The sequence below is a fragment of the Garra rufa genome, chromosome 12 (genome assembly GCF_049309525.1).
Source record: "Garra rufa chromosome 12, GarRuf1.0, whole genome shotgun sequence".
NCBI lineage: Eukaryota > Metazoa > Chordata > Actinopteri > Cypriniformes > Cyprinidae > Garra > Garra rufa.
Window position 1 is genome coordinate 3,246,827 of NC_133372.1, and position 142,503 is coordinate 3,389,329.

General features: G+C 34.6%; 6 protein-coding genes across 7 annotated transcripts; 2 read left to right on the plus strand and 4 right to left on the minus strand.

Moving 5' to 3' along the window:
- The first annotated feature begins 3,240 nt into the window (after positions 1-3,240).
- quob (quattro b) lies at positions 3,241-27,544 on the plus strand. Its single transcript, XM_073852430.1, has 15 exons — positions 3,241-3,361; positions 4,550-4,698; positions 5,066-5,204; positions 7,862-7,984; positions 8,263-8,457; positions 9,704-10,791; positions 12,256-12,505; positions 13,746-13,835; positions 15,435-15,665; positions 20,823-20,993; positions 21,077-21,254; positions 24,756-24,872; positions 24,950-25,168; positions 26,866-27,071; positions 27,209-27,544. Exons 2-15 carry the CDS (start codon positions 4,586-4,588, stop codon positions 27,248-27,250), a joined length of 3,162 nt encoding a protein of 1,053 aa, XP_073708531.1. The 5' UTR covers positions 3,241-3,361; positions 4,550-4,585; the 3' UTR covers positions 27,251-27,544.
- Positions 27,545-28,467: 923 nt separating this feature from the next.
- Positions 28,468-48,751, plus strand: tgm2b (transglutaminase 2b). The gene is made up of 13 exons (XM_073851554.1): positions 28,468-28,541; positions 31,792-31,971; positions 38,021-38,239; positions 38,385-38,503; positions 40,028-40,156; positions 40,467-40,647; positions 42,162-42,297; positions 42,437-42,540; positions 44,250-44,489; positions 44,572-44,847; positions 46,047-46,207; positions 46,289-46,425; positions 48,138-48,751. Exons 1-13 carry the CDS (start codon positions 28,538-28,540, stop codon positions 48,286-48,288), a joined length of 2,037 nt encoding a protein of 678 aa, XP_073707655.1. The 5' UTR covers positions 28,468-28,537; the 3' UTR covers positions 48,289-48,751.
- Positions 48,752-50,961: 2,210 nt separating this feature from the next.
- vstm2lb (V-set and transmembrane domain containing 2 like b) lies at positions 50,962-74,448 on the minus strand. Its single transcript, XM_073852315.1, has 4 exons — positions 74,283-74,448; positions 53,902-54,089; positions 52,833-52,877; positions 50,962-52,293 (listed from the first exon to the last, which is right to left on the minus strand). Exons 1-4 carry the CDS (start codon positions 74,380-74,382, stop codon positions 51,937-51,939), a joined length of 690 nt encoding a protein of 229 aa, XP_073708416.1. The 5' UTR covers positions 74,383-74,448; the 3' UTR covers positions 50,962-51,936.
- A 16,269-nt stretch (positions 74,449-90,717) lies between these two features.
- tgm5l (transglutaminase 5, like) lies at positions 90,718-101,547 on the minus strand. Of its 2 annotated transcripts, none has more exons than XM_073852361.1 (15): positions 101,532-101,547; positions 100,195-100,374; positions 99,719-99,961; positions 98,913-99,031; positions 98,689-98,817; positions 98,431-98,608; positions 98,182-98,317; positions 96,817-96,920; positions 96,361-96,600; positions 96,242-96,274; positions 95,342-95,374; positions 95,033-95,239; positions 94,314-94,477; positions 92,583-92,713; positions 90,718-91,379 (listed from the first exon to the last, which is right to left on the minus strand). In XM_073852361.1, exons 1-15 carry the CDS (start codon positions 101,536-101,538, stop codon positions 91,229-91,231), a joined length of 2,055 nt encoding a protein of 684 aa, XP_073708462.1. In that variant the 5' UTR covers positions 101,539-101,547; the 3' UTR covers positions 90,718-91,228. The 2 variants fall into 2 exon arrangements, with proteins under 2 accessions (XP_073708462.1, XP_073708461.1); XM_073852360.1 differs by having other exon boundaries at positions 95,342-95,389.
- Positions 101,548-108,785: 7,238 nt separating this feature from the next.
- On the minus strand, positions 108,786-123,651 carry LOC141346803 (protein-glutamine gamma-glutamyltransferase 5-like; the record flags this gene model as incomplete). The annotated part of the gene is made up of 22 exons (XM_073851762.1): positions 108,786-109,212; positions 110,387-110,523; positions 110,999-111,162; positions 111,827-112,033; positions 112,127-112,177; positions 112,900-113,042; positions 113,701-113,837; positions 114,315-114,478; positions 114,893-115,099; positions 115,195-115,248; positions 115,581-115,613; positions 115,741-115,782; positions 115,909-115,941; positions 116,024-116,263; positions 116,480-116,583; positions 117,977-118,112; positions 118,239-118,416; positions 118,490-118,618; positions 118,703-118,821; positions 119,391-119,633; positions 123,352-123,531; positions 123,621-123,651. Coding segments are annotated over 22 exons (2,916 nt in total), but the record flags the coding sequence as incomplete, so codon positions are not given.
- A 6,219-nt stretch (positions 123,652-129,870) lies between these two features.
- On the minus strand, positions 129,871-140,697 carry LOC141346804 (protein-glutamine gamma-glutamyltransferase 5-like). The gene is made up of 14 exons (XM_073851763.1): positions 140,691-140,697; positions 140,190-140,369; positions 136,884-137,126; positions 136,547-136,665; positions 136,338-136,466; positions 136,083-136,260; positions 135,814-135,949; positions 134,281-134,384; positions 133,808-134,059; positions 133,183-133,206; positions 132,416-132,622; positions 131,722-131,885; positions 131,218-131,354; positions 129,871-130,054 (listed from the first exon to the last, which is right to left on the minus strand). Exons 1-14 carry the CDS (start codon positions 140,695-140,697, stop codon positions 129,871-129,873), a joined length of 2,064 nt encoding a protein of 687 aa, XP_073707864.1.
- Positions 140,698-142,503: the final 1,806 nt, after the last annotated feature.

Below are 142,503 nucleotides of genomic sequence, written 5' to 3' on the forward strand. Positions count from 1 at the left end.
TGGGCCTCTGAGCATGATAACATTTTGAAACTACACATATTTCCTAAGAATTTCTTGTTCTTTATATGTAAAAAGTTTTGATGAGTTAGAATAATGCAATTTAAAGATATATGGAAATAACTCTCCATCTTTTTTACTGTTACTTTCATAAATCACCACATCAACACCGTTCAAGATATCACAAAGCCGTTCACATTTTAACATCTTCAGTATCTTGGCACCATGTTGACAAAGTTTGGTGTCTGATTCTGCTATGAGTGATATGAATTTATTCAGCTATATTTTTCCAACAATCCACATTCAAATCAAAATAGCTGACTTCCTGTTGGTCGTAGCTAATGGGTGTAAATTTTTTGCAAAAAAAATCTGGTGACCAAAAATTATTAGGCTGTAGTTGAGAACTGTTAGTTTTATGGACAGTTAGAATGTTTTGTATATGCAGACAAGGGCTTTATGATGGGCCTGATTTGAATTTAGAAAAAAAAAAAATTTCTTAAACATGTTTGAAGTTCTTAATAGATTTCACTGTTGCACATTTAGTCTTTTTATTTTTTTACAGTAATGTGCATTTTGCAGTTTGTTTACATGGTGTACATTGGATGCACATATTTATGACTTCTTGTTACAGTATTTATTTAAAATAAAAGTTGTTTAAAATAAACAACTGTGTGCACCCTATTATTAATGTAGATGTGTATTTCAGTAATAAACTTAAGTAGGGGAGTTTTAAGTTACCAGCATTTATATCAAAATAGTGATCCCATGTCTGCAAAACTAACATTTTAAATGAAATATTGATAGCTAATCGATATCGAATCGAATTGAATCGAATCGAAACCATAAAAATAACAATTGAATCGAATTGCCAAATTGGTCACAATACCCAGCCCTAATTCAAATCCTAATGAATAAACAACCAAGAGTTTAAATATTCCCTTCTATCTCCTCCTCTCTGACTCTCTCTTTCCACCCATCCCCCCTCCCCACTCTCACCCTAACACTCAAAAAACACACACCCACTTACCACGCACACACATAAGTGCAGAGCAGAGAGGGATGTTTTTTAATTTTCATTAATTCATAGATCTTTGTATAATTATGAAATGAACGTTGTCTGAACAGAATGACTAGTAGTCTGTATGAAAAAAGTTTCAAAGACTTTGGATGCTGCACTTTAAAGATATAATAAAATTACGGCTATCTTTTTTTACTCCGATTTCAATCAATCACCACATCAACACCGTTCAAGATATCCTAAATCTGCTCGCAATTTAGAATCTTCAGAATGTTGGCATCATGTCAAAAAAGTTTGGTGTGAATTGGTTGGTTTTCCCGAGAGAAGTATATAAAATTCCACAGCCTGATTTTTCCAAATATCCACATTCAAATCAAAATAGCCGACTTCCTGTCGATCGTAGCTAATGGGTGTAAATTAGAAATGTTTCTGGCTTGATGAGATCAATATATGTATCGAGTTTGGTGACTGTAGGACAAACTAAACCCCCAACTTTTGTCAAAAGGTGGCGCTATGGAGCGCCTGCTCCACGCCCATTTATGGGCTTTTATCAGTGTCTAAAAATCATTAATACAGATGTGTGTGTGAAGTTTCATGAAATTTTTATTATTTCAAGTGGCTCCAAAACACAAAAAGCTAAAGTTAAAGTTTGACACGTTGCCATGGCAACATGATAAAAGTTATCGATAATGCAATTCACAGATTCTCATTGGCCGTGTTTCAACATTATTGAGAAGAAGTTTGAAGCAAATTGAGTAAAATTAAAAGGTTGATTTAAAAACATTTAGAAAACGTTGCGCTTTGTGCTGCCAGTTGGTGGCGCTATAACTTTGACTCCTAATAGTCACATCTCTGTGATCGGCATCATAAGATGAACAAACTGCTGAAGTTTGGTCAAAATCAGACAAAGTGTGTTAAAGTTATTAGACACTTCCTGTTTCTCATTTCTCGCCATAACTTTGTCGCCCCGCCACGGCCAAACCGTTCGAGATATCAAAAATCCCCTGGCAATTTTGCGTCCCCAATGTCTTGAGATCATGCTGACCGAGTTTGGTGGCCATCGGTGGAAAGGTCTAGGAGGAGTATTTCAAATTCCATTGCATGCGCTTTTTAGACATCCCTGAATAGCTGACTTCCTGTTTGGTGAAGCACGGACTGTGAGCACGGAAGTTGTTCGGCCCGATGAGGTCTATATGTGTATGAATTTTGGTGACTGTAGATCAATTGGTGTGCGCTCCAGAGTCCCTCAAAAGTTGCAATTTTTAACGCTGTGCCACGCCCCCCCCAGGTGACCCCCCCATGTCAAAGTCTGTCCGGCCCTGATGGCCGCAGGTTCCAATGTGTGTGCAAATTTTCAAGAGTTTTCGTGTATGTTAAGGGCCCCAAAATCCCCCAAAACATTGAAAAAAAAATAATAATAATAATAATAATCCTTAGAAAAACAATAGGGCCTTCGCCCTTTTGGGCTCGGGCCCTAATAAGAATCCTTAGAAGAACAATAGGGCCTTCGCCCTTTTGGGCTCGGGCCCTAATAATAATAATCCTTAGAAAAACAATAGGGCCTTCGCCCTTTTGGGCTCGGGCCCTAATAATAAACGGAGCAATTCCAATAGGGTCCTCACACCATCGGTGCTCGGGCCCTAATAATAAACGAAGCAGATCCAATAGGGTCCTCACACCATCGGTGCTCGGGCCCTAATAATAATAATAATAAACGGAGCAGATTCAATAGGGTCCTCACACCATCGGTGCTCGGGCCCTAATGATGCAACAAATAACAGCACATTTGGAGACAGTGATGTTGTCATACCACTTACTCACTAAATATCTTTGATTTGTTTCTGTTGTAAGAACATGTCATTATGCAGTCAGTTCTTTCAAACCATCAGTCATCAGCTGTTAAGTTAAAACACTTTCAAACAGACACAAGTCAACTTGCACAATCAGCTCTAGTGAAGTGGATCACAACATTTCTGACAACAGCAAATACTCTTCATATTCTATTTGTTCTGTGTTTGGTTTGTTTGTGGTCTGATTTTTTCTAATCTTATGTGAACTGATTATAAACAAATATAAACAAAATTTCATCTTGATTACTAGCAGCTACCTTCAGCTGTCTGCTGGCCAAATGCTCTTGGTTTGTTCTTGTAAATATTTTGTTCAGCAGATAGCTGAATAATCAGCAGTCAAGCCTTCTTTCACAGGATGTAGATGATTATCTAATGTGTGTTTTGCATATGTGTCTTTCAGAAACTTTCTCTCTTTCAACTCGACCTCCAAGCAGCATCTTCATTACTGCAGGCAGCCATCAGGAGACTTGATGTTAAAAAAACAAACACCGCAAAGGTAACTTTAGATTCATACATTTTCTATCAGCTAGAGATGCACTGATATTTACATTTGAATCGATATGATAAACCAGTAATTATTTTCATATTATGCTAGAAAACTAAGCAATGTCTGATATAAAAATTCAATGCAATTTTGTCTAAATAATAGGGAAAAAATGCAATCAATCATTTGAATTGCTACAAGAATCAAGTGTTACATTTTTGGAGAGTGAGATTTTTAACGTTTTTTTTTAAGAAGACTCTTCTGCTTACTAAGCCTGCATTTATTTGACCCAAAGTACAATAATAAACAATAATAAATAAAAAACTGTTTTCTATTTCAATATAAATTTTAAAATTTAATTTATTTATATGATTTCAAAGCTGAATTTTTAGCACCATTACTCCAGAAATCATTCTAATATTCTGATTTGCTGTAAAAAAAAAATAAAAAATAAAAAAAATAATATTATTATGTTAAAAACAGCTGAGTAGATTTTTTCAGGTTTCTTTCATTAATAGAAAGTTCAGAAGAACAGCATTTATCTGAAATAGACATCTTTTGTAGCATTATAAATGTCTTCATGATTACTTTTGATCAATTTAAAGCATTCTTGCTAAATAAAGGTATTAATTTCTATAATTTTCCCCCCAAATAGGTAGAGGTTTTAAAAGGTATAGTTTATAATGTTACAACAGCTTTTATTTCAGATAAATGCTGATCTTTGGGTCTTTGTATTCATCAAAGATGAATGCTGAAAAAAATTTACTCAACTGTTAAAAATAATGCATAATATTTCTTGAACAGCAAATTAGCAAATTAGAATTATTTCTGAAAGATCGTATGACAAAGACTGAAGTAATGATGCTAAAATTTAGCTTTGATCACAGGTATAAATGGCATATACAAAATATATTCGAATAGAAAGCAGTTATTTTAAATAGTAAAAATATTTCATAATATTATTGCTTTTGCTGTGTTTTGGATCAAATAAATACAGGATTGCTGAGCAGAAGAGAATTCTTAAAAAAAAAAAAAACATTAAAAATCTTACGTCCAATAACAAAAAAATTACAATATGTGTGTTATAATATTATAAATAATTAAATATTTATTTATTGACATTTTAATTGCACAAATTAATAACCTTATTTAAAATGCAGAATAAAAAAGCTAATTTAATGAATTAAACCAATTGTTCAGGATGTCCAGTCCTGCATCCAGGAGCAGAGGAGTTCCATGAAGATGGTGCTTGAAGACACACGATTGGTCGCCCTCCAAAGAGAAGGCGGGTCTGTTCTCGCCAGGATGAGGAAGGAGGAGTCTAGATTTGCTCAGTCTGAAGACTTCAGGTATTTCCCTCAGTATGTTTGAATCTCAGCAGGGCTCAAGTTAGTCACATTTGATCATGATTAGAGCTCAGCTGTGCCCATAATGTTTGGACAGCTGTTGGGTCCAACTTAATCCTATTTACCCAACAGCAAGAGCCTTTATACACACAGTGAGCTCCGTTGGAGAACCCATAAATGATATGAAACACAAACTGAAAAAGTATGACCAGTATGTAGAGAATTGGTATATTTTCACTAGGCCGTAATACTTAATATTTACCATGCATAATTAAAATCTGCAAAACATTGTCAAATTACAGTACATTAGCATATTTTGCAGGTGCTGAGAACATACAACACTTCAAAGTGTCTTTTCTGTCTCCTGCAGGGACTCTCTGGAGTCTGTGACGTGTCTGTATAACCAGGTGGAAGAGGCCGTTCACACGCTGGTGATGAAATCCAACCAGTCCCTGCAACATCTCGAACATGTTCTTCTCTTGAGAGAAACAGAAGACTCGCTCGGAACAGTATGCTTTACATCCCATCACTGAATGCGTGTTCATGACAGATAATAAGCGCAGCCCACAGAAAGCACTTCAGCGCTGAAAATAACACAAGACAAACATTGTGCTACATAGAATAATCAGCCACTGTTCAACGGGCAGACAGTCTCAACCTTCATAGAGAAACATAACATCACTGCGCTAAATACAGTGATTGTAATTTCTCAGCTGTTAGAAGTGAAATCCCTAGTGAAAAATAAATATACTAAAATGTATTTAAAATACATTTATTTAATGCAAAATTTAAAAAAACACTAAATAAATAGATTTACATATTATGTACTTAATATAAATACCCTGCAATTGTACTTTTAGCATACTAAACTGGTATATTTAAGGGGAGACACTGCAGGCAAAAATGCTGTTTCTTTTATAGCACTTTTTCTATTTTTGTCAATAGATTTCAATTACAATCCATATTTTTAAAGGCTGTTTTCTTAAAATGGGTTTTTTTCTCCCACACTGAGCCATAAATCTCCACTTCAGTAGCACTTACACACACCAAACCTTGCATTTTTATTCCAGTATATATCCTGAAGGTTTTTACAGAGAGATTTGTTCATATATAATTTGTTTGATTTTATACAACATTTTATTACTCAAAAAATTGAAACAAAAAAAAAAATGTTTTCAGTCTTTTCTGAGTTTATTTTGAATTATGGAGTGACAAAATGAGATACCCAAAATTCCCTCTGTAAAAACACTTGACTCTAATATGTCAAAAAATGTAAACAAGAACTTTGAAACTGAGTTTATCCAGTGTTTGGATTCTTGTACTATAAATGTATGCAAATTAGCACATATTTCATTAAATAATGCCTCATTTGCATATTTAGACCTAACATTTTAGAAAACTTGTAATACAAAAAATGTTTGCAATTATCAATGTAATCAATCAACTGGGTAAGTAAGGTGATAACTATTAGTTACTCTTTTTACCCTATTCACCTGCAGTGTCTAGCCTCGTCTAAATTGGAACAACTAATTTTGTACTTAATGCACGTTAAGTGTGTGGAAGTAGTGCTGAAGTCCAACTAAAGATATACTTGCATATATTTGATTGTGCTTGATTATACCTAAGGTATTCTTTTAATATTTTGCATTTAAAGAACAATATTATTTAAAGATCACACAATCCTCATCAATAGTGACATTAAAACATATTTTACTATGTTTAATATTAAGAAATGTGCATTGTGCACGAAGAGTACTCCAAATAAAGTTTAATTACAACTTTTTAAATAATTTTTAAATCAGTAAGTCTCAAGCGATATGTCAGTAAATATAATAGACTTAAATTATACTTAGTATAAAATAAATGCATTTTAAATCTATTACTTTTTTTACTAGGGATGGCTAAAAAAACGGCTTTGACCAACACAAAGTTTTATGAAATTCGGTCGGTGCGGGTCTAAATGGGAGATAGACATGCTGTTGTGAGCAAGTTATCAAGAAATGTTGTGGTGCAACAGCATTTCTGGCACAATTTACCACAGAAAATAACTTTGGACAAGGCAATAAATGTTAAAATGCACCATTGAGATGTACATCATTAAGACTTAAAGTTATGTTAAAGTTGTTTAATCTTGTCATGACCATGTAAAGCCAGGAATATGCTAACTGTGACATGATCTACACATAGAATTATATATGTAATGCTTAACTAGATAGTAGATGCATGAAAAAAATAATGAATAATTCATTACACAAAAATAACAAAAAAAGCTTCACATTTGTGCTTTTAAACTCTCAAAGTGCACAGTCCCATTTACTTCTATTTGTGAGCAACCTTTATTTTATGATTTATGGGTAACACTTTATAATAAGGTCTTATTTGTTAACATTTGATCATGCATTAAAGCAATATTTCTCCCAAAAAATAAAATTTAGGCCATCCAAGATGTAGATGAGTTTGTTTCTTCATCAGATTTGGAGAAATATAGCATTACATCATTTGTTCACTGATGGATCCTCTGCAGTGAATGGGTGCCGTCAGAATGAGAGTCCAAACAGCTGATAAAAACATATAATAATCCATTACTTCCAATCAAGTAATCACAATAATCCACAAGTAATCTGAAACCACTCGTCCATCACTTAACATCCTGTGAAGCCAAAAGCTGTGTGTTTGTACAAAAAAAAAATCAATCATTAAGATGTTTTTATCTTCAAACTGAATACAATACTTGAAAATACAAGTCATCTATCTATTTCTCCAGTGAAGAAGTCATCTGTTCTGAATCAGGAGAGAAATATGCACAGATCAAGCACCCTTTACAAGCCAGAACAGTCCAAAATAAATATGTGGGTGGATTTTGATGTGAGAGACATCAGAGGGATGGGCTTTTTCACTGAAGGAGGCATTATTGAACTGTGAACTGTTGATAATGTTAACAAATTGAACCTTTGTAAAGTGTTACCGCTTTATGTAAACTAAGAGATTAGTGAAAACATTTTTCTGTGGTGATCATTATTGTAGCACAGATGTCTTTAAGAGGTCTGGTGGAGTCAGCAGTCTGATGAAGTCCCGCAGCTGCTAAAGTGTCCTCTCTGAACATAAATACCATTAATCTAGCTCTTTTGATTCTTGTAAAATTAATTGTTGTTTATGTTGTTCACAGATCCAAAAATGGTGTGATGCAGAGGAGCAGTCATGGCAGAAAGACAAAGATGACACTGAGAAAACTCTGCTGAAAATAGACCAGAGACTGCAAGACGTTCAATCAGTTCTTATACAAGCAAAGGTAGCAAATCATTAAGACATTTACTCAAATATACAGACTAGATGAATGGTCTGTAATATGAATGCCTAAATGTTATCAGACTTAGATTGTGGATAATTGATTTATGTGAAATGGTGAGTTCAAGTGAACCGAAAAGTAATAAAAATACCAGACTTTTTCTGATAATGAAAATACTGGAATGTGCCGTTATAAATAATGATAAGAGGTGAAGGTTTATAAATTTTCAGACATCTTTGAGATGTTGCATAATGTGTGCGAGGTCTTTTTTTTTTTTCTAGGAGAAAAAAGAAAAAGGGATGTCGTTGATAAAGGAAGTGGAGAGGAAAAGCAAAGGAATGCATTATCCTGAAACTGACGCTTTTCGCTGTAACTCAACCGCTTTTAAAACCAACATGACTGGGTTTCTCTTGAAAGCTGAGGAACGCAAATCTGAGCTGGAGACGTCTGTCGATCTCTATCGTTTCTGTGAAGAGGTTCGTCAATAAACACAGACAATTAACCAGCCTCATTGTAGTCAACATGAAACTTTTGCAACCCATTTACTTCTGCAATGTGATGATTTCTGTGTGAAACAAGAGGGAATTGCAATAGTTACTAAAAGACTTTTTGATTTACAAATAAATTATTTTCAGTGATTCAGTCAAAATTACTCATAAATGATTCATTAGTAGTCTGAATCCAAATTATTTTGAGATAATATTTTGCATAAATCCCTATGCAATTATCAGAGACAACTGGAAAGCTGTTGAGAAATGTCATTACACATTTCTAAATACAAAATGTATTGGATCAATTTTAATTTAATGTTGATGTTATTGAGTTAAAGTAATAGTTTACTCAATTACAGTTAAAACAACATCATCACATTTGGTTAGACTAAAAGGAAAGCGTCTCAGGTTACGTATGTAACCCTGATTCCCTGAGAACACTGCATCCTCTAGGGGTTGCTATGGTGGATTAGAAGACGCAATGTTCCCTTGTTATGAATAATCCATTAGGTTTTAGAGAATCAGAAAATAATAAAATAAGATGAAGCACCTTTCCTTGCTTGATTTTCCAAAAATAAAAGCAAAAACAAATAAATTAATGTTCGGATAATAACAGTATGAATATTATAAAATATTGTTAACATTTAAAATAACAGTTTTCTATTAAAATACAATATTTAAATGCAATTTATTCCTGTAATGCAAAGTGGAATTGATGGCTACTGAAAATTCAGCTTTGATTACAGGATTAAATTACTTTTTAAAATGTATTAAAATAGAAATTTGTTATTCAAATATTTTAAATCTAATTTATTCCTGTGATCAAAATTTTCAGCATCATTACGCCAGTCTTTAGTGCCACATGATCCTTTAGAAAACATTCTAATATGCAGATTTTTTGGAACCTGTGATACTTTTTTCAGGATTCTTTGATGAATAGAAAGAACAGCATTTATTTAAAATATAAATATAACAATATAAACTACTATATTTTAAAGTATATTAAAATAGAAACCATTATTTTATATTTTAAAAACATTTCACAGTATTACAGTTTTTTTTTTTGTATTTTTGATCAAATAAATGCATGCTTAATAAGCATAAGACACTTCTTTAAAAAAACATTGCATGTCTTACTGATCCCAAACTTTTGAACCGCAGTGTATATATAATGTAAAAACCACCTGTTGTATTTAATAGCCTGAAATGACTTTCGTCTTCTATTTTCCAGGCCTCATCTCTTGTCAAAGAGTGTATGGAGTATTTAGAACAAATGAAGAGCACAAACGCTCCCATGTCTGCCTGCTTGAGTACACTGAAGGCTTTTGAGGAGCGTTTCAAAGACTTCTCGCCCCAGCACTTTGAAGACAAGAGCTCGGCGCTGCTGGAGAGGCACCCGGACGGGATATGGATGTGGAATGCGGTCTGGGCTCAATGCCGAGACATCAGACAGCGGCTCACTGAGATACTGCAGTCCTCTTATAGAAATCAAAAGCCTCTGGATTCGCCACAAAAGGACAGTACGGCGGTAAAGCACGAGGAGGCCCACTTGAAAGGTCCAACCCTAAGCGGAATTACAACTAGGCTTGGAGAAAATGAAGGCGACCCCCAAACAAACCCTGCTGGCGGTCATACTGAGACTCAAAATAGTCCTGCAGGACAAGGTGATAATGAGACAGTGACGCATTTTGACCTTCACTGTGAGCCTGTGAGGAAAGAAACATCAGCGTCTTCAAACTCTGATCCAATAATGACTGAAAACACAAACAAGGAACTGCATGTTCAAGGTCTTCAACAGCCATTCAAGCTTGAAGAGGAAGGAAGAAGTGAACTTTTCCACCGAAGCACAAGAAAAGTTTCCAAATCACACAATGGCCCGTTGACAAAATTAAGGAAGTGTCGTCGCATATACTCTCACAGCGATAGTGATCTCAGAAAGTCAGGCCGGGTCAATGAGGTCAAAGCCCTGGTCCGCTCCCATAGTGAAAGCTCTTGTTTACGAGCCATAAACTATCAAGTTTCTATTTGCAAAACTGCAGTCAAGCCTAAAGTCACGACGTGTGCAGCTTCCTGTCCAGAAAGTGACTCAAGCAGAGCATCATGGGATGGACAGAGCTCTAAATTGTCTCACCAAGACAGTTTCTGCTCTAGCGCTTCTGGACTGAGCCAAAGCGACGTCAATGAGAAGTTCAGCAGTGATGCCAAATCTGACGACCAGACCTTGACTTCATCAGGAACAAGCTCAGATACTCCAGTCCGAACGCAGTATGAGTCCATCTGCAGGTTTGATCGTGTGCAGGATCACAGCAGTACTATACTGTGAGTCAAATGTAATGTATATTTCATGCAACATTATTTTAATAAGAGTGATTAAGAATCGAATGTGAAGATACTGAGCAAGACAAGTTAATAATCAAGCTCCAAATAAAAAGAATATTATCAACTGAGATGAAGAACCTTTAAATTGTACCTTTAATTTTATCTGAAATAAAGTTTCCATTATAAATTCAAAATATAATAATTATAACACCGGATTAATTAATATAGTATTAATATTATTAAAATAAAGCTATTTTATTATAATATTAAATTAAAACATCATTACCATTACCATAAATCATTACCACATGATTATTTTATATAGTTTTAAATATTATTAAAAGGAAATTATTTTAATATTATGATAAAATGTTATTAGCCAAAAATATAGTTTCCATTCAAAATTAAATAATCACTACCACACGATTATTTAGAATAATTTTAATATTAATACAACATTTTTTTAAATATTGTAATAAAACAATATTTTGTTAAATAGTTATGCTAGTTATAATATGATATTATCCATAGTAAATATATGTAGATGCCAATAAAATAATTATGGCCACGGGATTATTTAATATAGTTTAATACTATAATAAAACAAAACTGCTAAATATTAATATTATATAATTTAATGTTATCCAGTAAAATATTTCATTTGCAAATTCAAAATAAAATAATCATTACCACTTATTATAGTTTTAATATCATTAAAATAAATAGCTTTAATATTATAATAAAACATTTAGTTAAAAAAATATTAATATGATATTATCCAAAAATAGTTTCCATTATTACTTTTAAAATAAAACAGTCATTACCACATGCCAATTAATTTAAATAATTGTTACATTATATATTATATTATATTATTATAATAAAAAACTACTATCATCCAAAATATAGTTTTTTATTGTGAATTTAATTTAAATATTATGATAAAACAATATTTATTTAATATATGAAACCATGATCAGCACCCACAAAAATAGTCTTCTTTTTAGCATTTTATTTGACATTAATCAACAGTATGACAAAACACCTTTTTGTTTTGTCCTATTGGTGAATAACATAAAATAAAACCCAAAATGAAGCTTATTTTTGTAAATGCGGATCATATCAAGTAATCTAATAGATTGATGCACCAAAATAAAATATTAAGTGACAAAAGAGTGCAGTGCAAACGACTTTGTCTAATAGTTTGTATTAGACATACTCTTAAATGTGATGATTCCTTCATGTTAAGTCATATTTCAGGGCATTCCTAAACATGTCTTAAACTGAATTGTACAAATGTATCCTGGCACTAAAATGTTGTGAGTTTATTGAAATATTTCGCATATATCTGTTTGTCCGCTGTGTATTTGTGATCGTAAATGATCAGTATTGTAGAATAGAACAGGGATCATGCCAGACAGCAGCAGTGAGGGATGCATTATTCTTTTTTTACTCTCCTGAAAGTAAACTCCAGCACATCATGGAGGAGCTGCTTCAGACGGAGAAAGAGTATGTAAAAGCGCTGGGCTATGTAGTGGAGAACTACGTCCCGGAGCTGGAGCGTACAGACGTGCCTCAGGACCTGCGGGGACAGAGAGGAAGCATCTTTGGGAACCTGGAGAAGCTGAGAGACTTTCACCAGCATCACTTTCTTCAGGAACTAGAGCTGTGTCTGAAGGAGCCCTTCTGCGTCGGACGCTGCTTCTTAAAACATGTGAGCGCAGTTTCCAGAGAACCTTTCAAAGCTCCACAAAGAACTTTTAATTGAATATAAACCCAATAAATGCTGCTTTAATATACCCAGAAAATAATACATGTATAATGAAAGAACCATACAACTCAAAAACAAAAGCAGGTCACATTTCACCCCAAAATTAGAAGTAAGACATACATTATATTTTGCATAAAGAAAATTAAGTCTAGGTATTTGTAATTTTTGAAAACATTTGTGCAAAATGAATGCAACAAAATCGAATTGTTATACCTGTAATGTAAACAAAGATATTTAAATATTATATATAATGTATTTAAATAGCAAGGTTCTTATACAACATTGTAGAGTTTCTTATGTTTGCATTGCTTTAAATGAAAAAACAAAACAACATCCACCATTGGGAATAATGCATTTTACAGAAAAAAAGTGAAATGCTTGAATGCATTACATAATTTGAGGGAAATGTGTTTGTTGTCAGAATCTACCCTATTTTCCTATAAATATAAAATCTTTTATATATTACTTTAATGCATTTTCATGCACATTTTCATAACTGTAATGCAAAAAAAGAACAAAAGATATCGGCACACTCGCAGTTTCCAGTTAAAATCAAAAAGAGTTTTATAGCCCGATAATAGAGAACCTTTCAAATACTAATTTCTATTGCTTTAAATAAATAAAAAAGCATGCACCATTGGGAATAATGCATTTTATAGAAAAAAAGTAAAATGCTTGGATGCATTAAAGAATTTGAGGGAAATGTGTTTGTTTGTCAGAATCTACCCCTATTTTCCTATAAATATAAAATCTTTTATATATTACTTTAATGCATTTTCATGCACATTTTCATAACTGTAATGCAAAAAAAGAGACATTATTTGAATTGCAAGGTATTAATACATAATTGTGTAATATGTTATATTTGCAATGCTTTAAATAAGAAAAAACAGCATCCAGCATTGACAATAATGAATATTACAATCAATCAATAAATTATTTAATCAATCAATCAATCAATTAATCAATCAGTCAATCAGTCGATAAAGTAAAATGCATGGATGCATTACAGAATTGTCATTTCAAGTGTCAAAATCTACCCCCATTTTCTAATAAATATTAAATATATTTTGTTTGAGAATTTTGTGACTCACTCATGTAGTAAGACTGAAAGAAACAAAAGCGCATGCTAAAAAAGACCACTTTGCAACAGTGATTCTAACATCATGTCTCTCAAATTCAGAAAGAAAACTTCAGCCTGTATGCATTATACAGCAAGAACAAGCCTCGATCTGAGAGACTGCTCATCGATCACGGCAGAGAGTTCTTTAAGGTAAGATCTCCCTCCTTAAGACATCCAAATGTGATATTTTAATGTAATTTATTTAGTATTCAGAAAAATTTTAGTATATACACTGCTTTACATTTAGACAGTCACAGAAATGTACAGCTTCAACATAAAACATAAACAGTTTTACATGGCACAACTTTAGAAATATAAAGACAATGCAACTAAAAGTAAAATAATATATTAAAAATAATATATATGGGTCAAAGATGTTAAGATATCTAAGTCAAAAGAAATGTACAAAAGTGATTTTATGTCCATAGAAAGCATGTTAAATGTAAGTAAAGTGTCTAGTTTTAAGGTTTCAAATAAGTTTTTGGAGAATCAAATGTCAATATTTGGAAATAATGGAAATTTGAAATAATGTTACATTGTAAGTCAGTGTAACACAATATTTATGTAAAAATAAAAATAAAAACATGCTTTTTCTGACTCGTACATACTAAAATATACAAAAAAAATAAATAAATAAGGGAGCGTATTAAATTTTATTGTGTTTTAAATTAGTAAAAAAAATCTTAGTTTTAACCTAGGATAGTGGCAAATTCTAAAAATGTAGAATTACAACTAATTAGTATTTGGGGTGGAAGTAATTTGTCTTTTAATATGTTATAAATAGATTTTTGTTGTAAATATTCCTGACAAAATTGTTACACTAAATTACATATTAGTGGGTATCATAGTAGTCTGTAAATTAGGGAAAAATGCAATTAAATTAAACTGAAAATTGAAAATCTTTTTGGTAAAAAACAACAACAATTTAAAGCAGTATTACACTTTTATGCTCTGGTATTTGACCTATATATAATGCATAAAAATAAATATTATAATAAAAAACAAAAATCATAAATGTTGTCTTAAAGTACTAAAATTAGTAAAACTAAAATTAATTTAGCTTCAGAAATTAAAGCTAAAAGAAATATTTTTTTTTAATTAATAAAAAGGACAAAAGCACATAAAAATGACTAAAGTTCAATTACATGATGGGATTCTCTTTTGTCAGTAAATTATGGAGAAAGGCATTTTCAATGACAAATGTATTTATGAATGAAATCTCATTCTTAACATCTCATTTATTACAAACACAATGAAATCAGTCTAATTCAATGTTCTTTGACCCTCAACAATAGCATTTGCACATCTGTCTCTAAAGTATTACGTACATAAAAGATCTCTATCCAACTCCTTTCTGTTAATACTTGCGAAAAATAAAGAAAAAAATCCCCTCGGAAAAGATCACAAAAAGAAGATTATGAAAGAGTTTATCTGGTAATGCGATATTTCACACATCTGACAAAAAAATAAAGTATTGGGCAAACACGCGCTGGAACAGGCCTCATCTCAGCCGCGTTGGGAAATGTTGAGGTCATTCTATTGAAAATCTCTGTCATAAACCGTGAGTGCATTTCCAGATGGGACACACCTAACAAATATTAAGTGTTGACTTTTATCTACCTCATGCAATTGAGAAACATCCTCATGAGGTTAATGTAGCATTTAATGAATCAGTTTAAAGTATTTTGAATGTGATGCTTCTGATGCTTTATCTGTGTATTAATTGTAGTAATATGATGTGAATTACAGAAGAAGCAGCTGCTGCTGGGTGATAAGATGGATCTGTCTTCATATCTGCTGAAGCCTGTGCAGCGCATCAGTAAATACGGCCTGCTGCTGCAGGACATGCTGCGCGAATGTGAGTCTGGAGTGCAGACGGGACATGAGCGCCTCGAGATACAGACCGCGCTGGAAATGATCCAGTTTCAGCTCCGCCACGGAAACAACCTGCTCGCCATGGACGATATTCAAGACTGTGATGTGAGTGTTTTTGTTAACAAAAGCTATTCATTTTGTTAATTAAACTAAAGCTGATAATGAAGTAAAATGTAAAAAATAAATAGAAAATAATTTTGGTAACTAATTGCAATAAAAAAGCTGAATTTTTAAATACTAAACTAATTGAAAAATAACAATATTTAACTAATTATTATTGTGTAATTAAATGTAACTCATGCAATAAGAAACAAACAATATGATAAATAAAATGTCCTCTTTAGAATATTTTTTATGAGTTAATCTTCAGTACCTGAAGAATCAGTTTTAAGTAATTATTTTCCTTGAAATGTCTTTATTATTTCTACTAATATAATTTATAAACTATACAAATTTCATTATTTAAAATAAAACTGAAATAAAGTCAAATAAAATATTAGATAAAAAAAATAACTAAACTAATTAAAAAATATAAATGTTGCCTTGAAAGCTAACTGAAATAAATAAGTTGTACTAAAATTACTCATTTTTAATTTACTAATTTTAAAGTACTAAATATTAATAAAGTAATTAATTTTAAAAATCAATTCAGCTTTATAAATTAAAGTTAAATAGAAATGTTTATAGGAAAAATAAAAATAGGAATAATGAAGATACAATACTAATAAATACTATAACATTATATAGATGACAATGGAGTGATTCAAATGAGTTTACAACATCTCAGAAAACCCCAAATACACATTTTAAATTACTTTTACTTTTATTTTTTAAATACTAAACTATTTGAAAATATAATTAATTAACTAATTATTATTGTGTAATTAAATGTAACTAAGAAACAAACAATATGCTAAATAATATTTCCTATTAGGCTATTTTTCATGAGTTAATCTTAACATTCAGTACCTGAAGAATCAGTTCATATTTTTAAGTGTAATGTTTTAGGTAATTATTTTCCTTGAAAGGTGTTTATTAATTCTTCTTAAATAATCTATATAAACTATATTTTTTTATAAATTAAAATAAAACTGAAATAAAGTAAAATATAATATTAGACAAAAAAAAATTAACTAAATTAATTTACAAAAAATGTTGCCTTGACAGCTAACTAAAATAAGTTGGACTAAAATTACTCATTTTTAATTTACTAATTTTAAAAATACTAATTGTAAAATAATTTAAATATATGAGTTAAGTTATTAATATAGAAACATAATAATTCAGCTTTATAAATTTAAAATTAAATAGAAATGTTTGTAGAAAATAATAATAATAATAATAATAATAATAATAATAATAATAATAATAATAATAATAATGATAAGATTACTAAAACTCAGACTCAAACTAAATACATATATTTAATAAATTTAATAAACAATGGAGTGATTCAACTTAGATTACAACATCTCAGAAAACCCCAAATCCATTTCAGTTGACAAAACTAGGCAGATTTTGTCTTCAACCCTGTAATTTAGAAAAGCGTGTTATGGCAAGCGTCATTATTGCAAATACTGAGGGTTAGTGATTTGAGATGAGAAGTGAAGTGTAATAAACATTTAAGGCTTGATCCTTTTGGCCAGTAAAACTAAAAAATCAAAAAACCCTAGCAACTATATAGCAATGCAAAAATTCACTAAAACACCTTAGAAAAAACATAGCATCACCCATCAACTTGCATAGGCCAACATCACTAAAAAATGTACAATAGTGTTTACCAGTGTTGGAAAAAAATTACGTAATAATATTACTTTTTCCTAGTAACTAGTAAAGGTAACGCATTACTTTTTAATTGACAAGAAAATATCTGAGTTACTTTTTTATTGATTAAAAGCTCTCCTGTCCCCATGTTGAGAGAAGTTGTTACTTTAGTTCAAGAATAAATGTGAACATGCATTCATTCATCTCACTCACTAAAAAAACAGATACAGTTATTCTTCAAAATGAATAAAAACTGTGAAGTTCAACTCAGAATATGAAGCAAACTTGCAATAGTTAAATATGTTAAATAATACAAATATCCTTTATGTATTTAATCCCATTTTATTAACTGATGTCTTTGCTGCTGACCTTCGGTGGTCCAGTTCATCCATACTAATAAGCAAAAATTACTTAAGACATTTTTTTCCTTTTTTTATTGCTGAAGAGTTGACTTTTTTTACTGCGGTCTACTGTACAGACATCAATTTACTTTTCTCTAAGCCTGAGGCTTTTGTTGTGAAAAGGATTTTACATTTGCAAAAAATAGAACTTTTTTTTTATTAAAAACAAACAAGCAAGCCCTTCCCAGATTTAAAAAGTAATATAACGTATTACCTCCATAAGAAGTAACTAATGAGTAACTCAATATTGTAATGCATTACTTTTAAAAGTAACTTTCCCCAACACTGGTGTTTACTTGCTCATAAATCTATTATATGTCTTGTTTTGCATAATACGTAAATAAATATTGTTTTGCAAACATATTTGCAAACTAAATGCTGACTGAAATAGAGATATTTTTATAGAGCATGATGGTCAGGTGTGAGATGTAGGTGAGTTTTGCCCACATCACACACTGTGTGTAATTAGAAGGACAAATACTTTCATATTTCATGTGTTTATTTTCAGACTGCATGCTTTAAAAAGAACAGTGAATTAACTACACTCCCTCCACCTGCACATCAGCTCAGTGTGTGCTCATACAGTCCAGTTACTGTGCTATTATGCAATGGCTGGGAAACTCTGAAACCTTTAGGCATGATCTTCGTCTCATCAATGACACATTCACTGTGGTTTTTCTGGATCACACTCTGTTCTGTCCGCTCCTCACGTTGAAAATGATTTGTGTCTTTGGGAACTTTTCCAAGCGGCTTCCTACACTTCTCTTCACTTCCCTCCCCATCCCACTGTCTGTCTGAACATCAGTCTCCTCCACCTAAAAACACAACATGAGAGCTGATGATAGATGTGCAAAAATGTTTTCCTTACTTAGATTTTTTTTTGCCTTGTTTTCAGCCAAAATATCTAAAAATTCTTAAATGAAATTCAACTGAAAATTATTGTCTTGTTTTCAGAAAAAAAAAAGTCAAAATTAAGTGAATTTTTGCCTGAAACAAGAAAAATAATCTGCCAATGGGGTAAGCATAAAACTAGATTATTTTTTTTTTACCCCATTGGCAGATTATTTTGCTTGTTTCAGGCAAAAATTCACTTAATTAGAACTTCTTTTTTTCTGAAAACAAGACAATAATTTTTACTTGTCTATAAAATCCTTCTTGATTTTAGATTTTTTAGATATTTTGGCTGGAAACAAGACAAAGAATCTAAGAAAGAAAAGCATTTTTGAACTACTGTACATATCAAGATAATCTTACACCAGTCAAAAGTTTGGAATAGTTAATTTTTTATGATTTTTTAAGTCTCTTCTGCTCACCACAACTGAAGTATACAGTAAAAAATACCGTAAAACAATATCTTAAAAAATATTATTACAATCTAATTTAAATGTTTTTTTAAGCGAATATATTGTAAAATGTAATTTATTTCATTGATTTCAAAGCTGGATTGCAAAAATGCTTTTCTTACTTTTTTGTCTTGTTTCCAGCCAAAATATCTACACATTCTTAAATCAAGAAGGATTTTCTAGACAAGTAAAAATTATTTTCTTGTTTTCAGAAAAAAACAAGTCAAAATTAAGTGAGTTTTTGCATAGAGCAAGTAAAATAATCTGCCAATGGGGTAAGAAAAATAATCTTATTTCAAACAGAAAACTAGATAATGTTTCTTACCCCATTGGCAGATTATTTAAATGCACTTAATTTTGAATCCGAAAAACAAGACAATTATTTATACTTGTCTAGAAAATCCTTCTTGATTTAAGAATTTTTAGATATTTTGGCTGGAAACAAGACAAAAAATCTAAGAAAAGCATTTTTTGCAGTTTGGATTTTCTTCAGCCTTCCAGTCTTTCTATCACATGATTCTTCAGAAATCATTCTAATTTGCTGATTTGCTGCTCAAGGAACATTTATGATTATTATCAATGTTGAAAACAGATACCGTGATCATTTTAATTTTTTCAGGAACCTTTGATGAATAGAAAGTTTAAAATATTTTTTGTTGTTGTAACATTATAAATGTTAAATAAAATGATTTACTGTTACTTTGAATTAATTAAATGCATCATTGATTAATAAAAGTATTTTTAAAATTCTACTTATACCTCAAACTTATGAATTGTAGTGTATCGCGGTTTCCACACAAATATTCACATTAGTTAATGCATTATATGATTTTACAGCATTGTTACAATGTTATGTGATGTTATGAGTCAAAAGTTTTTTCAGAGGAAATTATGGTTATCTCATTTTTGTCTCTCCATAATTCAGAACAGACAGAAAACAATATATTTTTAAAATTTTGGGGGGAATAAAATGTTATATAATCAAGAAAATTATATATGAACAAATCCCTCTGTAAAAACCTTCAGAATATAGACAGAAATAAAAATGTAAAGTTTTTTTTTATGTTTGGAATTGCTACTGAAGTGGAGATTTGTGGCTCAGTGTAGGAGAAAAAACTCATTTTGAGAAAATAGGATTTAAAATATTATTTGTAATTAAAATCTATTGATTCAAAATAGATAATTTGCTATACAATAAACGCTTAACAGTGTCTTTTGGATGTTTTCTTTCCACTAATCTGAAAAAAAAAGCCCAAAATCTCAAATTTGACAGATGCCTGAAAAAACTAAAATATTGTGCAGCACAACTGTTTTAAACATTTGAAGGATCATGTGACACTAAGGACTTGAGAAATGATGCTGAAATTTCAGGTTTGATCACAGGAATAAATTACATTTTAATATATATTTACATAGAAAACAGTTGTTATAAATTGCAATAATATTTCACATTTTTACAGGTTTTATTGTATTTTTGATCAAACAAATGCAGCCTTGGTGAGACTTTTTTTAAAAACAATCGTAATTATTTCAAACTTTTGACTAATAGTGTAGATATAATAGGTTTTGAAGGTGAACGCAAGTCTCTCGATACAAGCTTGATGACATTTTAATCATTATGAAGACTTTGAAAAATTTATTTGAATGCAAAAGCAGTCAATTAGTATAAAAGCGTCTGCTAAATGCATTAATGTAGGCATTGTTTTCCAGCTGTGGGAGATTGCTAATGTGTTGTTTTGCTCATATGTCTGCAGGTGAATCTGAAGGAACAGGGACAGTTGATCCGTCAGGACGAGTTCCTGTTGACCTTCAGGAAGAAGAAATGCTACCGTCACATCTTTCTCTTCCAAGATCTCATACTCTTTAGCAAGACGCGCAGAACCGACGTTGGGAATGACACATACATCTACAAACAGTCCTTCAAGGTAAACCACTGCTTGACGCACCAATGAACACGTCAAAATATAGATGACTTTCTCTTTCACATTAGCTTCCTGTACTCTCTCAGACCTCAGACATCGGTATGACCCATAATTCTGGTGACAGCGGGCTGTGTTTTGAGATCTGGTTTCGAAGAAGGAAGTCGCAGGACACGTACGTCCTTCAGGCACCGAGTCGAGAAGTTAAGGAGAACTGGACCAGAGACCTAGAGAGGATTCTGTGGGAACAAGCCGTCCATAATAGAGGTAAAATATGTAACTTTAAAATATGTTAACCTTATTTCAAAAAACGATTTCAGTAACTAATTCATTTAAGTTAAGTATAATAAGTGTGTATTCCAAATAGCTAATTTAAGTTAAAGTAACTAAGCAACTGTTTGGTTGGGAAAGTCAGGTTTGATCACAGGAATAAATTACATTTTAAAATATATTAACATAGAAAACAGTTATTTTAAATTACAATAATATTTCACATTTGTACTGTTTTTACTGTATTTCTGATCAAATAAAAGCAGCCTTGCTGAGCAGAAGAGACTTTTTTAAGTGTGTATTCAAAACAGCTAATTTAAGTTGAGCTAACTAAGCAACTGTTTCGTTTCTGACATTATGTTAAAAACATTTAAAAAAACAAAAACAAATTAGTGATTAACCTGTGATTAGATTTGATCTCTTGTTCTCTGGGAATCCATTGAAAATCCTCATGTGACACTGAAGACTGGAGTAATGATGCTGAAAATTCAGGTTTGATCAGAGGAATAAATTACATTTTAATACACATATATATATATATATATATATATATATATATATATATATATATATATATATATATATTAACATAGAAAACAGTTATTTTAAATTGCAATAATATTTCACATTTTTAAAGTTTTAACTGTATTTTTGATCAAATAAATGCAGCCTTGGTGAGCAGGAGAGACTTTTTAAAGTGTGCTTTCCAAACAGCTAATTTAAGTTGAGCTAACTAAGCAACTGTTTGTTTTCCCATATTACGTTGAAACCAACATTTTTGAAAAGAAAATAAGTGATTAACCTGTGATTAGATTTAATTTCTTATTCTCTGGGAATCGATTGAAAATCCTGATGTGACACTGAAGACTGGAGTAATGATGCTGAAAATTCAGGTTTGATCAGAGGAATAAATTACATTTTAATATATATATTAACATAGAAAACAGTTATTTTAAATTGCAATAATATTTCAAATTTTTTACAGTTTTTACTGTATATTTAAGCAAATATATGCAACCTTGGTGAGCAGGAGAGACTTTTTTAAGTGTGTATTCCAAACAGCTAATTTACTAAGCAACTGTTTAGTTGGAAAATTCAGGTTTGATCACAGGAATAAATTACATTTTAATATATATTAACATAGAAAACAGTTATTTTAAATTGCAATAATATTTCACATTTTTACAGTTTTTACTGTATTTTTGATCAAATAAATGCAGCCTTGGTGAGTAGACTTTTTAAAGTGTGTGTATTCCAAACAGCTAATTTAAGTTGAGCTAACTAAATTTCGTTTCCCATATTATGTTGAAAACATTTTTTTTTAAAAACAAATTAGTGATTAACCTGTGATAAGATTTGATTTCTTATTCTCTGGGAATCCATTGAAAGTTCAGGTTTGATCACAGAAATAAATTACATTTTAAAATATATATAAACATAGAAAACAGTTATTTTAAATCCATAGAAAAATTGGTGCCTTTTTGGAAATTCAATTGTTTGAGATTGAATCCAACTGAGATTCAAATCATAAAAAAAAAGGATTAAATTTAATCTAGGTTTACCGTAAAGCCATAATTTCATGCAATTATTGCTGCAATCCAATTTTTATCTTCAGTTCTTTTGTTTGATTATGAAATTAAAACCTTGAAACCTTAACACCACATTGAGAGCCAGAAATGTGAATGTGCTTGAGTTTATGGAGATTAAAGTACTTCTGAAATGTGATCTTGTATGTTAAGGAATGTGGTAAGGAGTGAAAGATGAACCACAGAATCTCACCTCCCATACACAGCTGCATGCATTTGCTCATCATTTTCTCCGAACACAGCCTCCGCATGCATTTCCCGATAATAGTCCTTATATTTGATTTGTCCTATAAATGATTAACAGCTGTAGTTCATATTATTAACACCGTACAAACATATAAACAATTCCACTGTATTTCAGACACATATTTTGTCACAAAACACATGCAATCATCTTTAACAGGTGATGAATAAAATAGTGCTGAGTCAGTCGTTCATTTAGAGAATAACAAAACATCACAGAATTCATCAAATTTATTGATAATACTTGATAATGTTTGTACTGTCACTTCATAAAAGGCCTTTTACATTAAAAAAAAGTCTCTTTTGCACACCAAGGCTGCATTTATTTGATAAAAAATACAGTAAAAATACAAAATTTTATGATATATTATTAAAATGTAAAACAACTGTCTTCTATGTGAACGTACTGTAAAATGTAATTTTTTTTCAGTGATCAAAGCTGAATTTTCAGCATTATTACTACTGTCCTCAGTGTCACGTGATCCTTAATATGCAGATTTGCTGCTAAACAGTTATGATTATATTAAAAGCATTTCAATATTCTTTAATGAATAGAATTTTTTAAAAAAGAGCAGCATTTATTTGAAATACAATATTACATTTATACATTTACTGTCACTTTTGATTGATTTAATGTCTTTGTTGAATAATAGTATTTATAAAAAAAAAAAAAAAAAACATTTACTGACCCCCAAAATTTTTTAATAGGTATAATTATAAATTATTAGTTTTTACCTTAAGGGGTTTGTTGCATCCAGCTGCTAGTTGTTTTATTTTTTATTACTATTAATGCTTTTTAAAGGAGACTTTTTTGCTCGTCAAGGCTGCGTTTCTTTAATTAAAAATACAAAAAAAATGTAATATTGTGAAATGTTAATGCAATTTAAAATAATGTTTTTCTACTGTAATATACTTTAAAATATAATATATTCCTGTGATGCAAAGCTGAAATTTCAGCATCTTTACTCCAATATTTAGTGTCACATGATCCTTCAGAAATCATTCTAATATTCTGATTTATTATCAGTGTTGGAAACAGTTGTGCTGCTTAATATTTTTTGGAACCTGTGAGAAGTTTTGTTTAATAAAACATTAAAAATAACAGCGTTTATTTAAAATACTTTAAAATAAAAAACTTTTGTAACAATAAACACCTTGTTCAAAGTTTGGGTTCAGTTTTTATTTCTTTCTTTTATTCAGCAAGGATGTGTCAGATTGATAAAAAGTGATAGTAAAGACGTATATTGTTAGAAAAGATTTCTATTTTGAATAAATGCTTTGCTTTTTAACTTTTTATTCATCAAAGATGAAAAAAGTATCACAGGTTGCCAAAAAATATTAAGCAGCACAACTGTTTCCAACATTGATAATAAAAGTAATTAATCAGTATATTAGAATGATTTCTAAAGGTCACAGAAATAATTTTAAACTATATTAAAAAAAAACTGTTATAACTGAATATTATTTTTTTCTGTATTTTTGATCAAATAAATAGAACCTTGATCAGCATAAGAGACTTAAAAACAAACAAACATAAAAAATGTACTGATCCCAAACTTTTGAGCAGCAGTGTATCTTTAAAAGTCTTAAGATTTTAAATTTTTAACCAGTGTATTACTATTAAGGAGCATATTATTAATAGCTTGTTTGTTTGCTGATGTTCACACAGAGATCCGTATGCAGGAAAGGGTGTTCATGGGAATCGGACATAAACCCTTCATGGATATCCAGCCCAGTGAGATGGCCATCAATGACCGAGCCGTCAACTGTGCTCCAACAGGACGAGGTGAAACACCTGTCTTGGCTATACGTTGGGTATCCTGAGAAGTTAATCTTATTTAACTCTGCTTTATGGTATTGTAGGTGGGATTCCTGTCCTCCGGTTGAATTCTGTCGGCTCGGCCAGCTGTACGTCTTCCTCTGGAAGCCATTCGTCCTTATCCTCCGGATGGGGATCCACATCTCCTGTGGGTCATCTGATCAGTCCCAGTGGAGGAGATGTTGTCCGGTATGTCCACGGGACTTCAGGGATCCTGGAGGAAGATGATTTAGACCAGGAGAGTGGAAACCAGAGTACACTAGGTATGTCCTTCACAATGACTATTTAGAATTTAGCTCAACAAGGCTGCATTTATTTGATAAAAAAAACATAATAAAAAAAAAACATATTATTACAATTTAAAACAACTGGCTTCTATGTGAATATATTATAAAATGTAATTTATTTCTGTGATCAAATCTGAATTTTCAGTATCATTACTCACGTCTTCAGTGTCACATGATCCTTATATGCGAATTTGCTGCTCAAGACACATTTATGATTATAGTGAAAGCATTTCAAGATTTTAATGAATAGAAAATTTTAAAAGAGCAACATTTATTTGAAAATGCAAGATTACATTTATACATTTACTGTCACTTTTGATCATTTTAATGTCCTTGCTGAATAAAAGTATTCATTAAAAAAAAAAACATTTACTGAGCCCCAAACTTTTGAATAGGTATAATAATAAATTATAATTTTTTTCCTTAAGTGGTTTGTTGCATCCAGATGCTAGTTTGTTATTATAAACTAACATGGCACACTCCCACTCAAAAGTTTGGGATCTGTAAGATTTTTTAATGCTTTTTAAAGGAGACTTTTCTGCCCATCAAGGCTGCCTTTATTTGATTAAAATACTATTTAGAAATGAATTCACACAAATGATCAAATGCAATGTCGGATTTGAAATTTGTGATTAATAGTGCAATTTAAACATTCTCTTTTTTTTTTTCTTAATGCATATTGCTGATTTCATTTTGAATGATTTATCAGTTCATGTTATTCCAAAAAAAGAAAGAAAGATAGAATCAAATAATTAGCTCCATAATTAATTTAAAATAACAAATAACCGAACACACTTAATATTTAACTCTCCAAAGGCACTGAAAAAAATTGCTTAGTATTTTTGTTGTTTTCCAGCAAAAATATCTAAACATTCTTAAATCGAGATTACTTTACTTGAGAAGCAAAATGGCAAAAAATAACTACTTTCTGAAAATGTATCAAAATTGTAACAAGCATTTTGAATGATTTATCAGTTCATGTTATTCCAAAATGTAAAAAACCCCATTAAAATAACAATAGATAGATAGATAGATATTTAATCAGAATCGTATAATTAGCTCTATAATTAATTTAAAATAATAAATCACCAAACAGACTTATTATTCAACTCTCCAAATGCACTGAAAAAAATGTATTAGTATTTTTGTTGTTTTCCAGTACAAATATCTAAACATTCTTATATCGAGATTAATTTACTTGAGAAGCAAAATGGCAAAATAATAATAATAATAATAATAATAATAATAATAATAATAATAATAATTACTTTCTAAATAATGTAAAAAAATTGCAACAAGAAAAATATTCCTCAAATTGATTTTACCATTTTTTTCTGAACTCATTGTTTTAAGCATGCACTCACTTCATTTTTATATATTTTTTAGAAAGCAATACTTTAATAGAAATTACAACCATGTTTTGTAATAAAGTGTAAAAGCAGTTAAAATATTTTTTTTTAGTATACATACATTTGAGTCCCGTCTGGTTCAATTGTAAATGCATCAGATTAAAATGGGCTGCAAGTGGCATTTTTTTTAGCTGACTATCATTTTTACTGCCCGCGTTTCTGGAATTATATATATATAAAAAAAACAATACTCAAAACTGCACATATTGAGGTATATATGCATTATGTATTGTTAATGGCCTGTTTTAATGTGTTGTGTTTCAGTTGAGAGTTCGGTTTCCTCAGGAGAAAGTGTTAGTTGCTTCAGCAGTTCTGGTCAAAGCTGCTCGTCTGTGATTGGTGGAGACTGTGACCACGCCCCGTCTGAGGTGCCCATCACTGGCCTGAAAAAGCTGTGTGCCCACAAACACGAATGCAAAGTTAAACCCACTAACCTACCGAGCCAAACTAGGGACCATTCATGCACTACAGTACGTCATATAAATGCATCTATTTTATTATTATTTGTGAAAACATTGTGCATTACAATTTTTTACACATTCAAACAATTAGATATTTTTTCTGGAACATTCTGCTTATTTTAATTTACTCTTTTTGTTCTTTACAGGTTCAAGGGACAAGCATCATAGGAAAGTCAACTGAAGTTTAACTCATCATGTATGTTTATACTGTAATAGCCTCATGCTTTTATGTTATCATGCTTTTTTTTTTACCTATGGAACACTATCAATCCTGTGAAACTCCTGTAAAATAAAGTTTATTTTATTTATTTATTTCAGTTTGAATGTGTAACATCAGTTCATGGAACTAACTTTTAAATGTTAAACCTGCAAAATCTTTTGTTTGCTTGTTTTTTACTTGTTTTTCAGTTTCTAACTAGCCTTATTGCACAGGTGAAAATACACACAGATGTGTAAACGTTTAATACAATTGCTTTGATAAAATAAACAACTGAAGAATTGTCATAAAGTCTCTGGTGTATATGAAATAATTTGATTTTCAGTGGAATGATTCTAAATGAATTGCTTTATATATCAAAGAATCATATCATTCTGTAAACTTTGAATGGAAGTGAAGATTATTTATATTTAAATAAAAATCAGATTTGGAGAAGGGATGTAAAGGGATGTAAAGGCTTGACGTATACATTGCAAAACAGAAAAACTCCATTGCAAAACATCCTGTAAAAACCACAACAGAAATACTAGGACTGACCTGTGTTGTAGTTTCCTGTCTTTCTGTCTAGCTGTTAAATTTATCTCAATATTTCACACTTTTTAATATTTACTAATGTTTGTGTTGTTGTTTGATTCACCAAAATTAGGTCACTTCTTGCAGGACGATGTCATGGATTGGCTTTTGTTAGTTAAATGGGAAAAAAAAAATAACAACAAAATTAACAAAAAATACATTTAAAAAGTAACAGAATGAAAAGTAAGTAAAAAGGCCTATAAAATAATTACCAGGTTAATGTTTTAAGCAAACGTTCCAATTACAAACAAGAAAACACCCGAAATGTAAAATTTTTCTTTGCATACGTTTATTATTATTATTATTATTATTATTATTATAGCAGCTCCCAGGGAAATGACAAAACACACCCACTCAAAGAAGAACTTATATTTAAAGTTTACTTCACTGTCATTTTCTGATTAAAGATAAATAATATTATTTAATAACGATAAAATTGTGAGAAAAAATATTATATTCAGTATAATAAGACTGTATTATACTGTCAAGCAAGTGCAACGTTGCAAAGCAAGGGAATGAGTGAGTAAAGTGCAGTATGTCACTGTCCGCGAGGTGTTTACGCGCGCGTGGGCGTGACGCTTGGACAATAAAGACGCGCGCGAGTGTGAGAGCGCGCGCACATTGTGACTGTCACTGACTGAACACACACCGCTGGATCACCGCAGCATTACAGGACAGCATTAACATGGGTAAGAGCATTCCAAAATGTTTTTAATTAGTGTTTATATGCTATAAACGATGTGTTTTAATATTTATCCAAATACATCAATCGAATTGACTATTTGCATCACTCTGTAAAAAACTTAAATTGTCTAGTAGTAGCACTTAACGTTACCCTGTTGATTTATTTCTACTTGTTCTGACATTTAAACAACTTTTAAAAGTGTAACTTAACGTAATGCATATTAATTCTGCCATATTAAATAATATTTTTAGAATATAACAATTTGTTACCACATGCAGCATTTTTAAGTTACTTGATGTTTGCACTGTTTACACTTTGATTTAAATACATTTATTATGCTAAACTTTATTCATGCATTTATTTATTCCGGTGCATGACGGGATGAATTACTTATTTGCATCAGCTGCTGTATTTATTTACAGTGTTCAATGGGCATAAATGTTAAATTCATCAGTTTTATTTACTGTAGTTGCTCATCTCCACCTCTAATGGCTCTGAGACACTGTTACATTCATTTCAGCATCTCTACTCTGTGTAAATGGTACATTGTGGTCATTTATACAGTGTGGTGTTATTATATGGCATGTAATGAGAGCAGAGTGTGTGTAAGGTTTACGTAGTGTGTCATAAACTTACTATGTACTATGTACTGTACTTTCCACAGCTGCTTGTGAACATTCTTTGAAGAGTCTTAGTGAAGGAGGTTTTGTATGGCATGCAAACATTATGTCTTTAGAGCTACAGACAGCTGTTTACCATGTGCTCCACTAAAAATATTTACTAAGAGTCATAATGATGAAAATAGTGTACTGAAAATAGCGACCGAACCATAAATGGAAAATTACAGCAAGGAATTTCATGAGGGAGGAGAATCAAAGACTCATTATTTATCTCACCTGCTTATAAAAGCTGTTTCACTTGTTTGTTTTATTCATGCAATTGCTTCGTTCATTAAAATGTGTGACCAGATAGTTTGTGCTGCAGAATACATGTGCTAGTTTTAGCTGGCAGACATGCACTTTAAATATCCACCTTTTCGAAGCTAAACAGCTAAAACACTCTTCTGGAGGCGGCTTCTCTGTAGACCAGGATTAAAGCTCTGGTAAAGATTACGACAGAGGGTTTACTGATAGAAAACAGTGAACACCCCACTGCGCACATACCCCGTTAAACACCGACGCACACACTTTAAAACTGGCTGGTCTGAAACTAATTTTCTGACCGCAGGGTTGTTAGTTTACAACATATGTGACCCTGGACCACAAAACCAGTCTTAAGTCGCTGGGGTATATTTGTAGCAATAGCCAAAAATACATAGTATGGGTCAAAATTATAGATTTTTCTTTTATGCCAAAAATCATTAGGAAATTAAGTAAAGATCATGTTACATTAAGATTTTTTGGAAAGTTCCTACTATAAATATATCAAAATGTAATTTTTGATTAGTAATATGCATTGTTAAGAACTTAATTTGGACAACTTTAAAGGTGATTTTCTCAGTATTTTGATTTTTTTGCACCCTTAGATTCCAGATTTTCAAATAGATGTATCTCGGCCAAATATTGTCCTATCCTAACAAACCATACATCAATAGAAGCTTATTTATTGAGCTTTCATATGTTGTATACATCTCAGTTTTGTAAAATTTTACCTTATGACTGGTTTTGTGGTCCAGGGTCACATATTAAATAGAAAAACTCTATCTGCATTCCCATGAGTCTCTAGTAATTTGAAAGTCCATCCATCTCTCTACCTTTCCGTTGTTCCACATAGACAACAACTCCCAAAACCTTTCATTAATATCACAAAACCCAAATGTTTGATAAAGACCATCACAATACTATATTATAATGATGTCATTTCATCCCAATTTTATTGTCTTACAAAATGTTTGCCCACAAAAATACTTAAGGACACAAATGAATCACTATTTAATGACAGCCTAAAACTAAAAGACCTAAAATGTGTTTGCATTTTAACAAGACACACATTTTTAAGGTTTTATCAATAGACTATTGAAATCTAGAAAAGGACAGACAATGATTGAGACGCTTGGAATTTTTTGTTAATTATATTAATTTATTATATTATTTATTTTATAAATATATTTATTTCATTAATAATAAAATTAAATACCATTTAAAATAATATTTAAAAAGCATATGGAAAGGATGACGGAAGAGAAACTCTATACGTTGACATGATTTAGAACTGAATTATTGAGTGTCAGGGGTCAATCAGCGACACACGTCTCAATAAAGTGTCCTTGAGGCCAGCATCTGTTAAACATAAACCACATGCTTCACATGTGCAATGCATTCTTTACATTGTATCTCCTTACCAGACGCTCCTATTAGAAACATTCAAGGATCTCAACAGACCTGAAAACCCCAGAACAGATTATGCATTTTATGTTGTTTTAATACAAACCTTTCTCATTGTGTGTTTTGCGCAAGAACTTCACTACACTCTTAAAAATAAAGGTCCTTCACGATGCCATAGAAGAATTTTTTTTTTTCCTAAATGGTTCCATAAAGAACCTTAAACATCTAAAGAACCTTTCTGTTTCACAAAAGGTACTTTGTGGAGAAAGAAGGTTCTTCAGATTATAAAAAGGTAAGAAAAATATGGTGCTTTAAAGAACCTTTGACTGAATGGTTCTTTGTGGAACCAAAATGTTTCTTCTATGGCATCGCTTGAAGAAGCACCTTTATTTTTAAGAGTGTAGAGAGCATCGCACAATCATATTTTTGCTTTTCTAATTGCGTAAACAAACACTTATTGTGACTTTTATACAAAACACAGCAGGTAATATAAGTTAAGTTCCTTTCTTCCAGACCAGTTTCCACTTAAACTCAGCCTTAAGGGTGAATGCAGTCAAACCTCACCTTAGGGAAATATCCTGAAAGTAAACAGAGCAAATGGGGAATTATACTCTAGTGCTATGAATGGCATGCTCATAAATGATGGTCAACAGGAGGTCACACCGTTTAGTCTAAATTTTAGAAGAACCTTGGAGTGCCATGCATAATTGTAGTGCTATACAGTGAGGTCAATAAGTATTTTGCAAGTTTTCTTGCTTAGAAATCATGGAGGAGTCTACAATTTCAGCATAAGTGCATTTCCATTGTGAGAGACAGAATCTAAAACTAAAAATCCGGAAATCACATTGTATGATTTTTTAACAATTTATTTGTGAATGTGATGTTTATGCAGACAGAACAATAAAGATAATTTATCCTGTGTTTATTCAGCTCTGGACATCAGCACCTGGGATCTGGCGTGTCAGTTCAATAACACGGATCACCACACGGAGCTGAACGGCACGGATCGGCTGATCGTACGGAGAGGACAGGCCTTCACCATCAACCTGTACCTGAACTCCGGCTCTTACCAGCCTGGATACACTCAGCTGCACATCACTGCAGAGACAGGTAATTGCACAGAGATTTAATATCCCAGCTAACAGGAAATATTCTGAAATTGGTAGATAATGTTTTGGCTAGTTTCTTTCAAAGTTATGAACAAACATTCCTCCGGTAACATCAATAGAACGTTCATTCAAAGTTATGATGGAATGTTTCCAGGAATGTTTTAGTTGGATGTTCATCTGTGTTTTTTTTTAAATGTTACTATTTGTTTTAGATTGTGCCGAGAACATTAGAATGGATGTTTGCAAATTTGTAAAATGGAATGTTGCCTTCATGTTCGCATAACCAAGGAAAAATGTTTTTAAACTGGAAGTTTTGAATGTTCATAGAACATTCAGAAATAATATGTTTAGAGCTAAATGGAAATGTTAGACATTTTGTCAGCACTCAGCCATATTTTATGGATTTTATACTCCTACTGCACTCTTAAAAATAAAGGGGCTTCACAATGCCACAGAATAACCATTTTTGTCTTTTTGACATGTTTTTGGAGGTTGGTTTTAAAAAGAAAGATTGGTTTAATTCTGTGGCTTTTGTCACTGAAAGTTAGCTAAATGCCTTTAATTCTTCCAGAAATGAACAACTTAAATTAGCTAAAGGTGGTTTTCTCATCTTAGCTGGTTTAGCTGGTCAGCAAGCATGGCCACCTGACAATTGCCTAAAAAAACATGAAAACAGACCAACCCAGCCAGACAGTGACCAACTAACCAAGTCTTTTTCTTACAAGGTATTAAGGTAAATTACATCTGTGCATTGTGATTATTTTCCTATTTTTGGATTTTTTTATACCTAATAGGAGTGTTGACGGACATGCCAGACAACTTACTAAATTAACCAAATTTATGAACTTTTTTTGAACTCTTTAAAAAATGGTTGTGACAGCAATATAAAAATACTCAGTTCTCTTTTTGAACACTCAAGCAACAGGAATTCCCCTTACAATAGTATACAAGTTATTATTATACATATTATTGCAATTTCAGAAGCTCTGACACTTGTTCCTCTTTGCCAAAAGGGGATCAAGTTCATTCTTTCTAAGTGAAGATAAATGAAACATAATACTCAACAAGTGCAGTTGAGGATGAAGGTTAACAGAGAGAATGTCAGGGCTCTTGTTGGACTTTCTATGTTAGAGATTCTGTCATTTGTTGGAGCTGGAACATGAGATAACAGAAATACATTAGTGAACACAAAGGGAGGCAGCAGCGTGTAAACGCTGGCGTTCAGACAGGAAAGGATCTGCTCAGACTCAGATAACTCTAATGTCAAGAAAACAAGACCTTCTGGCATGTTTAACGGAATCTGTGGTGAGATATTGCACATGTAAACTCTTTAGAAAGTTATCAAATAGTCAAGTACAAAACTATTGGTTTTGGTGAACATTCAGAAAACACCTCAGTCTCTCTTTGTCTTTCTTAGTGGCTTCTTCTTCAGAAGAACTTCTTTAGAAAATGTCTTTGGAAAAATAATACGTTTAATAATAAGCACCAACATGTCTTTTGCAGACAGTTTCCATCCACATTTTTATGCAAATCTTAAAGGGGTCATCGGACGCAAAACTCACTCTTACATGTTCTTTGCTAAATTAAAAATATATACTGTATATATGTTTGTTTTGGTTCCCATTGACAGCTATTGTAAAGACAATAAAAGGAAATGGAAGTCAGTGGGAACCATTGTTCTTCAGGGCCCGTATTCACAAAACATCTTAAGGCTAAAAGTAGCTTATAACTTAAAATACTGGGCGTATCAATCCTAAACGTAGGACTCCTAGATTTTTGCTCTAAGAGTATTTCAAAAAGCGTTCTAGCACTAAACCTAGCTCTTAAATCTGTGAAAAGTTTAAGGAGTAGTTAAGAGAACTCCTAACTCACTAAGACCAAACCACAAACTATCCTCCTTGCTGAAAAAACCCCCCACAAAAATAACCATCACAAAAAATACGGTATCCACTACAGAAAGTCTGTCCTCCAACAAAGCAAGATTTTTTAAATTAGGCACATTATAGTGGCTGCATTTGAGAAGATACTTATAAGATCCACCATCACAAAGAACATTTTGATGATTTTATGTTACGCGACAATGTTTTTTAATAGTAAAAAAGTAAGACTGTTAATGCATTTTTACATATCTTTTGCTTACCAAGTCTGCATTTATTTGAGCAAAAATCCATAAATATTTTTACAATTTAAAATAACTTTTCTATGTGAACTCAACGTAAAATGTAATTTATTCCTGAGATGCAAAGCTGAATTTCAGCATCATTACTCCAGTCTTCAGTATGGAAGCCTGTTTCCGCCACTGAATAAAAATAAAAAAGGTAATTGCGACTTTTTATCTCACAATTTAGACTTTTTTCTCACAATTTCGAGTTTACATCTCTATGAGTTAACTGCGAGTTATAAAGTTAGAATTGTGGGATATAAACTTACAATTGCGAGATATAAACCTGCAATTCTGACTTTTTTTTTCGCTATTCTGATTTTTTGTTTCTCGTAATTGCGAGAGAATAAAAGTCAGAATTTCAGTATAATTGCTGAAAAAAACAAAAATGACGGTTTCCACTACAAATACCATTACAAACGTTAGAAATCTCAACATTTAACCATTAAAATCATTTCAAAAAGGTTTGCAGTAGTGTGTTTTGGAACATGGTCCATTGGAATTTCCATTAAAACATTACAATTCCCACTAACCAGTAAAACCATTACAAATTCTGTCTGTTGTCGGTGGTCTGACTCGGAACGTAAATATTTTAGAAACACACTGCATTTATTTGCATGCATTTTCCCACACACCTTTTTTTGTTTGTTTTGAAGGTTATCCCAACCCATCTCAACAATTTTCCTTTGATTATACTGTATATCTAAGCTGTTCTTGCATCCAGTTTGGTTTTCTTTTACGTTTGCATTTCTTACTATCAGCCATGACTATTCTGCTCTGTTAATTAAAAGGCTGTTTATATGCATATCTTCTAATTGTTTACGAGAAGCTCGAATGTAAGAGGCTGACAATTAGCTGAACATATATTGTTTAATCAGTGACAGTCTGTGTTTTAAAATCTTTATTTGAATGTGGCAACATTTTTATTTATAAATCTTCATTTGAATATGCCAACATAATAGTTAGTAAGGTCAACTCTGCGTTTACACTTAGCTTAAGACTTCTCTCTATTCCTAACACTCTTAAAAATAAAGGTGCTTCACGATGCCATAGAAAAACCTTTTTTCTTTAAATGGTTCCATAAAGAACCTTTAATTCATCTGAAGAACCTTTCTGTTTTACAAAAGGCTTTTTGTGGCGAAAGAAGGTTCTTTAGAAGAACCTTTAACTTTGTGGAACCAAAAATGGTTCTTCTATGGCATCGCTGTGAAGAACCTTTTAAAGCACCTTTATTTTTAAGAGTGTAGTATAGGTTTATCTCAGCAGCTTTGTGAATAGGTTTTAAGAAAAAACTCATAGCTAAAAACTTCTACTGCTATTTAAGAGAACTTTTAGTGGTAAGATAAAATGTTTTGTGAATACAGGCCCAGAAGTACAGCAAAACATAGTAGAAGAAAGCGTTTTGTAATGAAATGAGGGTGAATAAACAGAATTTTCCTTTTTGTTTACAGTGGGAATTTTATAGTGGGCGGGGCTACCCTTTATGACGTGCCAGAAACCAATCGAAATGCCTTGTTGCACATCACTTCTCATGGTTAGGAAAAAATATCTCAGATTAAAGAAGGCATCAGTCAGGCACTGACTTTTTCTTAGATTTAGACAAACTAAAACTTACCAATGATTCAGAACTTCTGTTTATGTTGTAGTTCTGACGGGAAGTGTATCTCTTTAGTCACATTGAGCGCTCTGGAGCGAGTTCACAGGAGTGCATTTCTGGAAAACTTCCAAGCCTGAGTACATGGAATTGCAGTTTGTGCATTTGTCCGGCGGCCTTTAAACCAGGGGTCAGTGCGAGCTCACATTCCCAGAGATTCAGAGACTGGTGCCGCAGCTGCAGACACATTCCTGAACAGCATTTATGATTAAAAGAGAGGGGGATTTTGGTGTGCATATGCAGACACATTCTCATTTATAACTGTTGATTGTATCTGTAAACGTCTGTACGTCCAGAACAATGTTTACTTTGTGACAGCCAGAGGGGCCTAATTACATGAGTTTAGATGAAACAATGCATCCCTGTGAAACCCTTTATACTCAATGAGGAAAGTCTGTTCTGCAGCAAAGCAAGATTTTTTTTTAATCAGCAACATTATAGAGGCTGCATTTCTGAAGATACTTTTAGGATCCACCATCACAAAGATTTTGATGATATTATTCTACTGAGCTTGTTGTCAATGCATACTGAGCTAGCATTATGCATGAATATTGCATAATGTTTTTTTATTAGTAAAGTTTTTTATTAGTAAGATTGTTATTGCTTTTTTAAGTATCTTATGCTTACCAAGGCTGTATTTATTTGAGCAAAAATCCATATATGTATTAAAATTTTTAAATAACTGTTTTCTATGTGAACTTATAGTAAAATGTAATTTATTCCTGTGATGCAAAGCTGAATTTTCAGCATCATTTCTGTAGTCTTCAGTATGGAATCCACATTAAGCCACTGAATGAATTTAAAAAAGGTCATTACTTTTTATCTCACAATTTAGTTTTTTTCTCACAATTTCGAGTTTACATCTCGCAATTCTGACTTTTTTTCTCAGAACTGTAAGATAAATGCACAATTGTGAGAAATAAAATCAGAAGTTTGAAAATTAGTTTGTATCTTGCAATTTTTACTTTTTTCACAAAATTGTGAGATATAAACTCACAATTGCGAGTTATAAAGTCCAGTTCTGAGAAGGAAAAAAAAAGACAGATATGTTCACAGATTATATCTCACAATTCTGATTCTCCAAATTGTGAGAATCATGCAATTCTGACTTAATAACTGCAATTGCAACTTTATTTCTCAGATTGCGAGTTTATATCATGCAACTGACTTTCTGAGAAAAAAAGTCAGAATTGTGAGATAAGTCGCAATAACATTTTTCATTTTTTATTCAGTGGCAGAAACTGGCTTCCATACTTCAGTGTAACATGATAAGAAATCAATCTAATATGCTAATTTGCTGCTCAAGAAGTATCATATTTTTGTGGAAACCTTTATATATATATACATAAAGGTTTCCACAAAAATATGATATATTTCTGGATTCCCTGATAAACAAAAAGTCAAAAGAACATTTTTTGAAACAGAAAAAAATTGCCATTTTTGGTCAATTTAATGCATCCTTGTTGAATAAAAGTATATTCATTTCCCTTAAATTTTAATGCACAGCTTTACTCTTCTAAACATTTATTTAAAAATATGTACACTACCAGTCAAAAGTTTGGGATCAGTGAAACTTATGTTTTTTAAAGAAGTCTCTTATGCTCATCAAGATCAAAAATAGAGAAAAAAGAAGAATACTGCAAAGTGTTATTTCAATATAAAATAATGGTTTTAATTTTAATACACAGTAAAATGTTTTTTTCCTGTGATGCAAAGCTGAATTTTCATCAGCCATTACTCTTGTCTTTAGTGTCACACGATCCTTCAGAAATCATTTTAATATGCTGATTTATTATTAGAATTATGGAATGTTGTGCTAGCAAATATTTTTTGCAACCTGTGATATGTTTTTAAGATGCAATAATAAATAAAAAATATTAAGCATGCAGCACAACCGGAGTAAAGATGCTGAAAAAGTCAGCTTTGATCACAGAAACAAATTTTTATTTATATTAAAATAGAAAAATATTAGTTTGCATCATGATAATATTTCAAAATATTACATTTTTTCTGTATTTTTGATCTTGATGAGCATTAAAAACTTATTTAAAATACATTAAAAATCTTACTGATCCTAAACTTTTGAACGGTAGTGTATATCTTCCCTATCACTTTCTTTGTGACCCATACCCAACATTTTGGCTAATTTCCGTAAAATTGCAAAACACACACAAGCATTTTGGAACCATTTTGGTTTTGATTATCAGTGATGATTTTGTTCTAATGATTTAATAGGCCCTCAGCCGGTGGAGCAATATGGCACCAGAGCCGTGTTCGGCCTCAGCAGTGAGATCGACGACTCGCGTTGGAGTGCGGCGGTGAGCAGTCCTCCCGGAGACACCGTTTGTCTTTCTATCTGCGCCGCCCCTGACGCTCCCATCGGCCGGTACGTCCTGACTCTAGATGGGCGCATCCAGTTCGAGTTCATACTGCTGTTCAATCCCTGGTGCCCAAGTGAGTAAAAACAGATGCGTTTGGGTGTTCCGCACATGCACACGCCTTTAGGTTACAGACACGGATATCCTGTTCTTTATACGAACATATGACAAAGATAGATGAGTAAGATCTCTGCGTCCTCAACTCATGCTCTGATTTACAGGAGATGTGGTCTACATGGACAGCGAAGAGAAACTGGCAGAGTACGTTCTGGCCCAGGATGGGATCATCTTCAGGGGTGATGTTGAATACCCAGTCCCTTTGGCCTGGTATTTTGGACAGGTACCGATAAACAAACCCACAATTACACATGTTCTGGCTATGCTCAAAATGCTGAGCTCACCTCTTGAAAAATGCAAACAAATGAGCACAACTCAAAAGACAGTCTTAACACGTGACAGCAGAGACATGAATGAAGGTAAATAACATGAAAAAGAAGATATAGCTGGTGAGGAACATTTCATATTTGCTTGCAGAGAACATATCCATATCAGTGTTATTTTAGCATCATTACTGTACTAGCATAGTATTTATTTATTTTTTTATGTATTATTGTATTCATTTTTAATTCTGTTTTGTTTTTGTAATTTTAGTACTTGAAATTAAACCAAACAACATTTTGAAAATTAAGTTATATATGAAACATGCAATAATAATATTTACTATTTTGCATTAGTTTTTATTTTTTATTTTTTCCTGTTTCCATTTTAATTTTAGTTAAAGTTTAGTATTTTTTATGTCTGATTTTATTCATTTTTATTTCATTTTTTTTTTAATTTTAGTTCTTGAAATTAAACCAAACAACATTTTGAAAATTAAGCTATATATGAAACATGCAATAATAATATTAATATTTTGCATTAGTTTTTATTTTTTATGTCCTGTTTCCATTTTAATTTTAGTTAAAGTTTAGTATTTTTTATGTCTGAGTTTATTCATTTTTATTTCATTTTTGTAATTTTAGTACTTGAACTTAAACCAAACAAAAATTAGAGCATTTTGAAAATTAATTTTAATAAAACATACGAAACATGCAATAATAATTTTTACTATTTTGCATTAGTTTTTATTTTTATATTTCCTGTTTTCATTTGCATTTAGTTAAAGTTTTAGTTATTGGGTTTTTTAAATGTCTGATTTTATTCATTTTTGTTTCAGTTTTGTTTTTGTAATTTTAGTACTCAATCTTAAACCAAATAAAAATTAGAACTTTTTCAAAATTATTACTAAAAAATATTTACTATTTACTTGAAACTAAACCAAATAAAAATAAGAACTTTTTGAAATGTAAGTATAATAAAACATATGAAACATAAAATAATAATATTTATTATTTTTTATTAATTTAACTTTAAATAAGAAAAAAACTTAATAATAATTTTCAATATTTTATTTTATTTCTGTTAACATTTTGATGTTCTTTTTGTTTTTATAGTTTTAGTTTTAGTTAACAATAACCATCTTGATCCAAACCACCCCCAAAGAGAAAAGCATGAAGAAAATGAAGCCTGTTTTTGTATCATTAAGATTTTCTGTATTATAAATATTAGTTCATATTGCAATCTCTTGTTTATGATTGCAGATTTGTGCGCACAGTTTGAGACATTGTTGAGATCTTTTCTGAAACTTTAGTGGAGACACATGTGAGATTATTGAAGCAAAACATCTGAGATGCCAGAAGCTTCAGAAAGTTATCATCTGTTTTCCATTTAATCTAATTGCTTGCTGGATCTCAGATTTTTTGTGCCTAAAGGCATTTTGTTTAAGTAGATTATAATGTGCATTTGCATGTTTTTTGCTTTGAAGTTCGAGGAGGGCATACTGGACACTTGTTTGAGAATCCTGGACATGAACCCTAAACACAGAAGGAACCCTGGGAAGGACTGTTCTGGACGCAGAAACGTCATTTATGTCACAAGAGTACTAAGTGCTATGGTCAGTACTCTAATGCACACAGACAAACATAAAAAACAGTCTGTTTTTAATTAGAACTTAATAATTTTATTCAGGAAGTATGCATTAAGTTGATCAAAAGTGACAGTAAAGGCATAATATTACAAAAGATTTCTATTTCAAATAATGCTGTTTTTTTTTTTTTACTTTGTCTTCATCAAAGTATGTTTAAATGCAAAACGTATCACCGTTTCCACAAAAATATGAAGCAGCACAACTGTTTTCAGGATTGATATTAATGTTTCTTGTAGTTAACAAACATTAGGGTGATGTTTCCTTATTGCCTCCGTAGATCAACAGCAATGACCGGGATTCCGGCGTGCTGGAGGGCTGCTGGAAGGACACATTTGACGGCGGCGTGAGCCCCTTGTCCTGGAGAGGAAGCGTTCAGATCCTGAAGACATGGGACAGAACTTCTTGTTTGCCAGTGCGCTATGGCCAGTGCTGGGTCTTTGCAGCTGTCGCCTGTACAGGTAATGAAATAATCATATTGGATGATGTATCGCTTCTTATTCATTGGTTAAAAAAGTAGGATCCTTGAAGAAAATTCTCTTAAAAATTCTAGAAGTTTGAAACTAATTTTCATTTTGAAATTATTCCGCCAAAAATAGCAAAAAAAAGCTCTTTCGGAATAAGTGAAAAGGCCAATAAATTATACCGAACAATGATGTGACGCAATCAAATAGAGGCGCGCACTAATGCAACAAACATGGGCAGTGTGGAAGCATTAAAACTGTCAGTGAAAGATCATAGAAAAAAATCATTACAAGCACCGACAGTGAGAGGCTGTTTAGTATCACATCGCATGTCTTTCATGAGAAGAGAAAGTCCAAAGCAAAAGGAAAATCTGCATGATGAGAATCATTCATAAATCTGCTGCTGTCAGCTAAAAGTAGAACTGAGGTCTTCTTGTGGGTTTCCGCCAAAATAAAAGTCAACATTCATAAATGTTAGCATTGTAATTTTACTTTTGTTCTGTAAAATAAAATAAAAAAGTAAGACAAAAATAATGATAACAATCATTACAACAGCTGTATTAATACACTTATAACATTGTATTAGAACATTCTCCTTTGCTCAGCAAGGCTGCATTTTTTTGTACATTAAAAACACATACCTCAGTAATAGGCCTTCGGCCCAGTGTTAAATTTCGTTCGACTTCGGCCAAGAATTTTCATTTTCAGTGCATCCCCAGTTCTTAGAGGTTTTCTCACGGTTAAAAAAAATGTAGTAATAAAGCAAATAAAAAAATGCATCTATAACAGTTGTATGTGGGTAGAATCAGAACCATCATTTGAATTCACAGGACATTTTAATGGATGTGCAAATTCATCTGTTATTTGGTTGGTATTAACGCTGTTAATACTAGATTTTTTTTATGTTTTTTAAGAAGTCTCTTCTGCTCAGCAAGGCTGCATTTAATTGATAAAAAAACTGTACAAACAGTAATATTGTAAATAATACTGTGAAATATTTTTTTCAATTTAAAATAACAGTTTTCTATGTGTATATATTTTAAAATGTAATTTATACCTGTGAAAGGCTGAAATTTCATTTATTTTCATCATTACTCTTGCCTTTAGTGTCACACGATCCTTCAGAAATCATTTCGACATGCTGATTTGCTGCTCAAGATACATTTCTGTATTATCAATGTTGAAAACAGTTGTGCTGCCCATATTTTTGCTGAAACTGGTCATTTTTTTCAGGATTCTTTGAATCGAAGAAATCAAAAGAACAAAATTTATTTTAAATATATATTTTTATGACATTATGTCACTTCTGATCAATTTAATGCATCCTTGCTGAATAAATAAAAATCGTACTGAGCACCTTTGAACGGTAGTTTGTGCAGTGCATGGTCATTTTGTTTGATTCTAGGCACATTCTTGTTACTCCTGCATCACAGATTTGTTGGTGTTTAGGTCATTGTGCAATCAGTGTCTAAATGCAGACAGATAAAGCAGGTTCTTGTGTTTACCCTCAGTGTCTCGCGCTCTGGGAATCCCATGCAGAGTGGTCACAAACTACTATTCGGCCCATGATACCAACAGCAACCTTGTAATCGAGCGCTTTCTGAACGAGAAAGGTGAAATGGACCCCAGTTCCAAAGATATGATATGGTATGAAGATCCACTTCTTGTATTTATCAATCAAAAACAATAAATAAAACTACAGAAAAATCTCAAAAGCACATATTTGGACACTTACAGTATGTAAATGCCATTATATAGAACACTCAACACTCTTTATGTGTTGTAGGAACTATCACTGCTGGGTTGAGAGTTGGATGACACGACCCGATCTTCCTCCCGGTTTTGACGGCTGGCAGGCGAGTGACCCGACGCCACAGGAAAAAAGTGAAGGTGTGCAAATTACTCTTTTCTTTCTGACATACTGCAAATCAAACATCCTTAAACTTAAAGTGATAGTTCACCCGAACTGAAACTAGAAGTGTAGCTTGTTTCCCTCTGTCAAAACAACTGCATTGAATATACCATTAACTTTAAGCTCTCAGTAGTCTGTTCATAAGATTTTATATTTGAATCTGTTTTAGGGATTTTTGGAAGAACAGATTTTGTTTATTTTAACAGCTTACCAGAGTTTAAACATGCAATATCGTAACTACATTTCTGCATTGAGAACCCAATGCCTCTGGAAATCAAATTTAGACATCTTTAATACTACTTGAGTTACAGCATGCAAACTTAGGAGAAAATACATTTTTGGCACTCAGAGAAGAATGTTGTTTGCAATTGTTTTCAAGCTACATTTCTAGTTTAAACATTATTTGTTCTTCAGACCTTCCTTTTTAAAATAAAAAAGTATGAACTGAAATGCAAAGTGACCCACATTGGGTTTTTGACCACTGAAAATGTCTACAATTTAACAATACATTCTTAGGGCGTTAGAAATTAAGATACCAAAAGAAAAAAGTGTGTTAAGAAGCAAAATCTAAAAGCATTTTTTAATAGTTTTTGAGTGAGTTACTGGTATGCAAACTTCAAAACAAAAACACAAGAAGTGCTTTCCCCCCAGCTTTTGCCACTGGCAAATAATGTAACAAAGATTGCTAAATTTAAGATTTCACTAACAGATCTACCAATCTTTGTGGACAATAACAGCCGAACATTAAAGTTGATGCTATAATTTTTTATCATAATTTGAATCATTTTTTGTTTGACTTTTTTTGTTTTCATTTAATTTTTAAGGTTTTAGTATTTTTAGTTTTTAGCTTTAATTAAGTTTGATTTAATTTGAGTTATTTTTGTACATCAAAATAAAATATAATGTATAATGAAAAATATTATAAATAAAATAAAAGAAAAAGAAAAAACTAGCTGAAATAAGCTTTTTTAAAAAAAAAAAATTTTTTCAGTTCATGTTTATTTTAAGGAACAAAAGTGTTTTTAATGGTTTTTATCTTAGTTTCAGTCTTAGTATAATAACTCAGTATTTTTGTCTCAGTATTTTTGAGACAAAATATTATAAACACAACATATCCAAACGTAATTTTAAATCAAGATACATTTACTTGAGAAGCAGAATAACTTTAAGATATTACATCTCATTTTCTGGAAAAAAAAGATCAATATTAAGTGAGCTTATGCTTAAAACAAGATCAAAATCACTTAATGATCACTCAACTTTATTAAGGAAAAACAAGATTATTTTTTGATACATTTTTTTTTTCAGAAGCAAGAATGTTTAGATATTTGTACATGAAAACAGGACAAAAATATTGAGTAAAAATAATTTTTAGCAGTATGTCATCATTTAATCACCCTCATGTCATTTCAAACCCAAAAGACTTTGTTTAATTTTTTTTTTTTTTTTTACAATATGTGAGAAATTTCTGTCCTTCCATTAAAAGTCTATGTAACCAAAACTTGGAAGATCGAAAAAAATCATAAAGACACTAATGAATCAGCAAAAAAGGCAAATTAATTAAACAGTTTAATCTATTGTGAAGAGACACAATTGCTTTAAATGATAAAGAGATTTAACTTGTAACAACTACACATAAAGAAGCAACTAAAATAAAAAAGCTGAGATGTGTCTTTCTGTCTCTCAGGCACGTTCTGCTGTGGGCCGGTTTCTGTGAAGGCGATAAAAGAGGGAGAGCTCACCTTAAAATACGACGCTCCGTTTGTGTTCGCGGAGGTGAATGCAGACTTAGTGTACACCTTGAAATATAACGATGGGAGCACGAGGAAAATCGTGAATGACCAAAAAGTGGGGCAGAAGATCAGCACCAAGAGCGTGGGCCGAGATCAGAGAGAAGACATCACACACCTCTACAAATATCCTGAAGGTAGGAACATGCAAATAAGTCCACTTTCTTCCTATATCCACACACATGAAGAGAAGGTTGATTTTGTAATAACCTCTTCCAGGTTCTGTGGAGGAGAGGCAGGTTTTTGAGAAAGCAAACCACCAGAACAAGCTGCTTCAGGAGCAAGCGAAACCTGGGCTCCACATCACCATCAAGCTGTCGCCGGAGGTCAAGAAGGGCTGCGACTTTGACGTGTTTGCAATAGCGAGCAATAACACCGAAGAGGATAAGAAGTGCCGTCTGGTGTTTGCGTCACGTGCCGTGTCGTATAACGGCGTCATCGGCCGTGAGTGCGGCTTCAAAGACCTGCTGAATGTGGAACTGCCACCAGGAGGAGGTGAGCGGCCTGTGCTTTCATTGCTTCAGTTTGCCAGGGCAAGTGCATCTACTTATATATATATTTAAAATAAAATAATAATAATTAGTTGAATTTGTATTATTATTATTAGCCTTTGTTTTTTATTTTCATTTGTTTATTTTATTTTCGACAGAGCCAAAAATATATTGTTTGAATTTCCATTTAATGTTATTTATTAATAATTAGTAGTTGTAGTAGTAATTATAGCAATAATTATTGATTTAAATTTTCTAAAATATAAATGATTATATAATATAATTAAAATTAATCAAATAAATTCTTAATTAAAAATGTATTTATATTTTATATAAATAATATTTTATATAAAATTATAAATAAAATGTTTAAATCAACTAAATAAAACATTAAGCATAATTTATACTAACTTTTCATTATATGATTTATTACTGAACAAAATTACAAATAATTTATTCATTGTTAATTTCATTTTATTTAATGAATTTATTATTATAATTAGCCTACAATTATTTTTAATTATAATATTATTTTTTCATTTCAGTTTTCAGTTTAATGTATTTTTTGACATCTGTAATAATACTTATTAAATAAATATAATTCATTAATAATTAGAAGTAGTAGTAATTCTAACAAAAATATTTGTTATTATTATTATTAAATATTAAAAATACAATTCGAATTAATTAAAACATTTTAATAAAATTGTATAATTTACCATTTATATATATATATATATATATATATATATATATATATATATAATAAATAAAAAAAACTAAAATATTAAACAAAATTTAAATTTGTCATTGTTTATTTAATTTAATGAAATAATGTATTTATTATTATTAGCCTATTTTTAATTGTAGTCTTTTTTTCCATTTGCTTAATTTATTATTGACCATTTAACAGCCAAACTTTGTCTATCAATCAATCAATCTATATACATCTAAGGATGATATTTAATTTCAATTTAATATTATTAAATGATAAAATAATTAAATATCATTCAAATTAAAATAATAAAACTACAATGTATAATATATATATATATACACAATACTAAATCAATTAAATAAAATACAAAACAGAATTTATACTGACTTTCCATTTATTATTATTTATTACAAAATTGTCTAGATGCTTTGTTTTATGCATGTCCTGTAATTGTGTGTCCTCACTGTGTTGTGTGTGTGTTTCAGAGAGGAAGGTTCCTCTGAGGCTGAACTACAGTAAATACTGTAATAATCTAACAGAGGACAATCTCATTCGTCTGGGCGCTCTGCTGATCGACCACAGCACAAAGGAAGCCTCCATGGCCATGCGTGACGTCGTGCTGGACGACCCCCAGATTAAAATCAGGGTATGACCACATGATCACAAGTGGACATAGCAATCATGTTCATGCTGTCAGATTCATGCTGATTTATGCTTTTCGTTCCAGATTCTGGGAGAACCCAAAGAGAAGCGTAAGCTGGCGGCTGAGCTCACCCTGGAGAACCCGCTGCCAGAACCCTTACAAGGATGCTGCTTCACCATCGAGGGCGCAAACCTCACCGGCGGCAACAGCATCACCGAGAAGTAAGAACTCAAAAACTCTGCTGTCTTTAGTAGAATGAAAAAGCAGAATTGGAAGCACTACTACACTTCATTTGCAAAAAATTTCTACTGCGTGCGACCATGAAATGATATTTAAGGGCAGCTGTGTGACTGACCCGATCAGCATATCTGTGTTTGCTCTTAGGGGACCTTCAAATGTTTCTATGTGTTTTTGCAATGTTGAGTAATATATCACAGACATAACTGACAAATCCATTCATAAGAAGAGTGACAGCTTTAATAATTTTTTAAAGTTTGTATATGAGAAATTGATTTAATACAACAGTTGAATAAACAAGAAGTTAATATTAAGTGACTTACATTGTCTGATTATAACACTGTTGCATGATTTCTTCTCTATATCATGTCAAAAATAGTTTGAAACAAGTAACAACCGAGCCTTTGTGCATCTCATTTCAAACACAGCGGTGTTTCGTTTATGAATGAACGTGTTTTAAACAAATCTAGTGAGTCACTGATTCAATTTCCCATTCATAAAGACAGTAACTTGCTTTATTCCTGAGTGAATCGGCTGTTCATACGAATCAAATGAAATAATGATTCAGTAATTAAATCAGTGACTTGCCGCCACCTACTTTTGTTAATACTGATTTCATTTGATTGATTAACTTATCGTTCTTATTCTACTTGTTCTTATTCTGTTGTTTTAGAAATTTTAAAAAGCTTATAAAATATAATTTTTTACAAATTTGACCTAAAAGATGACATACTTTTAATAAAGTTAGAAAAATTACAAAGGTAAAAACAAAATGAAATTAACCTGTAAATCACTTTAAGGAGTCAAATATCACCTCATAATGGGAATTCAAATTTTTGATCAGATTTTTGGATTATTGATTAGAAGGTGCTCCTTAAATTTTAGACTTGTGCTCCTAAGTTAAAGAAAAAAGTAAAATTTGTGCATCAAAATAGTCTTCGCCATGACTGAATAATTCCCTATCAGACCATTATCAGGCATGCATCCAATTGTGCATATTATCAATTCTAAATTCTATGTAATATGTGACCCTGGACCACAAAACCAGTCATACGGTTAAATTTTACAAAACTGAGATGTATACAACATATGAAAGCTCAATAAATAAGCTTTCTATTGATATATGGTTTGTTAGGATAGGACAATATTTGGCCGAGATACATCTATTTGAAAGTCAGGAATCTGAGGGTGCAAAAAAATCAAAATACTGAGAAAATCACCTTTAAAGTTCTCCAAATTAAGTTCTTAACAATGCATATTACTAATCAAAAATTACATTTTGATATATTTACAGTAGGAATTTTACAAAAAATCTTCATGGAACATGATCTTTACTTAATATCCTAATGATTTTTGGCATAAAAGAAAAATCTAGAATTTTGACCCATACAATGTATTTTTGGCTATTACTACAAATATACCCCAGCGACTTAAGACTGGTTTTGTGGTCCAGGGTCACATATTAGTAATTTTTAATACTATTTAGGGCATAAAGGGTGGATAGTGTTCACATTGAGATCAGACGTTTATCAAAACTCCCCACAATCCCAGATTTTCAGTGTGGTCTCTTATACACCTCATGCTGCTCTTTCCTAGTGTCTGTTCATTTAGATTAGAATAAACACTATTCAGACAAGGAGTATGAAAAGAATTGAATCTGTGTGATTTCTAACATGTAAATATTTATTCATCTCAGACTGGAGTCACCCATCGAACCCGGGCAGGCGGCCAAAGTCAAAATCTACTTCACTCCCACTCAGTCCGGCCTGCGCAAACTCGTGGTGGATTTTGACAGCGACAAGCTGGGCCACGTTAGAGGATACAGGAACGTTATCATCGGGAAATGAGACACCTCGGTGGAGGAGATCGGAATGCAAAATCATCTATTTTTCCATGTACTTTGTCAGTATTTAGAGAGTAGTTGCGTTATCTTTTATATACTGTATTTTTGTACGAATGTGAAACGCCAAGCTGGGCTTCTGTAGCAGTACATCCTGTATAATTTTAAGCACACTATACAGTATGCAATGATAAATGTCAAGAATTAGGACACTGTAACATTCACATTCCTGGATGTGATTGGAGCCACATTGCATTGTGGGAAATATGCTGTAAAAGCAAAAGAATGAAAACGATGCATGAAAGTGTAATTTGAGAGAGTAAACATTTTATATGCAATTCTTATGTTTTTGCCTTTATATATCTTTACATTTAGCTGTGACTTCTTCATTGAAAAACAATTATGCTATGATTTTTTCATTTAAAGGGCTCAATTAATAAAGAATAAATTTGAATTATTGAAAATTTGAAGTGAGAATTGTCATTTTTAAAACAAAGCAGCACAATTGACTTCACATTCATCTAGTCGCAAAAGGATTAGTCGCAATTAATCAATTTAAAACAAGTTTATGTTTGCATACTACATGTGTAGTGTGTATATTTATGTATTTATAAATATACACACATGTACATATAAATTTAACGTAGTTTTCCTTAATATCTAAAATACTTATATCTATATATAATACAAATTATATACAAGTGTTTACATACAAATACATACAAATATCTTTTTAAATATATAAATGTGTGTATTTATATATACATAATAAATATACACATACATAATATGCAAACATAAACATTTATTTTGGACTGATTAATCATGACTAATCGTTTTGCAGCTCTGCATTAATCATTCAAATGTATAATGATGTCTATTGAGTGAGTTTCTTATGTTTTTTTTAATGTGCAAAACCCCATGAAAAACATCCATATTATTTTTATTCCATAATTTAAATTCCCAAAGGTTCTAAAATTATGATATGACCCCATTTTTTTTTTTTTTCAGTTTAATCATTGTACAAACCTGCACTTGCTTGATTTACTTCAAATGATGACCAGCATGCTGGTAGCCTATCAACATAAACACTGGCAGATTATTTAAGCACATGACAATTCATTTGCCAACGCAGGAAGTGCACAGACAGTGTTCAGGAAGCATTTGATCATAGGCTCATTTTCCAAACACTGTTGTTCGCACACATAAACATTTACATACATTACAGTCTAATCAGAGATTTGGCATTGTTTTCTGGCCACATTCACTGATGTTTCATAACGGGTAATAAATGAACTCCTACAATTACAATAGATTCTTGTGTTTCCTAATGTAAATATAGCAGACGTACTGCAGATGGATGAGAGTGAACTGTAAGTCTTGCGCACTCCAGTGTAAACCAGTCCTCAGGCGATGTGTTTCCTAACAAAGTTCCTCTTTGTCACACCCTACATATACAACACCTGTGATTGTCTTTGCAGCTGGCAGCTCTGATATCATCAATCACAGCCAGAACGACATTATTCCACTCAGAAGCTATTAGACATAGTTCACCAGACTTGTAATGTCTCTAAGCACATTACAAAGGGCCTGGATTTCAGCTCCAACTATAATTGAACACACCTGAACCAGATAATCAAGGTCTTCTGGAGCATTGGTTTTTAATGGACAAAAATCCTCTCTTTGATGTAGGTTGTGGTTTGTCTGTCTTGGCCTGAAAAGGCATGATGGTGGTGAGTAATTAATGACTGGACTTAGCTTTGTGGTCAACTATCCTTCACATGACTTTATCCGCCTGAACTTTATTTAGCATGAACAGTGAATACTGACCTCTTTTGGTCAAAGGGAGAAATGATCTTAATCCACAATTTGTCATTTTTTAGACCCCTGCTTAACTCCCCTGCTGAAAAAACATCTAAAACCAGCCTAGGCTGGTTGGCTGGTCTTAACTGGTTTAAACTGAAGGTTTTAGCTGGTCTCCCAGGCTGGTTTTAGCTGGTGGTTTCCCAGCATGACCAGAAGCCAAAACCCCTCTAAAACCAGCCTGCTGACCGGCTAAAACCAGGCTGGTTTTAGCTTTGTTTTTTTCACCAGGGTCCTGCTCCTGACCATTAATTCCCTCAAACAGAGTAGTAACATGAAATACACAACCAATTTAATTCCATAGCAATGTAATAGGGCCTATGCAACACACACAGACCGAAGCAGAAACACTGAAATAGAGCCATATCAATTTGGTCCTTACGTGGAAGTGATATTCATGGTGTTTTTGAAAAAACGCACCATTTTTGTTTTAAACTGGGACATATCCCTGCTGAAAAAACAGCTAAAACCAGCCTAGGCCGGTGGGCTGGTTTAAGCTGGTCTTTTAGTGGCAACCCCTCTAAAGCCTAGACTGGTTTTAAATGTATTTATTTATTTATTTTTTCAGAAGGGATTGCTCATTGCTTGCCTTTATATTAAATTAACAATGACTTTTTTGAAAAGGGATCATCATATTTTTAGGGATCTTTTAAATGAATCTGATTATAGGTTTATCCTGAGGATGGCAGTGTTGTATCATGCACATGTTCAGACTGAACCTAAAACAGAGATGCATGCAAAACACGCACATCACAAACAGACCTGCATCATATTTCTGAACACAATACAATCAATCAAGTTTTGAAAACCTTAATCGTTATTTTTAACAGGTTTATATGACTTAATTAATTGAAACAAGTGACAATATCTTCAGAAATTCCATAAAGTTACATAATTGAAACATCTGCTTCCATACTGAACATTAAAGTAGAACAAAGATGTACAGAAGATGCATCATTAAAATCACTTTAACAACAGTTAACTGTCTGTTTAACATTCATTGAAAAGCCCATTTACAAATGCAAATCTATTTCAAAGTCTTATAAAACACACACACACACACACACACACACACACAGTCATCTAACATCTTGTGCGCAACACATTTTTGCCATGATACAAGCAAAACAAATGAAAATCACGTACAAATAAAATGTGTAGCAGGATAGATAATTAAATGTAAACATCACTAACATAATACATTAAATTCAGTCCTTGTCTGTCCTTCCTTTCTAATGAATAAATTAACTTTCCAGTCTCTGCCCGCAGCTAATTTCACCCTCTTCATTTCTTCTCAGTCATTAATAATCACCTCTCATTTCTGCTTCTGTTTTATTCATTTTACCCTTTTCCTCTCCTTACGGTGACCAGATGACCATCAGCCTGAGTCAAACCTGAACTTTTAGATTAATGTGTTGGCATCCCACACAAAAAAAAAAGGTTTGCTGACCTCCTAGTGTTTGTAAGATGACCAGCAAACAGAATTACTTCCAAAAGTGAGTTCATTTTTTAAAAAGTTTTTTTTTCACTTTAAGTCATTAAGTCATAGAGGTCTGAAATGACATGAGAATGAGTAAATGTTAAAGAAAGCAAACTGTCCCTTTAAGTCTACACATCACTGGTTCCTCTTAACAGAAGCAGCACAAATCAGAACAATTTCAATGTGCAATAAAACTAACACTAACGCTAATTATGTGGACAAATTGTGTCAGGATATGGTTTGTAATATCTTCTAGTTTTATCGAGATGTCCCTTCACATGTGCAGTTTTCAGCATAACAGTCAATCTGTCTTTAAATCTCTGCTCTCTGATTGGTTGTCTTGTTACCCCCGTGGAGCTGATGATGATCCTCTTTATGAAACTGATGGGCCACATGCCGCATCCTCTGCTCTTCTCTCTTATTGTGGATCTTCTGATGTTCTTCCAGACCTGTGTTCTGTTCTGATGTGTTCTCCTCTTCTATCTTCTGATCTCTGTTGTGTTTCTGTTGGATGTCTGGCTGTACCTGCAGATACGCCTGAACACTGTGCCGCTGGGCTCGGCTTTCACTGAAGTCAATGACTCGACACTCGTACGTCCCCTCGTCTGATGGTCTGATGCTAGACAGACGAAGCTTATGTGAGATGTTGCTGCCGACCACTTTCACCACCTTAAAACAAACACAGAATATGATTATGGAACTAAAACATTCGGCTAAATATTGACAAAGCAGGTCTATTTAAGCTAATTTAGTTTGGGAATTAAGAAAACCGATCAATGTTTATGTGCACCGTTATGTGCGAAATCACATTTGGAACGACAGATTCTCTCACAAAAAGTAAAATGAATGAACACATTAACATACAGACAGATAAAAAAAAAAAAAACTTAATGGGCTATATTTTGTAATTGTATTCTTGTTTATTGCTGTCAAGGACATGAATAAGAATTCATGAGAATTCAATTACAGTGCAGAATTACTAAAAAGAGAATTAAAAGAATAGCCAAAAGTGACTAACTTCAACAAGAAAATAGAAGAAACAAGTATTATTTTGATCAGAATGTGCTAATGTGTTAATAAGATCCCAACAGATGTGACGCATCTCTTTCAGAATACATAAAAATATAACGCATATGTAACCCTGATCATCTAAACACTTTTTGTTGTTGTTGTCAAAATTAAAATAAATTTCTAAATCCAAAACTCACACTTATTTTAGTCGCTCCCTTTGGTGTTTTTTCCTGTGAAACCACCTGTAGACACACATCAGTATTTAAAACCAGGTACTGAATTTTCATATATTCTGAAAAATAAAAAAAATAAAATTCCTCATGTCAATAAAAATAGCCATATGTCAATTATATATATTTATATATATATATATTTATATATATATATATATATATATATATATATATATACACACATATATACACATAACTTATGGCTTCAAAACATTCCATATCTTTGTTAAAGAAATGAAGGAAAGAGATAAAAACAACAAAAAGTGCAAGACATAAAACATTAGGAGTAATGAAGAGGACTCTTAAGTCACTTAGACCAAATCCCAAACTATCCTAAAATGGCTGTTGCCAGCAGTCTGCCTTGGAATGTAAACATTTTAGAAACCCACCACATTTATTTGCACACATTTTTCCACACATCTTTTCTGGTTTTGGAGGTTATCCCAACTCTAAATTCTCCTTTTATTATATCCTTGGTTTCATTAACAAGTTGGGCAAGAAGTAACAGCTGCTCTTGTGTCCAGTTTGGTTTTCTTTTACATTTGCATGTCTTACTGTAAGCCATGATTTTTCTCTTATGTTAATTAAAAGGCTGTTTATATGCATATCCGCTAATTGTTTAGGAGAAGCACACATGTAAGAGGCTGACAATTAGCTGAACATATACTTTAATTAGTAACACTTAGCCTGCATTTTAAAATCTTTATTTGAACATGGCAACATTTTTGTTAAACCCATATTTGATTGACAACATAATATCGCACTCTACAATATTTCTATGAACAAATTTCTGACAGAGACCCTTCCCCTAGTATCAGCCAATCACTGTGTGCATAGATAGTAAGTATGCTGACATCATCCATAGCAATGAGGTCAACCCCGCTCTTACTCTTAGCTTAAGACTTCTCTCTCTTACTTAGTAAGTGTTTGTCTCAGCAGCTAAAACTAAAAAGAGAAAGCTAAAATCTTTTACTGCTATTTAGGAGAACTCTAAGTGGTAAGATAAAATGTTTTGTGAATATGGGCCCTAAACAAATAAAAACAGGCTTTCCTGATTGGTTGTCCATGCTGGTTGCTCCGCCCAGTCTCTGCTGTGTCTGGTGTACCACCACTGGATCTCCAAGGAGACGGAGGAGGAACTAGCACCTCTGAAAGAGCAGGCCATCTCCACATCATCTCCAGCCTGAGAGACCACATCATGAGGAACCTCAGTGAATAGAGCTGAAGAGAAAGAAAGAAAGAAATAAAAAGAAAGAGATTAAAAACATACACTTGATACTATACTATTTTAGTGACTAGTATTCAACTTGCTCTTATTTATCAGCTCTTGGTTCTGTGAATCTCTTCACAGAGATACTTGAGAGTGTATTTGTGTGTCTGTGTGTTTAAAGGTCTAACAGTCCAATGCTCAGGAAAACTAATTAATTGCAAAAGGACTGGAGATAATTAAGCAGACATTTGAGGACAAACAATATAATGAATTCATTGGTATAAAACACACACACACACACACACACACACACACACACACACACACACACACACACACACACACACACACACACACACACACACACACATACAGAGATAGAGTCTGTGTGTCTGCTGATTGCCTAAAGGGACTCAAATGTTCTCTTGAGAAACAGCTTCTGCAAACTAATGTTCTCCATGTCTTCATTCCCTTCTGATATTTATTTCTCTCTTTGCAAGGATTGTGCAAGGAACCACATAAAAACATCATTATAGATTGCTAATCTGCTTTTGTAATTACACTTCATGTGAAAAGGAATAAAAGTTGTTGGTGTTTTACTAGCGCAGGTGTATCTTTTCATCTGGAAACTGAAATTTTACCTTTTTGGGATTCTGCAAAAATTAAAAACTTAAAATTTTAAGACAGCTCCTGAACTTAAGTTAAATCAACTTAAAAACTACAAGTCGTTTTAACTCACGACAATAAAATTAGTTCCCTATCAGTCGGTCCGTTCGACGTCTCGTCGAGACCGACGAATTGGGATATCGCCTGGATAGACCAATCTACTTCGTGTGTATACAAACGAGCCAATGAATATTGGCATGCATGATTGCAGCCAGCTGCGGCTGATCACAGCGTGAGCATATAATACGCAGCAGGTGCATGCATCATCAAGCTTTCGCTTCGGAGCTGGACCATTATTGTGGAACGAGCCAAGAAGCAACACTCACCTTCCTTTGTCTCTTTTGTGTTGGCGGCACGGCGCTTCAGCGGCGTGGTCTTCCGTGTCGAGTGGAAGCACACAGCTGGTCTTCACCATCCACCTTCTGTGTTGCTGCGGCCATCTCCCCTGTGCGCCTCAGCATTAAAAGAGCAAATTCCTAAAAGAGCAATTTTTGAAAAGAGTGAATTTCTAAAAAAGAGCTCCACGGGTTGAGCGTCTTTTTAAAGACGAGGCGTCATGCCTTTCTCCCCGTGCGTTTCTGGGTGCGGCCGTTTCCTGGCGCCGGGTGATGGCCACGCACACTGCCTCACGTGTCTGGGCTTACAACACGCTGAGGCAGCGTTCGTGGATGAGTCATGTCCTCATTGTGGGGGGATGACCATCACGGAGCTGCGGACCAGACTCCGTTTCCTGCAAAGGGGCGGGGTTCCAGTCCCTCTGCCCAGAACGAACGTTCCTCCAGGCAAACGCCGGGGGGGCGTTGTCGCTGGAAGCAGAGGGCTGCCCGGTCTGACGGTGACGGTGAGGAACCCCCCGCCCATTCCATCGGCGGGGGCTCCTCCTTCCACCGACACTCCGTCGCCACCGGGGCTCTCAGGGGAGCGGGTTGGACCTCCCTTAGGGGTACCGCCCGTTACTTTTGGGGCCCCCCCCGACGAACAGATGTCGGTTGCAGCATCGGGGGGAGAGCCAGACCTCTCTGAGGAGGAGGAGGGCACACTGTCGTCCACTGGGCGGTCAGCGGTGCCCGATACTGACCCGGAGATGATGGCTATGCTTGCCCGGGCCGCCGAGAGGGTAGGGCTTGAATGGAACCCTCCATCACGTCCCGACCCCTCCCGGCTGGATGACTGGTATCTCGGGGTGGCCCGCGCTGGTTCTCAGCGCCCCACCCCGGTGCCATTCTTCCCGGAGGTGCATGAAGAACTCACCCGAACGTGGACGGCACCTTTCACTGCCCGAAACCGCTCGAGTGGGACTTCCTCCCTAACCACCCTTGATGGCGGACCAGCGCGGGGATACACGGCCGTCCCGCCGGTGGAGCGTGCGGTTGCGATGCAACTGTGTCCGGGCGCCGCTTCCACCTGGCGGGGCAACAATCCGTCGCTCCCGTCCCGGGCCTGTAGGCACTCGTCGGCTCTGATCGGCAGTGCCTATGCGGCCTGCGGCTCCGCTGGTTCCGCCCTTCACGCTATGGCGTTGCTACAGGTGCATCAGGCCCAGGCACTGAAAGACCTGTACGAGGGTGGTCACGACCCAGAAGTTCTCCGTGAACTTCGTATCGCCACGGACCTCGCGCTACGTGCGACGAAGGTGACCGCGCGGTCTCTGGGTCGTGCCATGTCCACCATGGTGGTCCAGGAACGCCATCTCTGGCTGTGTCTGGCTGATATGAGGGACTGCGATAAGACCAGGTTCCTCGACGCTCCGGTGTCCCAGACCGGCCTCTTCGGCGACGCTGTGGAGAACTTTGCCCAGCAGTTTTCCGCGGCCAAGAAGCAGACTGAGGCCATCAGTCACATCCTGCCCCGGCGTACAGCTGCTGCCTCCACCCGTCCGCCGGCGGCACCCCAGTCTGCTCGTCGCCGAGGGCGGCCCCCGGCTTCCGCCTCCGCTCCACAGCAGCCACCGCAGCAGCCTTCACAACGGCGCCGTGGAGCCGGTCGCCGGGCAGCCGCCCAGCCCGTCCAGGCCCCCACAAAGACCAGTGGGAAGCGTAAGAGCAAGAGACCCTGAGACGGGCGACCCAGAGATGGAGGATGCTGCTCTTCGGGAGATGGTGACCGCACCACTCCCTCCCCCGGAGGAGGGCCGGGCGGAGAATCTTTTGTTTGTTTTTTCCCCGCCACCGACCGTCAGGTCGGTGGTACCCAAATACTCGACAAAAGAGCAAATTTCTCTATCTCTGGGTCCCCATGTGGGACTACGGGGAGTGCGCAGGTCATCCCTGCGCCTCACCCGTCCTCCCCCCTCGCCAGCGAGCGACGATGGGCGGTTCGAGAGTACGGCGAGACGGACTACTCACGCACCATCGGCTCATACGCAGGTAAGCGTCTCACACACTCAACATACAGACGCTCTGACCCCGCCCCGGTCCGGCAACGAGACTGTGAGGCAGGGGCCCTGCCCCCCTCATCGCTGCTCCCCCGCGGGTACGCCGATGGTCCCCCTTGTGCCGCTTGTTCATTTTCTGGGGGCCTGGAAAGAGCTTCCCAGCCCATCTTGCTGGCTCCTTCGGACCATCACTTCCGGCTATGCGATTCAGTTCGCCCGGCGCCCTCCCAAGTTCAGAGGGATTCACTTCACCTCTGTCAGGGCCGCAGATGCTCCCATCTTGCGTGCAGAGATCGCTTCCTTGCTGGCGAAGGAAGCGATACAGCCGGTCCCTCCAGCCGATATGAGGACAGGCTTTTACAGCCCGTACTTCATAGTACCCAAGAAAAGCGGCGGGCTTCGACCGATCTTGGATCTGCGCGTCTTGAACAGGGCCCTTCACAGGCTACCGTTCAAAATGCTCACTCAGAAACACATTTTCAAATGTGTCCGTCCCCAAGATTGGTTTGCAGCGATCGACCTGAAGGACGCGTACTTTCATGTCTCAATCCTTCCGCGCCACAGACCCTTTCTGCGGTTCGCGTTCGAAGGCAGGGCATATCAGTACAAGGTCCTGCCCTTCGGGCTGTCCCTCTCCCCCCGTGTCTTCACGAAGGTCGCGGAGGCGGCCCTTGTTCCCCTCAGAGAACAGGGCATTCGCATTCTCAACTACCTCGACGACTGGCTCATCCTAGCACAGTCTCGGGCTCAGTTATGCGAACACAGGGACCTGGTGCTCGCACACCTCAGCCAGTTGGGTCTTCGGGTCAACTGGGAAAAGAGCAAACTCTCTCCAACACAGAGAATCTCTTTTCTCGGTATGGAACTGGACTCGGTCAGCCAGACAGCACGCCTCACGCAGGAACGTGCTCAGTCGGTGTTGAACTGCCTAGACACGTTCAAGAGCAGGACAGCGGTCCCACTGAAACAATTTCAGAGGCTCCTGGGGCATTTGGCAGCAGCTTCGGCGGTGACACCGCTCGGGCTGCTCCATATGAGACCGCTTCAACACTGGCTCCATGGCCGAGTCCCGAGGAGAGCGTGGCTTCGCGGCTCTCACCGGGTTCAGATAACTCCGGCTTGCCGCCAGACTTTCACCCCGTGGTCAGACCTCTCATTCCTACGGGCTGGAGTACCCATGGAACAGGTCTCCAGGCATGCTGTGGTTCACACGGATGCCTCCGCCACCGGGTGGGGAGCCACGTACGACGGACAGGCAGTTTCAGGGGTTTGGACGGGCCCCCAGCTGACTTGGCACATCAACTGCCTCGAGTTGCTTGCAGTACGTCTCGCCCTGCTCCGCCTCAAGGGGCACCTACGTGGCAAACACGTGCTGGTCCGTACAGACAATATTGCGACCGTTGCGTACATCAACCGGCAAGGCGGTCTACGCTCCCGTCGCATGTCGCAACTCGCCCGTCATCTCCTCTTGTGGAGTCAGAAGCATCTGAGGTCGCTTCGTGCCATTCACATTCCCGGGTTGCTCAACCGTGTGGCCGACGAGCTCTCACGAGCTGCGCTTCCCGGAGAGTGGAGACTCCACCCCCAGTCGGTTCAGCTGATTTGGAGACGCTTCGGCGAGGCTCAAGTAGATCTGTTCGCCTCCCCGGAGACAGCCCACTGCCAGCTCTTTTTCTCCCTGACCGAGGGCACACTCGGCACGGATGCACTGGCATGCAGCTGGCCGCGGGGCCTCCGCAAATATGCGTTTCCCCCAGTGAGCCTTCTCGCACAGACATTGTGCAAGATCAGGGAGGACGAGGAGCAGGTCCTTCTGGTAGCCCCTTATTGGCCCACTCGGACCTGGTTCCCCGAACTCATGCTCCTCGCGACAGCCCCTCCCTGGCAAATTCCTCTGAGGAAGGATCTTCTGACTCAGAGACGGGGCACCTTGTGGCACCCGCGTCCAGACCTCTGGAAATTACATGTCTGGTCCCTGGACGGGACGCGGAGGTTCTAAGTGACCTACCCCAAGGGGTAGTTGACACTATTACTTCGGCGCGAGCGCAGTCTACTAGACATGCCTACGCCCTTAAATGGAACCTGTTCGTTGATTGGTGTTCCTCCCGGGGAGAGGACCCCCGAAGATGCCCGATCAGAACCGTGCTCTCCTTTTTGCAGCAAGGGTTGGAGCGTAGGCTGTCCCCCTCAACCCTTAAAGTCTATGTGGCTGCTATAGCTGCCAACCACGACCTCATAGAAGGAAGGTCGGTAGGGAAGCACGACCTGGTCACCAGGTTTCTTAGGGGAGCCAGGAGATTGAATCCCACTAGGCCCCCTTCCGTGCCCTCTTGGGACCTGTCGCTAGTGCTCTCAGCACTGCAGCAGGCTCCCTTTGAGCCTTTGCAGTCAGTTGAGCTGAAGTTTCTCTCAATGAAAACTCTGCTCCTGCTTGCATTGGCTTCCATCAAGAGGGTAGGAGACCTGCATGCATTTTCGGTCAACGATTCGTGCCTAGAGTTTGGCCCGGCGGATTCCCAGGTAACACTGAGGCCCCGGCCAGGTTATGTGCCCAAGGTTCCCACGACTCCCTTCAGGGACCAAGTGGTGAGCCTGCAAGCGCTGCCCTCGGAGGAGGCAGACCCAGCCCTAGCTTTGCTTTGCCCCGTCCGAGCACTTAGATGCTACGTTGACCGGACACAAAGCTTCAGGACCTCAGACCAGCTCTTTGTGTGTCATGGAGGCAGGCAGAAGGGGAATGCCGTCTCCAAGCAGAGGATGGCCCACTGGATAGTGGATGCCATTACCCTGGCCTATCAGGTTCAGGGTGTGCCCTGCCCCCTCAGGCTGAGAGCGCACTCGACTAGGAGTGTCGCATCCTCCTGGGCATTGGCTCGTGGCGCCTCGCTAAATGACATTTGTAGAGCGGCGGGCTGGGCGACCCCTAACACGTTCACAAGGTTCTATAGCCTTCGTGTAGACACAGTTTCCTCCTGTGTTCTCACCTCAAACGGGTAGGCACAGAGAGGCCTTGGGTCGGCTTGCTATACTGCTCCAGAGTAACCTAAGAGTAGCTCTGTCGAGCTCCTCCGCTGAGCTTGACAGCCGACGTAGCGGAACGTCAGGCGTCAGGCCCTCACTCGATGAATCCTTCAGAACCGATAGAGGGCTAGGCTCTACGTAGAGACTCAGTTGCATCTCTTACAATTCCACATTGCGCCCTAGAGGCTGTGTGTTTCCCCGGTAGTACTTCTACCAGTATACGAGGGTTCAATCACCTCCAATCTTCCATATAAACCGGAATTGAGTTATATGTGTATTGCTCCGAACCTCCTATCGGAAGGACGTGAGCTCCGCATATTCCCAGTGCTTCAGTTTCACTGAAATAGATGGTGCTGAGTTATAAAGCAGTGACTGACTCTCCTTGATGCGAGCCCCTGGCCAAAGCCAGTAACGGGTCCCAGGGGGCCCGCTCAGGACACTGGAAGGGACAGCAGCCACGGCGCTTTGTTAGGGATCCCAATTCGTCGGTCTCGACGAGACGTCGAACGGACCGACTGATAGGGAACGTCTCGGTTACGTATTGTAACCCTCGTTCCCTGAAGGAGGGAACGGAGACGTCTCGTCCCGTCGCCGAGGCTCCTGTACCACCGCTGTACGGCCGGGCCTGTCCCAGCTCCTCAGCGAAACCTTGATGATGCATGCACCTGCTGCGTATTATATGCTCACGCTGTGATCAGCCGCAGCTGGCTGCAATCATGCATGCCAATATTCATTGGCTCGTTTGTATACACACGAAGTAGATTGGTCTATCCAGGCGATATCCCAATTCGTCGGTCTCGACGAGACGTCTCCGTTCCCTCCTTCAGGGAACGAGGGTTACAATACGTAACCGAGACGTTAAAATGACTTGTAGTTTTAAGTTGATTTAACTTATGAATTGAAATTACTTGTACTTTTAAGTTGATTTTACTTAAATTTTAAGACAGCTGTTGAACTTAAGTTTTTAAGTTGAAACTGTTGAAAACTTTTTACAGTGTAGAGACTAAAATTAAATATTATTAAAAGGAAGAATTGGTGACAGATGATTGCATTTTTTTTAAATTAGCATATACTCATAAAAATAAAGGTTTCAGGGGGGTTTCCATAGAATAACTATTTCTGGTTTCTGAAAGAACCTTTGAGACAGTGATCAGTTTTTAAAGGCACAGTGTGTAATATTGAAATGGATACTGCAGTCAACATGCAAAATATCTCCTGCCTCTTCATCCTCAAAATCTATTGATGTAACAGGAATGAGTGCAACTGATAATGGAAGACAAGCTTTCCACTGTAAGCTGATGAGCTCATTTAATATGCCTCTGGTTATAGAGCTTTTTTGATGGATGCAGAAGCTTTTTAGGTTGGCTAAAATCTGCCATCTCTGACCCAGTTCACTGGCTTCCATGGCTGAAATATGCTGTGTTTTCCTCCAACTGGCAACCTAGGGTGTTGAAATACTATTGGGCAAACTGACAGTGGGTGGAGTCACACAGACCAAAACACAAAAAGACATTCAGACGCGGAACACTCATTTTAAAGCAGAATAACTGGATGTAGCTTTACTTTTTTTTTTTTGGAGAAACAAGCATGTAACCTTAGCATGTTTAATAATAATACATGCAAAAATAGTGTGTTTATGCTTTAGTTGAGTCAAAAAATTATATACAGCACTTTTAAAAGCCACACTTTTTTCTTGTGTGTAGACCTTTTTTGGAATGGATAGGTTCTAGACGTCAAAGACCATAGATGCAAATTAAGAACAATTCAGTTCAGTTTTTTTTTTTTTTTTTCAAAATATTTTAACATAGTCAAGTCCTTTGTGTACAAACATCATGGTTTAGGCATCTTGACTGGAAATACTCTGCTATACAGTGCCTTGCAAAAGTATTCATACCCCTTCATTTTTTTCACATTTTGTTTTGTTGCAGCGTTATGTTAAACTGCTTTATTTTTCCCCCACATCAATTTACACTCCATACACCATAATAATGACAAAGCAAAAACCAGATTTGCAAATTTGACAAATTTATTAAAAATAAAACACTGAAATAAGTACATTGCATAAGTATTCATACCCTTAACTCAGTACATAGTTGAAACACCTTTACAGCCTCGTCTTTTTGGGTCTGATGTGACAAGCTTTGCATATCTGCATTTGGCAATTACATAAGGCAGCAACATAAAATGTGAAAAAAAAAGAAGGGATATGAATAATTTCGCAAGGCACTGTAAATATGAAAAAAATAACTAAGGAAAAAAAAACATTTTCATTATGTTTGCTTGGGCATCAAAGAGCTTTAAAGAGCTTTGAAGCTCTTCTGATAATTTAGCAAAGAGATATGAAACTGCACAGTGGTCAACAAACCTCAAAATACCATATTTATGATTCAAGAAGCACACTGTGGCTTCAGTATTTTGAAGCCATATAGAACTAGCACACAAACATAGGACTCTTTCAGATGAAAATCACAAGTAAACAAAAATCATGCTTAATCTGCATAAACACAACAGCTGCTCTCATCCATGTTCTCAACTTCTGTCTTTTCTGTCTCCTTCACTCCAGCATTTCTCATTTATATCCACCTGAAACATGTCATCCTGCTGTAGGGCACAGTTTATAAAACAAGACTGCCGTATTTCATGGTGTGCTGTTCTTTTGGCAGGCTCATGACGCAACTTTCCAGAATGGCCTATAAAGATTTGATGTTTAAATAACATCAGTACTGTCACAAATCAACCTTCACAAAGCTCATTTCCAAACACATATAAACTGTTTATATAGGATGCTATTAAAAGACAAAAAAAAAGAAAGAAAATTCACATTCATCTTTAACATGTAATGTGCCATGTTGTTTCAAGCTGCTATAGGATGAGAAATGAGACATACCAGAAACCAATATCTAATAATATTTCACATTTTCCTAACAGCATCTAAATGTAATTAAGAATAACAATAATGCTAATAAATTTCATTCCAAAGTATTATTTTGCTACACATTATTCACTAAAGAAAAAGGCATAATATTCAAAATATTTACTGTAGTGAAAGGTTTATTATGGTTAAATAAAACTAAAACTGAAAACCATACAAAAACACTTAGAAATAAATGTTATATTAAATAAAGACAAAACAAGCCTAAGTTGCAACATTTCCAATTCGTTTACAAAATGAAACTATGAAAAAAAACTACAAAAAAAAAAAAATAGATGACAAAACAATATTATACACTACTGTAGCATCTCAATGAAAAAATGAATGAAAAAACACACACATTGAAACAAAGAAATCAAAATGTAATCAGGATTTAGTATGTCTGTTTAAATGGTTCAGAAATTGATTGCAACATGTTCGTAGGCTGCTTGAGCCAGAATGGCCACAAAATTACAAAAATATTATTATAGAATAAAGGATATAATTTTAACATTCAATTAATTAGAGAAACAAAAGGAATGAGGCAACTGTAAAACTTCCCTCTCTCTGTCTGGGGTAAAACACATTTGATTGCACTGAAAAAATACTGTTGATGAACAGAAATTGTCAAAACTGCTTCGTACAGAAAGCTGCTTTACAGAATTCACACTTTTTCCCCAAAGCTTGTTTTCTGTGAGCAACTGCAAACAGAAGCAAAATTTACAACATGCAACTTTTGTTTCAAATTTGCTTTTTAGCACTGTCAGTACTGATAGGCCTACTTTAATCAAAGGTGGCATCATAGTCTTGATTGTTTTTAAAAATGAAGAATAAAGACCAACATAAAAAAGCAGAAAGAGTCCAGACTGCGATTTTGTGCATGTCTGTGCTGCATTAGAGTGGCTCTCCCTTTCAGGAAATAAGCGCGTAATTGTCTGAATTGCAGGCTTTAAAGAAAATAATGCAATTCAAGCAGAACGGAAGCACTAAGCAACTCAGACTTTATACACTCCCAGAGCAGATTTCTTTTAACCCCAGGGATGGACACTGTGAAACATGCCTCATCTAATCTCCTGACACACTCTACATGCCTTAGATTAGAATTAGAATTAGAATTAGTGTACTGTACTGGAAACTGGACATTGCTTTGCATTTTGTACTGCATTGTACAATATATGTGCATAGAAGTAGACAGTATTGTATATTACAAAGCTGTTTTAAACGTAAACTCTGATTGGGCAATTAAAAAAACGAACACCATTAACTCTCTATAATAGGCTAATGAACTTAATTAAGTGGTGTAATATTTTTATAAAGGTTCTGTAATATTGATATTGTCATATTTTAATCAAGCTATGAATATATAGCTGCTGAACAAAATTCGTAGAAAATCCTTGTTCAATGTATGCAGAAATGTTAATAATGTGCCATTATATTATTACAATAATACGAATTATTATTCAAACGTTTTATATTATAGTAAAATTTTAGCAGTTATTTTGACTAAATTATTGTTCATTAGTTTTGAGAACTTCACACATTGGTGGTGAATTTAGTCAATTTCACAAACATTTTAAAAGAAACAGCAGGTAGCACATTGAATTAAAGGCAAATTTTGAAGTAGAAAGACTGTAATGGTATTTCTTGCTAAATATACTCCAATAATCTTAGTTTTGAGCAACTGAGCCATTTTGGTCTGTACAGTATGTTCCATATTGAGATTTTATCCAATCAGCTCTATACACACACACACACACACACACACACACACACACACACACACACACACACACACACACACACACACACACACACACACACACACACACACACACACACACACACACACACACACACACACACACACACACACACACACACACACACACACACACACACACACACACACACCATATAAACATCTTTTCCCTTTGCGTTGTGGTAATTACTCCCTGATTTCTGCTCTTTGTTTCTGTAATGAGAATGTACACCGTGGCCATCTGTTTTCTTTGTTTGGAGAGAGAATGTCTGTGCGTCCTACAGTTCCTCTGGTCATTAATATGCACAGTCTCCATTCGGTTGGTATAAAGGTAATTATCCAGAGTCTAAAATGCAGCAGTGTTATTGTCTGAGAGCAAATCTGCCCTTCACTAACACAGACTCCATCACCATACATCAGTCTCTTTAACATACTTTGGTTGACGAAGCTGTACGTACTTCATCACATGCATGAATCACCTGTGGCAGCAGTTACAGCTCTCTCTCTTTCTTTAGAGAAACTGTTATAACCCTGGGATTTTTGATTGCTCTTTTATCACTCAAATGCCATCTAGCGTTGAAGGACATTGTGTCAATATGAACTTCCAATGCACATCTCTTCTCTGCTGTAGTTCATTTCTTAATCTGTATTTCTAATAAACCTGGCATTGTGTACTACCAATATTGTTGGCTCAGGGACAATTTTTATTTATTTTTTCCTCTATAGTAAGTTGCTTTGAATAAAAGTGTCTACTAAATGCATAAATGTAAATGCACATTTTCTGTGTGCATCAAACACAAAACGCGCAAAACACAATCAAAAAATGTAACAAATCTTAAAATGAATTTTCAACAATTTTATTTAGGACAGCTTTTGTTTGTAGTTCTTCTCTCTTGTTTTGCTAAAAATGTATGTTTAATTTTTTCATAATATTGTCTTTTTTATATTGTATATTATTTTCGTATAATATTTTGCATTCTCTTGCCTTGAGAATTTATGTAAAAAAACATCTGTAAAATTTCGTAAAAAAATACATGGCAATGTTTTAAGTTTTACAGTTATAGCTTAAATTTACATTTGAATTAATGTCATTAACTGATATAATATTAATATGCCGACCTACCAAAGTACTGAAATTGTTTAATACACTGATAACCACCAAAAGCAGGTGGTGATAAGCTTTTTAATACTAACATAAATAGAAGGTGCAGAGTGTAATGTACACAAACACTAAACACCATCATGATAACACACGTTAAACTGATATAATGCAATAAAACATTATAATTTATACAACATTAGGTGTAACATACAACCCTCATGTACAAAACTGTTCAGAAAAAAATCTAAGAAGAAACAGTTATTTCAACAAAAAAAAACAAAAAAAAACATCAAATTTAAAATGTAAAGCAGGGGAATTTTGGTAATGTCAGTTTACGGTTATTTACATTCTTTTTCACTTCCGTAAATGGTATACTACCGTAAAATAACATGCAATATAGTGTATATAGCAAGGGAACTTACCGTTAACCACTTAACACTATTTTACTGTAGCATTTTTACAGCCTTTTACCGTTAAATTCACGGTTATTTTTTACAGTGTACATCACTTGAGGCAATGTAACAAAGTAGCATATCAGTGTTTAAAATGTTACATACTGTCACACATAGGCAGTGTATACAATGCATGAATGTGAATATTGCATTAAGCCCCACCACTGTTGCTTTTGTTAGGGTTGCTATCTGTTGGCAGATGAGTTTTCTTCCAGGTTCCAGTGTCCTTGTGGGTTTCACAATGTTTTCTTTTCATTCTTTATACTTCACTTCCAGTTTTTCTATTTTTATGAGGTTTCCAGGAGAGCAGCATTACCGCAGCATGATACGGCCACAGCACGCTACAGTAGCTGTAGGTGTTGCCAATGCTTTACAAATCATCCTGTGTACTTCCCCTGACTGATTTCACAGCAACCTCGTCTTGAAATGTTCCTTGTTCTTCACGAAGACGTGTTTCCATGGAAATGCTAACTAATGTAATTTCATGTGCATAAGTGCATGCTGGTGCAATCACATCAAGTTAATTATGCATTCAATAACTATATTATTTTTGATTAATTCAAGGAAATTAATTACCTTTTAACTCTTAATTTTACAGGCTACACTGTTCTACATTAAACGCATAATTGCATTCTGTAACCCAAAGGGTGAATGCTTTTTGTATGTGAATGCTTTATTTCTTTAAATAAACAAAATTGTAAGCACAGTCATCAAAACTGTGTATATGCAACTAAAACTCAGTTCAAACTTTCATAAAAACACCTTTTACAAAACAGCTGCAATGTTTTATTGTAAGTATAAACTGTTAAATGCTACTAACAAATCATCTAATATTATTACATGTGAAGTGTCTGTATAATATGTGACCCTGGATCACAAAACCTGTCATAAGTAGCATGGGTTTATTTGTAGCAACAGCCAAAAATGCATTGTATGGGTCAAAATGATCAATTTTTCTTTTATGCCAAAAATCATTAGGATAGTAAGTAAAGATCATGTTCCATAAAGATATTTAGTAATTTTCTACCCTAAATATATCAAAACTTAATTTTTGGTTAATAATATGCATTGCTAAGAACTTAATTTGGACCATTTAAAGGCAGTTTTCTCAATATTTAATTTTTTTTTTTTGCACCCTCAGATTGCATCCTTTTCATTGCCCTATCCTAACAAACTATACATCAATGGAAAGCTTATTTATTCACCTTTTAGATTATGTATAAATCTCAATTTTGAAAAATTGACACTTATAACTGGTTTTGTGGTCCAGGCCCAGGTGAAAAAAAAATATACTTAAATGCAATTAAAATACACTTAAATACCCGCAAATACATTTTTAGTACATTGTTTTTTTTTTGTGTTAAATAAAAGTTTGATGGTTATACACTATAAATTTACTAATTAAAAGTATGTTTATACTTCAGTAGGACTTTAGTACACTTGACAAAAGTATACTAAATACCAGTAATACTTAAATATTTTTTTAGTGTACTACAATAAAGTACACTACAGAAAAAACATCCAAAAGAGTTTTATTAGTGTGTTTTTCAAAAGTGTGCTTTAAATGCTTTAAACATTAGTTGATTTTTAGTACACTGTTTACATACTAATCTTGAGTTTAAAATAAGTTAATATATAAAAAATCTATTAGTAATGTATTGTAGTAGAAGTACATTTTCCCAAAAGTTGTACTTAAGTACACTTAATGTGAATGCATTATTATCACTAACACTTAAATTGATTTTGAGTGTGGTAATTTTAAGTTTACATTAAATTGATTTTATTAAAAATCTATTAGTAATGTATTGTAGTAGAAGTACATTTTCCCAAAAGTTGTACTTAAGTACACTTAATATGAATGCATTATTAGCACTAACACTTAAACTGATTTTGAGTGTGGTAATTCTCCCAGGTTAAAAAAAAGTGCACTAAAATACACTTTATTTAAGTATACTTAGTACACTTTTCAGTAATGTACGGTGCCCGCCAGGGGACACCTTCGGTTCACTTATGTTTGTCGTGGCCACGACATAAGGATGTCGTTACCTCGACAAAATGATCTCGTGGCCATGACATAATATCACGTTCCCACGAGTTAATATGACGTTCCCACGAATTAATATCTCGTGGCCACAACATAATATCATGTTCCCACGAGTTTATATGTCGTGGCCACGACAAACATAAGTGAACCGAAGGTGTCCCCTGGCGGGCACCGTAGTAATGTACTAAAAGTGCTCTATTTTCGCACACTAATTTTGTACTTATTGTACTAAAAAATAGTATTAAGTATATGTTAAGATAAACTTAATACCATCTAAGTGTACTCAACTGTGCTATTTTGAGACACCATGAAATTGAACTAAAATGTGCTTTTAACATACTATATCTGTATTTAAAAAAATATATTTAGTTACAACTAGAAATACACTTGAACCCTACTTTTGAACATTTATAAATATATTTATGACTAATTTAAAGTATAGCAATAATATATTAAAAGAATATACAAAGTGTGAAAAAAGTGTGCTAAAATACAATTTAAGTACACTTAGTGCACTTCCCTAATGTACTTAAAGTGCTCTATTTTCGCACACTAATTTTGTACTTATTGTACTAAAAAATAGTATTAAGTATATGTTAAGATAAACTTAAGATCATCTAAGTGTACTCAACTGTGCTATTTTGAGACACCATGAAGATGAACTAAAATGTGCTTTTAACATACTATCTCAGCATTTCCAAAAAATGTATTTTGTTACCATTTCTAATAGGATTGAAACATATTTCATAAACCTTTAAATATACTAATTATACATAAAAAATAAACTTACTGATTATTTAAAATACATGAATAATATATAACAAATGTATACAAAGCGTATTTATAATGTATTGCCCAGATATTTTTATCAATAAAAAATACACTTGTTGATTATTTAAAATACATGAATAATATATGACAAATGTATACAAAGCGTATTTATAATGTATTGCCCAAATATTTTTATCAATAAAAAATACACTTGTTGATTATTTAAAATACATAAATAATATATAATAAATGTATACAAAGCATATTTATAATGTATTGCCCACATATGTTTAATAATAAAAAATACACTTCTTAATTATTTAAAATACATGAATAATATATGATAAATGTATACAAAGTGTATGTCACGCCCTTGGACTGTTTGTCTTGGTTTTTCCCAGTGTTTCCCCCATTGGACTGTCTGTTTGGTTTCTCCCATGCCCTTTTTTGGTCTTCCTGCTCATTAGTGTGATCCCCTCCACCTGTTGTTGTAATTATCTCCCCTTTATAAGTTTGTTTGATTTCCTTGTTTCTTTGTCCGGCTACAAGCGTTACACCTATGTTCCTTCGTTGTGTGCGCGTCTTCTCCCGCCATTCCTGTCTATTGTTACTCTGCCTGAGGATTTATTGAAGACTTTTTATTGAAGACGTTATTTTTTGCTTCCCTACACGTTTCGTGACAACGTATTTATAATGTATTGCCCATACATTTTTATTCATTATAATACACTTATTAATTAATTAAAATATATCAATTATATATAATAAATTTATTCAAAGCGTAATTATAATGTCTTGCCCACATATTTTTATTAATAAAAAATACATTATAAATACGCTATGTATACATTTATTATATATTATTCATGTATTTTAAATAATCATCAAGTGTATTTTTTATTAATAAAAATATTTGGGCAATACATTATAAATACGCTTTGTATACATTTGTCATATATTATTCATGTATTTTAAATAGTCAACAAATGTATTTTTTATTAATGAATATATGTGGCCAATACATTATAAATACGCTTTGTATACATTTTTTTATATATTATTCATGTATTTTAAATAATTAATAAGTGTATTTTTTATTAATAAAAAACATGTGGGCAATACATTATAAATACGCCTTGTATACATTTGTTATATATTATTATTGTATTTTAAATAATCAGTAAGTTTATTTTTTATGCATAATTAGTATATTTAAAGGTTTATGAAATATGTTTCAAATGTATTATAAGTGGTAACAAAATACATTTTTGGAAATGCTGAGATAGTATGTTAAAAGCACGTTTTAGTTCATCTTCATGGTGTCTCAAAATAGCACAGTTGAGTACACTTAGATGATCTTAAGTTTATCTTAAGGAGTACTTAAGAATAACTTTTAGTATATTAAGTACAAAATCAGTGCCCGAAAAAATAGCACTTTAAGTACATTAGGGAAGTGCACTAAGTGTACTTAAATTGTATTTTAGCACACTTTTTTCACACTTTGTATATTCTTTTAATATATTATTGTTATACTTTAAATTAGTCATAAATATATTTATAAATGTTTAAAAGTAGGGTTCAAGTGTATTTCTAGTTGTAACTAAATATATATTTTTAAATACAGATATAGTATGTTAAAAGCACATTTTAGTTCAATTTCATGGTGTCTCAAAATAGCACAGTTGAGTACACTTAGATGGTATTAAGTTTATCTTAACATATACTTAATACTATTTTTTAGTACAATAAGTACAAAATTAGTGTGCGAAAATAGAGCACTTTTAGTACATTACTGAAAAGTGTACTAAGTATACTTAAAGTGTATTTTAGCACACTTTTTTCACATTTTGAATATTCTTTTAATATATTACTATTATACTTTAAATTAGTCTTAAATATATTTATAAATGTTTAAAAATAGGGTTCAAGTGTATTTCTAGTTTTAACTAAATATATTTTTTAAAATACAGATATAGTATGTTAAAAGCACATTTTAGTTCAATTTCAGGGTGTCTCAAAATAGCACAGTTGAGTACACTTAGATGGTATTAAGTTTATCTTAACATATACTTAATACTATCTTTTAGTACATTAAGTACAAAATTAGTGTGCGAAAATAGAGCACTTTTAGTACATTACTGAAAAGTGTACTAAGTATACTTAAATAAAGTGCATTTTAGTGCACTTTTTTTTTACCTGGGGGGTCATGTGTCATTAAATACAAATGGAATTGCATGATATATACTCACAGTTCTGACTAATTTTCTCAGAATTACTGATATCAACAATTTGATACGTTTTCTTAATCACTGTTTCAAAACAAATGATTAGCAAACGTTTTGAAGTTTCACAGAAGCATCCATCACAAGCTACTAAAATGTAAGGTTCAGGCATGCCTTGTTGCATTTCCATCTCTGTACATCGACATCGTGACATTGTCAGATTTCACCTTTAAAAACCTCATTGGTGGATTTATTGCACGAGTAAATGATATGCAATGTTAGCTCAGATCTCTCTGCCTGCAGAGATGCAAGCATTGCCTACTACTACAGCGATTGTCAACGGGTTTACCCCTGAATGACGGAAGTGAATGTGTGTAGAAGAAATAATGAATGAGAAATAAGGAAGTTGTTGACATCAGCATGGTATTTGTTCTCTCTCACCTCAACAAAGGGTTGGTTGGTTTAATCTCAGCTGGAGGAAGACCTCCAATCAGACGAAGACAGACAGCAGAGGTCACACCCAGCTGGACCCTCTGTCTCAACAAAACCCCCTGTAGACATTATTAAACCAGCTCATGCTGACCGAGACACGGAGAGAAATCACAGCTGACAATGAGATGGCAAATTCTGTGCTGCAAATCTTCCCATCAGACATGTTTTAAAATACTGGATGTTTCTTCTAAATAATCCAAATAAATTCCTGCTGTTTTGTGATTTTTCTTTCTTTAATTGAACAAAACATATTTTTAAAGCTATAACTGACTTAAATTCTGACCTTTTTCTCACAATTCTGAGCTTACATCTCACAAAACTGTCAAGCACTGACCCACTAATAACGTCTTGCATTTCACAAGTCAGAATTGCAAGACATTAACTCGCAGTTGCAAGAAAAAAGTGAAAAAAGGCAGAATTGCAAGTAAAAAATTCTGAATTGTAAGATAAAACGTTGCAATTACATTTGATCTTTTTATCTTTTATCCTGTGGCAGAGATGAAAAAACAACAATAACGTTAACCTGACTTTATCCTGAGGATTTCAGTGAGGAAAATGGCAGCAGTATATATCAGTATATCATCATTTGATGGATTCTGTGATGTTTTGTCGGCTATACAGTTGCTGCACTTCCTTAAGTAGAATAAGAAACTCTTCAATCTGCATGCACTTCACAAAAACACAAGATATCAGGACTAACTTTAACTTTTAATTGACTCCCAATAGAGAGGCTAGTGGTATGTGTTTCAACGTAACCGAACAATACTCAACTCATTCACAGTGCACTCATTTGTATTGACCAAAGACAGAATAAAAAAATGAATAAATCAACAGCAATCACACAACCAGAAGAACAAAGAGGAAAAGTTCACAGTTAGACAAAAATATACAGCCAAAACCCTAAGATTGGCTGCTCTGCTCAAGAGAATGACTAGAATATGGCAGACGAAATTAGTTACTTTAAGAAAAGGATCAAGAACAATTACTGCACAAATTTCCAGTTTTTACACCAATAAAAACTAAAAACTAAATTAACGATTCTATCAAAATTCTGAGACTTTATTGTTACAATCCCTGAGGATTCCTTTAATTTAATTTTGAAGGTGATGAAATCTAATCTGTGTGTTTGAAGACTAGTTCATATCTAATATATCTACATTGGTTACCATGATTGAAGCATCAGCACAATGTCAAGACACTATATAATTGTGAGCGTGGAAAAAGAACACTGAATTTTGTCCTGCTCATGCCCATCATAACATCTTGGCATGGTGCTGAACTCACGCTGCACATCAGACTCCATCAGCATCAGAGGATTTCCAGTAAAGAGCATAAAAAATCCTGTGAATTGCCATAACCATCATAGACGACAAGGAGGACACATTCTTTCAATAAGATAAGTCATGATCTTGCACTTTATATTTGGTCCATCTAGTTAAACTGGTCAGACTTTTGTCTGGATTAAATTAGGATAAAATATTGAAGGGGTCTTGATTATGTATGTTTATGCTGCTTAAAGGAATAAATCAAAATTTTGTTCCAAAAGTTGGTTAATATTTAGGATTTCCACTGTTGGTGCATGTTGTCAATGAAACCTGCATTAATAGAGGCTTTTTAGTTAAATATACACAGAAAAACAATTTAAATGCAGCATTAAAATGCATATTCACTAGTATTAAAATTAAATATAAAACAATTAATAAAACGGCAAAAATGTATTAAGTAAACACACAAAATATTGAAGTTTTGACCACTTAATATTAAAAAAGTATCTCTTTATAAAATTAAAAACTATGACAACTAGCCCTAACCTCACATTTATGACACATACTCGTTTTCTCATCTTAATGAACGTCAGTGTTGTTTTATTTTGTTCATTCGTTGCACATATTACAAAAGTATTAATATTATGATTTTAGAGAAAGCAGAATTCACAAAAAATTATTCTATTTAAGACTGTTTTAAATAGGTGTTAACTAGGCCACTGCTAGATAAAACATGCATGTGTGGGCTAAATGGAATTTTAACTCAGTACTTGAATATATCTGTGACAACTTGCCCCGGGTCTTTCTTGTATTTACAACATTGTTTTAATACGGCTTGGGTTTAAAATGCAAGATGCACCTTTTCTCTCCAATGAGACTTAAGATTAATTTAAAAAACATTTAACTTTTCAAACTCAAATATTCACTCATGTTAAATTAAAAAACTTCATAAAATCAGCAAAAGAATATCAAAACTTACTTAGCTTCCTACACAGACAGTATTTTGGGCGTCCCAAATCAGTTCATGCATATATGATGCTCCAGAAATGCTAAGCAGGCAGCTCGTTTGAGACACATCCCATCACACTTAATGCCATTCCGTTTGTTTCCGTTCCTTACACCTACCGTTTCCAGATACCTGATTGTCCACTGCCAAATTCGCGCTGATTTGGGCATAAAGTCCCACCGAGTGTATAATCCACAGCATCTCTCCAAACGAGCCCATTTCTGCTCTATGCACTCATCAGATCCTGCCGGTAAAGCAGCACCTGAGCGCTCGTGTCTGTCGGTGTCTGTGTTCCGTCACGCTTCGGAGCGCACTAATTGCCCTCGCGGCTGTGGCGGAGGAACACACGAAGGAGGGGCGCGTGTGATGCGGTTTGCTGAGAGATCAATTAGGCGGAGCGATATAAGGTAGGCTAGTTCATGAACCATTTTTGATCAGACTATTAGAAAAAAAAATATGAAAGTAAAAATCACATTTTATGTGTGTAGGCTTAACATTTCTACAGTTATTGCTTAGAATTATGACCAATACATTTGATTTAATAATGTAGCAAGTTGCACAGATGATCAGGTGTCATTATTTGCAAACGCATAACTACAGAACAACCATATGGTGCCTTCAAGTCATGTCGGAAAGATTGTATTTAGGCTATAAGATGTCACATGAAGCCAAACGATGTTGTAACTCAACTTTCTTCAAGCACTGAGTTTTCGTTTTGAGGGTGTGTCAGTAAGAAAATACGGCGGATGTGCTATAGATGTAGCCTAGTGTCTTTATTGACTGTAAATTTAATTTACAACAAAACTAGCTAAGTTTCATGAACAAAATATCATACAGCTACAATAGAATTTGCAATGATTTAATTTACAACACCTTAATAAAACTAATAAAAACATTAAAATCAAAAGACACTAAATGTACATTCTTTATCATTTTGTAGATTACATTTTTTTGGAGAAAAGGTAAATTGCCACCTTTGCTTCAATGAAAGTGACTTTTAAATACATAGTCATAATTTCACCTTTTCAACTAAATTAGTCTTAACAGTAATCCTTAAATGCACCATTAGATCAAAGTCCGAAGTCTGAATTATTATTATTTTTACTATTATTAGTGATAAGAATGCATAAAATGTTTCTACCTGTCATACTACAGTAATTAATATGATTCCTAAAAATACTGTAATGCAAACCTCTAGTATTTGTTTGAGCAGCATTACATTGCTTTACTGGTCTTTGCTTGCATTACTTAGAGCCAGACTGCAGTATTTTACAATCTTACAGACATTTCAAGCATATCTAGCAGATTCATAAATATTAAACATAGCTGTAAGGATGAAGGAAATGAAATAACCTGTGCTAAAATAGCTCAACAGACCTCAGAAATGTTCATCTGTCCAGTTCTCAAACAGACATCAGGATCAAGTTCGAGCCTGAGGGAGTCTCAACTCTGGCTTAATGTGGGCTTTTGCTTTTCTGACATGGAGAAGATGTTTAAAGGGATAGTTCACCCAAAAATGAAAATTTGATGTTTATGTGCTTGCAGGGCATCCAAGCTGTAGGTGACTTTGTTTCTTCAGCAGAACACAAACAAAGATTTTTAACGAAAACCAGTGCAGTCTGTCAGCCAAATAATGGACATGTATGGGCACCAGACCTTTAAAAGTAAACAAAAACATGCACAGACAAAACCAAATTACACCCTGCACCCTGTGACGATACATTGATGTCTTAAGACACGAAACGACCATTTTTTGCGAGAAACTGAACAGTATTTATATCAGTTTTTACCTTTGATACACAGCCACGTCCATCTGTCATGAGCACAAGCTCATCAACCGGCTCGTTACATGTGAACGCACTCTGGCGTAGTATACGCAAACGCTGTAAGCGATCTGTCTCATGAATACAACACTCATTGTTTACATAGAGCACAGAGATTGTGGGTATAGCGGCTATTCAAAATGGTAATTAGGCTTATCCTGATTGTTCAAACCAATTTAAAGCTAAATGATTACGTTTGCTTGTGCAAACTCATCCGGGACTTTTCACCAATTTCCCCTTACGGTGTTTGTGTATACTACGCCAGAGCGCGTACATGTGTAACGATCCGGATGACAAGCTCGTGCTCATGACAGATGGACGTGGCTGTGTATCAAAAGTAAAAACTGATATAAATACTGTTTAGTTTCTTGCAAAAAACGATCGTTTCGTGTCTTAGGACATCAATGTATCGTCACGAGCCGCAGGGTGTAATTTGGATTTGTCTGTGCATGTTTTTGTTTACTTTTAAAGGTCTGGTGCCCATTCATGTCCATTATTTGGCTAGCAGACTGCACCCGTTTTCGTTAAAAATCTTTGTTTGTGTTCTTCTGAAGAAACAAAGTCACCTACATCTTGGATGCCCTGGGGGTAAGCAGATAAACATCAAATTTTCATTTTTGGGTGAACTATCCCTTTAACATGTAAACGAAGCAGGTAAGATCACTACTTGCTGGTGTATTGTAACTGCATGTCAAAAATGGTTCAAATGGTGCATTAAAAGTTGGTAGCAATCATGAATTAGTCTCTAGAAATTAAAGGAACCTCCTAAAATTAAACTATTGTGCATTCTTAATACTAATAAATAAAATAATTCACACAGTATAGTTTTCTCTGGCTAAAAGGTTTTCGCAAGTTCCTAGTTGCCCTAAAGGTCACTTGAAAATTGCATGCCATCTCTCTGAACTTTTCAATCAGTAATGTTTGCTTTTAAAACCAGTGTTTTATTGCAGATTTAGTCTGGCGGATTTTAATGTCTCTCTTGGGTGAAGGGCAAGGCCAGCACTTTAGCAGCTGCAAACCTCGAAGGTGCCATTAAATGCGGTCAAACATCTTCATACCTCCCACACAGTATAATCTGTGGAGAACATGACTCAAATAGAGAATATAGATTTTCTTAAAGCTTGTCTTTTGGCTGGATCTTGAATGGCACTGGATTTCATGCATGACCTGTGGCTGTTTTGAGATTTTATTTTGGCCTCAGCACTTAATTGATCAATAAGATAATTGATTGGCCTGCTAGACAGCCGCGCTGTGTTAATGAGTTAGTGATTAAATGGTAATGAAAAGGTCCAGGCACATGCTGCTTCTCGTGCAAATCCTCTAAGAAAACAACAACCTTGAAAAAGGAACAGGATTTTAAAAAGATGTTAAATATAATATCTACTTCTTGCAACTTTGGAGTGCATCAAGTTCAATCTTACAAGCACAAAACATTGCTTTCCACTTATTGTCTCCGAGAATGGTCTTCCTGGTGTTGTAAAGTGCACAAAGGCACACTAAATGCATGCATTATCTCTGGCTGTGTTTGAGAGCTGCAGCAGATGGGATTTCATTACACTGTTTCATGTTGAGTGATGGAAGCTAGAGCTGGTTTACTGGCACACGGTCCTCTTGTCTCTGCTCCTGAAAGCCATGTGTGTCTGTTCAAAAGTGCCAGCTGTGAGATGCCAAGACCCAGAGCACTCGCCGCTCACAAACGGGCATTAACAACAGATGCAAATATGACAGAGAGAGAGAGAGTGAGGTGAAGCCATGCTTGAAATGAACAACTCTGAAACACTCACTGCTATTCTGCAGCTCCAGCTGAACTCTTACTTTAATACAATTATGTATTAAAGTAATGCCTCTGGTGTAAGTTGAAGAAGGATGTTAAATATTTACATTTATGCATTTAGCAAACACTAAAGGTCTTTTTCTTTTTCTTTTAAAAAGCTTGCTGCGAAAATGCAGAAAATCAAACCCGATCCAATTTTTTTATGATAGACGAAAGTTTCAGATTGACATATTTGTGAGGTTGTATTTATTTTTTATTGTGCGAAAATTTCGGACTGTGGAATGTGCAGTGGCCTTTACAGTTGAAGTCAAACGTTTATATACACCTTGCAGAATCTGCAAAATGTTAATTTTACCAAATTAAGAGGGATCATACAAAATGTTATTTCTTATTTAGTACTGACCTGAATAAGACATTTCACATAAAAGAAAACAATAGTTGAATTTTTAAAAATTAAAATTAGTTGTTTTGTTTTGTTTAACGATAGTGGTTCATGAGTCCCTTGTTTGTCCTGAACAGTTAAACTGCCTGCTGTTCTTCAGAAAAATCCTTCAGCTCCCACAAATTCTTTGGTTTTTCAGCATTTTTGTGTATTTGAACCCTTTCCAGCAATGACTGTATGATTTTGAGGTCCATCTTTTCACACTGAGGACAACTGAGGGACTCATATGCAACTATTGCTGAAGGTTCAAACGCTCACTGATGCTTCAGAAGGAAAAACAATGCATCAAAGATGCATTTAAAGATCAGGGTAAATTAAACTTATTCTGTCTTCTGGGAAACATGTATCTTCTGTAGCTTCTGAAGGGCAGTACTAAATGAAAAAAAATATGATATTTAGGCAAAATAAGAAAAATGTAGGCTACACATCTCAGTTCTGTACAAAAAATTTTCACCCTCTGGCTCTTAATGCATGGTTTTTCCTTCTGGAGTCCCTCAGTTGTCCTCAGTGTGAAAAGATGGATCTCAGAATCAGTCATTGTTGGAAATAAAAAAAAATAATGTGCATTTTGTATGATCCCTCTTATTTTGGAAACAGTTTATGCAAGTTTATGCAAAATTTTGACTTCAACTCTATACGTGGCTTATGAAAGAGGAGCAAAAGCTATATTAGACTTTCAGAAATCTGCTCTGGTCAAGCTCAAATGCTTTTTTGATAATTATTATTAGGCCTATATATGTATTCATTTAAAAAGGGACAATGCACAATAATCAGCATTCAAAAAATGCAAATATACCTTTTAATTATACCTAACTTTTATATATGCAGCAAAAGGAAATGGTAATTTTAAGTTTACGAACAGTTCCTTTAACTCTAAAATGCAACACAATGCAATGCGTCATTCAAAATGTAAGTAAAAGATGTGATCAATACAGGAAAATTCCTTTAAATCAATATAACACACTTGACCTTTTTTAATGAATGAATTTACAGTTACATGACAATTATACCATAAAGTCATGGCATACCACACATTATTTATTTGCCTCATTTATATATAAGATTTGTTATAAAAATCATTAAGAGGGATCTTGTTTTGTGGCTTCAAAGTTTCCACCATTGAGAGTGAGGCAAACCGACAACAAAACATCACCTTATTCATCATCACTATTGCTTATAATGTTTGTGCCTCATCAGAATCTCATTGATGTCTAAGCAGGATTGCCTGAGATGAGACCAGATTCATGAAGTCATATAAGCACTCTGGAGTCCTGGCATGGATGTTGGGTAATATGTGTGTGTGGGAAGGTCAGTTTTCGATTGGTCTCCTAATGGTGCAGCTTTTATGTGTTCCCTGCCTTCATAACAGCAGCATGACAGCTGGTATTTCACTGGCACAGTAATTGCCCTTGAGAGGCTGAGAATGGCACATACTTTTCTATTCCTCTTTCACATATTACATAAAGGAGCATTTTAGTGCTGCTATTTGCAGCTCGAGTAAAACTAGACAAATAACTGGACAGGAAATGCAGACAAGAAGTTTTTGTTTGTCAGCTGTAATACATCAATATGACACCCAATAGCAAACAATTACAGCACAGAAATAAAATTCAACATCGGAGTGTTATGAAACCCAATCTGTTCATATGGATGCAGCATTTTTGGTTCAACGTGAGCTTTCCATACTATAACCTTTCATCTTTTATAGTCTTATAGAAATTAGATGGAGTTAATAAAAGGAAACACTCACACTCCAAACAGACGATGGCTGAAACACTCTCAAGAGAAAAGCGCAAATAGTGAGTGAAATAAGAGAAAGCCGGCACAACAGTCTGTGGCAATGAAAGCAAACCGGCTTCATTAGCCAGTGTGTTTGGCAGCACTAATGGAGACAAATGACCGCATGTAAAAACGCTGCCAGCAGAGACCATATAAACAGAGAAATGCTTCATTCTAATGCACGTGGAAACAAGTCCAGTCAGTAAACATGAGCTGCTTACAAACACTGGTAAACGCAGCATCACAGACGACTATCAGAGAATGATAATGTGTCAGACTATAGCAGCTGAGAACAGACCGTATGTCACTAAAATGAGGAAAAAGACACAATCTGTATTTGTAATGAAAAAAAAAGCATGCTTAAAAAGCAATATACTGCATACACAAAGGGATAATAAAGGGATTTCTGTAGGTTACCACAATGACTATTTCTTTTAATAATGACCAAGTAGTCATAAGGTGTTAGAAAATGAAATGAAGAGTTGAAGGAAAATTCAATTTTTTTTTGTATTGTATTTACTTACTGTGAACCGGAGTGACCGGTATGCAGGTCATAATAACTTCAGCTGTAATATTATATTGTCTTCAAATTGGGTTTCAGTCTGGCTATTCAAGGGTTGTCTCTGTAGGGAAATAAACACTGTTTTAACTGTGCACGGTGTGATGATGGAGAGCAGAACCATGGCGTATTTGACAACTGTGAGACAATATTTGGGTCAATAAAGATGAAGCAGCGAACAATGACCCAGTTCCCAGTTAAGCTGACAACAATAATGCTGCTTCCCCTCGGGAGAGAACAGAGACTGATTTGAAGAGTTTCTTATAAAAAACCTATGATGATATGAGACTTTCGATCAAAAAGGTTTCTTGAACAGACCAAACTCACATTGTGAGTGTTTGGCTGGTTGTGATGCTTGAACAATGAGAGCAATGTTTTAATTTGGACCAACGTTTCAATGTTACAGCTTAAATATCCACTTTTCTATAATAATAAGTAACAAGTGATGAAGTTTTTGAAATCAAATTTGACAAAATGTGACCCTGGACCACAAAACCAATCTTAAGCATGGGTGTATTTGTAGCAATAGCCAACAATGCATTCTATGGGTTAAAATTATCAATTTTTATTGATTTTTATTTATTAAGTAAAGTATAAATGTTCCATGAAGATATTTTTTACATTTCCTACCATAAATATATCAAAACTTATTCTTTGATTAGTAATATGCATTGCTAAGAACTTCATTTGGACAACCTTAAAGGAGATTTTCTTAATATTTAGATTTTTTTGCACTTTCAGATTCCAGATTTTCAAAGAGTTGTATCTCGGCCAAATATTGTCCTATCCATACATCAGTGGAAAGCTTATTTATTCAGCTTTCAGATGATGTATAAATCTAAATTATTATAGTTATGACTGGTTTTGTGGTCCAGGGTCACAAATGTGATCACTTTACAACACAAAGTTTGCAAATGTAAAATGAATGAATGCATAAATACATAAAGCCGATTATCCTTATAGCAAGTTTTCATTTTGTTTTCATTCCAGTTTTGTTAAACATGATACACAGATACATAACTTATTCACTGATGTGCCATTATTGTCTGATGAATTACTCCAAGCCAGCATTGAAAAAAGTGGTATTACAATGGTAATACCCTGTTACTTTTTTGTTAGTGAACTATATCTATTCTTCTACACCCCTACTAACAAAAATATGTTCTAAGAACCTAATAAATAAGCCTAATAAGAATTAAACATTCAAATTAAGCAATGAAAACATAAATTCTGAATGTTTCCTGAATGTTTTAAAAACATTTTTCCTTGGTTATCCAAATGTTAAGGGAACATTCCATTGTATCCTTTTGCAAACATTATGGAAATGTTACTGTTAAATGTTCTCTGCACTCTCAAAAATAAAGGTGCTTCACAATGCTATAGAACTTAGAACATAGACCTTTTTGACTAAATGGTTCCATAAGGAACCTTTAATATCTGAAAAATCTTTCTGTTTCACAAAAGGTTCTTTGTGGCGAAAGAAGGTTTTTCAGATTATAAAAAGGTAAGAAAGAGATGGTTCTTTAAAGAACCTTTGAGTAAATGGTTCTTCACTGTAAAAAAAACTATTTGTAGAATCAACTTAAAATAATTCATTACCTGGCTGCCTTATAATTTTAAGTTCAGTCAACTCAAAAAAGTTTAGTTAACTTAAAATGTTAAGTTGTACTAAGTGACAACTTAGGTATTTGAGTTGATTCAACTTAAAACTTTATGGCAGCCAGGTAACTTACCCAGCTTTTAAGTTTAACAAACCACATTTTTCAGTCAACTCAAATATCTAAGTTGTCTCTTAGTACAACTTAATATTTCAAGTTGACTAAACTTATTTGAGCTGACTGGACTTATTTTAAGTTTACTCAACAAATTGCATTTTTGCACAGTGTCTGTGGAACCAAAAATGGTTCTTCTATGGCATCGCTGTGAACTTTTCAAAGCACCTTTTTTTTAAGAGTGTGGACATTCTGAAACATGAAGTAACATTTTAAAATGTTAGATGAAGGTTCATTGAAAGTATTTCAGAAAAAAAGATGCATAAATGACGGTTATGTGCATTTTGAGAACATTTTAAAAGACAATATAACTTTGAATGAACGCTCTATCAACATTACTGGAAAAACGTTTGTTCATAACTTTGAGAGAACCCTCCCAGAACGTTAGCCCAGAAAGTTTTGAGATCATTCCCTGGTATTCGTGCGGTTGCTTTTTGAGTAAAATGTCAGCAACATTTTCAAAAAGACATGCTTTGTGATGTGTGCCGCTGCAAATGTCTAATTTAAATAAGATGCCGCATAATGAGACGAAGTGGGGAAGGTGATCCTTATGCCTAATCACAGAGACAAAAATGTTCATGGCAGGTTGACTCTGTGAGAGCCACTCTATAACCCTCCTGTGAATCATCCCATCCTAATGTGCATTTCAAACCCACTCAATTATTCTAATTCACCATGGCAACAGCATTAATGAATGTCCTTCAGAGAATCAAAGCGATACAAAAGATGAATCTAGCATGTAACGCTCAGGTGTCAAAGGCGCATTATGAAGGGGTCAAGCTGTGTCAAAAGCTTTCCTAAATCATATTTTAAACTGGATCTCAGCTGGTTTTGCTCAGCTAGTTTAATGCAGTTCCCCTTCCTTTTAGAAGTCAACAAGCCTGTTTATTTTTCTTCCTAACTAATATATGCTTAGCTGCATTTTTATTTGCATTTAGCATTTTTCTACACTTCCAGCTGTGAACATATCGCAAATTGACAGCTCTTTAAAGTCATACTAAAATATCAGCATATGCATAGTATGATAGTATGCATTGATGATCGAGTTCCAAATCCTGCAAATCTCCAAAAAAGAGACACTAATCAAAACAGCCACTTTCTACCCAACTGTGTTAAAGAAACTCAGAAAGTCTTTAAAACTATTTCAGTCATGAGCGCACGGATGTAACAGTGACTAAATCCGTTGAGGCAGCCGACACATCGTGGCTGTTTACCGTCACACCAGAGATGATGATGTGCAGAAATGCTAATTTTACTCAGTGTAGGCGCCAAGAGCCACTTCTTTCTGTTTCTCGTCTCTCTAACACTCGTGGAGCACTGTCATGCCTCGAATGCCTCTGAATATGGAAAGATATCAGCTTTCAAATCATCCGCAGCGAACACAATGTTCTCAGCGACCTGCCATACAAGAAAGCGTTGTATACAGCTGGGAAATAAGACACAGTGCAGTGGTGGCATTACACTTTACACAGGGAGCGAATGAGAGTTCATTATCATATGAATACACTTCAGAAAATGTCAGGTGAGCAGGATTTGTTATTACTTTCTGCAAACAGAAAGAAGTTTTTCAGTGACTCTTTCTGCGGGTTACATTGTTACACCAGTAGGTGGCGACAAGTGACTGTCTTTTTAATGAGTCATTTGAATGATTCACTGAACCAGTTGGTTCAAAAATATTGATTCATTTAGTAACAAATCAACTGTCATTATGATGTTGTAATTTAATCAATCACTCATGTGATTTGTTTAAAAATGTTGATTCTTTCAGGAATGAAACAACTGACTATATTTATGAATGAGTCATTGAATCATAAAATGCTGATTCATCTGAAGCTAAACAAGTGACTGCCTTTAAAAAGGAGTTCTTGATTCATTCACTCAACTTTGTATTCAAAAACACTGATTCTTTCAGGAACAAAAGAGTTGACAGGATTTATGAATGAGCTGTTGAATCATTCATTCAACCAATTTGTTACTTATTCCTTCAGGAACAAAAAAGCTGACAGGATTTATGAATGAGCCATTGGATAATTCTTTCATCCAATTCGTTTAAAAACACAAATTCTGAAGCTATACAAGTTAAACAAGCCACTGTCTTTATAAAGAAGTAATTGATTAATTTACTTAACTGACTGTCTTTGTAAAGGAGTCTTTGATTCATTCACTCAATCATTCATTCAAAAACACTGATTCTTTCAGGAACAAAACAGCTGATAGGATTTATGAATTAGTCATTGAATCATTCATTTAACCACTTCATTAAAAACAAATTCATTCTGAAACTAAACAAGTGACTGTATATTGGAGTAATTGATTCATTTACTCAGGTAATTGTTCAAAAACACTAATTTATTCAGGAATTCATTAAGTATTTCTGAAGGTTCAGTGAATTGTTCATTTAAAGGATTCATTCAACAAAAACACAAATTCATTCTGAAAGTATACAAGTGACTATCTTTATAAAAGAATCATTGATTTATCTACTCAACTATTTTTTTTTTAGAAAACTGATTCTTTCAGGAAAAAAAAAACAGCTGACTGGATATATGAATGAGTCATTGAATCATTCACTCAGATATTCATTCAAAAACACTGAGTCTTTCAAGAACAAAATGTCTGATAGAATTTATGAATGAGTCATTGAATCAGTAATTTAACCAATAATAATGTAATTTATATATTTATTTAATAATGTAATGTAATTTAAAAACACACATTCATTCTGAAACTAAACAAGTGACTGTATTTATTTTAGGAATAACTGATTCATTTACTCAACTGATTGCTTTAAAAACACTTTTTCATTCAGGAGTTAAACAAGCATTTCTGAATGAGTCATTAAATTGTTCTTCCAAAGGATTTGTTAAAAAAAAAAACATTCAAAAATTCATTCAGAAACTATACAAGTGACTATCAATAAAAATAAGTGATTAATTTACTCAACCTATCTTTCAAAATGTTGATTCATTCAAGAATTAAACAAGTAATTAAGAATGAGTCATTGAATCAGTCATTCAACTCCTTCAAAACACTGAATCACTGTGGAACTGAACCCTGTTGTTTGGAATTATTTGTCAGGAAAAAAAAAAAATTAGTGTCTAAAAAACTTTCAGTGTTAATGTTTATTTATTGAACTGTTTCATTAAAGAAATATCACACCTGCAATTTTCCGATTATCAGTGTGGCCTCGTGCCTATGAAGAGATCACAGCCAATCTTATTTCTTTTTAGAAATAAGAGCAACCTTTTTATGCAATATTGCTTTTATATGTAAATTGTGAGAATATGCTACAATGTTATTTTGATGCATGAATCTCAAAACAAATGCACCAGGAAAAACAGTGTGCCTTAATCCAATGTTGTTTATCTGTTCTATGCAAATTTAAATAGACAATGCTTCATTTGCATATTCAAACAACATTTCAACTTTTAATACAAAAACAATTGCCTGTGATTATTAATTAGGGATGAATGGTGAGATCTATTTTTTTTCTTTTACCCTATTCAGTGTTTTACCTTAAATAAAAAGGCAGATATTGTATAGTCTGTGCCACTTGGGCTGTAGCAGCAATGCAAAAGTAAAAGACAAAAAAAAAAAAAAAAAAGAAGAAAGTGGAATCAAATAAATTGAAGTAAATATAGAACAGAGCGAAACAAGACAGACCAAAGGAAACCAATTAGTCTGTGCAGTTCAGCCACCCCAGAACCAACTCAATTACACCGAGCTTTTTGTCCCAAGGCTGCCAGAATCTTTCATCATTTGATTCGATAGCGGTGGAAATGCCACCCCGACTCATCCATCTCTCAAATGAAATGAAAACCTTCATCTTTCTCCTTCCTCCAGACTTCTTCCAGTCTTTGTTGTTCACTCATCTTGCTGCCATCGCTGCAGACTATAAAAGGTCAGAAGATGCTCTAGAATTAAAATGAGAGAACATTATACACTAAAATTCATGTTCACGACTCGGATATTGTAGCTGAATATTTAGCAGTGTGTCGTGAGAAGCATTCTCTGCAAGACAGTTACTGTGTGAGGAAAACAAGCAGCAAAAAGCAATAAAATTGATCACAACATTGACAAACGGATTTATTACACTTACCAGACGTGAACAGATTTATAGTTTTTAAAATTCTCAAACCAAGATTTTTTTTCACATCAACTTGGATGTTTAATAAAAGGCTCATTTTAGCAAATTGGATGTTTAAGTACCAGTAAAATGTAAGCATAATTATAAATAATTCATGTGTTTTTGTGCTTTTTTTGGTCATGTGCTTGTTGTTTCTGGGGATGTGGCAAGACAACTTGTCATTTGGCCTTCACAGTTTGCTTTGATAATTGCTTTTTAATGAGCTTCTGTGAGCAAACAACACAGAGCGTAAATGTTCTACTGTATATGGCATATTTGTAGCTGATAAATAGACATGCATTTTTTCAATATTTTATCCACTGCACTCTTAAAAATAAAGGTGATTTAAAAGGTTCTTCAAGCGATGCCTTTCTTATAATCTGAAGAACCTTCTTTCACCACAAAGAACCTTTTGTGAAACAGAAAGGTTCTTCAGATGGTAAAGGTTCTTTATGGAACCATTTAGACAAAAAAGGTTTGTGAAGCAGCTTTATTTTAAAAGAGGGTATTTGCCTTTATATGATTTTTGCATTGTACATTTTTCAAAAATATTTTTTTTCCCAATTAGTCTCTTAATTAATGAGGCTTATGCTTAGAAAAATACTATTTTTACAGTTTTGTGATTGCATGGTAAAGCAGATTGTAGAGATCGTCAGTGACAATAGTTTCGGGAAGCACAGTTCTGGTCATTTTAGCAGCACTAAAACTCATTCACTCAGTGCATTTTGTCCAGCTCTCCTTCTTAACCTCCTTTCTCCCAGATGTACAGGCCTTGTATTGACACACACACACACACACACACACACACACACACACACACACACACACACACACACACACACACACACACACACACACACATACACGTCTGGCTTCATCAGTGCTGTTTGCGGAGGATTGGATCTCTCATGGGAATGACTATTACCAGGCAAAGGAGGGTTCATTCTGACCTGTGTGAAACTTTCAGAGAGAATTTCAATCAGGCAGAGGACCAACTAAAAAAAAACCTCCACGACTACAGGCTGTGATTACACACAGCCAACACCTCACATATAATGGTAATACTCTTCAATTATTAACAAGTAGACATGTTGTGGTAATGTGCTCTTCAAAAAAATAAGGTTGATTGACATCTAAACAGGAGAGTAAAAGAAAAATCTGGGTTATAAAGGTAATGTAGTGCAGTCCAGGTGCTTCTAAATGGTCGAACTGTGCTCTACTTCCCACAGCGTGAGAAATGGTGACTGGTGATTTAGTTCATGGTGTTTAAAATTAGCCATGACATCCATCACTGGAACCTAGAGAGGTGCAGGGCACCGGCTGTCCTTCAGCCCGCATTCGTCTGCATCCTCAGTGCACTACAGGAGAGCAGCCACAGGGAGGAGCCAGAGGTCTGCAACACCTGGAGAGAGACCTGCAATTCTGCTTGCATGCATCTTTGTCTCAATGGTAGTTGCTTGGCTGGTGCATGTGAGATAGATCCTGCCATCTTTACTTAACGGTCAAAGAGAAAATGTTCTATTCATATTTACATATGGTTGAGCGATCACCTTGTGCATTTGCCTGCTGTGTCCTACATTGAGCTCAAGGAGCTGTTTTAATTCGAGCCCTTAAGTATCATGAGGTATAAGAAAAAAATTATAATGCATTCTAACATGAATCCATGTGATGTTAGATACAGCAAAAGTGACAGGAGTGTGAGCGCCTGTGGTTAAATTACTGCTTGAATTAAATTACAGCTCAAGTCGTTCTCTCTTTCCTCTGGATTGAAACAATTTCAAGAGGAGACTCGCTGCCTGCTGCCTACAAAGACAGCATACTAACTAAAAACAAAACCTTGTAAGAGAACTCAATGTGCCACAGACTCTTGTAAAGTGTAATTTATGCCACATAAGAGATGATTTGTTAAATCATAATTTTGAAATGAATGTCATATTTATGAGATAAAAAGCTTAAATTATGTGATAAGTTTAAATTATGACAAAAAGTCATTACTATGATTTAAAATGGATAAAAAGTCTAAATTATGAGATATACAGTCAAGCCAAAAATTATTCAGACACCAGATATATTTTTAGATTTTTTTTTATTAGTGGGTGCAGGACACCCAACTATACCCAAAAATTCTTTACCAGTTTAAAAAAAAAGACACTTTGACCTGACCATGTTTTGCTTAAGTGTTTTTTTCCTTTAATTGCTAATGCAACTTTTTTATACCACAGACTGAACATAATTAAGCATTGCTTGGTAATTGGTTGACCTAAATTGGTATTAATTATGCACTTAAATTTAACAGCTGACAGCTATTCAACCTAATTACATTACATTACATACCTTTCTATCAAAGTTATCTGACATTATCTAGATGAATTTGTTCTGACAGTTTAACTCTGAGTTCTTTTAGTTTGACTGTAAGTAATTAGAGCAGCTGAAATAATTACAAAAAGTCATTATTATGACAAAAATCTAAATTATGAGTAAATGATGTAAAAAAATTGTTACAAATAGTTTAAATTATGACATTAAATTTGCAATTGCATTTTAAAATTCATAAATACTGTATGCCAAAAATCTACATTATGAGCTGTTAAGAAAGAGAAGTTATACTTAAAGTTTATATAAAAAGTTAAAATTATGACATAAAAGTCAAAATGACAGTTCATAATTATGACAAGTCATGATGAGATAAATGAGATAAAACAAAAGTATGACAAAGGGTTAAAACTGACATATGCCCGAATTTCAGTTATGATATTGAGCCATAAATCTAAATTATCAGAAAAAATACATAACAGTCAAAATTGTGTCTCTCCCACTGGAAAATTTAGCTAACAACACAATGGTTTAATAAACATTAAAATACATACAACTTAGACTTTTGTATTTTTCACTATTCATTAGATCTAACACACTGCAAATTCTTGATTTAAGAATTTTTAGGCATTTTGACTGGAACCCAGACAAAAATCTAAGTAAAAAGATTTTTGATAAATAAGATAAATGTTAAAATCTTGTCTGTGTAGGTATTCTAAATGTGTTGAACTGCATGCATGCACAGCATGCAAAATGCTTACTATCTGGCCACAAAATTGAATTCTCCACAATTTCTGGTTTGTAGTATTAAGTTGTTTTTTTTTTGTTGTTGTTTTTTTGGTAGACTGCAGTGTCAGTTGCAGTAAATATAATGCAGAAACATGACAGCACCACGCGAAGACAAGATATGCATTGTTTGTGCAAGTATACTCACATATAACTTTACATGAAATATCTGTCATAATGAAATCTCGCCAGCATTGGCAATGCCTCACATGCACAGCCGCATGAGTTTGGAGGGTGTGAAGATGATGATGAAATTGTCAGTGGCAAATAGTAAAGATATGCCTTGATTAGGCTGATTAAATTTAGACATGAATGGGTGACTAATACCACAGCGGTTTAACATACAACAACAACAGTTTTATTCCATCTTATTTTAGTTTGAATTGGCTCATCATTAATGACTGTCAGTTAAAACTATGTCAACTGCAACAATGTTAGTTATTCTGTTAGAGACTGATGCTTTTTAGCCAGGGTTGCAGAGACTGGAACATAATAGAGCTGCAGCACTGAACTGTTTCCAGTTACTCCTCCATTAGACAGATCAATAAATGCTGCATCTGCTGTCAGAGGAGAACAACACCAAACCCCAGAGAAACACAGAGAAGACTACAGTTGTGAAACATTTTACACTGCAAAAAATATTTTCTTACTAATGATTGTTGACTTGCTTTCCAATTCCAATATTTAAACATAAATGGATAAATTCTTAAATAAACATACCTTCACCTGAGAAGCAAAGTGACATTAGACAGTAAGTCTTTTTTTTTCTTTCTGAAAAAGGTCAATATATGGTTAAAGAAATTAAAGGGAAATAAAAAAATATATAAAAATTCTTGTTTCTTTTGGCAGACATTTGTTCTCATCTTAAACAAAAATTCACATAATTTTGATACATTTTCAAAAAAAAAAAAAAAAAAGCAATATCTTATGCAATTTTCTTCTTTAGGAAATGCACATTGATTTATTAATGTTTAGATACTTATAAAGGAAAACAAGATCATTGTTTATTTTTATGTATATTTGCCTTAATTTGTGGTATTACCATAACTGTTACTTATATAGATTAAGAACGTGAGAGTATTTATGTTTAAAATTAGATCAATGTTTTTTTTATTTATTTTATTTTTTATTTTTAGCTGTTTCATATTTGATCAAAAAGACAATGAGACACTGTAAAACGTTTTCAGGACATTTTCTATTTTAATGTCAAATGTAACTAACTAACAAACAATCTAAATAAATAGACAAATAAATACAAGTAAAAAAAGTAATCTCTGAATGCCCAAAGTTACAGAACCACTGATGTAATTTATGGTCTTTTTGTTATGAACTAGCCTCTGAAAAACACCATTAATATCACTCTATTATCACTATAAAAAATATTGACCTAATTCCCTCTAAACTGTATATACAAGATTATTAAGCATGAAAATAAAGTATTTTTTCTTCAAATGTCAATTGTAAACAATGCATATTTGTTTGCGATCTGTTCACATACAATTTCCAGCAGAGGGCAGACTTCAGCTTCAGTGAGTGCAAACTTCCCAGAGGAAAAACATTTCTAATACTGACTTATTGAAAAGTGTAGGACACATTATAGATGTTCTAGAAAAAGGATAACAATATATAAAAAGACCATTAAATAAGACTTCATATTGCGGATTCACAATCATTTCTAAAGGTGCTTCACTTTAAGCTGCTTGAACATTGATGGTCCTGAATCCATGGAGGATGATGGGTGGACTCCTTAATACTAAACTAGTGTAAATCATCTTGGCCCCTGCCATCCTGGGAGTGAAACTGACAGGTACCCTAATGGTTTCTCGAGGCTGGATTGTAAGCCTGAAATATAAGAAACGGAGCATTTAAGGAACAAAAACTGCCAAGCATCACTATTATTGCTGCTCATGTTTAGGGTTAGAGGTTTACACAGAGGTTCAATGGTATATAATAAGGTAAATTTGCAGTTTAAACACAAATGTGACCCTGGACCACAAAACCAGTCTGAGGTTTACACATCATCTAAAAGTTGAATCTGGAATCTGAGGGTGCAAATCAATCAAAATATTGAAAAAAATAGCTTTTAAAGTTGTCCAGATGAAGTTCTTAGTGCATATTACTAATTAAAAGTTACGTTTGGATATATTTACAGTAGGAGATTTACTTAATAACCTAATGATTTTTGGCCTAAAAGAAAATAATTTTTGACCCATACATGTTTTGTTTTGTTTTCGATTGCTACAGATATACCTGCGCTACTTAAGACTGGTTTTGTGGTCCAGGGTCACAAATAAACTTACACTAGATATTTTGCAATATGCATACACACATAAACTGAAATAATCTGAGATCTTGTGGTTCAGAAATGCTGACTAACAATTGCGTAACTTTTGAAAGACACACAGCTGCAGCGAAACGGATGATGTCAAATCTCAAAAACAACCCCTCCCATTGTACATATGAAACGGTACAAACAGATTGACGCCCATCAGCGACTCGTTCACACAGAGTCACTCCTCAGGTATGTCAGCTAAACTCATAACAGTAACCATAGCTTCTGCTAAAATACAGTTACTGCTGTAAAATCCAATTCAATATTAAACTGTAGGAATCTGTCTATTGTTTAATTTAATGACTTTTTAATAACAGTGATGTATAATGTGGTTTTAATTGTAGTTTATAGTTGATAAATTTGGAAAGGTGTTGGCAGATGTCAGTATGACAGTGGGAAATGGGTGTGAACAGAAATGAATGAAATGAATGTGCTATGTGTAATTTGTAATTATAATAAAATTGTCATACATGCTAATTATGCAGAGACATTCCTAGGTTGATTCTTCTGAAAATTATAACACTTTCTAAACTTTATTCTGTTTGTTTGAGCATCCCAGCCAGCCCAACCACTGTATCAACCAAAGGTGTGAGTTATGGGCGGAGCTATCTGTTTGTCTGACCAATGGGGGCGTGTTTAGATGACCAGTTTCAAAACAGTCATTTACCTGTATGATTATGTTGGGAAAAACTAAAATGAAACACTTAATATACCTTGCTTGAAACCTCTCCTGAAGTCCTGAACAGGCTAGAGTCAGTTCACCGCTCACTGGAATGCTGAACGGGTTGGTGAATGTCACTGTGGCCACTAGCTGCTTGTTGATGACCACATACTCGTTCTGAATCTGGAAGAAAATGGAAGGTTCTTATTAAATTTCTTTATTTCTTTTTCTATGTCTTAATCGAGTTACCCAAAAAAAAAAAAAAAAACACTTTTGGATTGATGCATGCCTTTTATTAAAGGAGCAGCTCACTTCCAAAACAAAAATCTACAGCTAATATTCTCACCCTGTTGTCATCCAAGGTATTCATGGCTTTCCTTCTTAAGTTGTAAAGAAATTATGTTTTTTGAGGAAAACATTTTAGGAATTGTCTCCATACAGTGGACTTCTATGGTGTCATTGAGTTTGAACTTCCAAAATGCAGTTTCAAAGGATTCTAAACAATCCCAGCCGGGGAATAAAGGCCATTGCACACTCTGAAATTGTCAAAATTGTCCGAAATTTTGGCATGTTAAATAATAAATACGACCTCACCTCATATTATACACTTTTAAAAATAAAGGTGCTTTAAAAGGTTCACAGCGATGCCATAGAAGAACCATTTTTGGTTTCACAAAGAGCCATTCAGTCAAAGGTTCTTTGAAGAACCATCTCTTTCTTACCTTTTTATAATCTGAAGAGCCTTCTTTCGCCACAAAGAAGCTTTTTTGAAACAGAAAGGTTCTTCAGATGTTAAAGGTTCTTTATGGAACCATTAAGACAAAAAGGGTTCTTCTATGGCATCGTGAAGCACATTTATTTGAAAGAGTGTACACTGCCTCTGAAACTTTTGTCCATCATTAAAAAAAATAAATAAAAATAAAAAAATCGCATCAGGTTCGATTTTCTGCATTTTCGCATCCACAACAAGCATTTTGATAGGAAAGGATGAAAAATATGAAAAAAACAACAACAGAAAAACGCATATGAAAATTTTGTGCAATGCAATGAACTTTAGGGTCTTATCTAGCAAAACGATCGGTTATTTAAAAAAAAAAAATTAATATACGTTTTAACATCAGATGCTTGTCTTGTTTAGCTCTGTGTGCACTCTATGCAGTCCTGTTCATGACAGTTAGGGTATACTCTTAAAAATAAAGGTGCTTCACGATGCCACAGAAGAACTCTTTTTGTCTAAATGGTTTCATAAAGAACCTGTAACATCTAAAGAACTTTTCTGTTTCACAAAAGGTTCTTTGTGGTGAAAGAAGGTTCTTCAGATTATAAAAAGATAAGAAAGAGATAGTTCTTTAGATAACCTCTGATTGAATGGTTCTTTGTGGAACCAAACACGTTTAAGCACCTTTATTTTTAAAAGTGTAGATTGAAAAACTCCCATCTCATTTTGTCCTCCAACTTTGAGGTCCACTATATGGGGATAATTCCTGAGATGTTTTCCTAAAAAAAAACTTAATTTCTTTACAACTGAAGAAAGAAAGACATGAACATCTTGGATGACAACAGGGTGAGAATATTATCTGTACATTTTTGCTCTGGGAGTGAACTACTCCTTTAGGTAGATCTGATCTTTAGGGCACTTATTGGCTTTTATCTTACTAACTGCATTCACAGCCGATTAAAGAACTCTATTTTGTCTTTTGAAATCCAATTGGGATGTATGAAAGGGGCTGTGGCTGACTTTTTAACAACATTAAATGGCAACATGGTTTGGTCTGCCATATACCTGTATATTGAGAGTAGGGCTGCGGACGCTGAATTCTTGTGTTGCCAGCACTCTCTCTTGAGACTTCACATCCTCAATAACCACAGCCAGGTTAACCAGATAATCCTCCTCCGTCTCCTTCAGCATGTAGTTGTTGAAGGGGATCTCATGTGTTATAGTCACAGCTGGTGAAGAAACAAGCAATTACTAAAGAATCAGTTTCACCACCTTTTAGTGGCATTCAGAATCATGTGATTCAATAATATATGGATGTTTTTACACTGTAAGGCATGGAAGTAGATTAAATCTGTTATGCATACTGGCTGTGTTTAGACGTTGAACGCAAATGAAAACTAAAAGCAAATTGTGTCAATGTACAATAGTGTGTATAAATGGATCCGTTAAAGGGATACAGTAGTTGCTCAAAAATCAAGCCCTCAAGCAATTCTAGGCGTTTCTTCTTTCAGACAAATTTAATTGGATTCATATTAAGTCATATACAGAAAGGCTTGAGGGTAAGTAAATCATGGGGTAATTTTCATTTTTGGGTGCACTATCCCTGTAAGATTTTATGGGGTATTTAAATCCACCCATTTTTTCTTTTATGTTTTGCTACCTTGCAAGGCGCTATGTTTTAAAAGGAAAATAAGCTGGGCTGTAAAAAAACTACATTTTACACTTTAGGCTCATTTTAAGTCATTTTGCTGTTCGCCATAGTTTTCAGAATCATTTTCTCTTACTTTCATTTGGGCCGATCATCACATCGTCATGAGCCTCCCAGAAGGTTCCAGTGGGGTTACGGTTGTACTTCTTGCTCTGAGCGTTGACATGTTTTTTCAGCAGTTTTGGAACAGCGTCTTTGTTAGTGATATTGACGTTGAATACAATGTTTTCCCCAACTACAGGGGCTCTTAGAAGCTGGAGATGAACTGCAATGCCCTGAGGTGCTGCATGAAAGGACATGTTAAATGAAAGGTTTGATCACTGCATTCAGTCATAGTGCTCAAACAAACAAACTAAGAAAAGGAAAAAAAAATGCTTGAACTTACTCATTCTTCCATTAGCACCTTCACTACTGCGAGCTGGAAGAAAGTATTCTTTAAAATGCAGATAAAAAAAATGCAATATTTAAATATTTATATTTAAAAAATGAATATTTGCATATGAATATTATAAACATTTTATACATATGTGCAAAGTTTTCAGAATCTGCAAAGTGTTATTTGACCAAAATAAGAGGAATCATACAAAATGAAAAAAAAATTAAAATTTCACATAAAAGATGTTTACATATAGTAAACATCTTTAAAAAAAAAAATACAGAAGAAAATAATAAATCCTTCAGGTCCCCCCCCAAAAAAAACAAAAAACATGCATTAAGAGCCGAGTGGAATATGTGTACTTTTTAAAATTTTACCTAAATATCATATTTTTTTCATTTAGTACTGCCCTTCAGATACTACAGAAGATACTTACATGATTTCCAAAAGATAAAATAAGTAAAATTTACCATGATCTTCAAATTCAAAAAGTTTTCACTCCTGGCTCTTAATGTATTGTGTTTCCTTCTGGAGCATCAGTGAGCATTTGAACCTTCTGTAATAGTTGTATATGAGTCCCTCAGTTGTCCTCAGTGTAAAAAGATGGTTCTCAACATCATACAGTCATTGCTGGAAAGGGTTCAAATACACAAAAATGCTGGAAAACCAAAGAATTTGTTGGACCTGAAGGATTTTTCTGAAGAACAGCAGGCAGTTTAACTGTTCACGACAAACAAGGGACTCAAGAACAACTATCACTACACAATACAAAACACAGCTGTGGATCATTCAGGTAACAACACACTACCCCTCTTATTTTGGTAAAATAAATAACATTTTGCAGATTCTGAAAGGGAGATGTAAACTTTCGACTTCAACCATATATGTAAAAAAGCTAGAAAGACTTACCATTAGTGTTCAGTGTACGAGGTGTGCTTTCACCTACAGTAAATGTGAAAAAATAAGATTTTTGCATGAAACTACCAGTAATTTAGCGGTAAGTATTTTTCTTTTACTCTTTCTCTTACCCATCTCATTTTTGTATTCAGATGTAATGTTCTGCATACGCATGGCTCCTGGATATTTGGTGCAGATCAGAGATCCAACTCTGTTTTTATCAACGTTGGTTGATAATATCTTCCCATCTCTGAGGATTATTGTACGCACATCCGCATTCACTTCTGCGTAAACGAATGGCACATCGTATTGCGCCTCCACTCTCTTCTGATAAACGGCTTTCACAGCAGCAGGACCACAACGGAAAAATTCTGTGACAGAATATGGATGTTTTAACATGATTATCATCATCCCTCAAAAAATAGCATGCTTTGGAGCAATTGAATGGCATGCTATGAAGGCAGCTCACTAGGTTTTGTAACTGGCCAGCATAAACCATCCTATATAAACCAATCTTTTCAGCGGGAATAAAAAAGCCATAGTTTTCCATATGCATAAGCCTTGTAAAAAACAATGTTAAGACTGACCTCCACTCATCTCTTGTGGCGTGGGGTCAAGAACCTGCCATCCGTCATAACCTTGACCCAGATCAGGCCTCTTCATCCAACTCTCCACCCACATATGGAAGTTCCTGAAAAAGGCCAAACACTTTTAGTTTTATGTTTTTATGTTCTGGCAGATTAAAATGCTAAAACAATTGGTCCTTTTTTATGCAATCAGATTATGATTATTTGTATACTGATGGTGCAAACATGTTTACAGAAGAATAAGGACAAACATTAAAGTACTAAAGATTAAAAACTTAATAAAAAACTTTTTTTAATAGTTTTATTCTGCACTAAATAAATCAAAAGTAGTGCTGAAGGCATTTATAATGTTACAAAAGATTTCTATTTTCAATAAATCCTGTTCTTTTGAATGTTCTGTTCATCAAAGAATCCTAGAAAAATAAATTATAGCACAGTTTCCACAAGTATATGAAACAGCACAGCTGTTTTCAACTTTGATAATAACCAGAAATGGATCTTGAGTAGCAAATCTCCATATTAAATGATGAATTATTTTTGAAGGATCTTGTGATATTGAAGACTGGATTACTGATGTTGAAAATTATACTTGATCACATTTTACAACATATTCACGTAGAAAACTGTTTTGAACTGTAATAATATGTGACCCTGGACCACAAAACCAGTCTTAAGCAGCACGGGTATATTTGTAGCAATAGCCAACAATATACTGTATGGGTCAAAATTATCGAGCCAAACATCATTAGGATATTAAGTAAAGATCACGTTCCATGAAGATATTTTGTGAATTTCCTACCATAAATATATCAAAACTTAATTTTTGATTAGTAATATGCATTGCTTAGAACTTTATTTGGACAACTTTACAGGCGATTTTCTCAATTTTTATTTATATTTTTTTGCACCCTCAGATTCCACAAAACCAGTCATAAGGTTAAATTTTACAAAACTGAGATGTATACATCATATGAAAGTTCAATAAATAAGCTTTCTATTGATGTATGGTTTGTTAGGATAGGACAATATTTGGTCGAGATACATCTATTTGAAAATCTGGAATCTGAGGATGCAAAAAAATCAAAATACTGAGAAAATCACCTTTAAAGTTGTCCAAGTTAAGTTCTTAACAATGCATATTACTAATCAAAATTTACATTTTGATATATTTACAGTAGGAATTTTACAAAAATTCTTCATGGAACATGATCTTTACTTAATTTCCTAATGATTTTTGGCATAAAAGAAAAATCAATAATTTTGACCCATACAAAGTATTTTTGGCTATTGCTACAAATATACCCCAGCGACTTAAGACTGGTTTTGTGGTCCAGGGTCACAAATATGGATTTTAGGGTAACTCACCAGATGCTATCTTTGCCAATCGACAGCTTTTCTCCCGTCTCACTGTAATATTCCTCAATCACCATATTTTTGTTTGTGTCGTGAGCGGAGTTGAAGTTGGTGACGACTCGAGTCGGAATGCCAAGGGCTCTCATTACTATCACACAAACAAACAATCATCAACTGCACCAGTTAAATGACCAATGATCCATTAAATGAGTATTTCACCCAAAATTAAATAATCTGTTCTTTCAACCCCACTTGTCTCACCTGTACACATGACAGCAGCAAACACCCAGCACTGTCCGTATTTCACAGGACTAAATTGTGTTTCTGCCCACTTCCTGAGAATATCTCCGCTGCCGGACCACTTTGAAGGCTGTACGCCATCGTTGTAGTCACCGTCCCATTTTCCCATTAACACCCCTTTATCATCATTAGCATTCACCTGTTTCGAAAGACACAGAGACTGTATTAATACATACAGAGAGAGAGAGCAGAGGAGAGAGAATGAAAGCAGATCCTCACCATCGCTGAAATCATACGGCCGATGTACACCGGATTGCCGCAGTTCTGCAGATTTCTTCCCATGTCCGCTTGATGTTGAGGACTCAACTGGAGCAATTTCATACAAATGTCCAGTATCCCTTTTTCATTCTGAAAACACATTTATGCATGATGGGAATTAATGTGAAGCTGCGCTATTTACAGTTTTCAGTGCTGTGCTGTCAGTCAATGGTCAAATGTCTCACCTGATCAAAAGACCAGGGTCTTGCAATGATGTTTTCGGAGCTTCCTTTAAACAGCAGGCCAAAATCATTCCTCACATATTCATTCCTGAGTTCCTCTGACGGCAGGAACACTGAATCAGCTGCAGAAAAACACAACCGTTTGGTTTGTTTACCTGTTTATCTTTGTGTAATGACAAAAAATGAGAGTAGAAAGTGTTAAGAGGCTATGCACTGCTGCAATTTTAGCAGCGTATGAAATGGCAGCAAAAGCAATGCAGTTAAAGACACCAATTTTCAATGTATAATTACACTACTGTTCAAAAGGTAGTAGCATATCAGCATATTACAATGATTTCTGAAGGAAATGTGACACTGAAGACTGGAGTGATGATGTTTCAAATTCAGCTTTGATCACAGGAATAAATTACAATTTAAAGCATTCACAAAGAAAACATTTATTTCACATCGTATTAACATTTCACAATATTACTGCTTTTACTGGATTTTTGATCAAATAAATATTTCGATTCTCAGCCTGCCAACTATAAAGTCTACACTCTTAAAAATAAAGGTGCTTCATGATGCCATAGAAGAACATTTTTTGTCTAAATGGTTCCATAAAGAACCTTTAACATCTGAACTAAAGAACATTTCTGTTTCACAAAAGGTTCTTTGTGTGAAAGAAGGTTCTTCAGATTATAAAAAGGTAAGAAAGAGGTTGACTGAATGGTATGGCATCGCGTGAAGAACCTGTTAAAGCACCTTTATTTTTTAAGAGTGTACTATCATGCCATTTAGTTTTACATAAGCACACAGACAGCACTAACCTTGGCACCAGGGGTTGCAGAGGAGTGTGAACTGGCCGAACAGATATGTTCTCACAGTCCTACGGTTCTCAACTCTTAGCTGGAGCGTGTAGACGCCAACAGAAGCAGATGCAGGACTGAACAGTGATACCGCTATCCCACGGGGGGCAGTCGGGTCTGGGACGCTCCTCTCCAGATTGGCGCTCCATTGAGTCAGAGAGGGCTGTCCGAACGTGGAGACCGGGACATCCAAAGCCAGCGGACCTGCAGTGAGGAGAGAGGAGTGGGTTTAGGAATATCTGTATTATTTCAAGACTGATCTACCATTATTTCTGAACAATGCACTTTTCCATTTTTCAGATTATTATTTTTAATATTCTTTTCCCTTGTCAGGAATGCTGGCCGGTCCACACAAGGCCAAAAATGTCAGGCCATTTGGACATTTGGTCCCCATTATACTGTATATGCAAAACCTACCCACACATAAACAAACATACCTAGAATAATTCGGAAGATCAGTTTTTCCTTCATTGGATCAAATGGCCGCCCTTCATTGCTTATTAGTATTGTAAAGGGCTGTCCTCTCCTTAGAACCATAGTGCTGGAACTGAGACCTTCGGTATTGTGTTGGATCTGGTTTTCCATCTGCTGCAGGTTAATACTTTGAAGCTTGAACTCTGTGTAAAAAATGTTGTAAAAAAAGTTATTTTTGAGGCAGCAGCAAATGTTTTTCTGTTGTAAAAATGTAACTTAACATTGCAAATCACAAAAAAAATCAGTAATAGAAATATTTAAAAAATCTTTAAATATAATTATAATATCATTTATAAAATTTTCAATCATTTTCAAATAAATAGTATTCTAAATTACCCTAAAAAGCTGTTTTAAGCAAAAATTAGAACTGAAATATTAAATATTATAAATATTAAAAATATATTTTTTCAAAGAAAACATATTTCTTTAAATACTTTTTAAATATAATTTAATTAATTTTCAATCATTTTCAAATAAACAATGTTCTAAATGATCTTAAAAAGCTGTTTTTAAGCTAAAACTAGAGCTGAAAATTTAAATATTATAAATATTAAAGAAATATTTTTAAAGAAAAAAATATTTCTTTAAATACTTTTTTAAATATAATTAAATTAATTGTCAACCAATTTCAAATAAACAGTGTTCTGAATTACCCTAAAAGCAGTTTAAGCTAAAATTAGAACTTAAATATTAAATATTATAAATATTTAAAAAAAAATTTAAAGAAAAATATTTCTTTAAATACTTTTTAAATATAATTTAATTAATTTTCAAACATTTTCAAATAAACAATGTTCTAAATGATCTTACAAAAAAGCTGTTTTGAAGCAAAAACTAGAACTGAAAAATTAAATATTATAAATATTAAAGAAATATTTTTAAAGAAAACATTTCTTTAAATACTTTTTAAGTATAATTTACTTAATTTTCAATCATTTTCAAATAAACAGTGTTCTAAATGATCTTAAAAAGCATTTTTAAGCAAAAACTAGAATTTAAATATTAAATATTATTAATATTTAAAAAAAATGTAAAGAATTTTTTTAATACTGTTTTTATATAATTAAATTTTCAATAATTTTTAAATAATCAGTGTTCTAAATGATCTTAAAACGCAGTTTTTAGTAAAAACTAGAACTATTTTTTAAATGTTAAGTTAATGGCAATAATCATTTAGAAAAGCAGAGTAAATTAAATAATCTGATTGTTTAAAAAAAGATTAAATTCAGTAAGCTAAAAAAAAACAATTTTTCTTTTCAAAAAAAATAAAAAATAAAAATGGGAAAATGTAGAAGCTCACCGTCCATGATGCTGTGTCGTGGTTTGCCGTTTGATTCAAATACTTCATTTACTGTGCTTTTTATACGGCATCCATCTGCCCCTCCCTTTCCGCAGGCTGTCAGACCGCATTCACGTGAAGTCATGAAATGAAAAGAACCAACACCTCAAATAATTACGCAATCGCACATACTGTACGTGAGCGCTATGTTTCAGCAGGTGGATACAGAATGTGCAAGCTCAGACATCTGTCTTCAGTGGAATAAAGGTGTCACGACAACATGATGCTTTCGCTTATCTGTTCCCTGTAATAGAGGAGACCATGGTTTAATAAAACCATCATTGAGCTATAACACCATCAGTTTTAATTACAAATGAGAAAATGAATCAGACTTACAAACACAAAAGTGTTAGGGTTAAAAGTAATGTATTACAATATTGAGTTACTCCCTAAAAAAGTAATTAATTACGTTACTTTTTACTTTTTAAATCTGGGCAGGGCTTGCTTGTTTGTTTTTAACATAAAAAGTTCTATTTTTGGCAAATGCAAAAGCCTTTTTAAACCAGAAGCCTCAGGCTTGGAGAAAAGTATATTTTTTAAAATTTATATAAAATAAGCCAGAAAAAAAAAAAAAAAAAATTAAACTCTTTAGCAATAAAAAAAGGAATACAAATGTTAGACTATCTTGAGTAATTTTTGCTTATTAGTATGGATGAATTGGATCATCGAAGGTCGGCAGCAAAGACATCGGTTGATAAAATGGGATTAAATACATAAAGGATATCTGTATTTTTTAACATATTTAATTATTGCAGGTTTGTGTTTAATTTTACTGTTTTTATTATTTTGAAGAATGCTATATCTGTTTTTTTTTTTAGTGAGTGAGATGAATTAATGCATGTTCACATTTATTTTAGAACTAAAGTAACATCTTACTTACAGTTTCTCTCAAATTGTGTGGTGAACTGGCATTACTTATTTAAAAAAGTAACTCCACTATAATTTAATAAATAACATAATAAAATAATATCTAATGTGTCACAAAATGTAGTTTTAACAGTTTTTTAAGGTGAGAATGTGGTGTAAACTTTATAAGTTTTTGGCTGAGGGGAAAGTTTCATAACATTATATTTTTATAAAACTTGAATGCTTAATCAGAGCATTAAATGCTAATTTAAATCAAAACACACAGACACAGGAAAATGCTATGAATTATTTATATATATATATATATATATATATATATATATATATATATATATATATATATATATATATATTGCATTACAATCATAACAATCAAAAATGTCTTGCAATGCAATCTTTCTTTTATTCACAGATTTTGTGTGATTCAGCTCTCAGAGAATACTAATAATGCGTCTTGGAGTGGCATGTATTTATTTATTGGTTGGTATTGTCATTGTTGTACAACAGCTTTTTACTTTGCATTGTATGGACTGTGAATAGTCTTCATTTATAAAGTGTGATTTTGCATATACAGTCACGGAAAGGGCCTGAGATCACTGTGATTACACGCCCTCACTCACACCAGTAACAATGAATATATATAAAAGCTTATGTCAGATACATAACGGATAAACGATGGAGGGCGTGTGGTGCTTAGTTTCATTCCCAGATCACTCATTTACTCTGCCCATTTTTTGAGGAACTCTTATCATGAAACCCTCCTTTAGTAGGAGGATTATGAAAGTATATGACATCACAATCACAACAACCTCTGTGCACATAAAAAAAAAAACATGAGTGGTATTTACATTTACAAGTCATGAAGAAACATAGACCTTAACCCTAACCTTAAAATTACAAATAGCCATTGCAAAAAACTGAAAAGAACAAGTTTTTTAAGTTCCTCTTTGAAGTTACATTTTAAATGTATTTTTTATATAATTATTGTGTAGTTAGTTTTATAATATATATATATATATATATATATATATATATATATATATATATATATAAAACTGGGTTATCACACCTGAGTTCAGTTTCTCTAGCCACAGCCAGGCCTGATTACTGCCACACCAGTTCACAATCAAGAAATCACTTAAATAGGACCTGCCTGACAAAGTGAAGTAGACCAAAAGATCCTCAAAAGCTACACATCATGTTGAGATCCAAAGAAATTCAGGAACAAATGAGAAAGAACGTAATTGAAATCTATCAGTCTGGAAAAGGCTATAAAGCCATGTCTAAAGCTTTGGGACTCCGGCGAACCACAATGAGAGCCATTATCCACAAATGGCAAAAACATACAAAAGTGGTGAACATTCCCAGGAGTGGCTGGCCAACCAAAATTACCCCGAGAGCACTGCGTCGACTCATCCAAGAAGTCACAAAAGACCCCACAACAACATCTAAAGAACTGTACTGCCCTCCAAAGGCAAAGTGCAGTAACTACGCCAACACTGAAACTGAGAAAAATGCCTTTAAAGTTTTTACACCATATATGGTATTAGTTTGGATTTTGTAGTTACTGCAATTTTGACACTCTGGTTTCTCTAAAACGGGACAAAATTGAACCAGGAGACTTTGCCACAAAACAAAACAAAGTCACAAAGCCCATTTTAAGCCTTAACTCAATTTTGACCAAATGTGTAGTTACTGCGCTTTGCCTTTGGAGGGCAGTGTAGACCTCTCTTGCCTCAGTTAAGGTCAGTGTTCATGACTCCACCATAAGAAAGAGACTGGACAAAAATGGCCTGCATGGCAGAGTTCCAAGACGAAAACTGCTGCTGAGCAAAAAGAACATAAAGGCTCGTCTCAGTTTTGCCAGAAAACATCTTGATGATCCCCAAAAATTTTGTGAAAATTCTCAGTAGACTGATGAGACAAAAGTTGAACTTTTTGGAAGGTGTGTGTCCCATTACATCTGGCGTAAAAGTAACACAGCATTTCAGAAAAAGAACATCATACCAACAGTAAAATCTGGTGGTGGTAGTGTGATGGTCTGGGGCTGTTTTGCTGCTTCTGGACCTGGAAGACTTGCTGTGATAAATGGAACCATGAATTCTGCTGTCTACCAAAAAATCCTGAAGGACAATGTCCGGCCATCTGTTCGTGACATCAAGCTGAAGTGAACTTGGGTTCTTGGTTTTCTGAAAGAAACTGCTTTTCACAACAGTGCTAATCTATTGAACAAAACACAAATGTACATAAGAGAGTGATAGACAATGTCATGAGTCAAAACCGATGGGCCAAAGGTGATTATTTCAGTTTTGTCCCTGTTTGTCATGCAGATGATCAAACAAACTGGAAACGGAACAGCTTTTATCTTTAACAGGAATATAAAACTGAGTGTCGTTGCATAGAAATGATAAAATAAGTTGTCTCTGAATAATATGTCCTAGCAGAAGTATAGATAATGCAAAAAGAAGAGGACTCAAAATAGGACCATGTGGAACACCATAAGAGATTTGGGCACAAGATGAGAAGCATTCCCCTACATTAACAGAAAAATACTCTCTTTGAGGTAAAGGGCACACCGCTCCGGCAAAGACCCCTGAAACCGAGCTACATGACTAAGTCTTTATTAAAAGGATTTCATGATGTGCTGTGTCATATGCTGCACCTAAATCAAGCAGGATTACAATACAGCAGGAACCAGAGTCAAGAGTGAGTACAAACTAACACAAGCTAGAGTAAAAAAAAAAACACTGGACAATGATCAAAGATAGCAGCATCACACACTTTGAGATTAGTTACAGAAAAAAAAAAGTGAAATCGCCAAAGTGTAACCTTTCTGGATCTTGTTTCAACAAATCTAAGTGAAATACAATATAATCTCAGAAAACCAGACACAAAAGCTGTTACTAGGGCAGTACTCTTTCAAAAGGCACTAATAAATACATTACACAGTAATATATATATATCTGAGGTATATACACCATTTAGAGGTAAAGTTGAAAGTGTGACAACTTTTGTAACTTTTAACATTTTTTTTTATTAATATTTTACATTAATATTTACATTTCTATCATTTTAATGTGTTGTTGTCATTTGTATTAATTTTAAATATTTACATTTTAAAAAATGTAATTAATTATTATTATTTTTTTAAATTCTAGCTTATATTTGTCACAGTTCTGTCTGTCTTGTCATTGGTTTTTCCCATTTGTCTTCCCCGCGTTGATCTGTCATTTGGTTTAGCCCTTCGTCTTTGTGATTCCCTGCTCCTGTCCTTGTAATTATTAGTCATCTGTGTCACCTGTGTTTGTTAATTAGTCTGTCTTTAAAAGTCTGTCTTTTATTTCAGTTCCCTGTCGGTCCTTTTGTGTATTTGATGTGTGTGAATGTTCCTGCCTTGTTCCTTTTGGAGATTTATATTAAATATATTGTATTTTGTATATATCGTCTATCGTCTCGTCTACTCCTGCACGCACCCCTGACAATATTAGATTGTTTTTTGTTTTTTTTAGGAATGAAGTTTAATTAAAAATTAAAGCGTAAATGTTTTAGTTGGTTAGCTATAAGTAGGATTAATTTCAAATGCCATTAGTAAATTAAGTGATTCAATCTTATTTAAAAACAAACAGAACAAATAAGTGTTCAGTTGTGCTAAAATACATGATGTAACAACGGTACTAGGCTTTCTAAGATTTTTACAACTTTCCAGAAGGAGCAGGCAGTTTATAGGCTCTTAGAAATAATCTAGGTTAGTAATCTAGGCACCGTTTCCCTGTAAATATACACCTTAGTGCAGGTTTCTAAAATGATTCATTCTTCATAAAGACCTTTAACAAATCCATTGATGCTCAAGAGACTGAAGCGGATTATAACGGCCTTGCTAAATACTTCCTAGTGTATAACAGCACTGTTACTCTTTTCAGAAAAGAATGTCTAATGCTATTAGAAAACAAAGAAGTCTTGACCTGATCTGACCGATACTGTTTGGTATTGAGAAAAGGAAATTATTATTTATTGAAACCATGCTTTTAGACATTACTTAAGTATTAGTTCAATTTTAAGAATGTTTATTTGACTCAATTGCTTATCCACCTTATTTTTCAACGTGGAAGTAAGACATCTTCTGTGAATGTGCGAGGCTTCCGGTTCATTAGCTGCTGTAGGAAAATAGCGAGAAGAATAACAAAGTGCAGTAAGCGGTAAAACTGTCTGCATTACAAACCACTTTGTTCATAATCAACATAATACATTAAAATAATATGGTAAGACACTCTGGTTTGCAATATCAAGGAGCAAAACAAGCTGTTTTGTAAAAGCTAGAAGTGGATGAAACCAGAAGCCAAACCCATAAAAATTGCAAATGTCCACACAGCTCCTATGAAAAAATTAAATGTTCCCTTTATAATAATAATAAATAATCTATATTTCATCAAAAATGTATATGTATATGTATATATATATATATATATATATATATATATATATATATATATATATATATATATATATATATATAAACATTTAAAATATTTTTAGTGCATAATGTAATAAAAAAAATAAGGGAGCAACTTTGTGATCACTTACAAAACATTAGCATTTTCCCACAAAGATATTTGTGTTTTTATGACTAAAACATACCTTTTATGATTAAAAGGATTACTCCACTTTCAGAATAAAAATTATTAAAAATAATTATTTACTCACCTCCATGTCATCCAAGATATTCATGTCATTCTTTCATCAGTCACAAAGAAATTAAGTATTTTAAAAGAAAACATTCAGGATTTTTCTCCATATAGTGCACTTCAATGGTGTTCAATGGATTGACGGATAAAAATGCACTTTCAATACAGCTTCAAAGGGCTCTACATGATCCAGCTGAGGAATAAGGGTCTTATCTTGCAAAATGATCAGTCTGTTTTATAAATAAATAAATATTTATACACTTTTTTTTTTTTTTACCACAAACGTTTGTCTGCTCTGTGTGAACTCAATTTACTCCGGTTCATGTCAAAAAAATCTAATCCCATTTTCTTCTCTATCTTCAAATTCATTCTACTTCACAAGTTTTTAAGGGACACAACTACTAATAATTAATAAAGTGGTGCATCAACCACGACTAGGTACATGTGACCCTCACATGGCCCATCAAAATCCACATGTATGCATTCTCATGGTTTGCTTTGCCACTTCCATGGGTGGAGTGCTTGGGATGGCATTTTCTGTATTTGTTGACATGACTGACAAATTTTCACTTGCAGATTAATGGTAGCATCAAAACCCAGCCACCACACATAAATGAAAGGAATGGCTTTCTTTCTGACAATTCCTGGGTGGCCAGTGTACTGTTCCTCCAGCACTCTTTTCTACAATTTGTGGGGAACAGCAACTCTCTTACCGTGCATTAAGCACCCATGTTGGACTGGCAATTCATTGCACTTGGAGATAAAAGATGAGAGTTCATTATTATCAGTCAGGCTGAGAAGTCCCTTTCAGAACCATTTCGACAACTGTGGCCAAGGTAGAGTCGCTCATAGTCTCACTTTGAATATCAGTGGCACTGACAGGGAGCTTCCCCACCTGTCCGAGGTAGAACAGCTCTACAGGATCCTTTTTCTCTCTGTATTCTACTTATAATGGTAAACGGGATAGAACATCAGCATTTGCGCGATGTTCAGTTCAGACCTACTCGGTCAATGTGATTTCACCGAGTACAACATGTTTCTGGACAACATCCTTGTTGATCCTGGAACAACATCTCAATCAACCAATCAGAATTGAGGGATAACTTTTTAAGAAATGTTAGTTTTAGGCTTATGATCACAATTAGATGCTTATTAGGTTCAAAGATCATGGTAGGGGCGGTGATCTGTGAAGAGAGTGAACTTCCGTCCGTAGAGATAATGGTGGAAATTCCTGACCTCATACACAATTGCCAGAGCCTTATGCTCAATCTGTGCATAATTGTGTTCTGCTTCGCTAAGTGTGCGCAATGCAAAAGCTATAGGATTTTCTTTACCAGTGGGTAACATGTGAAATTACGGCACCAATGGCATGTGTCATGCACAATTGGGTTCTTTGGGTCGTAGTGTGTCAAGATGTTTTGTGACACTAATTTACTTTTTTAAATGCAGCATCACACTCCAGTGAGTCCTTGAAGAAGTCACATTTCACTTTTTCAACACCAAACCCCAGAAGAACAACTAGACTACAGTTTTGGAACATTATTACTTAGGATTTGTTTTTATTGTTTTCCAGTGCAAATATAAAAACATCCTTAAATCAAAACACATAAGACAAAAAGAAAAAAGAAATCCAGAAAAAAATCCCTTTTCTAAAATATTTGCAACGTGTCAGTATTTGAAACGTTTGCAGTCACTCAAGCTGACAGTCTTTGCTGTGAATGACTGAACTAGACTGCCCTCTGCTGGAGAACGCATGGGAACAGATTGCAAAAAAGGTATAATGCATGGACATGTTAAGAATACTTTATTTTCAGCCTTGTCTCTAAATAATCAATTCAGAGTAAATCAAGTCAAAACTATTTTAAATAGTGACATTAAAATAATAATTGAAAAGCATTAAATTGAGGGATCACAATTTTTTCTGAAGTTGTTGGACATCCATGTTAAGATCTTGAACATTGAAGGTTGTGAATCCGTGCAGGACAGTATGAGGATTCGTCAGCACTAGACTAGCAGAAAGCATCTTGGAACCTGCCATCTTGGGAGTGAAATTGACAGGCTTCCTCATAGTTTCTTGTGGCTGGATTGTAACACTGAAATATAAAGCAAGACATTTAGAACAAAAACAGGCATGCTCATGTTTAGTGTTAGTGATTTACAAAGGAGTATGTGTGACCCTGGAGCACAAAACCATAAGGGTCATTAGGGTCAATTGAGATGTATACGTCATCTAAAAGCTGTTAGGATAGGACAATATTTGACCGAGATACAACTATTTGAGAATCAGAAATCTGAGGGTGAGAAAAAAAAAAAAAAAAAAAAAAAAAAAAGGAAAATCACCTTTAAAGTTGTCCAAATGAAGTTCTTAGCAATGCAAAATACTAATTAAAAATTAAGTTTGGATATATTTAAGGTAGAAAATTTACAAAATATCTTGACATGATCTTTACTTAATATCCTAATGATTCTTGGCATAAAAGAAAAATTGATCATTTTGACCCATACTATTTATTTTTGCTTATTTCTACAAATATAGCCGTGCAAATAATGGAACTCACTCACACAGATTTCTGTGATATGCATATGATTACAGAAGTGCATCAGAAATGCTGACTAACAAGTGTGTACTGACACTGTAGCAGTGAAACTGATGTCATAGATAATCATGTCAAAAATCTCAGTAACAACCCCTCCCATTTTATAGATTTAAAACTGTACTTGATTGTTTGACACCCAGCAGACTCACTCATCGGGTATGGGAACTAATTTTATTATGGGATCTATTTAGGATTTATTAAGTACTTCTAATGACAGTGTTGTATAATGTGGCTTAACCTGGATTCACTGTGGCATTGTCATCGCTATAGGATTAAGGTTACCATGGTAAATTCTGAAATGTTTTTGCAGAGGTCAACCTGACTTGGGAAACTTAAAATAATGTATCTTCTAATAAAGTAACATAGGAGACAGAAATGGATTAAACATAAGGGTACTTTGTATCATTTTTTGGATGTTAAAATCCTCTCTTATACAAACAAATGAAAGTTGATTAATCTGAAAATTGTAACACTGTGACACTTTCTAAACATTTCAACCAGCCTGACACATTGTATCAACCAATGGTGTGCGTTTGGGGGCGTGGCAATCTGACCAATGACAAAAGGGGGAAGTGTTTGGGCAAACCTATTTGAAAACAGTAATTTTTGAGAATTGATTTGATGATGCTCAGAAAGAGCTTTAAAAAATAAAACAGCACACTTTACTCACTTCATTTGAGCCTTCTCCTCCAAGAGTCCTGAACCGGATACAGTCAGTTCTCCACTGACTGCAGTGTTAAACGGGTTCACGAAAGACACCGTGGCAACTTGTGGTGCATTAATGATGACAGACGACTCATTCTGAATCTGGAAGACAATTTGGAACACAAATTGCTTTAGTTCATTTTACTTGTAAAATTATGTATAATAGGTATTCAAAATTTACACTGTAATGCATTATATATTTTCATAAAAAATTACAACAAGAGTTAAAATGTTTTATAGTATTTAAAGGTTCCTTCTTATATGAAATTGGTTGTTTGTCATGCATTAATATGTTATGTTTTCTCAAGGTGTAACAATGAAGAGATAAGTATTATAACTGTGGTTACAATTATTCATGAGCTCAAACAATACATTATAAGGTGCATTACAAGGCATATTTGATGTAAAAAAAAAAAAACTTTTATAATGCATTATAGATAAAGGCGTTAAGTAAATTGTCTCTATGATCTTGGTGTGATGCATGTATTTGAGTAGATAATTTAATAAAAGACATCTAAAATGGGTTTAATTCAGTCACGAAACAACACCTTGTTGTTTAGGCCACCATATACTGTACCTGTACAGTGAGAGTAGGGCTGCAGATGTTGAACTCTTCTGCTGCCAGCACTCTCTCCTGAGACTTCACATCCTCAATAACCACAGCCAGACTAATCAAAAAATCCTCCGCAGCCTCCTTCTGCATGTATTCCTCAAAGCAGATCTCATGTTTTGCAGTTACAGCTGGTGGAATACAGTAAACAGGATTCATTTACATGATCTCACAATTCCTAATTAATCATTTCGCCACATTTTTGCTGTATCACGTGGTCCAGATGGATGTTTTCACTTGCAAGTAGAAGAATTTTGTTATGCATACCGACTGTGTGCAATGTAATACTACTCTGCCTACTATAAAATAAACAGTATGCAGTATGCATTCCATCATAAATATTTGACAGTAGTATGCTACATCTTGGTCATATAACAAGGGATGTAACTATGCCTCTGTATGATTCATTTAAAGTTGTATTTATTGCTGTATCACAGCTGTTGCAAAAAGCACTACCTGTTGTCAGAAAGATGCAGATATGTTTTATGTAGTAGTTTCACAAAGCTAAAGTCAGGCCTATGTCATATCTGCTAAAAGCAACATTTATCAGTTATGGATTTAAATCCATTTATCTGAACCCAAAATCAGCAGTCTATAATTTTTTTTAGTATATTTTGTTACCTTATATGGCTTTATGTTTTAAAAAAGGAATTTTTTTTTTTTTTTTTAACATTAAAAATAAGTGTAATATTTTTCTCTCATATGGTCCACCCCTACAGAAGAATACATTGTGTAAAATGCTTGCAGGTTGTTTTAAACTCATTTTAAGGATTTTTTGCATGTTGCAGGACTTACTTTCATTCGGGCCAATCTTTATGTCGTCATGAGCCTCCCAGAAGGTTTCAGTGGGATTGCAGTTGTACACCTTGTTTTGAGCATTCACATGTTTTTTCAGCTGTTTTGGAGTGGCCTCATTGTTAATGATTATGATGTTAAAGGAAATGTTTTCTCCAAGTACAAGGGGTTTCAAAAGCTGGAGAGAAACTGCAACGCCTTTAGAAGCTACAAGAACAGACATGTTGGATTATTGCATTTAGTCATATTACTAAAACAAACAAAGAGCAGTGTAAAGGAATAACAAATGCTAGAACTTACCTTTCTTTGCCACAACAACATCTTCATCGGTAAGAGTGCTTCTTTGAGTAGCTTAGAAGAATAACAAAAAAAAGTAAAAAAAATTATTTAGCTGGCATTGAGTTCACTGAACAGTTTGTCATGTGAGTCTTTTTTATGTTAAAATGTTTCCTCTAAGTGTTAAAGAAACTAAAAAAAATGTTGTTTTTGAAGTTTCAGTATTACTACCTGTACATTTTGCCTTTAATTCAATGTGTTGGTTGTAATTATTTGAAAAATGTACTGAAGGAAAACAGTGTCAGAGTAATCCTACACTCAAAACGTTTCATTTTTTATTTTGGTGATGCAGAAACTAGTCAAATGAATTACACACTTCAGCTTTAGAAAGCTAGAATGACTTACCAGCAGCGCCCGATGCACAACATGGTGTGTGAGGTAAATGTGAAAGAAGAAGATTTTTGTATGAAACTTAAAGTATTTGAAACTAACAGTACTTTTCATTATTATTTGAAATATTTGTACTTACTGACAGTCTTTGCTGTTTTTGACTGAACTAGACTGCACTCTGCTGGAGAAAGCATGCAAACAGATTGCAAAGTTTAATGCATGAACATGTTAAGAAGAATACTTTATTTTCAGGCTTGTCCCTAAATAATAGAGAATCAACCAAAAATATTTGTATAGTGAAATTAAAATAATAATTAAAAAGCTGTCATTTCTTTCAGCAATAATGTGTTTCAACCACTAGTGTAGCACTTCTTGAGGGTTCACAATTAATTCTCAAGATGTTTGACCTTGAACATTGATGGTTGTGAATCCGTGCAGGACGGCGGGAGGATTCGTCAGCACTAGACTAGCAGAAAGCATCTTGCAACCTGCCATTTTAGGAATGAAATTAACAGGCTCCCTCATGGTTTCCTGAGGCTGGATTGTAACCCTGAAATATAAAGCATGGGACATTTAGAACAAAAACAGGCATGCATCACGTTTACTATTACAAGCATCACTATTACTGCTGCTCATGTTTAGCGTTAGTGATTTACAAAAGATTTTAAAGTGTATATGTGACCCTGGAATTTGATGGTGCAAAAAAAAAAAAAAAAAAAATCAAACATTTTAAAGCCTTTAAAGTCCAAATGAAGTTCTTAACAATGCATATTACTAATCAAAAATTAAGTTTTGATATATTTAAGGTCGAAAATTTACAAAATATCTTCATAGAACATGATCTTTACTTGATAAGCTAATGATTTTTGGAATAAAAGGAAAATCGATAATTTTGACCCATACAATGTATGTTTGCTGTACTGTACTTTTTTTTTTTTTTTGGAATGTTACAATACTTTCTCTTATACAAGCAAATGATGCAGATACATTTGAAAGTTGATTCTTCTGGAAATTTTAACACTGTGACACTTTCTAAACATTCCAACCAGCCTGACACATTGTATCAACCAATGGTGTGCATTTGGGGGCGGGGCTATCTGACCAGTGATAAAAAGGGGAATTGTTTGGGCAAACAAGTCATTTGTGTGAATTGATTTGATGATGCTCAGAAAGGAGCTTTAAAAACTAAAACAGCACACTTTACACACCTCATTTGAGCCTTCTCCTCCAAGAGTCCTGAACCGCATATGGTCAAATGTCCGCACACTGCAGTGTTGAACGGGTTCACGAAGGACACTGTTGCAGCTTGCGGTGCGTTAATGTTGACCGATGACTCATTTTGAACCTGGAAGAAAACACAGTGAATTTAATTATGTGTAAAGGTATTCATAATGTATGTTGTAGTGTATTATATATTTTCATAAATAATAACAGCTAAAATTAAATTGTTTTATAGTATTTAAAGACTCCTTCTGACATATGAAATTGTTTGTTTGTCATGCATTAATGCGTTATGTTTTCTCTAGGTGTAGCAATGAAGAGATAGGTATTATAACTGTGGTCACAATTATTTATGAGCTCATACAATGCATTATAAGGTGCATTACAAGGCATAATTTGTGTAAAAAAAAAAAACTTTTATAATGCATTATAGATAAAGGCTTTAAGTAAACTGTTACCAAAACTTCTCAAACATAATCTCTATGGTCTTGGTGTGATGCATGTCTTTAAGTAGATCATTTAATAAAAAAAAAAAAACATCTAAAATGGTTTAATTTAGTCATGAAACAACACCTTGTTGTTTTGCCACCATATACTGTACCTGTACAGTGAGAGTAGGGCTGCAGATGTTGAATTCTTCTGCTGCCAGCACTCTCTCCTGAGAATTTACATCCTCAATAACCACGGCCAGGCTAACCAGAAAATCCTCCGCAGCCTCCTTCTGCATGTATTCCTCAAAGCAGATCTCATGTTCTGCAGTTACAGCTGGTGGAATACAGAAAACAGGATTAATTTACATGACCTTGCAATTCCTACCGAATCATTTCACCACGTTTTTGTGGTATCACGTTGTCCAGATGGATGTTTTTACTGTCTTTTTTGCAAGTAGAAGAATTTTGTTATGCATACCGACTGTGTGCAATGTAATACTACTCTGCCTACTATAAATTAACAGTATGCAGTATGCATTCCATGATAAATATTTCATTAATTCATCTGATCCCACAATCAGCAGTCTATCATTTTTTCAAATGACAATTAGTTTCTTAAAAACCAACATTAAACAATATATATATATATATATATATATATATATATATATTTTTTTTTTTTTTTTTTTTTTTTTTTTTTTTGGTTATAAGTACATTTTAAGAAATGTAGGCACATCGCAGGACTTACTTTCATTCGGGCCAATCTCTACTTCATCATGAGCCTCCCAGAAGGTGTCAGTGGGATTGCGGTTGTACACCTTGTTCTGAGCGTTCACATGTTTCTTCAGCTGTTTTGGAGCGGCCTCATTGTTAACGATTGTGATGTTGAAAGAAATGTTTTCTCCAAGTACAGGGGGTTTCAGAAACTTGAAAGAAACTGCAGTGCCCTTAGAAGCTACAAGAAAAGACATGCAGGATTATTGCATTTAGTCATATATTACTCAAACAAACAAAGAGCTGTGTAAATGAAAAACAAATGCTAGAACTTACCTTCCTTTGTCACAACATCATCTTCATCAAAGTCAGAAGTGTGTCTTTTAGTAGCTTAGATGAATAACAACAACAAAAAAAACTTTAAAAAAGCTTGACTTGAAATTTTTTTTTTCACTAAACAGTTTGTCACGCAAGTCTTTTTTGTTAAAATGTTTCCTCTAAGTGTTCAAGAAACCTTTATTGTAAAAAAAAAAAAGTGTTTTACCCGTACATTTCACCTTATTCAATGTGTTGCTTGTAATTACTTGAGAAATTTACTGAAGAAAAACTGTGTCAGTGTAATCCTACACCTAAAACTTTTCATTTTTATTTTGGTGATGCAGAAACTAGTCAAATGAATTACACACATCAACTTTAAACATTAGAAAGCTAGAATGACTTACCAGCAGCGCTTGGTGCAGGAGATGGCGTGTCATCTAAATGTGAAAGAGAGAGATTTTTGTATCAAACTAACAGTATTTTAATAGTACATTTTTGTCTTTTTTGTCTCTCCCTCTTCAGTTTGTATTTAGCTTTAAACATTTAAAGGATAGAATGACTTACCAGCAGCGTCTTGTCCTGGAGATGTGCTCTCTAAATCTAAATCTGAAAGAATTAGATTTTTTTGTATGAAACTAACAGTATGTTTTTGTCTTTTTTTAATAACATTTTCTCCTACCCTCCTCAGTTTTGGATTCAGCTTTGAACATTTGAAGGCTTAGAATTACTTACCACCAGCAGCTGGTGCTCGAAATTCAAGGAAATCTAAATGTGAAAGAAAGAGATTTTTGCATGAAACATGATTTTAACAGTACGTTTTTGTATTTTTTATCACTCCTTCTCTTACCCCACTCATTTTTGTATTGAGACGTGACGTCCTGCATACGCGTGGATCCTGGACGTTTGGTGCAGATCAGGGCTCCAACTCTGCGTTTATCAACACTAGTTGATAATACCTTCCCATTTTTGACGATCTTTGTATGCACATCCGCATTCACTTCTGCATAAATGAACGGCACATCGTATTGCGCCTCCACTTTCCGCTGATAAATGGCTTTAACACTAGCAGGACCACAGCGGAAATATCCTGTGACAGAATATTGATGATTAAGCATGATTTTCATTAAAATCCCAGCTCAAAAATTGCATACTTTGGAGTAAATGAATAGCAGTAAATGTAAGCAGCTCACCACAACTAAAATGGCCCACCAGACCAGTACTAACCAGCATAAACCAGCCTATGAACCTGATCTTTTCAGTAAGATTTCTACATGCATTAGCCTTGGGACAATCAATGACTGACCTCCGCTCCTCTCTTGTGGTGTGGCATCGAGAACCTGCCATCCGTCATAACCTTGACCCAGATCAGGCCTCTTCATCCAACTCTCCACCCACACATGGAAGTTCCTGAAAAAGGCCAAACACTTTTAACTCATGTTCTGACATATAAAAAAGGCTGAAACAATGAGTTATGAAATATTGTAACCTTAAGATGGTTAAGATGCTTTTACTTAAGCATAACTAAAATATACTACTTTTTTTGAAGAAGAAATTATTACATTTATTAAGCATGGATGCATTAAATTGACCAAAAGTGACAGTCAAGGCATTATTTATCAAAGAAACCTGAAAATAATGCATCATGGTTTTTACAAGAATATTCAGAAGCACAACTGTTCAACATTAATAATCAGAAATGTTTCTTGAGCAGCAAATCAGCAAATGAGAATTTTCTGAAGGAACATGTGACACTGAAGACTGCAGTAACGATACTGAAAATTCAGCTTTGATCACAGCAATAAATTACATTTTTCAATATATTCACATAGAAAACCTCTTGTATCCTATTATTTAGTATTTCCTATTATTATTATTATTATTATTCCATTTCTTCCACTTGAGTCTGTGGAAGCCTATAGAACCGCTTGCAGGAAGTGATGAAATTTTTAGTTATGAGACATTTGTCTGATTTTCACCAAAATTGGCTCAGATCATCTTCAGACCATGCTGGCAAAAAGTTATGGAATTCAAGTTGATTAGTCAAACTCTTCTCGAATATCGTGTGAGCGAATTCTATGAAGAATGGATGGGAGACTACAGTACATCTCTGCAACAGTAAGGCATATTGAGACCAAACTTGGTGTGTGTTAAAACAAGCATGATATGCACATTTTCAGTGCTGTGCCACCTAGGGGTTAGGAGATAAAAACATTTAATCCTGTCCCCATTTTGATTTGAAGTTGATGTTGAAAACCTACTTTTTCGAACTCATCCTAGACCGTTCTTCCAATTTTCACCAATATCGAGTAAGATCATCTTCAGACTGTGCTGACAAAAAGTTATGGATTTCATGTCGATAGACAAAACCGTATTTGTATAGAGCTGCAACAAATGTGAGGAGTGATGCCAAAATGACTCTGAGGCTGTATCTCTGCAAAGGTTTGACATATTAAAACCAAACTTCATTTGTGCCATTGTTGACAGTGATAAATCTTTTAATCATATTAACAGTCACTGTATTTAATTTTTCAGCCATCTTGGTTAAAATCATGAATATGTCTTTAATTGCTCATTGATGCAGTTGGCCTGATGCTATCAGCCATGCTGGCATGACTTTTCTTGCCTATCAATTTGTATTATTTCACCTTATTACTGTTTTCATTGTGGTTTTGATCAACTAAAATGCAGCCTTGGTGAGCAGAAAATGCTTCTTACCAAAAATCTAACCAACTTTTTAACATTAATGTATGTTTTAGCAATATAACTACAGAGAATTTGTAGTTTTTTTAGAGTAACTCACCAGATGCTATCACTGCCCATTTCCAGCTTTTTCCCTTTCTCATCATAATATTCCTCAATCACCATATTTCCGTCTGTGTCGTGAGCGGAGTTGAAGTTGGTGATAATACGAGTCGGAATGCCAAGGGCTCTCATTACTTTCACACAAACAAACACATTAGATATTCATCATCAGCTGCACCAATTAAATGACAAATGACCCATTAAAGGAGTATTTCACCCAAAAATAAAATAATCTGCTTTTTCAACCCCACTTGTCTCACCTGTACACATGACAGCAGCAAACACCCAGCACTGTCCGTATTTCACACCACTAAATTGTGTTTCTGCCCACTTCTTGAGAATATCTCCGCTGCCGGTCCATGTTGAGGGGTTGACGCCATCGTTGTAGTCACCTTTCCATTTCCCCAATATCACTCCTTTATCATCGTTAGCATTCACCTATTTAGAAAGACACAGAGACTGTATTAATACACGCAGAGAGAGAGAAGAGAGAATGAGAGCAGATTCTCACCATCGCTGAAATCACACGGCCGATGTACACTGGATCGCTGCGGTTCTGCAGATCTTTTCCCATGTCCGCTTGATGTTGAGGACTCAGCTGCAGCAATTTCATACAGATGTCTAGTATCCCTTCTTCATACTGAAAACACATTTATGCATCATGGGAATTAATGTGAAGCCGTTGTTCAGTGCTGTGCTGACAGTCCATGGTCAAACATCTTACCTGATCTAATGACCAGGGTCTGGGAAAGACAGAATAGGGGCTTCCTTTATACAGCACGCCGATATCACTCCTGACATATTCCGTCCTCAGATTTTCCGACTCCAGATACACCGAATCAGCTGTGGAAAAACACAACATACTTTTTTTTATAGGTGTTTTTACTTTATTTCACATTTATTCAGCAATTTATTTTATTAGTACTTTTATTCAGGAAGGAATGCTTAAAAATGATTAAAAGTGACAGTAAAGGCATGTATGATGTCAAAAGGTCTCAAATAATTCTCTTTTGAACTTTCTTCTGAAGGGGCACTGAAGACTGGAGTAATGATGCTGAAAATTCAGATTTAATCACACCAATAAATTAAATTTCAACATATATTCACATAGAAAACAGTTATTTTAGAATAATAATTTTACAATATTTCTGTCTTTAAGCAAATAAATGAGCATAAGAGTCTTCTTTCATAAACATGAAAACGTAGTGTAGTTTACATTAGGTATTATTCTCAAAAAATGAGAGGTGCTTCTTCATTTATTTTTCTAAGCGATTATACTTGATGTAGAGTGATTTGAACTAGCAAATAACTAGCAATCACTAGCAACATATTAAAACCACTCCAATTTTCTGTCTGGCAACTAACAGCCTACTATCAAGGCATTCAATTTTGTATGGAAACACAGTTTTTACCTTGGGACCATGGGTTGCAGAGGAGTGTGATCTGGCCGACCGAGTGTGTTTTTACACCCAGAGAGGACTCGACTCTCATCTCGAGCATGTAGATGCCGATAGAAGCAGACGCAGGGCTGGACAGGGATACTGAAAGCGCTCGGGGGGCAGTCGGGCCCGTTGCACTCCTCTTGAGAACAGCGGTCCATTGAGTCAGAGAGGGCTGTCTGGACGTAGAGACCGGGACATCCACAGACAGTGGACCTGCGTTGAGTAGAGAGGAGCGCTTTAGGAAAGTATCACAAATTTGATCCTGGACTACAAAACCAAGTAGCACAGTTATATTTGTAGCAATAGCCAAAAATACTTATAGGTCATTGTTTTTCTTATTATTTAATATTATTATTATTATTTTATTATCATTTATTTTAAGGGACACAACTACTAATAATTAATAAAGTGGTGCATCAACCACGACTAGGTACATGTGACCCTCACATGGCCTATCAAAATCTACATGTATGCATTCTTATGGTTTGCTTTGCCACTTCCATGGGTGGAGTGCTTGGGATGGCATTTTCTGTATTTGTTGACATGACTGACACATTTTCACTTGCAGTTCAATGTTAGCATCAAGACCCGGCCACCACACATAACTGAAAGCAATGGCTTTCTTTCTGACAATTCCTAGGTGGCCAGTGTACTGTTCCTCCAGCACTCTTTTCCGCAGCTTGTGGGGAACAACAACTCTCATACCCTGCATTAAGCACCCATGTTGGACAGGCAGTTCATTGCACTTGGAGATAAAAGATGAGAGTTCATTATTATCAGTCAGGCTGAGAACTTGAGTCCCTTTCAGAACCATTTCGACATCTGTAGCCAAGGCAGAGTCGCTCATAGTCTCACTTTGAATATCAGTGGCACTGACAGGGAGCTTCCCCACCTGTCCGAGTTAGAACAGCTCTACAGCATCCTTTTTCTCTCTGTATTCTACTTGTAATGGTAGACGGGAAAGACCATCAGCATTTGCGTGATGTTCAGCTCTTTTGTTCTCAGTGGTGTAGTTGTGCGCAGACAAAAGTAATGCCCACCTTTGCATTCGTGCTGCCGCAATTTTGTGGTTCAAAGATCATGGTAGGGGGTTTTGATCTGTGAAGAGAGTGAACTTCTCTCACACAATTGCCAGAGCCTCATGCTCAATCTGTGCATAATTCTGTTCTGCCTTGCTAAGTGTGCGCAATGCAAAAGCTATTGGCTTTTCTTTACCGGTGGGTAACGTGTGAAATTACGGCAATTTGCTTTTTTAAATGCAGCATCACACTCCAGTGAGTCCTTGAAGAAGTCACATTTCACTTTTTCAACATGCAAGCTGAACTCCTCCAGGCATCCAAGGACTGCTTTCAGGTTTTCCAAGTGTTCAGCTACACTGTAAACAAAATCTGTAGAAATTACAGTATTACTGGCAGCTGGTTGCCAGTAACTTACTGTAGATTTAAATTTATGCTATTTACTGGCAACAGTTTGTTCAAAGTTAATTGAACATTAACATTAACAAGTCTTTATCTTTACAGAATAAAACTAAAATAACAGCCTCATGCAAAGCATTCTGGGAACCAAAATCTGAAGGAAAAAAACAGAAAAAGGTTGATGAAGGTTTCTGGTTCCCAGAATGCTTTGCAGTAGGTTGTTATTTTATAGTTTTATTCTGTAAAGACAAAGACTTGTTAATGTTTAATGTTCATTTAACTTTGAACAAACTGTTGCCAGTAAATAACATAAATTAAAAATCTACAGTAAGTTACTGGCAACCAGCTGCAGAACTACAGCAAATTTTTTACAGTGTACAGTCCGCCTGGAAACAAGAATGTCATCCAAATAGTAATGGACATTGGGAAGACCTAGTAATACTTGGTCCATAGCTCTCTGGAATATGGCTGGGGCCATAGCGATCCCGAACGGAAGGCGATTGTACTGGAATACCCCTGTATTCTGTATGAAAATTGTGAGGAACATTGTGGACTGCTCCTCCACCCACATTTGGAGGTAAGCATGTGACAAGTCCAGTTTGCTAAAACATTGTTCTCATGCTAAAGAAGTAAACAGGTTGTGTTCAGCGTGAAGGACAGGGTTTATTGTCACGTTAAAGTCACCACAGACAGATGCACACCGCTCCGTTTTTCTTTACAACAGAGACTATTGGCGTAGTCCATTCGCTGTACTGTACCAGTAACAATACTTCCATTTCAGTGAGATGGTTCAGCTCTGCTTTAATTTTTGGTTCGCCGGTGGAAATGAAAACGCTCTGCAATTATCAGGGGCTTCGGAGAAAAGTGCTGCTGGAAAAGTGTCTCTGCGATGTGCTTGAAGCTCTTCTCTTTTGGCTTGGCCGGCACAATCAGACTTTGAAGTAATCCATATGTTTTTTCTCCGATCACGGTGAGTAGCACAGGCACTTTCTTGTCAGCATCAATGCTGTTAGCTTCTACAAAGTGCTCAAATCTTTCAGTATAGGTGGTCCATGGTTTGATGCTTTCATCAAAAGCTTCCATATGGCCTATAGTAGCGGCCATTCAAGCAAACCCAGCTCACTTTTGCAACACAGAGAAAATGAAATTAAAATTCAGTTTCGCCTAACTACTCACGATTCACTGTGGTAGCTCCATGGAAAATTAATCAACCTCGTCGCCAAATATGCCATAACATGTAAAATACACTCTTGAATGTACTACGATAAATTACACAGCCACTGCGGGGGTACTTAACTTCTTTACTTAATTTATATCAAGGAACTCAACTACTAATAAATAATAAAGTGGTGATGCCACCTATGGGCAACCGCAGTATCACATACATTTGGGGTGGGGGGGGGGGCAGTGATTGTCAATTACTCATTGTCTTAATTAATTAATTAATTATCCAACTGATTCAAGTTAAATATCTGATGTCTCTGTTGTGTGCCCTGATCTCTTATAATGCTTGCTAATTATTGCTTGAAACTGTAGCACTGAAAATAGTCCAGTCGGGCCTGAAACCTTTGCTTGTTTGTTTGTGTGCACAGTTACATTTTCATTTGAGTTTTTGTTGTCACTTCTATGTAAATATTTTTTTTTTTTTTTTTGTAGTATCACATTCATAACCTTTGTAAATTTCCTACCATAAATATATCAAAACTAAATTTTTGATTACTATGCATTGCTAAGAACTTCATTTGGACAGCTGATTTTCTCCATATTTAGCTTTTTTTGCACACTCAGTTTCCAGTGTTTCAAATAGTTGTTTCTCGACTAAATATTGTCCTATCCTAACAAACAAACAAACAAACAAACAAACAAACAAAAAAAGAAAATTGACCCTTAAGAGTGATTTTGTAGTCCAGGGTCACAAATAGGTTTCTGGGTGTAAAATACTATTCATTTTCTCTGCAAAGCACCATTTTTATAAGTAACTTTTAATGTATTTAGTTTATACCAGGGCTATTCATTAGTTAGGCTATAGTGAACTAACCATAAAGAATCTTGTTAATAAATGTCAACTGAAATAAAATAAAATACAAAAAATGTAAACATGTAAAATAAGTTTCACTTTAAGTATTAAAATTAAATACACTAAGGCCCGGTTTCACAGACAGGGCTTAGACTAAGCCAGGATTAGGCCATAGTTTAATTAGGACATTTGAGTAATTTTTATAAATGTGCCTTAGAAAAAAATGTTACTGGTGTGCATCTTGAGACGAAACAAGGGCACTGAAATATTTTAAGATCAGTCAGTGCAAGTTTAGACATAATAGACATATTTAATAATAACAAAAACACAACAAAATTACTTGAGCTAAAACTAAAATTAAAGTGAAAACTGAATATAAAAATAAATTTAAATTTAAACAAAAATTATAATAGTATATCAATGATACTAAAATATCATTCAAACTATTTTTACAATTGCATATATTGGAAGTAGGAATTAGCATTTTCAAAACACAAACCTAAAATGATTTGGAAGACCATTTTGTCCTTTAGTGGATCGAATGGTTGTCCTTCATAGTTGATTGTCAATGTGAAGGCCTGTCCTCTTCGCAGAACCAGAGTGGTGGAACTCAGATCTTCAGTCTTGTGGCGGGTCTGGTTTTTCTCCTGTTGCAGGTTGAAAGTACTAACCTTGAACGCTGAAAAAATGATAATGTGATGTTATTTGTCATTATTTAGATAGATATATAATAAATAAATAAATAAATAATAAAAATATGAAGCTCACCATCCATGATATGCAGCAGTGTTGTGGTTTTTGAGTGTTTGATTCAGGTTCATCACTTACTGTGCTTTTATACAGCATCCTCCTGCCCCTCCTTTCCACTGAAGTTGCCAGACCACATTCACGTGAAGTTATACATGGCAAATTTCATCATCAACAGAACCAAAATCTTAAACAATTACTCGATTGCAAATGTGTGAGTGATGTATGTTTTTTTTTTTTTCAGCAGGTGGATACAGTCAGCACAGAATGAGTAATACGCATATAGAAATATCTAGACAGACATGTGCGCTCAGTGGGACAAAGGTGAGATCAGGACAGACAATGTATTTGCAGAAGTGCAGTTTTGTCCCTCTGTGCATATATAAAACATGATGAGAATGGTGAGAATCAGTGAGTTATAGTACCAGCAATTAAACACTTACGAATTAGACAATTTGTCAAAAATTAGGGGTGACATCACTATAATACAGGTCATCCACCGTCAAAAAGTCACACATACGCAAATCTGTGCTCAATTTCATCTGCTACAAACAAACAATGAAATCATGAAATGTAAAAATTTCTGAAAAGTGTATTTTCCATCATTAAATAAGATGAAATATATGTGCTGGGGGTAGATTAATTGTTGTCTTTTATTAATAACAAATTACGTGTCAAAATGTTTAATATTTAAAAGCTTTTTTTTTTGACTACTTTTAGATTACTTTTGACCTTTTAACACAGATTATAGTTATTATGTTACTATTCACAGTGCTTAACCAATTTATTAGACCACCACCTGATGTAAGTTTTGTGCCACAGCTGCCTTAAACTAACTAGTATATATTATATAAATATTTTTTATGTTTCTGGCTAATCCATCAGTAAGATCTTAGTGGGTAGACAGTAGTATGACTAAAGGATATTGGTGATATCCATTAATTCTTCAATTGACTTTAATTGGACATTTTAATTTAAAATATTAATTAAGTGCTTTTTGTAAAACAGTAAATCTCTAAAAAAAAGTAACCATAATTATGCAATTATGATAATTTTTAAATATAATATAATCCAATTACAAGTACTTGATTTGTGAAATCTATGTAACCCAGTTAACATATATTGTTTATATAAACAATGTATATACTATATACAATGTGTGTATAGATATACCCTAAGGGAAAAAATATTTGTTACATTCATGTCTGTTCATTTGGTTTCTCCCATTATCTCCCCCTGTCATTTTGTTGTCATTTGGTTTAGCCCTCATTATTTCATTATCCCCGTCACCTGTGTTTAATGATTAGTTCCCCTTTATAAGTCTGTTTGTTTTTTGAGTTCTCTGTCGGTCCTTAATGTTGTTATCGTGTGTGAAAGATCTCTGAGTTCCTGCCTGTCCCTGCCTTTTGAAGATTAATATTAAATATCGTGTTTGTTAGAATCTTGTCTATTGTCTCGTTCAGCACAAAACATAACAATATTTGATACCCTGCTGATTTTGTACATTTGCCTACTGACAAAGAAATGATCAGTTTACAATTGTAATGGTAGGTTTCGGAATAACAAAAAAAAAAAAAATTGCATTTCAAAGAAGTTATAAATTGATGCCAAAGAGTTGATGCCAAAGAGCTTGATTTTGGTCTCATCTGACCACAACACATTGACCCAGTTATCCTCTGATTCATTTCTTGAGCAAGCCCTAAGGGCCCTTTAAGAGAGTGCCCCTAATCTCATCTTTTTGTTTTGTTTTTAAAGGTTTTAGTTTAGTAAGCTACTATAACTCTGGTTTGATTTCAATCAAATAAGTTTTGCATTTGTGCTAAAATACATGATGTAACAGCAGGGGCGCCGCTAAGGGGGGGAAAGTTAGGACAATTCTAAGGGCCCACGCCCTCTAGGGGCCCACAGAGATCTGCTTTGGTGTGGTAGGGGGGGCCCAACCTCATATTTTGTCATAGGGCCCAAAATTGCGAGCGGTGCCCCTGTGTAACAGCAGGACTAGACTTTCTAAGATTTTTACAATTTTCAAGAAGAATCAAGCAGTTTATAGGCTTCTAGGAGAAATAATCTAGATTAGTAATCTAGGCACTGTTTTCCTGTAAATATGCACCTTGAATGATTCACTCTTTATAAAGGCCTTTAAAACAGCCATTCGAAACACTTCATATTGTGTACAACAACACTGTTACTCTTTTCAGATGAGAGCATCTATGCTAAAGGAAACAAGGGAGTCTTGACCTGATCTCACCGATACTGTTTGGTTTTGAGAACAGGATCATTTAGGGTGTCTTTCCAGCTTTATGTCTTAAAATTATTATTGTAACAATAAATGATTCAGTAAAACCAGTTCAAGTTTAAGAACCTTTATTTTACTCAACTGCTTATCCGCCTTATTTTCCAACGTGGAAGTAAGCCGTTTTCTGTGAATGTGTGAGAAAATAGTAAGAAGAATAACAAAGTGCAGTAAACGATAAAACTGTCTGCACTACAAACCACTTGTTCATTTTTAAGATAATACATTAAAATAATATGGTAAGACAATCCAGTTTTTAATATTATGCAGGAAAATGAGCTGTTTTGTACCAGAAATGGATGAGACCGAAAGCCAAACCCATAAAAATGACAAATGCCCACACCCGCTCTTACGGGAAAAATGAGGTGGATAGAATTAAGTCTTCCCTTTTTAAAATTTATATTTTATCAAAATGTTTTTTTAAAACAGCCATTTAAACCATTTTTAGTGCATAATGTAATTGATTAGTACGGAGCCCTGGCATGGTTGGGAAAAAAATACAGGAGCAATCACATTTTCTCGCAAAGATATTTGCGTTTTCATGACTTAAACTTACTTTTTATGACTTAAAGGATTACTCCACTTTCAGAATAAAAAATTCCTCATAATTTACTCACCTCTATGTCATCCAAGATATTTATGTCTTTCTTTCTTCAGTCGCAAAGTTTTTGGAGGAAAACATTCCAGGATTTTTCTCCATATAGTGGACTTTGATGAATTGAAGGTTAAAAATGCAGTAAATAAAAATGCTCTAAACAATCCCAGCTGAGGAATAAGGGTCTTATCTAGCGAAACGATTTGTCATTTTCTTAAAAAAAAAAAATCATATTTATACACTTTTTAACAACAACTGCGGTGTGGTCTGCAAAGCACATGCATACTCTGTGCGCAGTCAGGGTATGTCGAAAAACTCCCATCTTATTTTCTACATCGTTGTTTTAGCTTTTTTTGTAAAGGGTGTTTGACCCTCATTGCACGTTCACTGGGTTAGTACTTCTGCAGCGATGTAGGTCGATTTTGAAGTTGGAGAAAATGGTATGGGACTTTTTCGACATACCCTAACTTTACTGAACCAGAGCGCACAGAGTACGCATACACATCGCAGAGACAAGACGAGCATTTGAGGTTAAAAATTATATGAATTGTAATTTTTTTTAGAAAATAACCAATTGTTTCACTAGATAAGACCCTTATTCCTCAGGATCGTGTAGACCTGCACTGAAAGGCATGAACTCCTTGGATGACATGAAGGTGAGTAAATTATCATGTCATATTGAGTCATACAAATTATATTGTAGTCATAAAAAGTACATTTTAGTCATAAAAACGCAAATATCTTTGCGAGAAAATGCATTTATTATTTTGGAAGTGGAGTTATCCTTTAAACTTTTTGTGCTCTAATGCAAACATTTTGAAAAGAAAAATCCTCCCATATTTTTTCAATCACTTTGTCCCTTTAGGTGCTCCGTAGTTTTGTACACATTTGTTTGGTAGCATTACATGGGAAAAAAGCTTTAAAGGGGTCATCAGATGACCATTTTCCATGGGATTCTTCATATGATTCTTTAGGGTCTTAATGAGAAGTCTCTAATATACTTTGGTTAAAAATTCTCAATAGTAGTGTAAAAAACACCCTTTTACCTTGTCAAAATCAGCTTTGCAAAATATCAGCTCATTTTATCGCATGGGCCCTTTAAATGCAAATGAGCTCTGCTTGCCCCGCCCCTCTCTGCTGAGGGATTACGAGCTGTAATGTTTACTTTAGCCACGTTTAGCTGTATTTAGCTGCATTTATCGGCGAAACTTGCCAACAAGCACATTATTAAGAAAGGCCATTTGCAAAGATGCATAAAAAACCCTTATACTCACTTCTGCTGTGGGTGAAGCTGCATCACAAATGATTCACACGAACATAAATGCATATGTAGATCGGGATCGGCGCTTTCCTTTTAAACCGAAAGTAACATTATCCTCTGCCTCTTAAGCTCAGATGTCTGTAGTAAATAACTACTGCTTTGTTCATTATTACAATCAACAACAGAACACCTCAATCGCTCAATTAGCATCTTCCTCTGCACCGGAGTCACACAATGGCGATCGTATTCGGACTGTTTCAGCTCGATGTGGGCGGGCTTAAGGTAAGCCGCGTGTGTCAATCTACTATCGTGGGAGTGCCCTCTGTCGGTGTGCCGTCACAATGACAAAAAGCTGAGAATGACCTGATTTTAAAAAGGGGATATTAAGATTAAAAAAATCCACTGGGTGAATTTTTATCATTGTAGGGTGGTTGTGTACACAAACTGCCAACACACATTAATGTTCAAAGAACATGTAAAAGTGAGTTTTGCATCCGATGACCCCTTTAAGAAATGCCAAGTTAGTGTTGAGATCAGACAGTCTAGACTCTAGAGTATATGTGCTAATATCCCTTCAAGTCATTTGTGGGACTGTATAATACTGTATGTACGATGGGAAACTTTTCTTTGTGTGTGTGTTTTGGTTGTTAGATTGAGTTTTCCATTAGTAGGTGTTTAACAGCTGACGACTTTGATAATTACATCACAAACAAAACTACTTCCATCAGCAGTCATTTCTCAGCTTCACACACCCAGCAACTCACATCAAACACTCTTCACTGGCTTCCTTCCAGCCGTGACTAACATCAAGCTCAAGTCATTGGTCCTTTCCTACAGAACAGCCACAGAACTCCGCACCCTCCTACCTCCGCTCTCTCTTACAAGTCGACATCCCCTCCTGAAGCCTGTGGTCGGTAAGTGAGCTACTTGCGGTCCCATCGCAAAGAGGCTCAAAATCACTCTCAAGGACCTAACTCCATCTGGACATCCGAATCTCTCTCGATTTCTTAAGAACAGAACAATTGGAACCTCATCCCTTCCATGACTTTTTCATAATTTTGATTTCCTATGTCAAAATGTAAGCTTACATAAATATGACATTAATTTCATAATTATGATTTACAAAGCTATGAGAATACTTTTTGTGTGTCCTGCATGATACTCTCCTGAACACGTGGCGGAGATGACACAGAAGAGAAGAAATTGTTGAAGAAAGTTATTTTTGTTTTCTTTGCGCATAAAAACTATTCTTGTAGCTTGGTAAATCATAAATAGTAAATAAATGTCATATTTGTATAAATTTACATTTTAACATAGAATGTCAAATATTTACTGAAACGGTTTGAATTTAGCTCTACTTGTCTCTCTGTGTTTTAGGAAACGTTCATGAGACACTCATACGTTGCTTATGCTCCCAACAAACATGATTCATAACAGAATATTTTCTTATCTCCTGGTACAGATGGCCACAAAGCTCAAAAATCACCATGATTTATATTTCTATAGTTAATTTTCTGTTAAATCACACTTTTTTGTACCAGTGAGTTTGTTAGTTTTATTCTTTGGGGCTTTTTAGAGGGTTTGTCAGGCTTACAGAGACTGAAGCACAATAGAGCTGAACAGTTTCCAGTCACTCCTCCATTAGACAGATCAATAAATGCTGCATGTGCTGTCAGAGGAGAACACACCAACACCAATCCCCAGAGAAACACAAAGACTACAGTTGTGGAACATTATTAGTTTTTTATTGTTTTCCAGTGCAAATGTATAAACCTTCTTAAATCAAAACACATTTACTTAAGAAGCAAAATCATATAAAGATCCCTCAAAAGTCCAAATGTTACTAAGGGATTTGTCAGCCTTTTTCTAAAATAATTGCAACGTGTCAGTATTTGAAATATTTGCAGTAGGTGATGCTGACAGTCTTTGCTGTGAATGACTTAACTAGACTCCCCTCTGCTGGAGATGTTAAGAAGAATACTTTATTTTCAGGCTGGTCTCTAAATAATCAGTTCAGAGTAAATCAAGTCAAAACTATTTTATATAGCGACACTAAAATAATAACTAAAAAGCAATAATTTCTAAATGCATTTCAACCACTAGTGTATCACTTCATGAGGGTTCACAGACATTTCTTAACTTGTTGGACATCCATGTTAAGATGTTGAACATTGAAGGTTGTGAATCCGTGCAGGACAGCGGGAGGATTCGTCAGCACTAGACTAGCAGAAAGCATCTTGCAACCTGCCATCTTGGGAGTGAAATTGACAGGCTTCCTCATAGTTTCTCGTGGCTGGATTGTAACACTGAAATATAAAGCACAGGACATTTAGAACAAAAACAGGGGTGCATCACTTTTATAATTACAAGCACCACTATTACCACTGCTCATGTTTAGTGTTGGTGATTTACAAAAGAGTTTAAAGCGTATACTGTATGTGACCCTGGACCACAAAACCATAAGAGTCATAAGGGTCAATTGAGATGTATACATCATCTTAGAAATCTGTTAGGATTGGACAATATTTGACCAAGATACAACTATTTGAAATCTGAGGGTGCAAAAAAATTTAAATATTGAGAAAATCGCCTTTAAAGTTGTCCAAATGAAGTTCTTGCAATGCATATTACTAATAAAAATGCATATATTTATGGTAGAAAATGTACAAAATATCTTCATGGAACATGATCCTTATTTAATATCCTAATGATTTTTGGCATAAAAGAAAAATTGCTCAAAAATGAGCTCATACGGTTTCTGTAATATGCATACAATTACAGAAGTGCGTCAGAAATGCTGACTAACAAGTGTCTACTCACACTTTTTATAGACACTGCAGCAGTGAAACTGATGTCAAAGATAATCATGTCAAAAATCTCTGAAACAACCCCTCCCATTTTACAGATTTACAACTGTCTGTACTTGACTGTCTGACACCCAGCAGACTCACTCATCAGGCATGGGAACTAAATTAATTATGGGATTTGTTTTGGATTAACCAATTACTTTTAATGACAGTATTGCATAATGTGGCTTTATTGCTGTATCACTGTGGCATTGTCATCGCTATAGGATTAAATGGTAAATTCTTAAAATGTTTTTGCAGAAGTCAATCTGACTTGGGAAACTTAAAATAACGTATCTTCTACCTCTAAGTAATGTAGACAGAAATGGATTAAATGTAAGGGTACTGTGTATTATATTTTTGGATGTTACAATACTTTCTCTTATACAAGCAAATAATGCAGATACATTTGAAAGTTGAGTCTTCTGAAAATTGTAACACTGTGACACTTTCTAAACATTCCTACCAGCCTGACACATTGTATCAACCAATGGTGTGCGTTTGGGGGAGGGGCTATCTGACCAATGGCAGAAAGGGGAAGTTTTTGGGCACACATTTATGTGAATTCATTTGATGATGCTCAGAAAAGAGCTTTAAAAACTAAAACAGCAAACTTTACGCACCACATTTGAGCCTTCTGCTCCATAAGTCCTGAACCGCATATGGTCAATTGTCCGCACACTGCAGTGTCGAACGGGTTCACAAAGGACACCGTGGCAGCTTGCGGTGCGTTAATGTTGACACACGACTCATTCTGAACCTGGAAGAAAACATTCATAATGTATGTTGTAATGCATTATTTATTTTCATAAATAATTACAGCTAAAGTTAAATTGTTTTATAGTATTTAAAGATTCCTTTTTACACATGAAATTGGTTGTTTGTCATAAATGAATGTGTTATATTTTCTCAAGGTGTAACAATGAAGAGATAAGTATTATAACTGTGGTCACAATTATTCATGAGCTCAAACAATATATTATAAGGTGCATTACAAAGCATAAATGATGTACATGATGATGATGAACATAATCTCTATGATCTTAGAGTGAGGCATGTCTTTGAGTAAAAATATATGGTTTAATTTAGTCACAAAACAACACCTTGTTGTTTTGGCCACCATATACCTGTACAGTGAGAGTAGGGCTGCAGATGTTGAACTCTTCTGCTGCCAGCACTCTCTCCTGAGAATTTACATCCTCAATAACCACGGCCAGGCTAACCAGAGTATCCTCCGCAGCCTCCTTCTGCATGTAATCCTTGAAGCAGATCTCATGTTTTGCAGTTACAGCTGGTGGAATACAGTAAACAGGATTCATTAACAAGGCCTCGCAATTCCTACTGAATCATTTTGCCACATTTTTGTGGTCCAGATGGATGTTTTTACTGTCTTTTTAGCAAGTACAAAGAATTTTGTTATGCAAACCAACTGCGTGCAATGTAATACTACTCTGCCTACTATAAAATAAACAGCATGCAGTATGCATTCCATCATAAATATTTCACAGTAGTATGACACATGACAAGGGATGTAACTTTGCATCTGTATAATTCATTTAAATTTGTATTTTATTGCTGTATCACAGCTCAAGCGCCACCTGTTGCCAGAGAGATGCAGATATGTTTTATGAAGTTAAGTTTCACAAAGCTGAAGTCACTACTAAAAGCAACATTTGTCAGCATACAATAGATGTTAGCATCAATCATTATGGATTTAAATCAATTCATCGACACTTGCAGGTTGTTGTTGTTGTTGTTGTTTGTGGGTATGAGAACATTTTAAACTCACTTTAAGAAATGTTGGTGCATCACAGGACTTACTTTGATTCGGGCCAATCTGTATGTCGTCATGAACCTGCCAGAAGGTGTCAGTGGGATTGCGGTTGTACACCTTGTTCTGAGCATTCACATGTTTCTTCAGCTGTTTTGGAGCAGCCTCATTGTTAACGATTGTGATGTTGAAAGAAATGTTTTCTCCAAGTACAGGGGGTTTCAGAAGCTTGAAAGAAACTGCAGTGCCCTTACAAGCTACAAGAAAAGACATGTTGGATTATTGCATTTAGTCATATATTACTCAAACAAACAAAGAGCTGTGTAAATGAAAAACAAATGCTAGAACTTACCTTTCTTTGTCACACTTTCTTGAACAACATCAACACATTTGCCTTCTTCATCGTCAGGAGTGTTTCTTTCGGCAGCTTAGATGAAAAATAAACAAAAAAAAGTAAAAAATTTGACAGGCATTGAGTTCACTAAACAGTTTGTCATGGGAGTATTTTTATGTTAAAAAGTTTCTTCTAAGTGTTCAAGAAACCTTAATTGTAAAAAAAAAAAAAAAAAAAAAAATGTTGTTATTGGTTTTGAAGCAAAACAAAGATTATTACAAGAAGATACCGTTCCAGTATTACTACCTGTACATTTCACCTTTAATTCAATGTGTTGCTTGTAATTATTTGAGAAATTTACTGAAGAAAAACTGTGTCAGAGTAATCCTACACCCAAAACTTTTCATTTTTATTTTGGTGATGCAGAAACTAGTCAAATGAATTGGAAAAGCAAGAAAGCAAGGTTTGACTTACCAGCAGCGCTTGGTGCAGGAGATGGCGCGTCAGCTAAATGTGAAAGGAAGAGAGTTTTGTATGAAACTAATAGTATTTTAAAAGTAAATGTTTGTCTTTTTTATCACGCTTTCTCTCCCTTTTCAGTTTTGTATTTAGCTTTAGAGATAGAATGATAGATAGAATGACTTACCGGCAGCGTCTGGTCCTGGAGATGCGCTCTCTAAATCGAAATCTGAAAGAATGAGATTTTTGGTATGAAACTAACAGTATTTGAATAGTACATTTTTGTCTTTTTTTAAATCAGGCTTTCTATTACCCTCTTCAGTTTTGTATTTGGCTTTAAACATTTGAAAGATAGAATGACTTAGCCTACCGGCAGCGTCTGATCCTGGAGATGCGCTCTCTAAATCTAAATGTGAAAGAATGAGATTTCTATTATGAAACAGTATTTTAACAGTACGATTATGTCTTATTTAATCACGCTTTCTTTTGCTCTCTTCAGTTTTGTATTCAGCTTTAAACATTTGAAGGATAAAATGACGTACCGTCAGCGGCTGACATTCGCGATCGGTCGAAATCTAAATGTGAAAGAATGAGATATTTGCATGAAACTAACAGTATTTTAACAGTATGTTTTTGTATTTTTTATCACTCCTTCTCTTACCCGACTCATTTTTGTATTGAGATGTGACGTCCTGCATCCGCGTGGATCCTGGACTTTTGGTGCAGATCAGGGGTCCAACTCTGCGTTTATCAACACTAGTTGATAATACCTTCCCATTTTTGACGATCTTTATACGCACATCCGCATTTACTTCTGCATAAACGAACGGCACATCGTATTGTGCCTCCACCCTCCGCTGATAAACGGCTTTAACACTAGCAGGACCACAGCGGAAATATGCTGTGACAGAAAATTGATCATTAAGCATGATTATCATTAGAATCCCAGCTCAAAAAATGGCATACTTTGGAGTAAATGAATAGCATGCTATGTAGGCATCTCACAACTACAGTAAACTGGCCCACCAGACCAGTACTAACCAGCATAAACCGGCCTATATGAAACTGATCTTTTCAGCAAGATTTCTACATGCATTAGCCTTGGAAAAATCAATGACTGACCTCCGCTCGGCTCCTGTGGTGTGGCATCGAGAACCTGCCATCCATCATAACCTTGACCCAGATCAGGCCTCTTCATCCAACTTTCCACCCACACATGGAAGTTCCTAAAAAAGGCCAAACACTTTTAACTCTGACACAATAATACTTTTAACTCTGACACAATAATAATATCAAATACTGTAACCTTAAGATGGTTAAGATGCTTTTACTCAAGAATAAATAAAGCATACTACTATATGTAGCCTGTTTTCTTTTTGAAGAAGAAGAATAAGAATAAGAAATTATTACATTTATTTAGCAAGGATGCATTAAATTGATCAAACGTGATGTATCAGAGAATCCTGAAAATAATGCATCATGGTTTTCACAAGAATATTCAGCAGCACAACTGTTCAGCATTAATAATCAGAAATTTTTCTTGAGCAGCAAATCATCATATTAGAATGGTTTCAATACATTCACATAGAAAACAGTATTAGGGGCCAAGCATCTAAGGTGCAAAGACACCTTTTGTATCCGTTAGATTTTCTAATATTCTTCTTCTTCTTCCATTTCGTCCGTTTGAGTCTATGGCAGCCTATAGAATCGCAGGAAGTTATGAAATGTCTCAACATTAACCATAGCAAGTTTGGAGTCTCTACCTCAAACTCTCTATTGCCACCACTTGTCCAAATTTTCACTTATGTTTATGCTTACAACTTTTAAACCGTAAGGCCTACTTTTTTTTAACTTGTCCTAGACGGTTTTTCTGATTTTCACCAAAATTTGCTAAGATCATCTTCAGACCATGATGTCAAAAAGGTATGGAATTTAAGTTAATTAGTCAAACTCTTCTCGAATAAAGCATGAACGAATTCTACGAAGAGCACGCAAAATTGGATGCGAGGCTATATCTCTGCAATGGTTTGGAATATTGAGACTAAACTTGGTGTGTGTTAAAACAATCATGATCTGCAAATTTTCAGTGCTGTGCCACCTAGTGGTCAGGAGATTAAAAAATGTAATCGTGTCCCCATTTTGATTTATGTTGAAAACTACTTTTTCTAAATCATCTAGACCGTTCTTCCGATTTTCACCAAAATCAAGTCAGATCATCTTCAGACTGTGCTGACAAAAAGTTATGGGTTTCGTGTCAATAGACAAAACCGTATTTGTACAGAGTTGCAACAAATGTGAGCAGTGATGCCAAAATGACTCTCAGGCTGTATCTCTGCAAAGCTTTGTCATATTGAAACCAAACTTTATTTGTGCCATTGTCACCTTACACTGATCAATTTTGTAACAGCAAAAGCTATCAGTGGTCGACAGTTATAAATCTTTCAATCATATTAATAGTCACTGTATTTGATTTTTCAGCAATTTTGCTTAAAATCATTAAGACGTGTTTTAAATTGATGCAGTTGGCCTGATGCTGCCAGCCATGCTGGCATAACTTATCTTGTTTCTTACCAAAATTCCTACTAACATTTGAACCTTCATGTATGTTTTAGCATTATAACTACAGAGACTTTTTAACTTTTTAGCGTAACTCACCAAATGCTATCACTGCTCATTTCCAGCTTTTTCCCTTTCTCATCATAATATTCCTCAATCACCATATTTCCATCTGTGTCGTGAGCGGAGTTGAAGTTGGTGATAATTCGAGTCGGAATGCCAAGGGCTCTCATTACTTTCACACAAAAAAACACATTAGATATTCATCATCAGCTGCACCAATTAAACCCATTAAAACCAATGACCCATCAAAGGAGTATTTCACCCAAAAATAAAATAATCTGCTCTTTCAACCTCACTTGTCTCACCTGTACACATGACAGCAGCAAACACCCAGCACTGTCCGTATTTCACAGGACTAAATTTAGTTTCTGCCCACTTCTTAAGGATATCTCCGCTGCCGGTCCACGTTGAGGGGTTGACGCCATCTTTGTAGTCACCTTCCCATTTTCCCATTACCACTCCTTTATCATCATTAGCATTCACCTGTTTAGAAAGACTTATTAATACATGCAGAGAGAGAGAGAAAGAGCAGAGCGGAGAGAATGAAAGCAGTTCCTCACCATCGCTGAAATCACACGGCCGATGTACACCGGATTGTTGCGGTTCTGCAGATCTCTTCTCATGTCCGCTTGATGTTGAGGACTCAGCTGCAGCAATTTCATACAGATGTCCAGTATGCCTTTTTCATACTGAAAACACATGCATGATGTGAATTAATATGAAGCCATTGTTCAATGCTATGCTGTCAGTCAATGGTCAAACATCTCACCTGATCTAATGCCCAGGGTCTGGGGAAGACAGAATAGGGGCTTCCTTTATAGAGCACGCCAATATCACTTCTGACATATTCAGTCCTCAGATCCTCTGACTGCAGGTACACCGAATCAGCTGCAGAACAATGCAACACATTTTTTATGGGTGTTTTTACTTTACTTCACACTTATTTTAGCAATTTATTTTATCGGGACTTTTATTCAGGAAGGAATGCTTAAAAATGATCAAGAGTAACAGTAAAGGTATGTATGATGTTACAAAAGATTTCATTTTCAGTCAAATAACAGCTTACCATCAAGGCATTCAGTTTTGTATAAAGACACAGCACTCACCTTGGGACCATGGGTTGCAGAGGAGCGTGATCTGGCCGACCGAGTGTGTTTTTACACCCTGGCGGGTCTCGACTATCATCTCGAGCGTGTAAACGCCGATAGAAGCAGACGCAGGGCTGGACAGGGATACTGAAAGCGCCCGGGGGGCAGTCGGGCCCGTTGCACTTCTCTCCAGAACAGCGGTCCATTGAGTCAGGGAGGGCTGTCCGGACGTGGAGACAGGGACATCCACAGACAGTGGACCTGCAGTGAGCAGATGGTTTAGGAAAGTCAAAAAATTGACCATAGACCACAAACTCAATCTTAGGTAGGACTGTTGTATTTGTAGCAATAGCCAAAAATACTTTGTATAGGTCAAAATTATTGTTTTTTAATGCCAAAAATCATTAGATTATTAAGGAAAGGTCATGTTCCATGAGGATATTTTGTGTTATGTTCACAACTACTAATAAATAAGGGCACTAAGGGGAATGGCAGTATTACATACATAACATCTCCTCCCCTCTTAATCAAGAAACAAACTCTAAAACATTTTCAAAAAGACAATTATTTTTGCATTTATTTATTCTGCTCTAGAAGTAGAGGGTAGACTGCCTCTTTCCTCAAGCCAGTTTGGTGATTATTCTGCCCCATGTCAGAACAAGCTCACCAACATAACTGGTTACAGTTTAATCCAGCAGTTCCCATAATCCTCTAATGTCAGATGGGTAGTTTAATCACTCTTGCTGAATAACGTCTGACCTGTGTTGGTTGAATGTCAAGCTTGCCATGCTTTGACTGATACTTTGCTGTTATGTCATTGGTAACATCTTGTTCCTTTGTTGGTGGTGCAGAGGAAGTGTCATTTACAAAGGTCTTGGCTTCAAACAACCAGAGAACCTGGGAGGCGGAGAACCTGAGAGGCCTGTGAGAGTCACACTAGGTTTTAAGGCATCAAGACATGTGCGCAACTGGTGTCCCAAAAACAACAAGGAAGGGGACTCTTTTGTCGTTGGATGTGGTGTGTTAAGGTATGTCAGCAAGAATGTTTCCAGCCTTTTCTGAAGAATAGAAGCGCCCTTAGAAGACTTCAGTGCTTGTTTTAGTGACTGAACAAACCTCTCAGTCTGCCCGTTCGTTGCGGGATGATATAGAGCAGAACGAATATGTTTAACATGGTTGGCCTTCAGGAAATTTGCAAACTCCTGAGAGACTAATCGTGGTCCATTGTCACTCACAAAGACTTCCGGCAGACCATAATGACTGAAAATGTTTCTCAAAACTTCATTGTCTCACGGCGAATATCAGTGGCATTCAAAGGATTGACTATAGTACCAAATTGGGTATGAATCTCCCGTAATAGCTTAACAGGGCAAGGAATGATCTCAGCTGTGTGATATTTGATGGGGTTTAAGCATTGACAATTGTACTTACTTTTCAGGTGACTTGTGCAAAACTTCACCATCAACTGTGACCAAGTATTCCAGTGAGACCTTAAAGAAGTCACGTTTCCCTTTTTTAGCATCCAAACCAAGTGTTTCAAGGGTAACAAGAATGTAATCCAAACAGCAATGGCCATTGGGAAGACCTAGTAATACTTTGTCCATAGCTCTCTGGAATATGGCTGGGGCCTAAGCGATCCCGAACGGAAGGCAATTATACTGGAATAGCCCTTTCTGTGTGGAAATTGTGAGGAACTTCGTGGACTCCTCCTCAACCTGCATTTGGAAGTGAGCATGTGACAAGTCCAGTTTGCTAAAACATTGTCCCCCCGCTGAGGACGCCAACAAGTCCTCTATACATGGAAACGGATAGTGTTCAGTTTGAAGGACGTGGTTTATCGTCACCTTAAAGTCACCACAGATGCGCACAGCTCTGTTTTTATTTACAACAGGGACTATTGGAGTAGCCCATGCGCTGTACTGTACCCGTAACAATACTCCCATTTCAGTGAGATGGTTCAGCTATGCTTCAACTTTTGGATGCAGAGCATAAAGGGACTATTCTGGCCTGACAAAACTTGGGTTTGTGTTCAGGTTCGCTCTTCTCCTGATTCTACTGGAGGAAAGTGCTGGTGTGGCGTGTCTGTGATGTATGTGGGTGCCATTTACTCATTGTGTTCATTATTAATTATCCAGCTGATTCAGGTTAATTATATGATGTCTTTGTTGTGTGCCCTGATTTCTTTAAATGCTTGCTAGTTATAGCTTGAAACTGTAGCACTGAAGATAGTCCAGCAAGGACTGAAACGTTTGCTTTTTTGGTTGTGTGTGCACATTCATTTTTTGGTTTGTACACTTTAGTTTTTTGTTGTCACTTCTAAGTAAATCTTCAGAAATACATTCTTGTTCCAAGGACCTTGAATTTTGCATTTTGTTTTGGTGTGTGGATCTTTTTTTTAAGTATCACATATATAACATTTAGTAAATTTTGTACCGTCAATATATCAAAACTTAATTTTTGATTAGTAATATGCATTGCTGTGGTCCAGGCTCACAAATAGGTTTCTGGACTTAAAATACTATTCATGTTCTCTGCAAAGCACCGGTTTTATAGTTATTTATAACTTTTAATGTATTTAGTTTATACCAGGGCTATTCATTAATTAGGCTATAGTGAACTAACCATACATCTCGTTAATAAATGTTAACTGAAATAAAATAAAATACAACAAATGTAAACATGTAAAATTAGTTTCACTTTAAGTACTAAAATTAAATAGACTAAGCCCCGGTTTCACAGACAAGGCGTAGACTAAGCCAGGGTTCGCCCATGGTTCAATTAGGACATTTAAGTAATTTTTATAAATGTGCCTTAGAATAAAATGCCTTAGAATTTTTTTTTACTGGTGTGCAGACAAAACAAAGGCACTAAAATATTTTAAGATCAGTCAGTGCAAGTTTCTTTCAGTTGAAACAGCTCAGACTTACATTTTAGTCTAGGGCTTAAGCCTTGTCCGTGAAACCGGTGGAAAAACAAATAAATAAAAAAAATAGACATATTTAATAATGACAAAAACACAATAAAATTACTTAAGCTAAAACTAAAATTAAAGTAAAAATAAAATTATAATAGTATATCAATGATACTAAATATCATGCACACTATTTTACAATTGCATATATTGGAATAAGCCTCAAATACATTGTTTGTTTCATCTATGACTTTTTCAAAGTCATCATCATTTTTAAGTTAAAGTACTGCAAATAATCTGACTAGCAGATGATTACTGATTCATTTCACCATAATAGAGGGAGTGTGATACGAAGTGAAGTAGGACATAGCATTTTCAATTCACAAACCCATCACACAAACACACAAACATACCTAAAATGATTCGGAAGACCATTTTTTCCTTCAGTGGATCGAATGCTCGTCCTTCATAGTTGATAGCCAATGTGAAGACCTGTCCTCTCCGCAAAACCAGAGTGGAGGAACTCAAACCTTCGGTCTTGTGGCGCGTCTGGTTTTGCACCTGTTGCAGGTTGACAGTACTAACCTTGAACACTGAAAAAATTATAATGTGGTGTTATTTGTCTTTAATTTGATAGATAGATAGATAGATAGATAGATAGATAGATAGATAGATAGATAGATAGATAGATAGATAGATAGATAGATAGATAGATAGATAGATAGATAGATAGATAGATAGAGGTTAACTTTTCTTAAAATAGTAGCATAGTAAAATATTCTGAAATCTAAAAAGATTACATGCATTAAAAAAGATATACAAAGCTATAAATAGCAAAACAAATAAATACTAAGTTTTGTTTAAAAGTTTTAACAAAATGCCTTATATTATAATAATAAAAACATGAAGCTTACCATCCATGATATGCAGCGGTGTTGTGGTTTTTTAGTGTTTGATTCAGGTTCTTCACTTACTGTGCTTTTATACAGCATCCTCCTGCCCCTCCTTTCCACTGAAGTTGCCACACTGCATTCATGTGAAGTTATACATGGAAAATTTTACCATCAACAGAACCGAAAATCTTAAACAATTACTTGATTGCAAATGCGTGAGCAATATGTGGTTTTTTTTTCAGAGGGTGGATACAGTCCAACACAGAATGAGTAATAAACTTTCATATCCATCCATCCGCGCTCAGTGGGACAAAGGTGAGATTAGGACAGGTGTGTGTGACAATGTGGGGAGTAATGAAACTATCAGTGAGACTTTTAATACAGATTTGAATGGGATTATAGTTATGTTACTGTATATACACAGTGCTTAACAAATTTATTTATTTAATTATTTATTTATTTTCAGACCACCACCACCACCTGATGTAAGGTCTGTGCCACAGCTGCCCTAAGAGTATTGGTGATTACCAAAATATTTTTTATGTTTCTGTAATGGCTAATCCACCAGTAAAATCTTAGTCAGGAGACAGTAGTGTGACTAAAGGATATTGCTGTTATTCATTAATTATTTAATTGACTTTAATTGGACATTTGAATAAAAAATAATAATAAAGTGCTTTTTGTAAAACAATGATCTAAAGTAATTATAATGATGTAATTATGATCATTTTTAAATGTAATACAATCCAATTACAAGTACTTAATTTTTGAAATCTGATTCAAGAATCCAGTTTATAATATATTATTATTATTATTATTATTATTATTATTATTATTATTATTATTATTATTATTATTATTATTATTCTATGGGATTAAGGTGCAGCCAGTTTAAGAGAGTGCTCCTAATCTCTTGCTGATTGATAGGGGATCTAAGTGAAATACTTATTTCACTTATTCAAATGCTAATCAATTTTATAACTTTTTTGAAATGTCTTTTTTTTTTTTTTATGCTGTCTCTCACTGTTAAAATAAACCTTTCTTTTTCAGTGGGCAAACATACAAAATCAGTAGAGGATCAAATAATTTAATTATTAGATCAAATTATTTTGTAATTTGTGAAAATTGTAAAATAAAAATAATTGACAAAAGTCTAAATTGTAAAATTAAGTCATAATCATAAAATAAATTGAAGTTATGACGAAAGTTTAAATTATGATAAAAAATCAAAAATAACATTTAAAAATATGCGATCAAAATCGCTAAGTATGACATACATGTGTCACAAATCCACCAGCCTCCATCATGTCCATCACAAGATCAGTCTCCTCTGTGCACTACATTTTCCAGAATCCCTTCAGGCTCACACCTGTTCACAATCACCCGATTACTGATCACCCACACTGACACTACAAACATCCACTCACCTCATTCCATCGCTGTTTGGTCTCAAGGTTACATACTCCTTGCATTCTCTGTCGACCCTTGGGCTATTACGGACACGTAACTGCTCTGTGCATACCTTTTCGCTCATGCTTGGATTATTGGACTATTTACATCAACTCAAATTAGCAGACTGTTTTTGTGCTTCCAGCCTTTATGATCTCCGATTACACTTTTATTCCACAATGTGTTACTCCAGCATATGTTTGCACAAATAAAGTTAATTTTACCTGCTTCTTCTCTCATCCTTGGTGAAATGTGACAACATGTGAACTGGTAAAAGACAATATGGCTCTCCCAGTGTTATTAACTTAAACTTTCTGTCAAGACTTTTCACTATTCAGTGATTAAATCTAACATTTTTCTCGGTTCATCTATAATGCTGGATGGA

Excerpts from the sequence above, each read along its gene's own strand:
- quob (XM_073852430.1), top strand. The coding sequence starts at position 4,586 with ATGAAGATGGTGCTTGAAGACACACGATTGGTCGCCCTCCAAAGAGAA. Across the intron at positions 7,985-8,262 it reads CAGTTCTTATACAAGCAAAG|GAGAAAAAAGAAAAAGGGAT; the intron begins GTAGCAAATCAT and ends TTTTTTTTCTAG. Across the intron at positions 24,873-24,949 it reads CTGTGCTCCAACAGGACGAG|GTGGGATTCCTGTCCTCCGG; the intron begins GTGAAACACCTG and ends ATGGTATTGTAG.
- tgm2b (XM_073851554.1), top strand. Across the intron at positions 40,648-42,161 it reads TGCAGCTGTCGCCTGTACAG|TGTCTCGCGCTCTGGGAATC; the intron begins GTAATGAAATAA and ends GTTTACCCTCAG. Across the intron at positions 44,490-44,571 it reads CCTCTACAAATATCCTGAAG|GTTCTGTGGAGGAGAGGCAG; the intron begins GTAGGAACATGC and ends AACCTCTTCCAG.
- vstm2lb (XM_073852315.1), bottom strand. The coding sequence starts at position 74,382 with ATGGGCTCGTTTGGAGAGATGCTGTGGATTATACACTCGGTGGGACTT. Across the intron at positions 54,090-74,282 it reads CAATCAGGTATCTGGAAACG|CTCTATTCACTGAGGTTCCT; the intron begins GTAGGTGTAAGG and ends CTTTCTCTTCAG. Across the intron at positions 52,294-52,832 it reads AGGGAGCGACTAAAATAAGT|GTGGTGAAAGTGGTCGGCAG; the intron begins GTGAGTTTTGGA and ends GTTTGTTTTAAG.
- tgm5l (XM_073852360.1), bottom strand. Across the intron at positions 96,921-98,181 it reads ATTGGCAAAGATAGCATCTG|GAACTTCCATATGTGGGTGG; the intron begins GTGAGTTACCCT and ends GGCCTTTTTCAG. Across the intron at positions 92,714-94,313 it reads GCCCTACTCTCAATATACAG|ATTCAGAACGAGTATGTGGT; the intron begins GTATATGGCAGA and ends ATTTTCTTCCAG.
- LOC141346804 (XM_073851763.1), bottom strand. Across the intron at positions 135,950-136,082 it reads TGCTGCTGTCATGTGTACAG|TAATGAGAGCCCTTGGCATT; the intron begins GTGAGACAAGTG and ends TTTGTGTGAAAG. Across the intron at positions 131,355-131,721 it reads GCCCTACTCTCACTGTACAG|GTTCAGAATGAGTCGTGTGT; the intron begins GTATATGGTGGC and ends GTTTTCTTCCAG.